We start from the raw sequence: 133,292 nt of genomic DNA on the forward strand, positions 1-133,292 counted from the left end.
CACCCTAACAAAATTAATCACCTGGCTTAAGAAGGGGGAGCCCCTCTAGCATCATTGTCCAATAGGGAGGTATGCTTCTTTGAGCTTGCGTGTTTCTTCTCCAGAAGGACACTCCCTCCTCATCTCAAATCAAAGTCTTTGGAACGCGAAGCTCAAGTCTGTCCAGCTATCTTTGTGGCTTCTGGTTTAAATATGTTTTTGTTTTTGTTTCTGGTTTTTTTTTTTTTTTTTTTAGTATTAGTTCCTTGTCACTGAGGCCTGCTTTTCTATAAAAAGTCTTGTTCTAAACCTGTGTCAAAAAGTCCTTGTAATTTACTATATGATTTCCCTCATACTCTCAGCCAGCCTCTAGTTAGAGGCTCCTTTTCCAGGAGAAAATTGAAAATGAGGCCATAGTTGAACCTTGTGGGAGTAGGAAGGACCCTGGCGTTGGAGATGAGAGCTTCAAGCTGGAGCTCTGCCATTCTGGAGCCATGTGAGACCGCAGAATTGCTTCACAACCTGGGAGCCCATTTCACCTGCAAAGTAGGAGAATTGAAATATATTCGATCCACTGTGGTAAGCTTTTTATCATGGTCCTACTGTGTCCCAGTCACTGTTCCAGGTGACAGGAATCCAAAGACAAAGATGAAAGAGTTTCTGCCCAGGAGGCGCTTATAATCTCTTGGAATCATTTACATGGTCTTTAACATCCCTCTCAGCTTTAGATCCTGTGCTTCTGCGACTGTGATGTGAAGGGGATGAAGCAACCCTCCAGCCAACTAGATGTGCCACGGGACACGAGCCCATGTTGGGTGCCATCTAAGGGGGGCAGCCTCTCCATGAGGAGGCCCCTTGCCGAGAGGGCATAGAGCTCCTGTCTTGTGAACAGAGAGAGGCAAAAAGAGAGGCTGAGCTGCTCAGTCAGCCTGCTTTTGTAGACCTCAGACATGTTCAATTGCTCCAACATGAGATTGCTCTCCTAACCCTCAGCGAGTCATCTGGGAGGTAGCACCAGTCACTGCACACTAACCAGGAACTCTGTGTTCTCCCTGCTCTGGGTCCCAGTGGGCATCCGCACACATACTGCTAAGCACTGTATTAACTGGGGATGTGATTAAAAAAAACAGTCTTAACTCTCAATTAAGAGTATAAAGGGCTTACTGTCTAATGGGGCAAAGATTTTATATGCATATATATATATTATATATATATATATATATATACAAGTTCATATATAAGTATATAAATATATAAAGGTTTATACATAAATATATGTAAATATATAAATAAGTATGTGTAAAATATATGTCTATATGGAGAAAGATTATATATTTATTATATATATATTTAATTTGTAGACTTTATAAATATTATATGTGTATATATACATGTTTGTATAACACACACACATATATTTAACTGCAAGGAAAATAGAAAGGCCATGAAGTCCTAAGGGTTCAGCAGCCTCAGGGAAGATGGCCAGGCTCAGAGGTCCTTCAGCTATTCCAGAAGGTCAAACAGTGGCCATGGGTCTGAAGAGCATGGCAGCAGGGCAGATGGTAAGACCTGGTGATCCATCTTCTTGATGTCTTTGTAGTGGATGACCCCAGGTCCTCCCCGTAGGATGAACAATACTGTTGTTGTTCCCACACAGTACCCCCGTTGAGTCTCTGTGGCCCTGGAGTTGTTGGAGAAAGGGAGAAGAAAAAGCAAGGGGAATGTTTCTCATCCCATAGGCTCATTAATATGATCAAGAAAGTCATCCAATTGATTAGGGGATCCCCCGATCAGTCTCTTTACAGTGGGGATGTGGGGATGTGGCAAGAGGCCAGGTCAGATGTTGACCTTTGCTAACTAGCTACCCCCATCACCTTGTCTGTCCTCCTGGCCATTATAATTGAATTTCAGTGATACCTTTGGAATGGAATGGCAGTCCCTGATTTTAATCCGTCTATAATTTAGTGTACATGCATATACGTAAGTATATGTGTGTGTGCATGTCTTGTCTGTTTGTGTATCTTAGACCTCCTTGGTAGTTTGGTGAAGCCTACAGAAGCCTCTCAAAAATATTTTAAAATCCATCAGATTAAATACATATGATTGCAAAAGAAACCAATTATTCTGAAATATAGGTAACTATGTACACAGATGTGTGTATATATTCATATGTATGTATACATGTATACACACACAAATTCACAAACCCCAGATGAAGAACTCTTGTCTAAGAAAGTTGCCTGATGCTCAGAATGATTCCATGACCGTATGTCATGCAGTTATATATGGCAGTCAGAGGTAAGATTGGAGCCCAGGTCATCCTGATTCCCAGTCCGTTGCTCCAGCCATTACATCACCCCCTCTCTTGCCAGTGGGAAATCGTTCATGCCCTATTCTGCCATATACTCAGTCCCTCAATCTGCAGCATGTGGGAGTGGGGAAAGTGCTTGACTCAGAATCAGAAAAAGGCTGATTTGCAGCCTGCCTCCACCTCTGGATCTGTGACTTTGGGCAAGTCAGGTCTCTCTGAGCTCCAACTGAATGATTTCTCAACTATGAATATTACCTAAAATAGCTGCCTAATAATGCCTAGAGAGTTAGCTTCACAGAGTTATTGCGAGGCCCAGTTGAGATACTGTATGCATAGTACTTTATAAATCTCTGGGGCTGTTACACTTCAGATATGGTTAAGTAGCTCCCAAGTTCTAGGCCCTGAAGATACACAAATTTTTAAAAAGGAAACAGTCCCTGCCCTCACAGAGCTTACATCCTACCTCTTGGGCATTGGTGACAGGTAAGACATTGACACAGATAAATATAAAGTTAAGAGGTGAGGGAGGCAAAGGAAATTCAGAGGGCCCAGTAGAAATATTTGCACACAGTAAGACGAATGTACGTTGAATAAACAGGAAATGACTCCAAGCAAAGGGGATAGGATGTGGCCACACCAGCCAGCAGACTCCATCATCTCAACTCCTGGTCTGTTTCCATAATTCAGGGGCCGTCAGTGGAAGCAGGGATTTACAGTGAGTACACAAATCCCTTCTCTGGAGCCTTACTCATTATGTACTGCCTAGCTCTTGTTTGCCCCAGGCTAACTGCGAATGATTCAATTGATGTTACAGTTTGTCCATTGTTCTAGAGATACAGTTTGGAAACTGAGCCCACAATGGTCATTTAGAAGCTTTATTCCACCTTGAACGGGGAACATTTTCTCAGCCTGCTTTAAAAAACAGAATCAGGTCTCAGTTTTGGATGATTTTTGTGAAGTCAAAATGTGAAAGCATTAAGAATCATTCCATCCCACTTTCTTGGATTATTAATGAGGTGGGTAATCTTCTCTATCACACAGGGTGGCATGACAGCTGATTAATACACGCATGTCAAGTGTTTGGAGATTACAAGTGTCAACCGTTATTGTCACTATTATTAGCGGATCCTAAAATCCAGAATTAGAATCAGTGCCAGGTTCCAACTGACTTTTGTCTTCAGTACATCCTCTCTGGTCACTGGAGGAATTAAATTCAAGCCAGCATAATTAATTAATGTTTATGAAGCATGTCGTGAGTCTCAGATGCTCTGAGTGCCAAATGCAATTATAAAAACAAATACCATGCCTCTCCATCCTGCATCCTGCAGTAACAGTTAAAGAGTCTCTGATTAGCTTCATTTGTATCCTAAACTCAATGGTAAATGATGGCTTTGTCTCTTAAGATACAGTGCGGGAGAGTGGAGAGAATGCTAGGCCAACAGTCAGGAAGCTTTATGTTTGAATCCTGCCTTGGAGACATGCAATAGCTTTGTGATCACAGATAACTCATGCAACCTCCCTGAGATTCAGTTTTCTCCTCTAAGGAATGGGAATGATGATGTCTGCAGTATTTATTTCTTGAGGTTATTATGAGAAAAAACATTTTAAAAATTAATATCATTTCAATTGTCAAGCGTGTATTGTTTTCTCTCCCACCTCCCACTCCTCTCCAATGGGAGAAAAAGCTCCACAAAAACCTTGTAACAAATAAATATGGTTAAACAAAGCAAATTTCCACATTTGGCCACATCCAAAAACATATCTCATCTTACATAGTTGATCTGTCACCTCTTTGTCAGAAGGTGAGCAACAGACTTAATCACTGGTCCTCTGGAATCATGGTTGATCACTATATTGATCAGAGCTCTTAAATCATTCAGAATTACTCATTTGTTTTGTTTTAAAATTTTTATTTATTTTATTTTTAGTTTATGGAATAAAACAAGTAATTCCATAACATAGTATGATAAAATCATTCATTTTTACAGTATGAATGTTAAAGTATAAATTGTTGTCCTGGTTCTTCTCTCTTAACTCTGCATTTTTCAGGGCAGCTGGTGGCGCAGTGGATAGAACACTGGCCCTGAAGTCAGGAAGACCTGTGTTCAAATCTGGCCTCAAACCAAAACACTTGACACTTACTAGCTGTGTGACCTTGGGCAAGTCATTTAACCTCAATTGCCTAAAATTTTAAAAAAAATTGTATTTTTCTAATCAAAAGTGACTTAGAGAACTTCTTCAAATGCCTACAGACAGCTTCGATTTCTTCATCTGAAAACTGCCTGTTCATATCCTTTGAACATTTATCAATTGGGGAATAGCTTGTATTCTTATAAATTTGATTCAGTTCTCTATATATTTGAGAAATGAGGCCTTTATTAGGGGCACTTGCTGTAAAGATTGTTTTCCAGCTCTCTGCTTTCCTTCTCAATCTTGGTTGCATTGGTTTTGTTTGTGCAAAAGCTTTTAAATTTAATAAAATCAAAATTATCTACTTTACATTTGATATTTCTATCTCTTGTTGAGTCATAAACCTGTAACTCACTTAATTTTTTTAATAATTTGGATGCTATACCAGTTGGTGCATATATGTTTAGTATTCATATTACTTCATTGTCCATGAGATCTTTTAGAAATACATCATTTCCTTCCTTATTTCTTTTAATTAGGTCTATTTTGCTTTGGCTTTGTCTGAGATCAGGATTGCTACCCCTACTTTTTTTTAACTTCAACTGAAGCAGAGTAGATTCTGCTCCAGCACCTTAGCTTTACTCTGTGTGTGTGTGTCACTGCTTCAAGTGTGTTTCTTTTTTTTTATGGTAATTTTTATTTATTTTTTTGTTTTCAACATTTACTTCCACATGATTTTGAGTTCCAAATTTTCACACCATCTCGCCCCTCCCCCCACCCCAAGATGGCATGCATTCTTAATACCCCTTCCCCGAGTCTGCCTTCTCTTCTATCTCTCCCCCCCTTCTCTTAACCCCTTCCCCTTCAATTTTCCTGTAGGGCAGGATGGATTTCTGTACCCCATTTCCTGGATTTCTTATTTCCCAGTTGCATGTGAAAACATTTTTTTTAAAACATGTGTTTTTAAAACTTTGGGTTCCAAATTTTCTCCCTTCCTCCCTCCACACCCACCCTCACTGATAAGGCAAGCAACTAAATATAGGTTATATATGTGCAGTTATGCAAAACACTTCCATAGTAGACATGCTGTGAAAAACTAACTCTATTTCCCTTAATCCTATGCCACCCACCCATTTATTTTATTCTTTCTTTTGACCCTGTCCTTCCTCAGAAGTATTTGCTTCTGATTACTCCCTTTCCCAATCTGCCCTCCTCTCTATCATTCCCCTACTCTCTTGTCCCCTTCCCCCCCCCATTTTCCTGTAGGGTAAGACAGATTTCCATGCCCAAGTGAGTGTGTACGTTATTCCCTCCTTAAGTCAAATCCTATGAGAATAAGATTCACTCATTCCCTCTCACCTTCCCCCATGTCTCCTCCACTGTAAGATCCTTTTCTTTTCTGTTTTTTTTTTGTGAGATAATTTACCCTGTTCTACCTCTCCCTTTCTCCTTCTCCTAGTATATTCCTCTCTCACCCCTTAATTTTATTCTCCAGATATGACCCCTTCATTTTCAACTCACCCTGTGCCCTCTATCTATCTATATCTATATATACATACATACAATTTTTTCCCCTCCAACTACCCTAATACTGACAAAGGTCTCATGAGTTACAAATATCATCTTTCCATGCAGGAATACAAACAGTTCAACCTTAATAAGTCTCTTATGATTTTCTCTTTCCTGTTTACCTCTTCATGTTACACTTGAATCTTGCATTTGAAAATCAAATTTTCTATTCAACTCTGGTCTTTTCCTCAGGAATGCTTGGAAGTCCTCTATTTCACTGAATGACCATTTTTTCCCCTGAAGGATTATACTCAGTTTTGCTGGGTAGGTGATTCTTGGTTGTAATCCTATCTCTTTTGCTCTCCAGAATATTATATTCCATGCCCTGCGGTCCCTTCATGTAGAAGCAGCTAAATCTTGTGTTATCCTGATTGTGTTTCCACAATACTTGAATTGTTTCTTTCTGGCTGCTTGTAATATTTTCTCCTTGACCTGGGAACTCTGGAATTCGGCTACAGTATTCCTAGGAGTTTTCCTTTGGGGATCTCTTTCAGGAGGAGATTGGTGGATTCTTTCAATTTCTATTTTGTCCTCTGGTTCTAAAATATCAGGACAGTTTTCCTTGATAATTTCTTGAAAGATGATGTCTAGGCTTTTTTTTTTTATCATGGCTTTCAGATAGTCCAATAATTTTTAAATTCTGTCTCCTGGATCTATTTTCCAGGTCAGTTGTTTTTCCAATGAGATATTTCACATTATTTTCTAATTTTTCACTCTTTTGGATTTGTTTTAGAGTGTCTTGATTTCTCGTGAAGTCATTAGCTTCCAATTGCTCTATTCTAATTTTTAAGGAAGTATTTTCTTCAGTAAGCTTTTGGACTTCCCTTTCCATTTGGCCAATTTTGTGTTTTAGGGCATTCTTCTCCTCATTGGCTTTTTGGACCTCTTTTGCCATTTGGGTTAGGCTATTTTTTAAGGTGTTATTTTCTTCAGTATTTTTTTGGGTCTCCTTTAGCAAGCTGTTGACTTGCTTTTCGTGATTTTCTTGCATCACTCTCAGTTTTTCCTCTACTTCTCTTACTTGCTTCTCAAAATCTCTTCTGAGCTCTTCCAAGGCCTGGGACTGATTCATATTTTTCTTTGGATGTAGGAGCTTTGGCTTTGTCATCTTCTTCTGGTTGTATGTTTTGATCTTCTTTGTCACCAAAGATAATATAGTCTGACTCTTTTTGCGCTGCTTGCTCATGATACCGGCCAATTACTTGAGTTTTAAACTCTTTGTTAAGGTAAAAGTCTGTTTCCAATGTGGAGAATGTACTGTCCCAAGCTTTGGGGGTTTGTACAGCTGTTTTCAGAGATACTTCGAGGGACCTGGAAAGTGTCAGTTCTTCCAAGGTGCTATGAAAAGGGGTGAGGTGTTTCCTCTCCACAGCCACGACAAGCTCCACCACGCCAGCACTCCTCCTCGCCCCAGGACCACCCCTCAGAACTGTGATCCAGATCCAAGCACTGGTAAAGTAAGAGATTCCTACCTCAGCACTGGCAAAGAAATCCCTGCAGTCTCCCTCTGATCAGCCACTCGATTCCCTCTCAGTCTGTGGGTCGGAAGCTCAGGAAAAAGCCATGGCCCCGGGCCGCACTCCAGACTTGTGACTGAGACCTAGCTCCTCTCTCACCGCAGTCACAGACTTTTCCCACTGACCTTCTAAGTTGTCCTTGGCGTTCAGGGGTTGAGAAGTCTGGAAACTGCCACGGCTGCCCATGATTCAGTCCTCTGAGGCCTGCTCCAGGGTTGCTGCGGCCTGTGCGCCCACGCCGCACTGTGCTCCTCTCCCCACCTAGAGCGATATACCTTTACGATCAACCATCCTGGTTGTCTTTGGCTGGGAATTTGTTTCACTCTGTCTTTTTGTGGGTTCTGCTGCTTTAGAATTTGTTTAGAGCCACTTTTTTAGGTATTTGGAGGGCTTTGGGAGAAAGCTCAAGACAGTCACTGCTTTCCCTCCCTCCCTCTGCCATCTTGGCTCCACCCCCCATTTTTTTTTCCAAGTGTGTTTCTTGTAAACAAGATATTGTAGGATTCTGGTTTTTGATCCACTCTGCTATCCACTTCTGTTTTTATGGAAGTGTTCATCCCATTCACATTCACAGTTACAATTACTAACTGTGTATTTCCCTCCCTCCTATTATTCCTCTCATTTGTCCTCTCACCCTTTCCCTCCTCAACAATGTTTTGTTTCTGTCTACCACCTCCCATAGTCTGCCCTCTATTCCAATCAATCTTCAAAGTTTCTTGGACTAAAAGATTGTTTCACCGCATCTTTATGCTGGTTCTGCTGTTCCAGGATTTGTTTGGGGGCAGCATTTTATGGTTGTTCAGAGATGAATATGTGAGAGTCATGGCAATTTACTGCTTACTCCACCATCTTGGTTCCTGGATCCTTGGCTCCTTAGTCATTTCTTATAGTACCATAGTATGTCATTACATTCGTATACCATAATTTGCTCAACCACTTCTCAATAGCCACCCCCACCTAAGTTTCCACTTCTTTGAGACTACAAAAGGAGCCATTATAAATATTTATGTACATATAAGATTCTTCTTTCTTTGTTCTCATTAGGGCAGAGGTCTAGTAGTTGTATCACTGGGTCAAAAGTTTAGAGTTCAGTAACTTTTGCAGCATCATTCCAAATTACTTTGCAGAATGACTGGACCAGTTTATAGTTCCATCTACAATGTGAATGTTTTTCCAAGTCCATCCAACATTTGTCATTTCTCTTTTTTGTCAGTTTTTCCAATATGATAGGTATGAGGTGGAACCTAAGAGTTGCTTTAATTTGAATTTGTTGAATCATTACTGACAAATACTTTTTCCTTTTTTGTCTCTAAATAGCTTTGATTTATTCTCTTGAAAACTGCCTCTTCATATTCATTGACTATTTACTAATTTTTGGTGAATGACTCATTTCTTATAAATTTCAAGAATTTCCTTACGTACCTTAAAATTGAAACCATTATCAGAGAAATTTGTAAAGATTCTGCACCCCTCCCAACATGAACTTGTTTCCCTTAGCTTCATTGGATTTATTTGTGCAAAAACTCCTTAATTTCTGTCATCAAAACTATTTTGTCTTCTCTGATCATCTCTATCCTTTGTTTGGTCATGAACATTTTTACCTATAGATCTGAAGGAATTTTTTTTTCCATATTTCTCCAATTTGTTTTTGACATGAACTTTTATATGTAGGTATATGGTGCAAGATGGTGATCTAAACTCAATTTCTACCAGATTGCTGTCTAGTTTGTGAGAATCAAATTATTCAAAGTGCTTCAAACATTTTAGAATGCTATAAATGTCAGTTAGCTGTGGTAATTCCAAATTTTTCCTGATTGTCCAATAAAAACAAACACCCTGATGCCCTCTTTTTCTGTTCTCTAGATTTGCCTTAACGTTTCAATGTGTATTTCAAGGATCCATTATTTCATCTGTTGTATTCCCTCTCCTAATAGAGATTAAAACCTTCCCAAATCTCAGTAGATAATTTAATGAGCTGTAATAGTCTAAAATAGATTCTTTACCTGGTGATCAACACTGTTGTTGCTGAGCCTCTGAACATAGCCGTAGTGATTTTTAAACTCTCCAGTTGTTCCCAGTTTGGTAGAACTTCACAGAAACAAAGTATCTCAGAATTGGAAGAAAACTCAGAGACCTTCTAGTTCAATATCTACCTGAGGAAAAATAATTTCTTTTCAAAATCCCCAATGAGTGCAAAATTCAGTCTTTGTCTTATAACCTTTATTTAGAGAAAACCCACAATCTTCTAAGGTCTCCCTTTCTATTTTTGAACATATATATGTGTATATATATATATATATATATATTATATAATTCCAACAGTTTTTCTTATGCTAAGCCTAAATTTGCCATCTTTTGCTCCTACTTCTGTCCTTTGGCTCTAACCAAAATATTTCTCTTCCACCTGACAGCCTTTAAAATACTTAAAGATAAATAATATGCCTCTCCCCATCAAATCTTCTTTTCTCCAGACTAAATAGCCCCTGTTTTTTTATCTGATCCTTGCATGATATGATCTTAAGGCCCTTCACCATACTGGATGCTGTTCTCTGAATATTCCACAAGTTATCAACATCATTCTTAAATTGTACCAGAAACAATTTTGATACTATAGAATTAGTTGAACCAGGAAAGAGTTTAATGGTACCACCAACCCTTTATCTTGATGAATATGCTACTTTGATTGTTTATCACATTACACTGCTAACATGTGTTAAACCTGAACCAGCTTCCTGCCACCACTTCCACCCTGAGAATCCAGGTATTTTTAAAATGAACTTCTTTCTAGTTTTACTTTCACCTATTTCTACTTGCAAAGTTGACTTTTTGAATCCACAAATAGGAGTTCTGTTTTGAAGATGGTGAGTTTGAGAGGCCTACTAGATACCTCATTTGAGATGTTCTCAGGTCTTTGGTGGTGCAGGGCTGGAGCTTAGGGGTGAGATGACAGCTGGCTACAGGAATCATCTTCATAGAGAAAATTATTGAATCTTAGGAGTTGATGGGATCACCAAGCAAAACAATATACAGAGAGAAGAGTAGAGGGTCCAGGGCAAGCCCTTGGGGGATATCCATGGTTAGTGGCTATGACATGGATAAAGAACCAACAAAAAAGACAGATGGAATAGTCAGGCTCCCACATTCAATAATAAGATGAAGAAAATTTATACAATCACTTTTATTAAGTTTGTTGAGAAGCTTCCTGTTATTAATGGATAGAGTGCTGGTCTTGGAGTCAGGAGGATCTAGGTTTATAGTTATTATCTGGGGGACCCTGGACAAAAGGATTTAACCTGCATGTGCCTCTAGTATCTCCCTTGAGGAAGGCAGTGTGGTACAGTGGAAAAACCCTTGGTTTCAGAAAACTGGAGTCTGAACCTTGATTTTCTTCAGACTTTGAACCAAGGACTAGAGCTATACCTTGTAGTGTAAAAAGAAAAAAAAATCAATAAAACTTTTTTTTTCCAATTCAACAAACATTTTTAAGTACCTACCATGTACAGGATATTGGATAAAGGGGAAAGACTATATCATATAAACATTTTTGAAAAAAAAAACAGCATTGCAGATTCTCAGGGGAAAAATCCCCCCTCAAAAAAGTCCACTATCATAACTATTATCCTTAAAACTGAGATTAAAATAGCTTGAGTCCCTGCTGTGAACAATTATAGGAGGGTTAATTTTTATGCTGTTCTTGTGCATCTGGGAAGTTCTATTACCATCTCAACAGAGAAATAATTCATAAAGGTATTGAGAGCTGCCGTTTTTTGTTTTTATTTGCCATTTTATTTTTTATTAATAGACTTTTAGGGATATCTTTTGTTTTCTATCACTTATTTTCTTTAGTATCTCTCCTCATACCCCTTCCCAGTGAGTCATTATACCTTATAACAAAGGTTTTTGAAAGAGAAAGAGGAAAAAATATGAGTGAAACAACAATACATGGGAAAAGTCTAATATTCTATGCAACATTCCAAGTCTATGACCCTCTATCCCCTATCTCTGAAGAGGAAGGGGAGAGATATCTTCTCAAATCTCTTCTTTGGGGTAACAATTGAGCTTTATAATTTCAAAACAATAATTTTCAATTAGTTTGTAGTAAATTAAATTTTGTGGGGCTTTCCCCCCAGTTAACAAGGATATATTTTCTCTTTCCATTTGTATGGTTGTATTCATTGTGTGCATTTTTTCTTGTTTTTATTTATCTCAGGAGTTTTATTATTCATTTATATTTATTATACATATAATTATTATCTTTATGAGTTCACATACATCTTCCCACGTTTCTCCGTCCTCATCATTTCTTACAGCACAGTAGTGTACCATTACATTCACATACCACATTTGTTTAGCTAGTTCCCATTTTGGGGCATCTACTTTGTTTCCATTTTTTTTTTGTTACCTTGAAAATTGCTGCTATAAATATCAATAAGACTTTTCTAATTTTTTTAAATGGATCACATAGGTGATAATTACAGTATCAATTGGAGGGGAAGATCTCTTCAGGTTTGGAAAGGCTTCTCTTTTTGTAAAAATCCATATGATCATCCTAGAAATTACCATCTGGGCTCTTCATAACTGGGAACAAGCTTCTATAAAGCTTCCTCAGGCATGAACTGATTTTCAGATCCATTGGACAAGAGTATTTAGAACTGAGGTTGCCTTATGCTTTTAGCATATCAGCAACTACACTGAGGTGGGGGGGGGGGGCTTGAAGGTCTAGCTTAGAATTTGGGCACTAAGGTTTGATGGGTTCTTACACCTCAAATGAACTTCTTCCAAAATAAAAACCAATAGCACTTTTCTTTCCACATCTAAAATAAATACTCCAACAAGATTTCCTTTTTCTGAGTTTCTATGTTGTTTAAAGGGATATAGAAATTTGCTGCATTTTTTGTTTGGACCTAGGGAATTTAGCCCATTTTTCTTGTTTAAAATCTCAGACTTAGAACTAGGTCACCAAAGAAAGAAAAACATTCTAGGTGGTGCCTTAGATCTGGAGTCAGGAAAGCCTGAGTTCAAATCTTGACTCTCATACATCATAGCTGTATGACCCTGGATAAATTATTTAACCTATGTTTGCCTCAGTTTCCTCAACTCTTAAATGAGGATAATAATAGCACCTATCTCATAGGGTTGCTGTGAGGTTCAAATGAGATATTTGTAAAATGCTTAACACAGTGAATGGCACATAGTAGGTGCTATATACATGTTAAGTATTATTAATTATTATTATTATTATTATTATCATTATCCAAGTCACACTGGTTATATGTAACCTCAGGATGAGACGTCTGTGATACTATTGATGGACATTCACTAAAAATGTATCATCACAGAATTGTGGAAGCTTAGAGCTAAAAGGTTCCTCCATGCCACCTCCTAGTGGTCTCCTTAGCATGACTTTATCTTCTAATCATCTCCAACCTGCCTGGCACTCCAGCTCCACTCCTGGGTCTCCTGGCTTTGATAGCTAAGTTTTTTTTTTCTTCATGATCTTGCCTTGGCCTGCTCTCCATGACACTTCCCAGCTATCTTCACTATGCCCCTGCATGGATACAATTCCCTTTTCCACCTTGCGCCATCTTTGCATCATTCCTTTATGCGATATCATCTGCCATTAGAATGTAAGCGTCTCGAGGTAAAGGTGTGTTGTGCTTGTGTCTGTTTGTTTCCCCCAATGCTTGATATAGTGCCTGGAACATAGTAGCACTTGATAAATTATCTCTGTGTCTGTCAGTCAATTTTTCCTTTCTCCCACTCTCTTTTTCTCTCTGTCTCTCTTCAGCCCTCCCTCTGTCTCTGTCTCTCTGTCTTCCTCTTCTCTTTGTCTCTGTCTCTCTGTCTCTCTGTCTCTGTCTTTGTCTCTCTCTCCCCCTCTCTCTCTCTCTCTCTCTCTCTCTCTCTCTCACACACACACAACCCCCCTAAACAAGACCCCCTATCTACACAATACCGAACAAGACTGACTGTGCCTTTGCTCGAAGTCTCCAGTGATGCCAGAACCAGAGCTCCCCAAGGCAGTCACTTCCACTTGAAACAACTCTCATTGTTTGTAAGTTTTTCCTTCTATTGAGCCAAGAACCTCCTCAGTTCAATGTCCACTTGTTTTTCTGAACAATCAGTTGGAATAAAATCTCTCTTCTCTACAAAACATTTCCTTGTAGTACCTCAAGACACCTACCATGTCATTTCTTGGAATTCCATTCTTCATATTCAATTGACTCTTTTCACTCTCCTGATTGCTTTTTCTCTGGACAGTTATCTATGTCCATCCTGAAATGTATTATTGCCCAAGACAGACTGTATCCTTCCAGATTTGATGGACCAAGGTGAAGTATAAGAAAATTATCACTTGCCTCTTCTGGAACACTGTAAATCTCTTAATACCTAAGATTACATTAACAGCCACATGAAACAATTGACTCATACTGAACTTGCAGCCTACTAAGACCCCCACTGCCTTTTCAGACAAACTGAAATCTAGCCACTTCCCCCTCCCCCCACTGGACATGATCCCAACTTGTGAAGTTGATTATTTTGAATAAAAGACTTAAATTCTCCCCACTGCCTTCTTTTTTAGATGAAACAATCTTGACTGTTGAGATCTTTTTTTGACCTTGACTATCATTCAGTGCGGTAGTTATTCTATTTGTTTTGTCATTTGCAAAATTGAAAAACATAGTATGTATGACTTTATCAAAGTAATTAATAAAAATGTTGAATATCAAATGGTCAAACATAGACCCCTATAGAACTGCACTAGATATCTCCTTCCAAGTTAATATTTAACCAGTAGAATCTATTGTTTGGTATTGAAGCAGTGGTTTAAATCATGTGAATTAAAATGAACAAGACAATAAAAGGTCCCTGTTTGTTTATTTCCTCTTTTGAACTTCTTTTGGTTTGCTTCTGGGTATTGATACTTTGATGCTTTTTTTTCTTTTTTTCTACTACTGTATCACTCGCTCTTCAGGAACTCATCCCCTTAAATCAGAAGTATCCCCTCATAACAAATAAGTATAGTCAAGTGAGACAAGTGGATGAATTGCCTATGTTTGAAAATGTGTATCTCATTCTGTATTTCTAGTCTTCAACCTTCCTGTCAAGATGTGGGAAGTATCCTGAATCATTGATAACTGGGCTGATCAAAGTTTTGAAGACTTTCTGAGTTGTTTTCTCTTACATTATCTTGGTCACCGTGTAATTTTCTCCCATGTTCTGTTCATTTCATTATGCATAATTTCACAGAGGCCTTATCAAGTTTCTCTGAATTCTTAATATTCTTCATTTCTTGCAGCACAGTAATATTCCATCCCACTTCTCAGTTATCTCTGACCTTTTGGAGGTAGCAGTGATCTTAGTAATGATCAATGGATCAATGGGCCCATACACTTCAGAGACTTTATGGATATAGTCTCAAGTTATTTTCCAGAATGGTTAGACTAATTCACAGCTCTACCAAGAATGCATTAGTGTGTGTGCCTGTTTTCCAATATCTCTTCCAACAATCGCCATTTTCATTTTATGTTAACTTTACCAACATGGTAGTTGTGAAATTGACTGTTTTTCTTTGTTAGATAAGAGGGCTTATTAGGTAAGGGTGAGATAAAATATGACTGTGATATACAAACAAAAATAAATTACTTTTTTTGAGTTACAGGGGGAAAATGAAATCTGCACTGAAGTTCTCTCTTTTAAGATCTAGGGTACCTGGCAGTCTATGCCAGGCTTTCCTCGCCATCTCTATTACAGATTCCAGGATGGAATGGCCTCTTTCTTAAGGCTGTCATCATTTCTACTTTAGTTTCCAGTAGTTTCTTCCTGGTGAAAATCAGACATAGCCTACCATTTCCCCTCATTTTTTTCCTTCGCTTTGGAGCAACAAAATGATCACTAAGGCAAATGAGCAAATTATTAATTATCGTTTTTTGGTCAGAGAGAGCTACATGAAATGTCTATGATAGTCATGTGATCTACTCCTTTTTTTGTGTGTGTGAGGCAATTGGGGTTAAGTGACTTACCCAGGATCACAGACCTAGTAAGTATCAAGTGTCTGGTCTGAGACTGAATTTGAACTCAGGTCCTCCTGACTCCAGGGATAGTGCTCTATCCACTGTGCTACCCAGCTGTACCCATGTGATCTACTTCTTGAGTTTATTCATTTCTTGCTCCATTCAAGAGGTATGTAATACATACTCTAAGGAAACTATATCTTACTTTTCATCCTTTTTTTATTTTGATTTTCTCCTACCTTTACTATAATTCTCCCCTCAGGCACCTATGTTGCCTCATATGAGTATAACTTATCAATATTAAAATAACACTCCACTGTCCTTTTGATTAGTTCTATTCCACTAGAATAAGGGATACCCTTTCAGAGCCATATTCCACTCTTATATTCCATCCCATCAAGTTTCAGTGGTGCCCATGAGGTCAAGAGTTCCTCCTCTAATAAAGATCTCGATTTCACTTTGTTTGTTACCCATAATTTGTGCATCTCTTAGACACCCAAAGTCTTAAGTTTTATTGCTGACTCCTTTCCTGGAATTTATCTCCTCTGAATTCCTGGGCTTCTCTCTTGCTATTTTCTTCCTGTGTTAGATAGCTTGGTAGATATGCACAGGCAATTTCCTCCCTCCTTTCTTTTGCAGCTTAAAGTCATTTTTATTAGATTTGTAAGACTCCAGGAAAATGCATTCTTATTTGATCTTGTTAGTTGCACTCCATCACTGTCCAGGGGCCTATCATTCCTATTAAAATATAGGTTCAAAAAGCCAAATCCTATTCTTAGCCATTCTTTCCCCAAACTTGCCTTTCTTTCTCAAAGTCCTAGCCTTCAGTCAGGAGCAATGATAAAACTGTAACTTCTATCCCTAATGTCTTCAATGTCTTGCCTAAAATTTCATAAGTATTAGGAGTGGTTCTGTCAATATCATTTCTCCTCTCCTCCTCACAAGTGGGTGATGGATGGAATGTTTTAGGAGGTTCTTGGTCACATTCTAAAATACATGTCCTACACCAGGACCATCAGGGAACACCAAGATGGACCAGGTGACCCTCAGCCCAGGAAGAAAACATTAAGAGTCATGAATATGGTGGAGCAGTGAGAGGTAATGGGACTTGGTCACTGCAACTGTTTTCCCAGGTTTCTGTGTGCCGCATTGGATGGTGGGAGTAGGATTTTAAGAGTCCATAGCCCTAAGGGGACCAGGAAATCCCAGTGGAATCATCCTTCTTCCCTCCAATCCCCCAATCATGGAGCTTTGTAGGACTTTGAGGGCCATGCTAATTCCTGGAAGTCTATAGGAAGTGTGAGTGACTTGGATCAGCACCCTCTCCCTGCTGTCTCCCATCAGTCTTAAAAATCTCATAGTGAAGGGATGACATCCAGAATCCACAATCACACCATGTTCACAGTTTTGGAAGCTTACTCCAATTGTCTTTCCCCTTTATTGAGTTATGTAGAGGCAGGGCTGGAATTTTTCCTTCTTCTCAGAGGACTGGGGATCTCAGAAGCCTAGATGTCAGGAGATGTCAGAGGATTGGGGATCTCAGGAGCCTAGCTTTTCTGGGGCCCTTTACAATCATGTGATGACTTGGGAACACAAGTGCTGTGACCATATTCTGTGCACCGGTTGTCCAGATTGAACGTTCACCTTTTCCAATACGGGTTTGCACTAAGTGCTCCTCAGCCTAACCTTTACCAGACTACTGTTTTCATCACTAACATGGTTGCCATCCTGCCTGGCTAGAACTGTCTTATCCCACTGATAGCTAAGTGACTGACGACTTAGGTATATTAACTCAGCAACTTTTTCTGGAAAAGTAATGTCTTGAGTCCAGCCAAGCAGTACTATTAAGAAAAGGGGGTGTGAGAGACAGCTCTCCCTTGAAAAGAAATGCAACCCGAGTTGTAAGATAAGAAGGCTTCAAAAGCATTTCATGATAACATTTTAAAAATTCCTATTCTAATTATAAATTTAATTTCTCTATTACCTGCATTTGAATATAGCTGGTGATTAACTCTCATACATGCAGCAGTTAGATTTGGAGGCCCAGTTCTGCTACTGCTTAGTGGCCACGTGCCATTGGCCAAGTCACTTATTCACCTTGAGTTAAGTGAATTAGGTGATCCATAAGGTCTTTTCTGAGTCTAGAATTCCATGATTCTTTTATTCACACACACACACACACACACACACACACACACACACACACACACATACACACACCCCTACTCCCACCACCCAAAACGGCTCAAGGTAAATTAGGAACACAATTGCAGTAACCAAGTTCCATTTATACATATGTGTGTGTGTACATATATATGTGATGTATGTATATATATATATGCATGTACATATACACACATACATGCAACATATGTAATATATATTTCTATACATACACACATTTATATATATATATATGTGTGTGTGATCTACTTCCTGAACTTATTCATTTCTTGCTCCATGTCCTGCATATATGTATACATATGTATACACACACACACATATATATATATTCCCCACCTATTTCTTTAATGACTAACCCAAAGAACCTTTTCACTAATGTTTTCTATAGTTCTCTTAAAATCACATTTTTAATTTTTTCAAAGGAGACAGGTGGACCACATGCACAATGCTGTGATGCCAATCATCAGAAAATTGTATTTTAGTGATTTTTGATTATTTTGCATTCATGAACACCTTTTTACAATGCCAATAGATGTATTTTCAGCTCAGTTTTCTACTCAGACATGGTCTAATCACTGCTATTTATCACCAGGAAGATAAATTTTAGTTGCAGCTACCTCTGTGTACATGAAACTGTAAACACCAAGATCACTTTTCGATAAACAATGTCCATCAACCTAAAAAAAAAAAGTGTGTGTGTGGGTGTGTGTGTCCTAAGAAGAGGGTAGTTTTCTCCACTATTAATATCGTGCATCAGGCAACCCTCTGCAGAGTGTCCCCAACCATTGCAGCTCAATGCTTTTTCCTGTGATATAGACTAGATGACGCTTCTTCAGATGTCACAAGGGGATCCAAAACCCTGGTCCTTGGAGAGCAAGTAGTGGCTTCTTTCCCAGAAGCTACAGCTACCTTTGCTGCCTCAAGAGGTCTCAGTGGTTAATGGTCCTTCTTCCTTTCATCTCTCTCCAACATCTTTGCTCAGGTCAGCATTGCCCTGTGGCCCTTCAGGTACTTTTTTCATCTTGGTTTTTCTCTCGACGCCCTGCCACTTTTTAGAAGGAACACTCCATTGGTTCTAAAATATTGGAGAGCAGAGAGGTGTTTTTCAAATTTCTTTCCTTTCTCTTGTAGGAGGGACACCAGCTTAAATCTCTTGACTGTGTCAGAAAGAAAAACATAACACACTTGCTACAGCTCCCTTTGCATTTCCTTTTGTTCTTCATTCTTGTTGAAAACAAGACCTACAATCAACTAATTAGCACACATTTATTAAGCACCCATTGTATGCCATGCACTATATACTGGGGACACAAAAACAAACATGCCACACTCTCTGCTTTCTAAGGAGATATGTATTCTATTGAGAGAGACAACATGTACATGTATAAATATATGCAGAATAAATAAATAAAGGATAGCTAGGTGGTGCAGTGGGTGGTGGTGCAGTGGGTAGAGTGTCTGGCCTGGAATCAGGAAGACTCATCTTCCTGAGTTTAAATCCGCCCTCAGACACTTCCTAGCTGTGTGACCTGGGTAAGCCACTTAACCTCACTTTGCCTCAGTTTCCTCAACTGAAAAAAGAGCTGAAGAGGGAAATGGCAAACTGCTTCAATATCTTTGCCAAGAAAACTCTAAATGGGGTAACGAAGAGTCAGACATGACTGAACAACAACAACAAAAAGCCCTCCGGTTTTCAATTGCTTTGATGAAAATGGAAAATATGAGGAGGTTCATTTGTGGCTACTTTGTGCTCTATTTTTTTTGTGTCAACTTTTAGAAGAGCATTGAATTTCTAATTTATATTGATTTTGCTGTCTTATTATGCACTGAAGTTTTTTTTTTCTGCCGCATTTGTGCATTACAGGGAGTCCTTGTTAATTTTTGTGTTTGTGAACTTTGCGATCCATAATTCGTCCCTATTAAACATCATCCTGTTTATTGCTTTTCACTTCCTCCAAGACAAGAAATGCTGAGCTTTTCCTGTTATCTTTCTTATTTTCAGGCTTGCAATGTGCTTTCCTTATAACAACCTTGTGAGGAAGATAGAGCAAAGATCAATCATAGCACTGATTTGGGGCTTAACAGATCAGGTTTCAGTGATCATAGCTCTTTAACTCATGTACACCCCTGTCCAGAATGCCCTCTGGGAAATCTCAGCTCAGATAAAGCTCATTTCTAGGGCTCCACAGATAGGGCTAAAAGGGTCCACAACCCCCACACAAGCATTCAGGGTAACAACACATAGGTTAGGTATTGGACAATTTATATTTCATCCTACAGAAAACATATAGAGGACTTAAAGTAGCTCATTTTAAAACTCTATGCAATTCTCTTCCCTTTATGGTAGGCCCCATATCCCTCTCAGTGCTTTATATAGTTCCCTAATTCATAATGTCACCCTGTGGTTTGGAATCCCCTTTGAAGGAAAAAACAAACAAACAAACTTGGATTTGCTAGAGAGACAACCCCCTTCCCATGAGACCTGCACTGTCTGATTACCTCCAGATAATACTGAAGGCAAAAGTCAAGTCTTTTGTTCTCTTACATTATGTCTTAATTGTTTACTATTTTCCCACCCATGTGTGGATTCCCTTCTTTCTTTTTTTATTTTTTAAAATTTTTCCTCTTCTTTCTAAGAGGTGAGTACTGACTAGTAAATTTACTTTATTTTGCTAGAAGACAGCTCCTTGAACTATCCCAGGAACCCAACATTTTCCACTTTCCTTTATTCAGGCAGCTGGAGTTCAGAACCTCTTCCTGTTCACCACTGGCCCCAGCTTCTGCTACATCTGGGCCTGAGGGGAGGTGGGTGTTAAGTCAGTCCCTGAAGTAGACTGGGCCAACACATACCTGTCACTCCTACGGGGACTGAAGTTGGTTCTCTCTTCTCAGATCTCTGAAGGAAAGAGTAGGTGGTAAAAAGAGGGCAAAATGAGAGGAAATAAAGGCTTCTTTTTAGAGACCCAACACAAAGTCATGGACCCAACCGACAGTGGCTCAAGCCAAACAAATCATTCCCAATTATTATGGATTAAGGAGGTGCCCTTCTCCTCCTCATTGAAGAGTTATTTTGCACCTCTTGAGTAGATGACCCCATCTGTCTTCTCAAAGAAACTGTTATGGAATATGCCCTTTGCACTTCATAAAAGATGCACTTAAAGTCTCAGACAAATATGTATTACCCAAGATGCTATTAAAATTGATCAAGGAATTCTTTAATCAACTTCTAACTCAAGTATTATAATCCTATTTTAGGAAATCAAAGAGAAAATCAAGGTTCCAAAGTTGAAGTGTCTTGCCAATGATCACACAACCAATAAGTTTTGGAGATAGGACACCAACTTAGGGGTCTTTATTTAAAGTCATGAATGAGTGCCATTATGCCCCATCAGCTGGATGCTTTAGAGCTGCAAAGAATCTTATTGGTAACCCAGGAATTGAGGAGAACAGAGGGAAATGACTTGTCCATGAAAATGGACTGGTGGGAATTTGACTCCATGTACTCTAAGTACAAATCCATTGCTCTTCTCACTGTTGATGATAATAATAAGGGTGATGGCTATTGTGAGAAAGAAGGGAGAAAGAGGAAAGGAGGGGAGGAGGGAGAGAGAGACAGACAGAGACAGAGGCAGAGAGACAGAGACACACACACAGAGAAAGAGAGATGGAGATGGAGACAGAGACAGAGTGAGACATAGAGACAGAGAAGGACAGTGAGAGAGAGAGAAAGGAGGGAAAGAGGGAGGGTGGGAGAGAAAATGGCACGGGGACTCTAAGAAGGGGAGCAGTGTGGTACAATGGAAAGAACACTGACTCTGCAGACCTAGGACATGGATTCAAATCCCATTTTTTGCACTCACTCTGTTTGTCCTTGGACAAATTACTTAACTTCCTAGGCTTTAGTTCCTGCATCCATAAAGAGTGCATTAGAATAGCCCTGAGGACTTTTCTAATTCTATGAGCACATAAAACTCGGCCAGAATGGCCATAGAATCACAAAGACTGGGCTGACTTGTGCAGAGCAGAGAGGATGACAGAAAAATAGGAAGAAATGACAGCTGAGCCCAGATTCACATCAAATGAGCATCATGTGAGCACGGTCCATGCACGGAAACAGTCACAATTCTACAACTGCCACCAATTTAGCTCCCAGAGTGCACACCTCAGCAAAAATCAGAGTTAAAAGGGAAGATCTACAGCAACTTTAGTGTGAGGTGAAATGGTCAGGGGAAAGAAGTTTTCCAAGGCTTATTAATGGTCATCAAATAAAGGGAGCTGGCGATGGCATCTGTGAGCCGATGGTACTGCACAGCGATAATTCACATTAAGTTTATGTTAAGCTTAGGATTCATTAGAATAATTTTAGAAATTCAGCTGACCTTGCCAGACAGTCCTCTTTCTCCACCACTGTAATGCATCATCTCCCACTCTAAGCTACTCTGGAAGTCACAACACAGCCCAAGGACAAGCAGCACTTTATTTTTATACATTTTCATTTTATCTTCTTGGGAAAAGGTCATTGACAATGAGACAAACAAGACAAATCGGAAGATCTCAAAGTCAGCACTCTCTTTTGGAGGCTTCTTTTCATGCTCTAAAGTTAGTTGATTTTCTTTCTCCTCTTTCTCCCTCTCTCCCCCTCCCCCTTCTCCCTCCAATTTTCTCTCTTCCTCTCTCCGTTCTTTTATCCCTCCAGCTGTCTCTGAATGTCCCTCTTCCTCTCTCTGTCCCTCTCTTTCTCTGTCTCTATCTCTCTCTCCTCCTCCCCCTCCTTCCCTTTTTCTTTCTCTCTTCCCCCCATGCTGAAAAGATCAGAACTCTAGAAAATGGGATGTGTTTTCAAAGCCAAATGATTGTGGAAGTGTCAAATTCTTGTTTATTGCCTAGCCAATGAACATCACATAGACAGGCAGCCCAGTTCAGTAGAAACAACAATAGTATCAGCAATAACTCACATTTTTATAGCAAGTTAAGGTTTGCCAAGCACTTTCCTCATGGCAACCTGGTGAGGTAGGTAGTACAAGTATTATTCCCATTGTAAAGAAAAGGCATCTCAGGCTCTAGGCAACTTACCAAGGATCACCGTGCTAAAATGCTATCCTAACCAGAAACATTCATTCATTCTATATGAATTTTTAAAATGAAATTCTAGTGATATCTTTTCTTTCCATCAGCTACACTTCTCATAATATCTCTTCCTTGACCCTCCCCCTCCCCACACACCCTGAGAGCAATCCCTTATAATAAAGTATAAAAGGGGGAGGGGCAGAGTTCAGCAAAATCAACAACAATAATATATCAAAAAGTCTGATATTATATATTCATATTAGATATGAATTTGGTCATTCAAATTTCACAGCATTCAGTTTCAATTGTTTTGTTGTTCTTTAAATTTGAAATATTGTTGTCATTATGTGTATTGTTTTCCTAGTTCTATTTATTTCCTCAGAATTAGTGTCTGTCTTTCCAACTTTCTCTATTTTCATCACAATTGGTGCTTCTTACAGAAAGTAATACGTTGTGGCATCCATAAGCCATAATTGGTTTAGCCATTCCCCAGCCCATGGGCATCTCCTTTGCACCCACTTCTTTGCCACTATTCACAAAGGATATTTTATATAACTACTATGTGTCAGATACCGGGCTATGAGCTTGGATACAAAATGAAATCATCTCTGCCTTCAAGGGGCTTACATTGATCGATCTATACACAAAACTAAAGACAAAATATATACAAAGTAGATGAAAGATAATAGAATGCAGAGAATATTAGGGTCTGAGAAGGTCACGTGAAGCTTCCTGTCAGAGGTGCCAACTGAGCCGAGCTTTGAAAAAAGCCAGAGATTCTATATGATGGAGATGGTGATGAACTAGGCCAGCCCATATGACCCTGCAGATGGCTAGCGTGAACTCCAAAGTCTATCATCCCAACACCCAAGGCAATACCCTAAGTGCCTCAAGGCTAAAAGGTCTTATATGCTTTAGATCCTGGTCCATTGGTCAGTCCATGAGACATTTTGGGTCAGTTATTTGTGAGGGCCTCCAAGAACTTCAGAAAGCTACACATGCTTCCTATAGGTTTGGAAAAGGATTTCTGGCCTCACATCTGGAGTGGGCTGCTTGCTTTTATATTGATGTGTGGATCAGTCCTCCTGACTTGTCTCTCTGGTGAACTCTAGTCTGCTCACTTGACCCACCTGCATATATATATATATATATAGGATAAAAGGACAAAAATGTCCCTACCCAAAAGAGGATTACATTTTTGCAGGGGGGGAAATTTATCCAGAAAAGTAAATACAAAGTAAACATAAGGTAATTTTGTAGGACAGTTAACTAGCAGTCAAGGGGGGGGAGGATAGGAGGAGGAAATGTGACAATGGGTCTGAGCTTGGAAGGAAGGGAAAGATTCAAAGCCCTCTGCAAAGGCAGAGACTAAAAATGGAATGTTGTGCATGAGAAAGAACAAGTTCTAGTTTGGGTAGTATTTAGATTATATGAGGAGTTAGGGTAGGGTGGTAATATATAATAAGACTGGGAAAGTAGGTTATTAGGTATGCATGTATTCTGTTCTTAGAAGGAAAGCTTTTTAAATTGCAGAAGGCCACTGACTGTAATACAATAATAGAAGGAAAATTTAATATTTTTCAATGAGAGAAGAATAAAACCAAAATGAAAACAAAATCATATAGTTAATAGGTTGTTTGAAAAAAATTATATTTGATTGACCCAGGAAGATTTCTGAATGGGAATATCAAAGAATATACTTATTATTCAACATTCAATAGAAAAACTTCAGAGAAGTTGATCGTGTACTAGTTAATTTAGGAATAAAAAGCAAATATAAAAAAAAGAAATGCTATATACATCCTCATAGATCATGATGCAATAAAATAATAATAAATAAAGGAAATATGAATACAAAACATAGCCATAAATGTAGACTAAATAACAATACCCTGAATAAGGAATGAGTAAATGAACAAATCACAGAAAGGTAAATAATTATGATAAAGATAATAACAAAGAAACAATACCTCAAAGCCTATGAAATGTAACTAAAGTAGTATTTTAATAAAAATATGTAACTCTGAGACAGAAAAAGAGGACCAATAAGCAAGCATGAAATTGAAAATATAAAAAAATGAACAAGTGTTCAGTTATTTTTCAGTTATGTCTGGCTCTTTGTGATCCATTTAAGTTGTATGAATGTGTGTTGCAAAGATACTGGAATGGTTTGCCATTTCTTTCTCTAGTTCATTTTCTAGATGAGGAAATTGAGGTAAACAAGGTTAAGTGATTTGCCTAGGGTCACACAACTAGTCAGTGTCTGAGGCCAGATTTAAACTCAGGAAGATGAGTCTTCCTGACTGCAGGCCCAGCACTCCATCCACTGCACCACCTAGCTGCCCTAACGAATAATTCGCAGCACAGTTAAGTCTATATTAGTGTAAATAATTAATCACCTGGAGTAATCACATGTGTTCAAATTCTGGCAATAAGAATTGTGAAATTGAATAAGAAAATCACTTAAAGCCATTGTTTGTACTAATTGGGACCTAGTTGTGTCTGTACTAACAAAATGAGAAAGAAAGAACCTAAAATAGACAATCTCTTGAAAAAAACTCAAGAAAGCAGTAGTCAAACTGCTGAAGGAAAATACCCCTCATCTAGAGGAACACACAAGGTAATTATATCAGATATTTAAAGAGCAATTAATACCTATGGTAAAAAAAAATTATTCTCAAGAATAGAGACAGAAGGCAGTTTATACAATCCCTTGTTCATCTCTAGACTGCATTCTGGATTTTCTCTACCAAGCCCCAACTCTTCATCCTGAAGCCTCATTCCATCTCTGAAGTTCATGCATTGGAGGTATTCTCTGCTCCTTCAGGCTCTCCTTCTGATTGGATGCCTCCTCCCAGTACCTCCATTTAAGGAGGATTCCTGGGCCAACCCCACATCATTCCTCTCCAGAATGTACTCGGGACTTCCTTTACCAGTCCCTGTGCCAGAGTTCTTTTACGTGTCACCTTCCCCCATAAGAATGTAAATTCCCTCAGGAGAAGGACTGTCTTTCTGCTAGTATTTGTATTCTCAGTGCTTACTGCAGTGTTTGGCACATAGTAAGCATTTAATTGATGTTTATTGATTGACTGAAATAAAAATAGTTCAATTGTTGTCAGCTGCTTCATTTTCAAAGAGGATCAATGACATCAGGGTGATGTCTTGACTTGTGCATGAATTGGATTGGACTGAAGTGAGGAAGAGTCTTATAGTCATTAGTCTCACTCTCTGTTCCAGAGTCATTGAAGTCCAGTGGAAAGAAAGATAAAAGTCAAGATGACTGGTGATGACCCGGGTTGCTGTGGATGACTTTGGTTTCTTCCACATCTGACCAAGCTCCAAGCACTCCACAGTGCCTGCTTTAGATGCCTCCATGGCTGTTGTATCACACTGCTCTCATCTGTCCATTCTATAAGAGGAAGTCTTCACATGCTTGGGGTAGACATTCCCCTAACTTACTAATGGGTTTGAGGCCAATCAGTTATCCTCAACTTGGTTTGGCCCATCTTCTGTGATGATTTTACTGGGGTATGGCCACTGTGCATGCTACAGCTTCTTGGAGCTGCAGGTGAGAGTTGGGTGAAAAGTGGATACCAAAGATGGATGAACAGCCCTGAAAAGGGCTTAGCAAGGCCTCATACCAGAGGTACTGAACATCTCATACACTCCAATACCCAAACCAGGAAGAGACAAAGCACAGAAAGAAAAGCATCAACTAGTTTCCCCAATGATTGTTGAAATAAACATTTTAAATTAAAATCCTTGAGAGGAAACTGGAGCAAAATATTTAGAAAATAATTCACTGTGGTGCAATTAGATCATTCCATGGGTGAAAGGAAGTTGCAGCATAAGGAAAACAATATAACCTTAAAAACAAACAAACAAAAGAAGTCCCACATGATTATGTCAAGATAAAGAAAAAAAAAACTTTGTCAAAATACTTTCCTAGACTTCATCATCTCCAGAAACTTGTCATTCTTCAAGATGAAATCAACTCAGAAACTCCCATCTCCTCAGATCTTTTTTTATCCTGGCTGCATGACTTTATCACGCCCCTGAACTGGGGACCTCTCTCATTGCTTTTCTCTTTCTATGTGTTGTTTTTCTCATCCCATCAGATGGCAAGCTCCTGGAGGGCAGGGACTGCCATGACTTTCTTTGTATCCTCACGCTTAGCACAGTGCCTGGCACTTAATAAATGTTTTTTTTTAATCCTGATTTTCTGGGGAAAATACTGTATTCACTTCTGTTTTTAAAAAACCCAGTAAAAACATAGACATGAAAGATTTCTTTTTTAGCATAATCTACAACATTTATCCAAGTCTAAGAGCTAGCATTATTTACAGTGGAGAAATACTTGAATCTTTGCCAGGACAAGCAAGGGTAAAAACAAGGATGCTCACTATCTCTGCAGTTATTTGGCATATTTCTAGAAATATTAAGTGTAGCAATAACACAAGTGAACCAAACGAAATTTATAAATCTGTGTTTGGAGTTGAATTGCTTCTGTTTCTTGGTTTCCTAGTCAGTTGCTCTGATTTCTTTTCTTTCTTTCTTTTTTTTAAACAAGCATCAAATCATTTTTATTTTTGTTGAATTATGACCACTGTTGTAGCAAATGATCTGAGGTCTGGCAATACTCACAGCCCCTTCTTTCAAATACCTAACACTCAAATGAATCTGCGATTTCATCCATCAGGAGTTCCCGATAACAATCATTTATGACTACACATTTTGAGGGATGGCTGAAAAAAAATTGTGTAGACATAAATGATACATGTGAGGAATTCAGAAAAATATGGGAACGTTGTATAAACCAAGGCAGAGTAACATAAGCCAGAGTAAGAGAACAATGTAAATGATGACTACAACATTGTAAATGAAAAAAAAAATCACTAAAATAAAACTAACCTCTGAGTAATTAAAAAAAATGTTCCCAGGTAACACATAGAATCACCTCCCTTTCTCCTCATAACAAAGACTGCTAGGGAATAATGTTACATATGTTGTCAGATTTGTTCATTGTATTGAATATTTTAAATTTATCTTTTTTTTTGTTACATAAGTGGATTCAACTGGAATGGGGACAGCTAGATCGCTCAGCAGAAAGAGTACTGGAGCAGGAGTAAAGAAGAATTGAGTCCAAACCTAGCCTCATAAACATATTAGCTGTGTGACCCTGGGCAAAAAACTTAACCTTGGTCTGCCTCAGGTTCCTCTTCTGTAAAATGGGGATAATAATAGCATCTCTTTCCCAGGGTTATTATTATGAAGATCAAATGAGGTAATACCTGTAAAGTATTTTGGAAACTTTAAAGAGCTATAAATGCCAGCCATTAAATTGTCAGACATAGTCACTATACTAGTGGGTTTTGCTTACGTGTTTTTCTTTGTTACAAGGGAAATGATCCTTCTAGAATGGGGAATGCGAGTGTTTTTTTGAGATGACCACTATTTTTACAGGCATCAATTAAATTTATTTTAAAATTTAAAAAAAATAAGCTGAAACACCCTTTTCTATAGGTTAACAGGTTTGAGGATTGGAGGTAGATAATGGAGGGACTTTCTCCCTGTAAGTCTTTTCTTCATGTCATTTACAAAAAATCCCAGTAAATTCTCTGACCTTTTATATATTAGCTATGCTGGTTCATTCTAGAATGTTCACTTTCCTCATCACTTGTTCTGAAGTCAAAGGAACTAGGTTCAAATCCTGCCACTTGCTGCCCATATGAGTTTGGGGAAGTCAACCTCCCTATCCTCAGTTTTCTCATCTATAAATGAGAAGACAGGACTAGATGATGTCTAAGGTTTCTTTAACCTACAAGTCCATGGTTTTGTTCCATAGTGGCAACAGTGCTTTGTCTGGTATTTGGAAGACCTGGGTTCAAATCCTTTCTCTGATACTTCCTAACTTTATGACCATGGGCAATCCACCTAACCTCTCTGAGACTCAGTTTCATTATCTGTGAAATGAATGCATGTAAAACATACCTTACAGGTCTGATATGAAACTCATGTGAAATAATGTATGGAATACATAGTGTAGATTTTAAGGTATTATTTAAATGTTTGTTCATTTTAATCTTTACTTCTTAACTCTCTGTTTGGCTGGGAGGAAGGCACTTTGTATTCCTAAAATGCTATAGAAAAGTAAGATATTTTAAAATCTGAATGCACTGATACTTAAAAAAGAAACAGAAAGCATACTGTAAACACAGAAAAGACTGAGTTGGTGAAAAAGGGATAAAACTTTCATCAAAAGAGCAAGACTTCTGCTTTAGCTTGTAAAGTCTCCAGAACCAGCAGTTGGAGCTATTCTAGAGAGCTGACACCTTTGAAAGAAAGAGTGTCTTTGAAATAAATGAGAAGCAAAAAACAAAGAAGAGAGAAAGGAAGGAAACAGAGGGAGGTACCAATGGCGAAGGAAGTACAATATGGATAGAGCAGGCACGTGGGTGAAGAAGGAAAAAAAAAAGCAAAGTCAAATCACTGCCAAGGAGAGAAATCAAAGAGGATGGAGGCAGGGAGAAGGGGGGAGAGACCACAAATGTGTCCCTGACTCTCAGGTCTGGAAGGAATCTCAATGGTCTTCTAGCTCAAACGTCACTTCTCTACCACATATCTAACCACTGGGCATCGAACCTTTCCTTGAACACCTTTAGTGAGAGGAAACTCACTACCTGCTTCCCAGTCTGGGACAGCTCTGGTTGTTAGAAAGTCTAAATATGTCTCTATAGCTTCCATCTTGCTGCCAGTTCTGCCTTCTGGGGCCAAGGAGACAAAGTCAAGGCATGATTAAGAACCTGAGACTCTGAAGAGCTTAAAGTAAGTGATGGGGCCAGAACAGGGCTTGCAAGTTCATCAGTCTTTCCACAACACAATCCTATCACCCAGGCCCACTTTTCTTGGTGATCGCTTCCCCATCTGGGGTCTCACTTTCTGACTAGGGTGCCCCATTTTGGCAGGTCAGCACAGGAAGTTCTTTATCTTCACAGAATTCCTATAACCATCATCTCTCCCCTGGGTTGTTGCAGTGGCCTTCTGACTGGTCTTCCTGTATCCAGTCTATCTACTCTCCAATTCATTCTCCGTAGAGACACAGGTGATTTTCCTGCAGTGTGGTCGGATCATGTCATTCCACTGCTCAGTAAACTCCCGTGGCTCTTTGCTGCCTCTAGGATAGGATGCACCTTCTCTGACTTACTAAAGTTCTTCACAATTTGACCCATCTTTCCAGCTCCATTATGCATGATTCCCCTTTCCACGCTCTATCGTCTACTTGCCTCCTGTCTGTTCCCCACAAGGGGCACTCTATCTCCAAACTCCGGGCCTTTGAAATGGCTGGCCCCTGTGCCTGGAGCATGCTACCCCTTCATCTCAACTCATAAAAACCCTCTCTTCCTTCAAGATTCAGCTCAAGGTGGTTATAGGAAGCCCTTCCTGATTTCCACAGCTGTTAATATCTTCTGTACCTAAACTACCTCAAATTATATATTTGCTTATATATTTACATAGTAATTGTATATAGTTATATACAGAATGTAACCATGTTTTAAAATATATTATATAATTAATATAGTTTCTATGTAATATTATATATTAAAACATTCTCTATACTTTGTTATATATCGTTATAGATTTTATTATAGATTTATTAGATAATTAATAATAATTAATAGTTGGTTATTATATATGCTTGCAGTATATATGAAATTCTTTGGTATTATGTATATGTGTATATATACTTACAATATATTTAAAGGCACATGTTAAATTGTGTACATATACATGCATATGCATATGCATATACATATATTTACAACATCTCAGTCCTAGGGAGAGTGGGTTGTCACTCAATTACAACAAAGCATGTATATATATATATAAATATATATGTATATATATATATACACACACACATACACATATATACATACATACATGCATACATATATATGTAGAGAAATATATATTTACATACACATACACATATACTGTATATAATATACCCTAGCATATGGACTGAGGGGTCAATCCATAGCTAGGTGACTGTGGTTGTTCCTTGCTGCCAACTGTTAGACTGAGCTCAGCTAGCCACAAAAGTACCATGGTCTCCACATCCCAAACCTCTGTGGACCTCTGGTAGCAATTCTGATGTTTATTCTTAAAGACTAGGTCTCGCTATCTTGCTGAGAGTACGTGTTAATCCCCCACTCTTAGAGGATCTCTGTAGTGATGCTAGATTTAGTGGGGACAATCAATTGGTTTAGCCCATTCCAGCTAAGAACCACCAAGTGTAAGAGATTTGCTAGCCTCACCTTCCCCAGTTTCTGGGATTACGTGCATGTGCCCCCATCCCTGTCTCTCTCTCTCTCTCTCTCTCTCTTTTTTTTTTTTGGCTAAGCAATGGGGTTAAGTGGCTTGCCCAGGGTCACACAGCTAGTAAGTGTTACGCGTCTGAGGCTGGATTTGAACTCAGGTCCTCCTGAATCCAGGGCCAGTGCTCTATCCACTGCACCACCTAGCTGCCCCACATCCCCGGCTCTCTTAACCTTGCAAAGCTCACAAGCTCATGAGACCTATTCCATTCCATTTCCAATTCTGCTACTCCTAAGGCTGGAAGACAGAAACAACTGGGACAGAAACAAAAGCCAATCTGTGCTCTCACGACTTCATGTTGGTCCAGGTGGAGAGCAGGGTTACTGCTACTGCCTCTCTCCCTACCCAGAGGCTTGTAGCATATTGCCCCTCAATCAGGACCAGGAAAGGAAGGGTCAACATGCACCCTGGCAGCCTTGATTGCATATTCACTTATAGACTCAGCAGCCAATCAGAGAGGCGATTTCTTTACTATGCAGTTAACAGAGAACACAGTTATAGAATACCTTCTCATACTCCAAAGTCCACATGGGAGTTGCATCAGATTAAGCACACTGCACATGTTTATGAAGACTGGGCTCTCTGACCAGTCCTCTGTTAGGCTGATGCATGTACGTCTCTCATAGGACATAAACTTCTTAAGCACAGGTATTATTTAATTTTTTAGTTTTTGCATCTCCAATGCCTCACCAAGTGCCTGGCACATAGTAGGTCCTTAATAAATGTTGAGTATTTGATTGACCTCAGAGGCTAACTCAATATACCAAAAAATAGTCACCCAGTGTCCACTTGAAGATGTCTTGTCTGACAGTTCCCTGAAAATATGCAGAAGAAGTCAACCTAGAAGGATAATTTCTTCCCTTTTTTTTGTTTCCTGCATGCCTTTGACACTAGCAACCCTTTCTCAGAGCACTGTTTTTAAATAAAGAAAATAAAATACATAGAATTATGCATTTAAGGAAACTAATTATATTGAAATAGTTATTATTTTTTTAAATCAAGATCATTGATCTCATGTTAAGAACTTCTGTCCTAGAAGGACATAAGATTAGAGAGGGACTGACATTAATATATTAAGACAAAATGGAGGAAAAAGAGCCAAGGGATGAAAATAATATGTGCCCACAAAGGGGACATGATAAAAAAGATGGAGCCAGTCCTATAAATATAGAGTTGAATAAGAAAAGAGGATTTTTTAAAAGGCAAAGAAAAGTGAACAGAAAGATGTCAGATACTATAGCATTGAGAACAGTAAAAACAAAATGGCTAGGCACAAGGTATTTCAGGAGGAATTCCTGTGATTTTGAAAAATAATCAAAATCTCACAAAGTTTAAATCTTAAAGAGAAACAAGACTACGGTGGATCATTCCCATAGCTCATAACTGCGGCAAAGACCCGTTGCTGATAATTGACTGGGCAGATAAATTATGATTTGGGCATCTCCAGATCTAGAAAATGCAGCAGAAACAAAAAGGAGGCCCAGCAAACAGTGAAATTCCTTTGGCTTCATCTGCGAGTTCATGGGGAGTCCATCTCATTGATGAACGTCCTTATCAGCTAGCAAATATAAATGACTTATGGGAATAATATTTCAAGGCATAATGACATGGCTCTATCTAGTATTCTTCTAAGATCTGGGTTATTAAATATTAAATATCAAAGCTGTAAATTATAGTAGCAGCTTTATATAACTAAATTAAATTCAAACAAAACCTAATTTCCTTAATCATTGGCGGTAATCCTCAAGGAACATATGCTATTAACTCAACTACAAATGGCACAGAGATTGTACGACTTTGGTTCAGTTATTTGATATCAAATTCTAATCCAGGGCAGGCTCCTCTCGAAATCTCCTACAGGGATTTTAATACTTCAGCAATCACACTGGCGCTTTACTGAGTAACTAATCTCTTTATGGTCTATTTTCTCACTGCTGTATCAATTTCTTTGCTTCTGTCCCTGCCTCTGTCCCTATCTCTCTGTCTCCCTCTATCTCTCCATTTGTCTCTCTCTGTCTCTGTCATTTCTGTCTCTGTCTTTATCTCTTTCTCTCTCCTCCACATGCATTTATAATCATAGGATTTAGAGCTGAAAGGAGCCTCAAAGACCACTTAATCCAATACCTTCATTTTATAGATAAGAAAAGTGAATCCAAGAGAAGAGAGATAACTTGTCCCAGGTTATCCAGGTAGGAAGAAGCAGAGCCTGGATCCAGACCCTCTTCCTCTGTCTCCCTCCTCATCTCTGCCTCTTGACTTCCCTGGCTTCTTTCAAGTCCTACCCAAAATCCTACTTTCTTTAAGAAGTCTTTGCTTGTCCCCCTCAATGCTAGTGTCTTTCCTTGGGGGATTATCTCTAATTTGTCACAAACAACACACACACATACACACAGACATACAAAAGTAGATATAGATATATAAATGCACATGCACACAATTCCATTCCCTTTCTTCCCAGTGTGGAAACTCCATCCACTAGCGCAGCTGAGCACCTCGACTTGCACTTCACCTTGCCTGGGGCATTGAAATGTTAAAAGACTTGCCCAGTAGGCAAAACTTGATTCTAGTTCTTCCTGAATACTCTCCCTCTATTTCCTATGCTGCACTGCTCATTAAAAGTATGGGTAGAGGCATAGACAGAGAGAAATCATCATAAGTGTGGGTGTAGATGCTGGATGCAATGGGACATGTATTTACATCACAATGCCCTCTACAAAGATACAGCTGTAGATATTTGACTATTGCATTTTAATTTAGCAAACATTAAGCACTCACTATGTAAGCAGCACTCAACTAAGCGCTGGAGGTACAAAGATGTTTTAAATCAGATTTCCAGGGGAGCTGTGAGGGAAATTCGGAATTTGTCCCTCCATCCCCCAATTTCCTGGGCCTCCAACGGTTTGCCAATTTCATTGATTCAAATCCAAGCATTTCCCTGAGCCAAGCTTAACACACAGGCAAACATGCATCAGCACAAAGTCCCCAGCAGCCAAGCCCAGCCCAATGCGGACAATAGAGCCCATTGTCCTAAAGCCCAGCTACTCACAATGGGTGAAATGTCAGTGATTTATGTTACAATTATACTGTAGATATTAAAATAAAATGAGCCCAAATGCATTTACTTTTGAGCTCTCATGGGGGAAAACTGACCCTTTTTAACCTGTGAGTGACAGGCGATTTTCAACATGGCAGTGTCTGTTGAACAAGCGAGACTGTATCTCCTAGCAGAAACCCCAGAGGGCTTGTCCTGGCAACCTGCCACTTTATTAACCATTTGTATTGCCCGTGGGACAACATGGCCATTGCTAGCAGGAGGAATAATAAAGAAAACAAATGATAGCTCACAGACTGGATAAACTAATCCCAAGTAACTAATACTTAGCCACCACTTCATAAATATTACTGCGATTCCGTGAACTTAGGTCGACATTCTTCCTTACTTAACCCAAGTTAAAGGTCGATTCAATTCAATAAGCTTTTATTAAGCCCTACTATGTGTCAGGGATTATACTAGGTCCTGGAGATGGAAAGACAAAAAGGAATCATTTTCTCAGGGAGATTCCAGTCTACTGGGGGGAGGGAAGAGGAAAGCAGTATGTGTACAGAAAAGCAAATGCAAAATGTGTCATCAAGATGGATTTGGTTGGAAAGAATCTTAGAGGTCACATGGGCCAATCCCTTCACTTTACAGATGAAGACTTAGGTCCAAAGAATGATGATTTGTCCAAGGTCATACAGGTAGTAGGTGACAGAAGTAAAATTCTAAACAAGATCACTGACTCCTTCCACTGCACTATATAATTTTTGGATGTAGGGAGGCACTAATATCTGGGGAGATGAGGAAGGGCTTTGGGGGCAAGTAGGATTTGAGCTGAACCTGGGAAAGAGTAATGGGTTCCAAGATGAAGAGTAATTACCTTTCAGACATAGACATAGGTATTTCAGATGCTTCAGCCCAGTTTGTGCAGAAGCGTGCAGACAAGAATGGAACAGCACATACAGAGAACAGTAAATGGGCCAGTTAGGCTGGAACAAATAAATTATTTATCAGTGATGTAAATGCCCAGTATGTGCCAGGCACTGCGCTTACTGCTGGGGATACAAACATAAGTAAGATGATTCCTGTTCTCAAGGAGCTTAGAATCTAATGAGAGAAGGCAACACATAAAAGGGACCTGAGAGGATGGAAGTACTTGCAGAGCCTATAAGGAAGATTAATGGGAAATTATGCTGGAAAGGTAGGATTGAACTAAATTGCAACCAAAGAGATGCAGTTGTATTTTATCAGAGACCATAGGTAGTCACTGAATCTTCTTGAGCGGGGGAGTGAAATAATCAGACTTATGCTTCAGGAATATAAATCTGACAGCTGCATGGATTATGAGTTGAAGAGGAGAGAGACTGGAGTCAGAGAAATGCATGAGGAGGTTCACATAGGCGTGAGGTGATGAGAGCTTCAACTTAGGGTGGTGGCCGTGTGAGTGGAATTAATGTAAGAGATGTCACGGAGGCAGAATCTACCAGAATGGACAAGTCTTGGATCCAGAAGTTAAGAAAGAGGGAAACAGCTAGAATGAGCCTACTCTCATGAACCCAGTTTATTTGAAAGAAGATGAAGTCATGGGCAGAAGTAGGGATGCTGGGATGAGGATGAGTAAGTTTCCTCATCGCTAACATAGAGATATTATTCATAATACTTATCTGATACTTAAAACTCTATATAGGTGAATAATTCATTGATTCCATGACATTGTAACTCAACCACTGGTCAATGGCATAGGAGGATTTTCTATATTTCTTCATAGAATCATAGATTTAGAGCTGAAAGGGACTTTAGAAACCACTTAGTCCAATCTGCTCATCTTACAGATGAGGAAACTGAGGCCCAGAGACATTTATGTAATGAATTACTTGATCAAAGCCAGTCACACAGATAGCAAATGACAGTTGGGATAGGAATCAAGGTCCTCTTCAAACCAACTCAATAGGCATTTATGGTGTCTACTATGTCTGTGGTGCTGGGGAATGAAAAAACTTAATGAAATTGGTTTACTTTTAGGCTGCAAGAATCTTCTGTTCTCATCTGATCTCTCTTCCTTTAAGATCTAGCTCCCCCTTCCACACCTGGCCATTCCTGATCCTCTCAGTTCTTTGTGCCCTTCCTTGAAAACTACTTTTTAACATTCTTGTACTTATTCCCTTTTTATTTATTTTGCACATGCATTTTTATGTCCTTGCTTCCCCATTAGGATGTAACTCATTTCAAGTAGGGGTTGTGTTTATATTCTCAGCACCTAGAAGAGTGCCAAGCACAGTGACTCTCTCTGTAAAGTGAGTATTAAGGACTAAATTATTTCAAAGGACTTCCTTTCCTAGTTCTAATGCTCTGATTCCCAGTGAGTACAATAATGCCCAACTTCAATCCCATCTCTCCCACTAGATATTTCGCTTGGATTTCTACCCATTCACCTCAGATCTGCTCCCAATAAGTCACAAAGCCCAGATCTGACCATCCAGGCCTTTCAGTCCCTGAAAGTCATTTCTGTCTACAAGAACCATTACAGCACCAGGAAGAACCTCTTGCTGGGAAGCTATCACTGACTCAGGAACCTAAGAGCTGTAGAACTCATGAGGTAGTGACCAAGTCTAGAAACACCCATCCCAGGGGCAGAGCCAAGATGGCAGAGGGAAAGCAGTGACTGTCTTGAGCTCTCTCCCAAAGCCCTCCAAATACCTAAAAAAATGGCTCTAAACAAATTCTAAAGCAGCAGAATCCACAAAAAGACAGAGCGAAACAAATTTCCAGCCAAAGACAGCCTGGATGGTTGATTGGAAAGGTATATCGCCCCGGGTGGGGAGAGGAGTGCAGTTTGGTGTGGGTGCGCAGGCCACTGCAACCCTGGAGCAGGCCTCAGAGGACTGAATTGTGGGCAGCTGGGGTGGTTTCCAGACTTCCCAATCCCTGAATGCCAAAGACAACTTAGAAAGTCAATGGGAAAAGTCTGTGACTGCAGTGAGAGAAGAGTTAAGTCTCAGCCGCAAGTCTCAAGCACGGCCCAGGCCCGCAGCATTTTCCTGAGCTTCTAGCCCACAGACTGAGGGGGAATAGAGTGGCTGATCAGAGGGGGATTGCAGGGATCTCTTTGCCAGTGCTGAGGCAGGAATCTCTTGCTTTAGCAGTGCTTGGATCTGAGTCACAGTTCTGAGGGGTGGTCCTGGGGTGAGGAGGAGTGCCGGCATGGTGGAGCTTATTGTGGTGGTGGAGAGAAAATACCCCACCTCTTATCATACCACCTTGGAAGAACTGAAAATTTTCAGGTCCCTAGAAGTGCCTCTGAAAACAGCTGTACAAACCACCGAAGCTTGGGACAGTACACTCTTCACATTGGAAGCAGACTTTTACCTTAACAAAGAGTTTAAAACTCAAGTAATTGGCTGGGATCATGAGTAAACAGCACAAAAAGAGTCATTCTATATTATCTTACTTTGGTGACAAAGAAGATCAAAACATACAACCAGAAGAAGAAAACAAAGCCAAAGCTCCTACATCCAAAGCTTCCAAGAAAAATATGAATCAGTCCCAGGCCTTGAAAGAGCTCAAAAGGGATTTAGAGAAGCAAGTAAGAGAAGTAGAGGAAAAACTGAGAGTGATGCAAAAAAATTATGACAAACGAGTCAACTGTTTGCTAAAGGAGACCCAAAAAAATACTGAAGAAAATAATACCTTAAAAAATAGCCTAACCCAAATGGCAAAAGAGGTCCAAAAAGCCAATGAGGAGAAGAATGCCCTAAAAAGCAAAATTGGCCAAATGGAAAAGGAAGTCCAAAAGATTACTGAAGAAAACACTTCCTTAAAAATTAGAATAGAGCAATTGGAAGCTAGTGACTTTATAAGAAATCAAGACACTGTAAAACAAAACCAAAAGAATGGAAAAATAGAAAACAATATAAAATATCTCATTGGAAAAACAACTGACCTGGAAAACAGATCCAGGAGACAGAATTTAAAAATTATTGGACTAGCTGAAAGCCATGATCAAAAAATAGCCTAGACATCATCTTTCAAGAAATTATCAAGGAAAACTGTCCTGATATTTTAGAACCAGAAGGCAAAATAGAAATTGAAAGAATCCACCGATCTCCTCCTGAAAGAGATCCCCAAAGGAAAACTCCTAGGAATACTGTAGTCAAATTCCAGAGTTCCTAGGTCAAGGAGAAAATATTACAAGCAGCCAGAAAGAAACAATTCAAGTATTGTGGATACTCAATCAGAATAACACAAGATTTAGCTGCTTCTACATTAAGGGACCGCAGGGTTTGGAATATAATTTTCTGGAGGGCAAAGGAGATAGGATTGCAACCAAGAATCACCTACCCAGCAAAACTGAGTATAATCCTACAGGGGAAAAAATGGTCATTCAGTGAAATAGAGGACTTCCAAGCATTCTTGATGAAAAGACCAGAGTTGAATAGAAAATTTGATTTTCAAATACAAGACTCGAGTGGAACATGAAGAGGTAAACAGGAAAGAGAAAATCATAAGAGACTTATTAAGGTTGAACTGTTTACATTCCTGCATGGAAAGATGATATTTGTAACTCATGAGACCTTTGTCAGTATTAGGGTGGTTGGAGGGGAAAAATTTTATGTGCGTATATATAGATATAGATAGGTAGAGGGCACAGGGTGAGTTGAAAATGAAGGGGTCATATCTGGAGAATAAAATTAAGGGGTGAAAGAGGAATATACTAGGAGAAGGAGAAAGGGAGAGGTATAACAGGATAAATTATCCCACAAAAAAAACAGAAAAGAAAAGACTCTTACAGTGGAGGGGAAACGGGGGAAGGTGAAAGGGAATGAGTGAATCTTATTCTCATAGGATTTGACTTAAGGAGGGAATAACATACACACTCAATTGGGTATGGAAATCTGTTTTACCCTACAGGAAAATAGGGGGGGAAGGGGACAAGAGAGTAGGGGAATGATAGAGAGGAGGGCAGATTGGGAAAGGGAGTAATCAGAAGCAAATACTTCTGAGGAGGGACAGGGTCAAAAGAAAGAATAGAATAAATGGGTGGGTGGCATAGGATTAAGGGAAATAGAGTAAGTTTTTCACAGCATGTCTACTATGGCAGTGTTTTACATAACTGCACATATATAACGTATATTTAGTTGCTTGCCTTATCAATCAATGAGGGTGGGTGGAGAGGGAGGAAGGGAGAAAATTTGGAATCCAAACTTTTAAAAACACATGTTTTAAAAAAAAATGTTTTCACATGCAACTGGGAAATAAGAAATCCAGGAAATGGGGTACAAAAAACCATCCTGCCCTACAGGAAAATTGAAGGGGAAGGGGATAAGAGATGGGGGGGGAGAGATAGAAGGGAAGGCAGACTAGGGTAAGGGATATTTAGAATGTATGCCATCTTGGGGTGGGGGAGGGGCAAGATGGGGTGAAAATTTGGAACTCAAAATCTTGTGGAAGTAAATGTTGAAAACAAAAAAATTAAAAAAATAAAGAAACATCCATCCCTTTGGATTGATAGTCACTTCCCATCAGGGATGGAACAGAAGAGATGAGGGATATGAGTGTACTGTGCCTGGCTCATCTAGGTGAAGACATGTGGATTGTCATTCCACATATCCAAGCTGCAGGTCACTCTGACTTCTGGAGGAGGGTAGGAGTGAGAAATTCCTTTCCTCTTTTTTTCCCATCCCTGAAAGTCCAAGAGAGAAAGTACAGGCTCTTTCCTTAATGAGAAGTGTCCCAGAGAGAACAGTATAAGTTTTTAGTCATTCTTCCTATAGCCTACTCATGGAGGCATTATAGTGATCTGAGGGTACTAAATTTGGAATCAGAGAACCTCTGTTCAGATTCTAATTCTGCTATTTACTACCTGTGTCACCTTCAACAAATTGCTCAACCTCTCTGGACATAAATGCCATCTCTACAAAATGAGTGAATTAAGTCAGTTGACATCTAAGGTGTAATAGGTACTTAATAAGTGTTTGTTGACTGACTTATTTATTAATTGATAGCAGAATCTTTGAATTAGAAGATACCTCAGAGACTACCTAGTCTGACATACCTGCAACAAATCCAACAACTGGTCCCTCAGCCTCTGTTTGGGAGCCCACTTCCTTCCCATAAGTCCATTCTATTTTTGTATGGTCTTAATCATTAGGAAGTTTGTTTTCTGTTTGTTTGTTTGTTTCCTGATATAGAGCCTAAATTGTAGTATGGATTGTTTTATGAGCTGCCATTGTCCCCCAAATTCATCCTCCAGATGCCAACTTTCTGGTGGTCAACCTCTCACAATGTACTAGGCTGGGCCTCTTTCAGAACATCCCTGGCTCCATATTTGAGGCTTTTTCATCCCCAAAGGACCTGCCAGAGGCTTCTTTCCACTGAGCTAGCCTTTGAGCATCCAGCATCATCTCCACACCTTGATGAAGTTTCCCCTTAGTGGAGGTTGACTCTCTCAACACCAAAAGATCCTTAGTTTAATTTGCTTCATCTGAAGTATGTTCTGTCAGCTGTCATCCCTCAGGAGAGACTGTGGTCAGGTCCAAGTTTATCAAGGCTGCTCTAGTAAAGGACTATCCATAGCTCAAACATTCTGCTTGAGTAATGCCAAGGTTCTTATTAGTCATTGCATGTTTAACATAAGGGAACATGTTTAACGTAAGGGAACCAGCATGGCTAACTTATCATAAATGTTAAAGTGCCTTCTTCATATACCCAGGATACCTGTGATTTATTTGTTTCCATGGAGATAGATGCAAACCATCGTAACCAACAACTTACAGCAGAAAATCTCAAGGCAAGGCAATAAAACAACCAGGAGCTCTATGTAGATATAGGTATTTTAAGGTGGATTTTAATAGATGTGTCTGTCTTCATTTATTTTCTCTTGTCAGTTGCATAGATGTGGAGCACAGTAGTCGCCAAAGAATTTAAGGGCAAAGGAGAGATATGGACTATAATCCCAAACTGATGAGGAACTACAAGAACACAGAAAATGTGCCTTCAGGGAACAGCATGATAGGAAGAGAAGGATAGGCTATGTGGTGACAATGAGGGACGACAGGTGAGTAGCCAGAGTACTCCAGCAGTTTGCTTGCAATGTCAGGACAAAGGGAGGAAGGCCTTCAGTACATTGGGTGAAATTCCTGTGGCAAACCTATAGGAGGACTTGAATGAGGATCACACAAGCTGGGCCATCATGGATGGCTTGTGATATGTGTCATTGGCCAGAACTCTCGAATTAATGAGATCATAGATGGGTTTGAGTATGGATTCCTTGTACAAAGTGGTATGATGGAGAGAAGATAATCCTAAGGGTATGAAGCCAGTACCCTAAGAAATTAGGGTAATGTAGTGAGTTGAATCAAACCTCAAGGGTTTGAAGTCAGTAGGGCATAGATTGAGAACTAGAAGGAATCCCAGATGTAATCTAGTAAACCCACTCATTTTACATATAAGGAACACTAAGAGAATTAAAATGACTCACCCAAAAGATATATGGGGAGGAAGGGGTAGAGCCAGAATTTAAACCTAAAGTCTATGAGTCCAGACCCAATATTTTTTACCATCACAACATGGTTCCTCTAACATGGAGCCATGCTTTTTTTTTGCCACTTACTTTCTGGGTGAACTTGGCAAGATACTTCCTCTCTCTGAGTCTCAGTTTCCTCATCTGAAAATAAGAGGTTTGGACTAGATAACCTCAGAGGACCTTTCCAGCTTTCAAGCTATGAACTTATGATCAAATTAAGGAAAGGTTCCATGACCCATGGAGCTCAAAAGCCCAATTGACCCATGTCCTCCTTCTCCTAGGGGCTTCTTAGAATTATAATTGTTTCTCTTCTTTTCCATGTTTGGAGAGTCTGAAAAGATGAAGCTTTGAGAATGGAAGCCAATTTCATGCCCAGTACAAAACATGACCAGTTTGGAAGAAAGACATAAATGAACAAAAATGGCCACCCTGGGGATTTCAGAGAGTTTCTGTGAAAAAAAAAAAACAGAGTGAATTCTAAAGGAATCAGGGTTACCTCTGCAAAAAGGGACTTTAGAAGAGTCAAAATGGCTTGTGCTTTCACTCTGTTTCCAAAATATTATGTGAGAAAGACTCTTGCTAAGATTGATTTTGCTCCAATAAAGTGAAGAAGGCTTTCTAGTCATGTCCTGGCTACCCTGTTCTCTACATTATGAGTTTCTGAGTCATAAGGAAAAACAAATAAACAAACAAGCAAACAACATGATCAAAACAATTTTAACTTCCCTTGGGAAAGTCTGTGCCAATCTATTAAATAAGTGCATGTTGTACTCATAGGAATGAAAGCATAGCCTGACTCACAAGAAAAGCAATCACAAACAAAATGAGCCTTTATTTATGGAGTCATCGGCCAGGTTTTAAAAATGGTGACTACTGGATGGCAGGAAAGAGAAACATGTGGGTGCTAATGTAAAGTCTCTGTATGGGGACTACCTTAGGAGAACAAGACAGAATCTTCCGAGAACTCATGTCCATTTGGTCAAACGGTAGTTGGGTTGCAGGGACAGATAACATTCCTTTGAAAGTCAATCATTTTCCCAAGGGTTACAGGGCTTAGAAGTTGGTTCATCTCGTGGTACATTCCAATTAATTCAAGACAAATTCAATAAGCATTTATGAAATACCTATTCTGTACTAAGTATTGAGAATACAAAAACAAAAGGAACCCATCTCTCTGACCCTGCAGCCTGTTGGTGGTTGTGCAATTGAAGAGGATGAAAATGATATCACAATGTTGGGGGTCAAGGTACAGTGAGTCCAGCTGTGGCTGATCAGACCAATCCAAGCTTGGGAAGCTCCCCCATAGGTTGGGTACAAAAAGTCCTAAAAGTGCTTGTACAAAGGAACTGAGACTGGAGGTGGAATGTGCTGAAGACAGAACATCAAGTAAGCCAGAATGATTGCATTGAGACTTCTCTTCCACTCATGCTGTTTCTATTTTGTATGTACAAGATATGTTGCTTACATGTTGTCTCCTCCGTTAGAATATTAGCTTTTGGGGACAGGGGATACAATTTTATTTTACGTTTTTATATCCCTAGTGCTTAGCATGGTGCCTGACACATAGTAAGTACATAATAGAAGCTTTTTCATCCATCCATCCATCCATCCATCCATCCATCCATTCATCCATCCATTCATTCATTTTTCCCCAAAGGAAATTATGTTCCTGGGTGAGGGAGTAGATACACATGAATTTGTAAGTGAATACAAAATAAACGTGAAGTGAGTGGGTGGGGAGGACACTAATTGCTGAGGAGATCAATAAAGACCTCTTATAGGAGGCAGCATAGGGGTGGGATATTCCAAGAGGTGAGGAAGAAGAGTCATTCTGGGCATGAGATGCACCCTGAGCAAAGGAACGGAGGCTAGAGATGGAATGTTCTATAGAAGGAGCATCAGGTCAGGCAGTTTGGCTCTGCTGCTTTGGAATCAGAGGACTGGAACTTTAATACTGATCCTTCTGTTTACTGTCTATGTGGAGTTGGGCAAATGATTCCACCTCTCTGGTCCTCCTTTTCATTATTGATAAAATTAAGTTGACTAATTGACTTCTAAGTTTTCTTCAAGCTCCAAAACCATGCTAAGTATTCTGCTTTTCTTAATAAATGCTGTTGATTTGTTGACTAACACTATGTAGCAACAGAGAAGTCACTTAGTCTCTCTGGGACTTAATTTCCCCATCTGTAAAATAGGCACCTATAATACCTACCTCACAGGATTTTGTAAGTTCATGTGTCAGAGTGGGGTCAGGTGGTGGGGAGTCATTCTCTATTTCCTCTATCTTTTTGTTTCAACACTTTTGTAGTGGCTGTTTTCAGTACCTGGAATGAATTCCCACCTCACTTCCTCCTTTTAGGATCCCTGACTTTTTCCAAGACTCAGTTCATTCTCATTGTTGCTTCATAAGACCTTAGCATTAGAGAGGGACTCAGAAATCATTTAGCTCTGGACCTTTTCCTCAGTCACAAATCTATATTTTAAGGACATAAGGCACCATGTGGCTTCCTAGGTTCTCCTTCTGGTTGCTCCATTGATGACTTCACCTCTCTGTATCTCAGTTTCCTCCTCTATAAAATGAAGCATTTTATCCCAATGGCCATTCTAGCTCTCTACCCTTGAAGAACTTTATTCTCTTGTTTCTGCAGCTGTGCAGCGAACCCTTGCATGAGACAGAGATTGTTGGAGTCATTCCTGAACAAATACAAGGACTGAAGATGCCCCCAAGCCCTCTGTAATTCCTCCTCCTCTAGGACCAATTCATGAATTGGACACCTACCTGCTCATCAGCAGTTGCTCCATAGCTCCAAGTCCAGAGGGATTCTGCCAAGTGTTGTTTATTTTTTAAATTAAAATAGGGAATTTTGAAGAAAAGGTCAAAGCTACAACATTGCAGAAACTCAGAGGTGGATGAGGCTACAGAAGCCAACTTCTCCCTGATTGGGAATCCCTTCTCTGTTATCCCTAAAAGTGGTTGTTCAGTTTCTTCTTGATGACCTCCGGAGGAGAAATGGAGAAACTAGCTCCCAATGAAGTCCATTCCAGTTTGAGATGACTAATTGTTAGAAAAGTTTTGTTCACATCCAACCTGAATTTGCTTCTTTGCATAGCAAAAGCTACACACACACACACACACACACACACACACACACACACACACACTCAAACACACACACACACCTTATTAGATGTTAAGGATCCTCATCCCAGTTCCCACAGTCACTGGCAATTTGGGTCCTTAAGCAATCCTACATCAACGTTCTAAGCATACCTCTGAGGAATTAGGGGTGTCTTTTCTCTAAACAACTGCTACTCTCATGGTAGGCAAGTCATAGCCAAAGCAGCAAGGTGCCCTGAGGAGGAGATGGGGGGCGGCATGAGCCAAGCAAGTCAAATCACCACCCCTTGATTCCTGATGAAAGACAGCCACAGACACCAAACCTAAGAGCCTTGGGAAGAGCAGTATACTCCAGGCCCCAGGATTTTTTTTAGCTCAGCCCCCACAGCCGTTACTGAGTAGAGAAATTGTGGAGAAGGGGATTGACAACCTTACTCATTACCACCAGCAATGACTGCTGTCCAACTGCTACCAGCTCCCATGCAGGCAAGCATGGGAGAACAGGGAGTGATAAGATCTTTCTACACCACCAGTCCAGCCCTTATAGTCATCATTTAGGGAGGTCAGTCAACCAGTTTCTAAAGGACATGGCTGATAGAAGAGATTGCCTTAATCCTTGGGGTACATGCTCCCAAATCTTGGGCAGGACCTCACCCAACTAAGAGAAAACAGAATCTAGTCTAGATAAATTCTTGCCCTGAAAGAATAAGCCCATTTCCTTGCACCATTCCATTGGAGTTTAGGGTGACCCAGCTCATGAAGGAAAAAACCAACTAGAGTGGTCTGGGTGGATATGGATTCCCCCGTCCAGATTGCTGGAGGTGGCTGAGTCTCAGGGCCAAAATATCCTCAGGAGGAGGAGCTGAGGACTTCTAGCCCACCTCCTAATTTAAATATATGCCACTCAGGGTTGATTTCTTCTGTTAAGAGCATTGCCTTTCAAAAAAATATTTAAGGCATTCAGTATCTCAACTAGGTGTCTTTGGTTACTGAGAGAAACCATTGACCACCAATTTATTGATTGTTAGCTTAATTAACAAATAGGTTATTAATTACCCAGAAACTCTGTCTCTTGGGTTTTTCATTTATCTCACCTCAGACCCTTAATGGAGACAGCCCAGGACTCTGAGCCCAAGAGCCCTGAGAAAGCAACACTTCTCCCTGTGCCCTCAGTCATCCTTCTGGATAGCAGCCCCTCTGGAAATTCAGCCTAGCCACTGCTCCTGCAGGTGCTATAGTCACAGATAATGAAGACCCAGGAAAAGAAGTTCTTGACATCATCAACTGGTCTAACACCAGAAACGGATATGATTTTATCAATCAAAATGATGTTATAGAAGAGGCAGCACCAACCTCTTTGCCTTTGCAACTGTCTTACAAAGGAAACCTTCCAAATGTCTCCTACATTAGAAAATGAGCTCCAGAGCAGAGACTGTCTTCCTTCCCCATTTTTATCCTTAGTGCTTTGCACATAGTAAATACTTAGTAAATGCTTTATCATTCATTTGTTAATTATTGTTAATGGCTTAATCCCCTATTCTGGTGTGTTCTCCTCAATATCAATTACCACTGATTAGTGCCCCAGTATCATTTAACAAAAGAATACCAATTAGTTTTTAGAGAAGGAATATTTGCTGTGAATATATAGCAAGAACAGAGGCGCAAACACATTCCTCTGAGCCAGTACGTATACTCTTTTCTATACCATCTTAGTCCCTGGGGACAGTGGGCTCAAACTTGAAGAAATTTTAATAAAGCATTTACCCCCACCAAGTTCACTTCCAAATGTGGAAGAGTGGGTGGATGAGTTGGCATTATTCCCTTTTGGCTACTTTTCTTCTACTGCCATTTTGGGTGAAGGAGATCACTTGATTCAGTTGTACAAAAAAATCTCCTACATATTCCAGCTCTGGGACCTCTGCTGGCTCTCAACATCATAGTTTTGCCAAATACTCCTCCCCTGATGAGCAAGAGAGAACAAACGCAAAGAGACAGAAAAAGCCAAGCCATAGACCATAGTTGTGGTGGGGAGAAAAAAGTCCAAGGTCCTTCTCCCTACTCAGAGGCTTACAGTGGTACTCCCTTAAATGCAGCCAGGAAACAGATGAAATCAGCTGGTTAGTTCCTTTTGTAAGCCTTTTCAGTTCAACAAGCATTTGCCATGCATCTTTTATATATCAGGCTTGGTTCTTGGCAATTAGGCTACAAAATATCAAAATGAGACAATCTCCTCCCTCAAGGGGCTTACATTCTACCCATTGTTCTTAATGGCTGTGCTCAACTAGATTCATCTATGTAGGACCTAGAGGAGTAGGTATTGAAGGTAGAAGTTTTCACATGTTTTATACAATAGATACATGCCAAAATAGGCAGACTTGGAATGAGGAGTCCTGTATTTGGAGCCAGAAGCTGTGAATTTTTGCTACATATTACCTGTGTGATGTTGACTGAGTCACTTTCTGGGCCTCAGTTTCCTTCTCTGTAAAATGAGAATGTTGGGGACAGCTAGGTGGCAAAGTGGATAGAGCACGGGCCCTGAAGTCAGGAGGACCTGAGCTCAAATCCAGACCAAACACTTGACACTTACTAGCTGTGTGACTCTGGTCAAGTCACTTAACCCTAATTGCCTAAAAAAAAAAAAGAATGTTGAACTAGATGACTTCAAAGATCATTTCCTTCTCTAAATCTAGGCTTGCCATGTTGGGGGGTGGGGTGGGTGTAGCCCATACCTTGAAATCTGTAACTGTTAATTATTGGATTAAAACACCTTCTGATTTTTATGATTGCTATAATCAATATCATTAAACTTTAACACACATGACCTATTTGAATTTAAATCAGACGAAAGCTGTATGAAAATAATTTTAGAATTCTTTTTGAGACACCACTTTCTTCTGGTTTTCCTCCTACCCATCTGACTACTACTCCACTATTGCTTTTTGCTGGATCCTCATCCAGATCAAATTATTTTATTTGGTGATCACATTGGCATGGAGTTAATTGCAGTCTCTATGCTGCTGATTCTCAGGTCTGCCATTCCTGGCCCAATCATTCTGCTGACCTCTAATCTTGTATCTCCAACTGCCCTTCAGACACCTCAAAATGGATGGCTGGTAGACATCTTAAACTCAATATGTTCAGAATAGAACTCATTGCCTTTCCCCCTAGACCTTTTCCACTCCTACCTTCCCTATTGCTATAGAGGGCAACACCATCCTCCCAGGCCTACTTGGCTCACAACTCAGGAGTCATCATGGACTCCTCACTATTTCTCATCCCCCCATATCCAAGCTGTTGTCACAGCCTGTCCATTTCACCTTTGCAGCGTCTCTCCAATGCGTCCCTTTCTCTCCTCTGACACTGTTACATCTCTAGTGTAGACCGTTATTACCACACACCTTGATTACTTAAATGGCCTGCTGGTGGGTCTACACACCTCAAGCATCCACTCCAATCCATTCTGCTACTAAAGTGATTTTCCTAAAGTGCAGGTCCAATCATGTAATTCCACTACTCAACACACTCCAGCGACAGCCTATTTATTGCCTCCTGGAGCAAATACAAATTGCTCTATTTGGCATTCAAAGTCCTTCATGATCCAGCCTCCTCCTGCCTTTCCAATTTTCTTACACCTTACTTCCCGCCATATACTCTTCGATCCAGTGACACTGGCCTATTTGCTGTTCTATGAACAAAACGTTCCATCTTTTGGTTCCAGGTATTTTTTTCTGGCTGTATCTCCTGGAGTATTCTCCCTTCCCCACTCCAATGTCTGACCTTCCTGGCTACCTTTAAGTCCCAACTAAAATCCCATCTTCTACAGGAAGCCTTTCCCAATCCTTCTTAACTCCAGTGCCTTCCTTCTGTTAATTATTTCCTATTTATCTTGTATATAGTTTGTTTTGCACATATTTGTTTTCATAACGTCGCCCTCATTAGATTGTGAGCTCCTTGAGAACAGTGACTGTCTTTTGCCTTTTTTTGTATCCCTAGCACTTAGCACAGTGCCTAGCATATAGCAGGTGCTTAAAAAATGTTTGATTTGTTAATTGACAGTGAAGGGGAGTAGGGGCCATTGAAAAAAGCAGTGAATTCACAGCAACATCAGGGAGTTTTCTAATCTGAATGCTCTTCCACTGAGCAATGGGAAAATACTGATTCTTTATCACTTATAAAAGAGATTCCGGGGTCCTTTTGAACAGTGTATCCAAAAATGTTTCCAGAGACTGCATAGAATGAGCTATTATTGTCAGTCAGACATTTATCCTTCTTGTACTTCCTTTGTAGTTAACAGTCAGTGTATACACAAAAAGTAAATGTGCTATAGTTGATAAGATGAACTTTGGGACAGGGAAAGCTGGCTTCAAACCCTAGCTCTGTTCTGGCAAGTCATCAAATGTCTCTGAGTCTCAATTTCCTCATCTGTAAAGTGGGAATAGCAATACATGCAGATTTCTTTTGAGGCTCAAATGAGAAAATGAGGCCCCACATTTTGTTCAAATGAATGAATTTATGCCTATGAAGTGCTTTGCAAACCTTGAAGCACTATATAAAAGCCAGTTACAATATTGTTCAGAAGACTTCTATATGGAGGGGAAGATGAATGAAACAGATTGTGTCTCAAGAAAAGAAATGTCATGGAAAAATGTTTTGCTCACACTCTTTAGTATGAGCTCACCTAACTCTGGGAAAATACAATCTTCCTCTCAAAGTTCTCTTTTCAATAGGACAATGGAGAAGAAAACAGAATTATCTGACTGACAGAACCACAGGGTTATGCATTATGAGTCATGTGAAAAAAAAAACCCAACCCCAAACCCCAGATCCTAGCATTCAGTTAAATAGGAATCCAACCAATCCAGAGTTTTATTAAACACAACATTGACACCAGGAGAAAGTGCAAACCTTGCCCAGGAAGGAAAGCTGCCAGGAACACAGTAATTCTCTGGCTTTTTCTCTGGTATTCATAAATTTTATTCTCTACAAATGTCAGCAAGTCTCTGAATGGTTGTTGAAATTCAGAATTGGAAATATTCACAGCTGGATGGTGAAATAAACTAGGAGTTACCAGATGTTGGCTAGGCACATTCCATTATGACCCCATTCACATCTGTCTTGACCTTTTTGGAGGCAGAATGATGCATTGCCCTTTTTTCTCCTTCATTTTGTTCAGTCCGCACTGAATCCAGTTCAACATACATGAAGAGCAGCTTTGTGGAAGGCTCAGATACAAAGACAATGTGAAATAGTTACTGCCCTCAAAGTACTTACATTCTTCTAATGTGGAAAAAGAGGGAGCCAAGTAAAATGGGGAGACTAGTTATGTGACAAGGGGAGGAGTCAAAGCCAGTGTCTCTACCTCTAAATCCCAGGCTCTTTCTATTATTCCTTTCTTGAAGGGGTTCAGATTTGCAGAGGTTAGCTGTCTCTGAGGAGTGAGTATGCCCTTGTACATCTCTCCTCTACTCAGAGAAAGCCACAACACACCCAAGTTTAGAAAGAAGAAAGAGAACCCAATATCTGAATCTGAAAATTTTATTTAAAATGTTTTTTCATTTTATATCACTTCCATTACCAGATAGGTCCCTCCCTCCCCTATTTAGAGAACCACTCCTTATAACCAAGAAAAAAAGCAGAAAAAAAAATCAGCCAAATTCACTGGTACATTTTTTCATATGATAGGATATGCAGTCTTCCACACTTATGTACCACACCTCTACAAAGAATTACATTTTCATATTTATTCTCTGGAAACAACTTTAGTCATTGTAATTAAAGTTGTTAAGGGTTTTAATTGTTGCCATCATTGTTGTTTCCAATTACATGGATATAATTATAAATATAATTTTCCTGATTTTGCTTATTTCCCTCTGTATCTGTTGATATAAATCTTCCTGTGGTTCTCTGAATTTTTCACATTTATTGCTTCTTATAGTAAGGAAATATGCCATTACATTTATATACCCCAATTAGTTTTGTCATTTTCCGTTGAATGGGAATCTACTTGGTTTCCAGATGAATTTCATTTCATTAATAATCTTAGAACGTCCATTAGGCCCAGTCTCAGAACCAGAATCTCTACCTCTCAAATGCATCATATGACCATAAAATCCCAGCACCTTCCACAGAATGGACTCAAGGATGAAATGGTGAGGCAAGAAGTTTGGTACCATGGAGAAACCTCTTATTCAGTCTTTTTCCTTCCTTTTGTTAAATATTCTTTTCCCCCACTCTGCACTCTCCCCATTTTCCTCTTAATCCCATCAAACCAAGTCCAGCCTTCTCCTCTAGCATCTAATCTAAGGAAGAAATAAGTGCTAGAACTAGATTTTTATAATTGCAGAGTAAAGGTGAAAGGATTCTTCTTTGCAGAGGTGGGGGACAATGGGTATGGAACATTGCATAAACTGTCAGACATGGCTGATATGCTGGTCAGTTTTACTGAAGTGGCTCTCTCTCTCTCTCTCTCTCTCTCTCTCTCTCTCTCTCTCTCTCTCTGTGGTACAAAGAATGACTTGTTGGATAGGGATAGGGGAGGGATGCATTTAGAAATGAAGGGGATGAAAATTAAAAAATATAAAAAAAGCATTAAATGAACAATAAAAAAGAAAGTGGAAAGCCCCAACAAGCCCTTTTGCAAATGATCTCACCAAGACTAGACACTTGAGTGTCTTGTGCAACTGAGGCAGCTGCACTTGTCTGGATTAGAAGAGGCTTCCAAGGATTTGAGCACAATCCTTTCTCCTTCTTGCACAGCCAGGGCAGGATTCACATGAAAGGAAGCCATCTCTGCAAGAACAAGTGTCATTAATGCTGAGAAGATCATTTTATCTCATCGTCTCATCTCATGTCATCTCATTATCTCATCTCATGTCATCTCATTTTGTATTATTATATTACATTATATAGCATCAAGTCATACTGTAGTATATCATACCATGTTATATTATTTTATATTGTTATGTTATAGTATAATATATTGTATTAAATTATTTGCATTGTTTTACTATAATTTTTGTTATTTTATCAATACATTTTGCTTTTATATCACTTTTATTTTTAAAAAATCCACACCTTTTTCCTTATCTAAACAGCCATTCCATATAATACACTTTTAAAAAGGGGAAAAAAAAGTTCAGCAAAACCAGCCACCCATTAATTAAGCCTAATATTATGTGTATTATTCCAAATCCATGGTTCCCCGTCCTTGTAAAAAAAAAAAGAGTGAAGGAATAAATTTTCTTACCTTTTCTTAGGGACAGACCAACATTATGATCACACAACATTCAGCTGGTTGTTGTTTTAGTTGTTTCTATTTACATTATTGTAGTCATTATATACATTGCTTTCCTGCCTCTGCTTACAGTTATTCTGTATCAGCTTATGTATCTTTCCCTTTTCCTCTATATTCTTCCCATTCATCATTTTTTAAAATCACAACAATATTTCATCACATTCAGCTAGATGGCATTGCAATGGATGAAATGTTAGTCTGGAGTCAGGAAGACCTGAGTTCATATTCGATCTCAAACACTTTCTAGCTGGGTGACCCTGGGCAAATCATTTAACTTCTGTCTGTCTTAGTTTTCTCAACTGTAAAATAGGGATAATAGTAGCACCTACCTTGGAAGGTTGTTGTTAGGATCAAATGAAGTAATATTTGTAAAGTGCTTAGCACATTATCTGGCACATAGTAAGCACTTAATAAATGCTTATTTAATCTATTCCATCCATTTATATGCCACAGTTTATTTGGCTATTCCTTAATTAATAGATATCTATTTTTTTCCACTTATTTCCAACTACAGGAAGTGCTACTGTGATTATTTTGGCATATATTGAACCTTTTTTTTTTCTACACTTAACCTCCTTGCAGCATATCTGTCTGTGGGGGTCTCTGAATAAGATTTTATGAATACTGTGTTCATTCTCTTCTCAAAATTCTAAATTGTTTTCCAGAATGGTTGAACCAACTTATAGTTCCACCAAGAGTGCATTCGGGAGCCTGTCTTTCCACAGTCCCTCCAGCATTGACTCTTTCTATCTTTACTAATTTGCGAGGTTTCCCAATAAACATTTATTTGCATTTCACTTACCTACGTTGATTTGGGAACATCTGATTGTTGGTAGATTACAACTCTTCCTTTGAGAACTGTTTGTTTGTCCATATACTTTGATCACTTCTCTACTGGAAAAGGCAACACTGAGATGTTCCTCTTTCTGCATGTATCCTTAGTCAGTTAACAATCACTGATTGAGCAATATGTACATGGACTCTGCTAAGTGCTGGGAATACAAAGAAAGGGGGTGGAAATGATCCCTGAATTGAAGGAGCTCAAATTCTCACGGGGGAAATAACCTCAAACACTATGTACATAAAGATGCAGGCAGCTAGGTGGCATTGCAGAGTATACAGTGCTGGGCCTGAAGTCAGGAAGACTCATATCCCTGAGTTCAAATCCTGCCTCAGACCTAGTAAGTGTGTGACCCTGAGTAAGTCACTTCACCCTGTTTACCTCAGTTTCCTCATGTGTAAAATGAGCTGGAGAAGGCAATGACAAGCCTCTCCAGTATTTCTGCCGAGAACACCCCAAATGGGGTGATGAAGAGTCAAATTAAACTGCAACACATACATAAAGATATATACAGTATAAGTGTAAATTAATCTCAGAGGGAAGGCATTAGCAGTGGGTGAGATGGGGACAGACCTCCTGTAGAAGAGAAGATTTGTGCTGTCTTGAAGGAAGCCAGGAAAGTCGGAAGGAGGAAATGAGAAGGAAGATAATTCCAGGCATGAGTAACAGCCTGTGAAATTGCACAGAATTGGCAAATGAGTTGTCTTATGCAAGGAACATTGGAGGCCATTGTCATTAGATCTTAGAGTTAAGTACATAGAGGGTATTATGGTGTAAGAAGACTAAAAAGGTAGGAAGGGGTCAACTTTTGAAGAGCTTTAAATGCCCAACAAAGGAATTGATCTTGGAGGTAATAGGGAATCTAAGGCTTTTATTAAGTAGGGGAGTGACACAGTCAGACTTGTGCTTTAGGAAATGGACTGGTGCTACGGGAAGGCTGGATTCCAGAGGGGAGAGACTTAAGATAGGGAACTCAATCAGCAGGCTAGTATGACAGGCATAAAGTGATGAGGGCCTGGTGGCTGTGTTAGGTCAGAGGAAGGGACTTCGAAAAGAGATGTTGTGGTGGTAGAACAGACAAGATTTGCCATCAGACTGGGTGTGTGGGGTGAGTAAAAATGAGCAGCCACAAATGATAGGGGAGTTCTAAGCCTGAGTGACTGGGAGAGTGGAGGTATCCTGGGCAGTAAGAGGCAAGTTGGGATGAGGGATGATTTTGGGAGGGAAACAAATGAATTGTGTTTTATATATGTTGAGTTTGAGTGCCTCCACGACATTCAAATTCAGATGTCCAAAAGACAAATGGTGTTACAAGCCTGGAGCTCAAGCAAAAAGAATAGGGCTGGTGTATAGATCTGGGTCCTTCTGCACGGAAATGAGAATTTAACTCATGAGAGTTGAGGCAATTATTGAGAGAGATAGGTAGACTGCAGAAGGGATTCCTAACCTTGGGCAATCTGGTGAAGTCTATGGATGCCTTCTCAGAGTCAGGTTTTTAAATGCATAAAATAAAACTCATAGAGTTACAAAGAAAAGAAATTACATCAAAATAGGGTTATCAAAATACATTTTAAAAATGTGTTTTCAGACCCTAGGTTAAGATCTGCTGGTATGGAAGGAAAAGAGAAGTCAAGAATCACAGGACAGATTTTTGGAGAACACCTTAGTGGGCCTCCTTGAATGAAGGTATAGAAAATAAGACAGAGAAAGAATGATTAGACAAGTAGGAAGAGAAACAGGAGAGAACATTGTCACAAAAACCTGGAGAAGATAGAGTATTCTGGAGGAGGGTGATTGATAATGCTGAAGGTGGCAGAGAGATCAAGACACATGAAGATCAAGAAAAGGTCATTGGATTTGGCAATTAAGAGATCTTTGGTAACTTAGAGAATGATTTCAATTGAATGATGAAGGTGGTAGCCAGATAGCAGAGGGTTTAGAAGAGAGGGAAAGGAGAGGAAGTGAAGGCACCAACTATAGATTTTCTCAAGGAGTCCAGCCACAAGGGAGAGGAGAGATATAGGACACTAGCTGGCAGGGATGGTTGCCATATCTGAATTATGTAAAGGGAACATTTATAAAATTAGCATTAGGAGGCTTTCCTATAGGCACAGTCTTATTTCTAGGGCTTTCATTATCAAATATTATTCACATTATTAGATTTTTATCATCACTATTGGAGGCAGAAAAGGTGCTGAACTTCAGAAGACCTGGGTTCAGATTCTATCCACTTCAGGTACCTTAAAGGATCACAAAACTAACCCTGCTAGGTCATCCAAAGGTCATCCAGTCCAATCCCATCATGTTATAGATGAGGAAACCGAGTCTCTGAAAGAGGAAGCAACTTGTCTAGGGCAGAGCCAAGAGTTGACCCTGCAGCCTCTGGCTCTAAATCTAATTAATGTTCTTTTCACTGCCCCATACTACCAAGCATGGTTGAGTCACTTTAACCTCAATTTCTTCATCTACAGAATGGGCAGAACAATATGTTTATCATTCACCTCACAAGATGGTTGTGAGACAAATCTTCCACAAATCTTGAAGGGTTATGAAGTTGGGAGTTACAATTAAATGGTAAATGGCTTCTAGAAGCTATGAGAGGGTACAGTGGATAGAGTGCTGGACCTGTAGTCAGGAAGATTTGAATTCAACTCTGGCCTTAGACACTTACTAGCTTTGTGACCCTGATCAAGTCACTTAACCTCTGTCAGTCTTGGTTTACTTAACTGTAAAATGAAGAACATCATAATAGCCCCTAACTCCTAGAGTTGTCATCAAATGAAGTAATATTTGTAAAGTCCTTGGTACAGTGCCTGGCACATAGTAGGTGCTAAGTAAAGGCTTCTTTCCTTCCTTCTTTATTTTCCCAATGTGGGGTCAATAACATCAATCAATCAACAATCATTTATTAAGTGCTTATATTACACAAGACTCTATTCCAGATGTTGGGAATTCCAAGGAAAAAATCAAACCACCTCTGCCCTCAAGGTACTTACATTTGATCAGAGGAGACCAAATATGCATATGTTGCAATATTAAAATCAATACAAAATAGATACATAGTGATGGGGCAGAGGCATGAGCAGCTTGAATAATCAAAAAAATCAAGTAGACTGAGCTTCTTCAACTGATTCTTGAGGGAACTTAGGGGGACTAAGAGTATGGATAGATGCAAGCTGTCAGTTGGGTTTGATGAAATTCAGTTTGATTTTCGGTGGTTGGGTTGAATGAGTGAGTCTTTTTGGGGGGGGGCAGGGGGAGGGGTGGATGGGTCTGGTAATTAGAAGACCTAGACAGCTGAATTGAATCAGTCAATCAAGAATATAAACAAAGTGGAAGCATGTCTTAAATCAAATGGAAAGGAATAAATGTTTTGATCACTAAATAAAGACAGATGATGGTGCATAAGAAATATTATGATTGGTTGAAGGAATCAGACACACCTCTGTGTCTATTTATGCATGGCAAGCTGGTCTACTGTTGGAGGAGATCCAGCCAAGCCCTGAGAGAGGATTCCTTGGAAGGAGGAGAGACTATGTGATTTTGGAACCTTCAGCAAAGTCATCAGAGGTCCCACCAGAGACTAGAAAGAATAACAGTGGTGACCAGAGGGACAGAGGCTGAAAACAGAAGTGTCTGTCGATAGATAATGGCACTTCATAGAGTGAGACCTTTCATGGCAGGTATGGGCCCTAGAAAGGCAAGCAGAGAGCTATACTTTAGAAGAATTTCACGAGGCCTCTATGAAGGAATACAAAAGGGCTCCCAGTAACCAGGAGCTGTGGATTACCTGCTCTTCTGCCACAATGGCTCCCTTCATGTGTGTTTCAATGTAACTGTACAAGAAATTTAAGGCCAAACTCCCCATGGTCCTTGTGTATGCAAGAGGAGGGTATGTCCCTGATTTGGGGGTTGGAATGGGGGGAGGGAGTTGTTTCTGTAGCAAGTAAATATCTTTCCTAAAAGCCATTAAAGTCTGGTTTATAATCACTGAGAAGCACACTGGTGGGGGCTTGTGAACAACAGGTAGGAGAAGTCCCATCAATCCTTGGGATCGCTCCAGAACTATTAAGGAGTAGTAGTTATTCACCAGCCAGGAACCTGATGTACTAATTGGAATGGGAGTTGGAAAAAGAGCCCTGAGGGATAGGGTCTGTCAAAACCTGTTTATAATTTTTGGACCTCATTTGGAGTTTTCTTGGCAGAGATACTAGAATATTCCTTCTCCAACTCATTTTACAGATGAGGAAACTGAGGTAAATAGGGTAAAGTGACTTGCTTATGTGAACAAGTCAGGGGTCACACAGCTGAGTGTGAGTAGCTGAGGCCAGATTTGGACTCAGGTCTTCCTGACTATAGGCCCAGTGATCTATCCACTGAATCACCTAGTAGCCCATGCTAAAACTGCATGATACCAGTACAAATCAAAACAACTCTGAGGTACTACATCACACCTGTCAGATTGGCTAACGTGACAAAACAGGAAAGTGATAAATGTTGGAGAAGATGTTGGAAAATTGGAATGCTAATGTATCGTTGGTGGAGTTGTGAACTGATCCAACCATCTTGGAGAGCAACTTGGAACTATGCGCAAAGGACTATAAAAATGTGCATACCCTTGTCTCAGCAATGCCACTCCCTGGGCTATATCCCAAAGAGATCATAAAAATGGGAAAAGGACTCACGTGTACAAAAATATTGATAGCAGCTCTTTCTGTGGTGGCAAAGAATTGGAAATTGAGAGGATGCTTATCAATTGGGGAATGGTTGAACAAGTTGTGGTATATGAATGCAATGGAATACTATTGTGCTAGAAGAAATGGTGAGCAGGCCGACTTCAGAAAAAACCTGGAAAGACTTGTATGGACTGATGATGAGTGAAGTGAGCAGAACCAGGAGAACATCGTTCATAGTAACAGCCACATTGTGTGATGACTTATGTTTATAGACTTAGCTCTTCTCAGTAATGCAAGGATCTCAGACATCTCCAAAAGACTCATGATGCAAATGCTATCCACATCCAGAGAAAAAACTATGGATATCCAAATGCAGATCAAAGCATACTGTTTGCTCTTTTTATTTTTTTAAATCCTGTTTTGTTTTGTTTCTTCTTTCTTGTGGTTCCTCCTATTGGTTCTAATTCTTTCTTACAACATGACTAATGTGAAACTATGTTTAATAGGAATGTATATGTAGAGCCTCTATCTGATTGTACACCATCTTGGAGAGGGAGGAAGGGAGATGGAAAGAGAAAATTTAAAACTCAAAAGCTTATGGAAGCGAATGTTGAAAACTAAAAATAAATAAATTAATAAAAAAAATGCATGATACCAAATAACAAGTATAACTTTGTCTTTTGCTTTTCAAACTAGAAGGTTGGCTTTGGGGTCTTAGGGACCTGGGTTCAAGTCACACCTCTAATCCATCCATGCTGTGGGACCATGTGCAAGTCACCATACCTCTCAATGACCTAGGCAACTCTAACTCTAAGAGTAGATGTTGATCTGCATTGGTGATGGAAGTTTACATACCAGGAGTTCCCTGCACTGATGCATTCACAGTCTCAGATTAAAAAAAATTTTTTTTCTCTATCTCTGTCCCCACTTTGATTCTCAGCCAGCCCTTTCCAAAGCTCACTCAAAGGGCAAAGCTTACCCTGTCAAAAATATAACTGTAGTAGATAAAATGATTTTTCCCCTTTTCCAAACTGAATGTAGCTTCTTTTTTTCAGTGATGCTTCACTTTTCTTTTTTAATTAATTTATTTAGTTTTGGTTTTGAACATTCAATTCCATAAGCTTTTGAGTTTTAAATTTTCTCCCCCTCTCTCTCCTCCTCCCTCCCCAAGATGGTATACAATCAGATATAGGCTCTACATATACATTCCTATTAAATAGTTTCACATTAGTAATGTTGTAAAGAATTAGAACCAATTGGAGGAACCACAAGAAAGAAGAAACAAAACAAAAGAGGATTTTTAAAAAAAGAGCAAATAGTATGCTTTGATCTGCATTCAGACTCCATAGTTCTTTCTCTGGATGTGGATAGCATTTTCCATCATGCGTCTTTTGGAATTATCTTAGATCCTTGCACTGCTGAGAAGAGCTAAGTCTATCAATATAGTCATTGCACAACATGGCTGTTACTGTGTACTATCTTCTCCTGGTTCTGCTCACTTCACTCACCAACACTTCACTCACTTTTCAACCACACATTAGGAAAGACCTGGTTACTGCTCCTCTGGAAAGAGACTCAGTTGAAGGCCGTTAGAAGTCCTTAACAGCAGAGCTGGGCACTGCCCCTCTGAGGCTTCTTGAGAAGCTGAGCAAAAAAAAAAAATGAGTTACCAGTTAGAGACTTAAAGTTTCTGCAGTATTACTGGAGGCTTTAGGACAGGATTGGAAAAAAACAAACAAACAAACAGACAAACCTGAAAGTGAACTTCTTTGTCATGATTTGTTTCCCTGGACTGCAGAGTGAAATTCTTTGGCAGAAGGAACTCTCGGGTTTTTGGGGAAAGATCCCAAACCACTCTTTTCGTTTTGTCTCTTACCATCTGAAGAGATCTTGGAAGGTTGTAGGCTTAAGCATCTGTTATCTTTGCGTTGTTTTCTTCATTCTCATCACGCCACTTTGTTTCAAAGATATACAAAGATACTGCTGCAATGGAGTGAAGGTCTTTGAAAGCTTTCATAGCACCTTGGAGAACATCTAACCCAACTCAGGTGTTTTATAGGTGAGCAAAGTGATGGACACAGAAGATCCTAAATCATGGATAAAGAGTTGGAAGGCACCTTGCATGCCAGCTAGTCTGATTCTCTCATTTTACAGAAGAGGAAGCTGAGGCCAGACAGGTTAACTGAATCTGAACACGATCATGCATTTGTCATTCATTTGCGAAGCACCTATTGTGTGACAGACACTGTGTACTAGGCACATGGGATATAAGGGAAGCCCTCACCCTCAAGGTGCTGATATTGCTACACAGTTTTGAGCAGCATTTCTTGCCCTAACCTCATCCCCCAGTTGTTGCAGCTGTTTCACTTTTATCTTTCTATGACCAGCCCCTTGCACAGAGCCTGGAACAGATGTGAAAGTCCTTAATCAATGATTGGTGATTGATTGGATGTAGCGGTAGTTTTGAAGTTCCACTTCCGGTGTCACTTTCCCTATACCCCATGTAATTGAGAAATTATGCGGAAAATAGCTCCCCATGAGATCTCAGAGCTGTAACTTGGGGGGCAGTGAAACTCCTCTCCGGACAACTTGTCACGCCCCAAGGGAAGTTTTGTGTTTTTGGAGTCTGAGCTAGGGCAGAAGAACTTGAAGCAAACCAGAGCCCAGGGGACTGAAAGACCTCCTCTCTCTCTGCCTGGCCCTCCATTCCCTGTCCCAGATGGTGCAGGATGTCCCCGGATGTATGCCCGTGAGTGTTGGAGGTGTGAGCGCCAGTGTGAATTAGAGGGGAAGCGTCAGCAGTGTTAGAGGTCCCCGCTGCGCTCCGCTCGTCAGGCTGGCTCCCCGGAGGAGGTGAGGGAGCCGCCAGCAGCTGCAGCAGCAGCAGCAGCAGCATTTGGCGCCCTGCTCCGGCCTCCCCCGGGCTCCCCCGGGCTCCCGGGCCGGGTACAGGAGCTGGGCGAGCCAACACTCCTCCCGCGCGCTCTGGAAAGGCTCCATCCGGATTGTCCCGTTTGTGCATATGTGTGCGTGCGTATCTCTGAGTGTGCATGTGTCTGAGTGTGTGCGCGCCCGCAAGTGTTTCGCTGGCTCCCAAAGAGTTGTCAGGAAGTTTGGGGGGAGGGGCGAGCCTGGCGCCCCGGCCTTATAACGGGCCGTCGGGGGTGGCGGAGGCGGCTGCGGCGTGGAAGGGGGCCGCTCCGTCTCCAGCTCCCGGACTGCCCCCGAGGAAGCCCTCGGCGGCTGCGCCATCGGGCTGCCCAGCCCTGTGTCCCTGGGCGCAGAGCGCGTCCGTCGGCGGCCGGCTGGCCGGCTGCGGGGCCATGGAGCCGCTGGTGCTGCTCGGTGCTTTGGCCACGCGGCTGCTCTTGGCGCTTCACTCGCTGGTGGGCGTCTGGCGGGTGACCGAGGTGAAGACCGAGCCCCGTTTCTGGCTCTTGGCATTGCTGCATCTCCCGCTCGTCCTGGAGACGGCGCTCACGCTGAAGAGGCGCCGAGGCCGAGGCTACCCCGGGTGAGTCCCCGCCGCGCCGCTGCGCCCCTCGATGTCCTCCGCAGCTCCCACTGCCCCCGCAACGGCCGTCCCCCCGGGGCCTCCCGGACCAGCCCGCCCCCCTGGGATGGGAGCCTCCGCGGCCAGCCTGAGAAGGCAAAGGGGCGCAGAGACGCGGCTGAGCCATTGCCCGTGCCGCGCATCCCTGGCTCCCCCACGTCACTCCCGCATCGCCGCTGGGGACTCAGGGGCGCAGGACGGAGCTCCCGGACTCAGGCTTGCGAATGCTCCCAGGAGGCCAGAGGGGAGCAGTGACCCTGCTGCGGGGAAAGGGTCTTGTTCTGTCCCCGCTGCAAGAAGAGGAGGGGTTGTGTGTTCTTGTTTTCTAAGTTTAGGGCTCTCTCTCTCTGTCTCTCTGTCTCTCTGTCTCTCTGTCTCTCTCTCTGTCTCTCTCTGTCTCTCTCTCTCTCTCTCTCTCTCTCTCTCCCTCCTTCTCCCTCTCTTGCCTCTCCCCATTTTTTTCTTCCCTCTTTTCTCTCTCCTTTCTGTCATTCATTTCTTTCCTTTCTTCCTTTCTCCCTCCGCCACTCTCCTCCCCTTTCCTTTCCTTCTTTTTCTTTCTCCTTTTTCCTCTCTACTCTCTTCTTCCTTTCTCTCTCCTTTCTTCCCTCTTTTCTCTTTCCCCTCTCCTCTCTTTTTTCTTTTCCTCCTACCCTTCTTTCTGCTTCTCACTTTCTCAGTCTTTTTTTGTCTTTTTCACAAGCTATCTCTTTTTTTCTTTTTCTTTTTCCACCAGCTCTCTCTTGAATCCCTTCTTCCTTCTCCCTTGAATTCTTGCATACCAGCCTAGTTTCAGGAAACCGCAAAAGGAAAGCATGTGCTTTGAGGAAGTAGCAAGGGTTAGAAAGTCGAGTCAGGGCAGAAGCAGATTCCTCTGCTGGGCACTGGCCATCCCTGGCTTCCCTGTGACGCTCTCTGGGGACTAGGCATCCGGTCCCTTTGGAGATTGCTCGGGAATTTTACTTGGCTTCTCCCCAGTTAGTCATAGCAGAGTATCTTAGGTTCTCTATGCTTTACTATCCTCCCTGGTAAGCTGGGGTCTCCTTTCCTACCATTAAGGCTCCATCCTGCCATATATTCTGCTCCTTCCAACTTGACCAAAATGCTTGAATGGGAGTGAATGAGCTAAGAGCGAGTTCTTCAGCTGTTTACATGCCCCCTACCCCTCATCTATTTTAATCCCAAACTTTTTCAGGGTCTTAAATTGCCTACCATTTCCGATGATTTTTATTTATATTTTTAAACTAGAAAAATCATATAGTCATAGCCCTGTTTCTGTCATGTGGATTGGCTTTTAAATATTTACTTTTTTAAAAATTTCAAAATGCAGAAGCCATGGATGGACTCTCAGGGAATTCCCAGAGTTCTGGCTTTTACATTTTGAAATAAAAAAAGTAAACATTTAAAAGCCAATGCACATGACAGAAAGAGATTAGAAGAGAATGATTGGTGAATGTATTTATTTGGTTCATTGGGATGGCAGGTGTGGCATAGTGGAAAGTGGGTAGTGGCCTGGATTTGGAATTACAGGACCTGGGTTTGAATTCTATTTCTGCCCCGTGCTAGCTGTGCCTCTTTGAATAGGTCACTGGGCTTGTCTGAGCCTCTTTTTCCCTCATGGGTAAATAAGGGTGCTGGACTTGATAATCTCCAAGTCCCTGCCAACTTGGAGTCTATCATTTCTTTCTGTGGTCTTATTTTTGACAACAAGGTGCCATCCCAGGCCATTTTCAAGATTTAAACTTGACTTAATACTGTGGTGATCAGAACTTCCTTTCTAATGCCAGTATGGTGTTACATTTTGGTCTGCCCTAGCTGAAATGTCATAGGCATAGACCTCAGGGGGGTCAGAGAGTTCATTTAGTTGAGCCTTCTCATTTTATCAGTGAGGAAACTGGGACCTCCAACAGTGAAGGGCCTTATGAGAATCCTCTCATATCAGAGATTTAGGACTGAATCTGCCAGTTCTTAGAGCCATCTAATCCACCTGCCTCATTTTATAGATGAGAGGTTAAGTGATTTTCCCCAAGTCACACAGGTACTAAGCTGCAGAGCTGACAGTTGAATGCAGATCTTCTGATTCCAAACCCAAGCTTCCCACTACAACACAAAGCCTATTAGAACTCGTGTTCGGAATCCTCAAAGAGAAAAGTAATTAGCTGCATAAACGAGTTTTAGGGTTAAAGAAACAAATGAAAAGGAATGGGCTAGTGTGTGTGCGTGCGTGTGTGTGTGTGTGTGTGTGTGTGTGTGTGTGTGTTTTCTCTTCTTGCCTAGGTCATATAACATTGATTTTGTTTTTACAAAGTCCTTGATTAAAAGCAGAGAAGTATTTCCAGCAGTAAGAGAATTAAATCTTTAGCAGAAGCATGTACAGAGTAGAGCTGACCTACTGACAATAACCAGTTGATTTTGGTAGAGGTGAAAAGCACCTTCTAAACAACTTGCTGGTTGTTTCAGAGAGAACTTGAATGTTAATTGATACTACTTACTACTAAGGTGACCACGGGCAAGTTGCTATAACTTTCTGGGCCTCAGTTTCCCCTTCTGTAAAAATTTTGGTTTTGGACTAGTTGATGTCTGAGGTCCCTTCTAAATCTCTGATCTAGGTTGCTGGGTTCTTATCTCATTTATATCCAAAAGCTGTGGTTCAGTAGAACTTCTTCCATCTAACTTGTCAACATTAATAGCTGGTTCTGGCTGACGTCCCCATTCATAGTCAACTGAGAAGCCAATTGTGGGAGGTAAAAGTGGTGACCAAGTTGTTGGCTAGAGTCCAGGGTGCTCTTGGGGGAAGCTTGCATTTGTCTCCATCCGTCACGTATCAATGTGAGTGAGCCCTCTTTACTTTCAGTTTTAACATCTACTCATTTTTTTTTCTTTTTACATCAGTTGAATACACTGTCCTTTGAAGCAAGCAGAGAAACCTCCTGGAGACACCAACAATCATAAACTGGAATAAAGTCAGAAAATGAAACTAGTCACTTTTACTTGAGTGGAAAGGTTTATATAGTAGGGTTTTATATTGCAGAAATAAAGAATATAATTTTCTTGTCCTGGAGAGTGTCCAGTCTAATCATTCAGAGTGACCAAGCAAAACAGATTGATTGAGCTAGCATAGATATGCAGGCATTAAGATTCTTTTAAAGTCTTTCTTAAAAGTTGATGGTTTTATTGATATATTTTCTTTTTTAATCCTTGGTTATTTCTTTTCTAATCCTTGGTTATTTCTAACTAATACAACACTAACCTCCCCCAGCCTGCACAGAAACACATAGAACTCCTTCCCTTTTAAAAACAAACAAACAAACAAAAAAGTGAATGTCAGTGGGACAAGGATGGCATTTAGAGTCAAAGGACTTAGCTGTAGATCCCAGCTCTATCACTTCCCATCTTGCTACGTGACATTGGTCAAGACACAACTTCCCTACCCTCAGTTGCTTATCTGTAAGATGACAGAATGGAATGCCCAATATTTTGCTTCCATTCCCTTCCCCCAAGAAGAATGGGTTTCACTATCTTTTCTCTGGGATCAAGATTGGTCATTTCAATTCATCTGAGTTCAGCCACCTTTCAAGATATTTTTTTGTTTACATTACATTGTTCTGGTGCCATATACTATGGCCTTCAGACTTACGAAGGACATTTTACAAATATTTTTAAAACGGCCTTTTTAGTGTTTCCTAGTTCTACTCATTTTGCTAAGTACAACTGAGTCTGCAAAATCAGTCCTTTGTAAACTGAAATTTTGTCTCACACTCTGCTAAGTGCTTACTAAAAATCATGGGGGGGGAGGGAGAGGGAAGCACGTATGAGGACATGCTGCATGCAGAAATATGGAAAAGCATTAGACAAAAGCCATATCTGAGGTTATTTTAATTAGTTTGTTGCATTTATTTTGCTTCTTTTATATTACATAAGCCCATTCATGTCCTACTTCAGTGCTTTCTAATGGTTTGGAAGCAATTCTGGGTTTTTGGAAGACTGTGCCAGCAGAGTACTTGTTCCTAGTAAACTGGACAGGCTTCAGTTATGTGTCCTATGATGGACTGTTTGTCTGCTGTCTAGGGACCCACCTCACTCATTTTCTATAGGCTTCTGAGTGGAAGGACAGCCAGCAAGCAGGTGGTGAAATTTGGTGGCACAGCAGTCCATGGAGATTATGTGCTAAAGTCTAGAACATGGGGTTTCTTTTTTTGTTTGTTTTGTTTTGTTTTTTTGTTTTTTAGGCAATTGGAGTTAAGCGATTTGCCCAGGGTCACACAACTAGAAATGTCAAGTGTTTGGTTTGAGGCCGAATTTGAACTCAGGTCCTCCTGACTTCAAGGATGGTGCTCTAACCACTGTGCCACCTCGCTGCCCCTAGAACATGGGTTCTGAACCTGGATTTCAGAGAACTCCAAGGGATCCATGGATGTATTTCAGGAAGACCGTGAATTATCATGGGAAAAAATTACATCTTTGTTTTCCCTAACTCCTAACTGAAATTTAGCATTTGCCCCCATTATAAGCAGTACCTGGGACTTTTTTTTTTTTACCAATAGAAATCACAGATATTTTCACATTATATTACATTTGTTGCAGCTTTCTCAAAATATCATTTCTGCTCATTTACTACTTTGAAATTACTGTAGTTATTTGACCTGCCATTAGATATATTATTATATAATATTTTGATAACTAAAATATTTTCATAGTTATTTCAATATAATTGGTTTCTTTTGTAGCCTTCTGTATTTTTTTTTGTGTATTTAAAAACATTATCCTTAGAAGAGGTCCATAGACTTCACTAGACAGCCAAAGGAGACATAACACAAAATGGATGAGGCCCTGGTCTAGAGGCAATGCTTTGGCCTTTCTTTGTATCCCTAGGGCTTAGTGTAAATGCTCCTTGACTCTCTAGAAGGGTTGAGATTTGGGCCATTGAAGGAATTGTCCACATTTGTGAAATCCCAGATTCTAGAAGGACAAATGTACCAATTTTCAAAGAAAAAGAAAAGAAGAGGATAGAAAAAAGTCTGCAAACCAGTGACTTTGGTTTTGATCACTGAGAAAATTCTAGAATGAATCATTAAAGAGTTGATGTCTTATAAGGGTAGAGGACAGTGAGAATATCACCTCCCTCTTTATTAAGAACAGGCCATTCCAGACTAAACTCATTTCCGTTTTTTGTCAGGATTACTAATGTACCAAGTGATGGGACTCCTGTGGATAAAGTTTATCTAGATTTCAGCAAAACTCTTCATAAAATATCTCATATGGTTTGTATGATGAAGATGGTGAAAGATTGATGAGATGAGGGTCCAATCTGATGTATTCCAGAAATGCTAGTTGTTAATGATTCCATGTCAACATGCCCAGAGGTCTGAATTTCTCCAAGGATCTGTTATTATATAGTCTCATGCTTTTTTTAACATTATTTTTTTTTGATCAGTGACTTGGATAAAGGTATAGATAGGGTGCTTATCAAATCTAGAGATGACACAAAGTTCGGAAGGTTAGCTAACATGGGACATGACAGTGTCATCATCTAAAACAGTCTTGACAGGTTCAAGTAATGAGCTGAATCTATTAAGATGAAATTCACTAGAGATAAATATGAAGTCTTGCACTTGGCTACAAAAAACCCCTACTTGACAAGTATAATATGGAGGAGGCATGGAGATAGCAGTTGTAGGAAAAACAAAAGGATCTGGGGGTTTTAGTGGGCTGCAAGGTCAATGTGAGTCAGTGGTGTAATACAGTGGACAGCATAATTCATGAGATCTTGGACTACATTAGGAGGGCCTGAAATAGGGAGGTGAAAACCCCATCATACTCTGCCCTCATGAGACCTTATCTAGAGTCTTGGGTTCTGTTCTGGGTTCCACAGTTTGGGAAGGCCATTGATAAATTGGAGAGTGGCCCAAAGTAGCCAGGATGGAGAAGGGACTTGAGTCCATGCATGTGAGCATTGGTTGAAGGGAGTGCTATATTTAATCTAGAGAAAAGATGATTCAGGAGGGTCATGATGGCTTTCTTCAAGTATTTGAAGGGCTGTCTTGTGGAAGATTGATTTATTGTTGTTGTTATTCAGTTGCTTTCAGTTGTCTCCGACTCTTTGTGACTCTATGGGGTTTTCTTGGCAAAGATACTGAGGTGGTTTGCCATTTTCTTTTCCAGCTCATTTTACAGATGGGGAAACTGAGGCAAACAGGGTGAAGTGACTTGCCCAGGATCACACAGCTAGGTAGTGTCTGAGGTCAGATTTGAACTCAGGTCTTCCTGAGTCCAGGTCCACTGCTCTATCCACCAATCCACTTAGTTACCCCTGAGTTCAAATAGAATAAGCATTGGGCTTGGAGTCAAGAAAACCTGAGTTCAAATCCAGCCTCAGACACTTCCTAGCTATGTGACCCTGAGCAAGTCACTTCACTTTGTTTGCTTCAGTTTCCCCATCTGTAAAATGAGCTGGAAAAGGAAATGCAAACCACCTCAGTATCTTTGCCAAGAAAACCCCATAGGGTCCCAAAGAGTTGGAGACGATTGAAAGGAAACAATAGAAATTTGAACCCAGAGGGTAGAACCAGGAATAGCAGACAGAAGCTGCCAAAAAGTAGGTTTGATGTCAGGAAAACGTTCTAATGATTTAAGTTGTACCACAGTGGAATGAACTGCCTCAAGACTGCCTCATGACATCTTTAATTAGATGCCAGAGGACCACCTGTTGCACTGATTATGGGGAGATACCTTTGTTGTATCAGTTGGACTAGTTGACCACCAATATCCATTCCAACTCTTATATTTGAAGAGTCAGCGATTCTAAGTATTGATCTACAAGTAAGGAATTTGTCCCAGTAAAATAAATGTGGCCCTTCTACTTGTGGCTTATAAAAAGATGTTTTGCTACTGTTCTTTAAAAAATCTAAATTAATGAAAGCCACATATAAACCGAAGAGAATAAATATCATAGTTGTCTCAGAGTGAGGCAATATGATACACTGGCAAGACTAGAATTTGAATTCAGGGGACCTGGGTTTGAATCTGCCTCTGACATTTGCTACCTTAGTGATGTTAGGAAAGTCACTTGACCTCCTTCACTTTCAGTATTCTCATCTCTAAAATGAAAAGTTTCAATGAGGTGATCTCTGAGGTTTCTACATTGCTACAACTATGATCCTGTGAAATATGATGCCAAAATAAGGAGGGAGATAACAAGAATTACTAATTCCTATGACCAGATATAAAAATGTGACTTAATTTTTCAAGGTTAAAAATTTGTTGATCAACCTTCAAAGAAAAGAATTTTGATGAACTACAAAATTAAAATGATTTAACATCTTTATACTCTTAACAATAATATTTATCACTTTCCATATTCTATCTTCATTTGCCAACTTTTACAAGATAGATCTAAATTGTACTAAATCTGTGTAAAAAATAGCCTTTTTCAGTTACATATGCTTGAAGGAAAATTAAAAAAAAATCCTCTTCCCTTGACCTAAGAGTCCATTGGCTTTCTCCACATAGTAAGCATTAAATAAGTGCTTCTTAGCTTGATTTGACTCCTCTGGAATGCTCAGTTTTTGATGAAGACAAAAGGAATTCTGTTGTGTTACTGCTAACCCCTGCTCCTAGACCAAGCAAATATATGAGGAGAGGAAAGTGTTACTGAAATCCCTTGAAACTCACCAAATATATTCTAGTCATCCAAGAAAAGTTCCTCCCACTTTTCTTTGGAAAGAAAAGATGGAACTAAAGATGCTGAGCTCAGCTGGCCAGAGACAGGCCGTATTACATCAACCCCACTTACTTGCCAGATGGTGGAGATTTAACACACTGGGATCCTATAAGATAGATAGATTATGAGTTGATGCCTTACCTGGCTAAGCTCATTTATTCAAGGGAATGTTACTTTTGCTCCTGCAGTTTTGTTCATGGGCCCTCATATTTATGAGCTGGAAGTTTGTATCTCCCTACCATATTTTTCTTGTTTTTCCTTTCTCTTCTCTGGGCAAAAATCCAATGGATCTGTGACATACCATTTGAGTAAAGTCAAATAGAAGACAATATTTCAGTTGTTTCACAGCCAACAGTGGTAAAATATTCCTCGGGGGATAGAAAAATTACCAAGATTTTGACAAGTCTGAAGCATGTTCTCTTGAAAGTATGTGGGAATGAAGGAGATGCAATAATCTAACCTGACTTTACTGGCAAGAGGACAGAACTGGAGGCCCTGGAGCCTTCTTCACACCCCAGAACTTTCAGAACCTTAAAACCATGGAAAGCGTGAAATTACAGCCAGACCCACCCTGTTCTCACACCTCACCTCATCTCATATTTCTCTCTCCCTCTCTCTCTCTCTCTCTCTCTCTCTCTCTCTCTCCCTTCCTCCCACCTACTCCCTCCTCTCTTCTGTCTCTATTTCTCTCCTCTCTTGTTTGTCTGCTGAACAAAACAACCCTCTGGGTAGGCATCATGAATTTTTTTGAGGAAAAGTGCAACACGTTGGACATAGCCTGAATTTTTCATTTAATTTTTGCTCTCCTGACCTGCTCTCCTCCAGCCTACCAAGCTGACTCATATTCAGTGAAGGAGGGGTGTCAGTGTTCTTTCCACAAGTGACCTAGTATCAGGGGCTAGCCTAGATTCTAGGGACATAGGAAAGAAATGAAAACAGTTCACACAATTCAATTCAATTCAATGAAGATCTTTAAAGCACCTACTTTAGGTAGGAAAAACATGATGCTAGGTGCTCAAGATTGAAATATATGTGTGTGTATACATACACATATGTATATCTACCTACCTACCTACCCACCTACTATCTATATCTATCTATGTATGTTATTATTCAGTCATGCCAATCAAGTCCGACTCTTCATGACCCCATTTGGGGTTTTCTTAGCAAAGATACTGGAGTGGTTTGCTGTTTGCCTCTCCAACTCATTTTGCAGATGAGGATATACATATATATGATATATACATGTATGAGTGTATACATGTATACATATTCCTCATCTGTAATACAAATACATGTGTGTGTGTGTGTGTGTGTATCAGCCAGGTGGTGCAGTGGATAGGGCACTGGGCTTGGAAGATTCGTCTTTAAATCTAGCCTCAGACACTTACTAGCTGTGTGACCCAGAGCAAATCACTTCACCCTGTTTGCCTCAGTTTCCTCATCTATAAAATGAGCTGCAGAAGCAATTGGCAAACCAGTTGTCCCAGTATCGTTGCCAAGAAAACCTCAGAGAGGGTCACAAAGAGTCAGACATGACTGGAAAGACTGAACAACAGGTACACATGTATGTATACATGCATGCATGTATACATGTATATGTATCTACACATATACACCCATACATGCACCCGTATATTTCTGGACCTCAAGGAATTTGCATTTTATGGAGAGGATACAGCATGTAAATAGGTAACAAGTAAAGCTAGGTAATTATGAAATGAGAGAGCAGTGGCGACAAAGAAGGCTTCCTGGAGGAGGGGGGATGGCATCTGAGCTAAGCCTTGAAGAAAGATAAGGATTCTGAGAGTTGGAGTTGAAGAGGGAGGGGTGTACACGAGACTTGGAGAGAGGGCGGGTAGCTATGAGCGATTGCAGAAGTTCACGGATCTGGCACACTAACATGCTGCATGATGGGGAAAAAGGCTTGACCTCATTATAGGAAAACAGGATGTGAAGGAAGAAAGTGAAAAAGAGAGGGAACTTTAGTTCATGATATTTATTTTCAGTTACAGAATGCAAAATACAGTTTCCTCTGCTAAAAGTCAAGGAATATGGAACCTCTCGGCATCTCTGGCTTCCTTCAAGTCTCAGCTAAAATCCCCATCCCTCTTAATCCTAATGTCTTTCCTCTGTTATTTCCTGTTTACTGTGCACAAAGCTATTTGCATTTTGTCTCTGCCACTAGATTATTAGCTTCTTGAGACTAGAGACTGTCTTTAACCTTTCTTTGTATCCACGGCACATAGCACAGTGTCTGAGGGTACATAGTAGACCCTTAGTAAATGTTTATTGAATGACTGATTAGTGACTTTTATGGAGGGGCCTGATGGCCGCTTCAAAATTTGAAGGATTGTTGCAAGGAAGAGGGAGTGGATTAGTGCTTCTTTAACCCAGAGGGCAGAATCAAGAGGTAGATATCAGGAACAAATTCCTAAAAATTAGAGCTGTTCAAAAGTGGAATGGGCTGCACTTAGCACAGTGCTTGCATACAGTAAGCACTTAATAAATGCTTATTGACTGATTGCCTTAGGAGGCTGAGGGGATTTCCCTTTAATGGAAGCTCATTATTAACTCTTGTCTTCCCCATAGTCATTTCCCTCCATTTTCCTTGAAACCTCTTCCATAGGCCCATGCCTTCCCACTCTTTTCAGTCTCATTTTCCCCAGGAGCTCTGATTCATCTTCTGAGGCAAGACAAGTGTTTTTTTTAAAGCCCTGAATAGCTGCAGATTATACCTATTGCAAGTCTTCAAACCCCTTTATAGAATACCTTTCTTCTCCCATGGGAGCATACATCTGTGGTACCGCCAACACCATTTAAAGAAGATTTCCCCATTTCTTTATCCCTGTTTCAGTTTCTACATTTGTCTTCTTGTCTATACTCCTTTAGGCTCTCTTCTTCCTGAGAGACTACAAGAATTATTTTCCCTTCATTATGAGCCTTTGACTTGATTAGGATACATTGCTTATTCCTCTCCATCATTTTCCTCCTCTCTCCCATTTTGTATTTCCTCTCATTCTGTAATTTAGTCCCACAAAATGCATTGATTCATCTGTCTCAGGTGTTGTGAAGTTTAGTCCATGATATTTCAGGACTGTTACTCTACCATCACTTCTATTTGACTTCTGCTTTCACTCTTTTCTTCTTGTGTGCATTTAGAAAGAAATCTATTAACAATCACTCTGTTATTTTGTTGCTGTTGTCCTTATTACAGTATTTGTTTACTTTTCGTGTGCATCAGTTGATTGAGGTATTTTTAAAGCAAAAAAATAATTCATCAGGTCCAGTTCATTCTTTGGAAATTCTTTTTTCTTGAATATCCATCATTTTTCATTAATGGTTAGACATAGATTTACACCTTATCTCACCTTGGGTTGCATCTTGAGCCCCTTAGCTCTTTGGAACACATTATCCCCTTTCCTTCTGTGGTTTCTAGTGAATGCAGAATAGTCTTATCCCCCCTCCCCCATTTTCTTTTCCTTTACATTCAAAAATCTTTCCTTTGGTTCCTTGCAGAATATGTAGCTTGTCACTGGAATTGTTAAATGTAACTACTATACTACGTTACGAAGCAGTAATTATCAGAAGTTTGGTACCAGTTGAGAATTAGAGAAGTCAATCAGTAGAATAAAACCCAACATACAAAAGTAAATGAAACTGGTAGCTTAGTCTTCAATAAACCCAAAGACCTTGGATTGCTTGGGGTAAGACCTCACTCCTGGACAAACATTGGTAGGATGATTGGAAAGCAATCTGTCAGAAACTAGGTATTATCAACATTTCACTCTATTTACCAAGATAAGTTCCAAATGAGTAAAGGGTGATATAAAAAAAAATTAGAGCAATGAAGAAGAAACTAATTTTTAGAACTATGGATAGAGGAATACTTGATGATCAAACAGGAAATAGAGATGATCATGGAAGACTGATAAAAAAACATGCCTCTTCCCTTTTAATGGAGAGGTGGTGCACTACGGGTGCAGAATGAGGCATACATTTTTAGACAAGTCCAATACAACACAAATTTGGTTTGCTTGATTATGTATATTTTTTAAAGGAAGAGTTCTTATTTATTTGGGGCAATAGTTCTGGGGAAAGAGTGAAGGAGATAATAATAATAATAATAATAATAAAGAAAAAATAAAGAAAAGCATTAATTAAGTATCAAAATATATAGAGGGGAACAGAAGGAATTGCAAAAAGACACATACAGTCAGGACACCGTTGACATTCTCAAGTAAAATGTAGTGTCTGTTAAGATTATCTATGTAATAGAGTCACTATTTCATATACAAATTCTCTTTTCCTGGCTTTGTATATAGAGATGTTTATGTCTGTTGATGATTTTGTAGTTCATATTTTTTTTAAAGTAATGTTAGGGGCAGCTAGGTGGGGCGGTGTATAGAGCACCGACCCTGGACAAATATTGGAAGACACTTGATACTTACTGGCTATGTGACCTTGGGCAAGTCACTTAATCCTGATTGTCTCATCAAAAAAAGAAAAAAAAAGAAAAGGGGATGTCAGGAAGAGCTAAGGTGTAGCAGAGAAGTGACGGGTTGGGTTTCTGACATGCTACATTTGAAGCGCCAGGAGAAGATCCATGTGATGGATGTGATAGATTTCTAACAGGTAGTTGGAAATGCCGATCTGGATTCCAGGAGAAAGACTGAGGCTAGGAATATGAATTGGACAGTTTTCCGCATGACCCGAATATCTAGCAGAACTCACAAGTAAAAGCCTTGGGGTTCATATGCTGCCTTTGTTAATGCTTAGTCTATGTACATGGTATTTTCTATAACCTTTGGAAGAAAAATTAATTGCAAGAACTGCTCATCCAGATGGCTATTGCACACTTATTAGTGTACATAGACTCTCTAATCAAATATACCTTGCAGTTGAATATTTATGTCCCCAAATTCTTGAGAAATCATGGTAAAATGCAGGAATTGTATAGGCATTTTACTTAGCATTTCTCCATGTCATAATCGATTGGCCCCCATTAGCTCATGCCTAGTCTATTGTCATAGCATTACAAATGGTCCTTCTTCTTCTAGTCACTCTACTATGGTATACTCAGCTCGTCACAAAACCTATATACCAGCTTCCTCATTAGTAAAATGATGTGGTTTTACTAGACCTCTAAGATTTCTGCCCATAATTAGCATGTTGGTCTTCATGCCAACATACAGAGACAAAGAGCCCAGCTATTGTACAAATCATCAGAAACAAAAGAGGGGCAGAGAAAGTATTAGAAACTTCACTTAGGCTAAAGAAAGATTCATTTCCTAGCTTCTTTTCTTGGTGACCAATAAAAATGGGGAGAACTGTCACTAATTTCCAGGTCGTGGTGAAGAAAACTCAATAATTACGAAGTATGGCAGAAATACGGTTGAAATTAAAAGTCCATTGTTGTTTTGTGGTGCCAGTCCTAGATGTGTGGCACAAGGTCCCTGGGACGTGAAAGACAATATTGTCAGAAATGACAAATACAAAGAAACATGGGAAGACTCATCTGAAGCGATGCAGTGACAAGAGCAAAATCAAAACAATAGACACATTGATTACAATCATCATTACACAAAGATCTGTTATTTTCATAGTGTGATGAACTCCATCCACCAATGCGGATTGCAGCTGGTCTATGATAGCTAGTAGAACAATCCCTGAGTGGGAGTTCCTAACCTGGGACCCAGGAACTTACACATACATGTATGTGTATACACATATGTCGTATGTATACATATGCACCCATATATGTACATATACTTGTGTGTGCAGATAGATAAATAACTCTCAATTGGTTTCCTTTGTATTCCTGTGTATTTTATTTTGTGTTTTATAACATTTCAGAAGTGCTTTGTAAAGCTGTCAAAGAGTCCCAAGACCCCCCAAAAGGCTAATGGCTTCTGATCTAGAGGATTATTTGGGAGCATGTTATATTATGGTTAAATGCCTTTCTTGAAGGCATTTAGTGGCAGAGGCACCATGTGAAGCTACATCTTCCTGTCTTCAACAACATCAACAACGGTAGTAAAAACACTGGAATGACTTACCTTGCCCAGATCCATACGTTTCAGTGGCATAGGAAACTCCCTCCCCCGGTGCAGATCTGCCCCTTTCCTACAACTTAGAGGCTTAAGAGAATTGCCTGGGGAGACTGAGAGCTTTGTCTGGCCCAGCCACATTCAGCCACCATCCAGCTGCCATGCCTCAGAGGTGAGGCTTGAATTTGGGTCTTCGTGATTTGCAAGGCGCTTCTTCTAACCATGACGTCAAGGTACTTCTGAGGGGAAAAATATACACTCATAGACATACACATATACACAGAGAGAAGAAAAAAAAGCCAGAGATGACAGGGAAAGAAATAGTCAATTTTAAAAATCATTTTAATAATCACTTTAAAAATCACTTTTTTAAAAAAGCAAGTAAAAATTTAAAAAAATAAAGCAAATGTAAATCATTTGGAGTTTCACATTTTATGTATGATCCTTTGTAGTTTATGTGAATGTTTTGTTGATGGTTTCTAAGCTTAGAATAGAAAAATTTTTAATGAAAAAAAAAGAAATAATGTGTCTATAGGAGCTAAAAATTCCTAAACACATTCTACAAATACTTACCTTGTGGCGAGAAGCGTTAAGGTAACATATGCCTCAGAAACAGTTTACTAAGTGTCATGGGATTCATGTTGGCTAGATTGCAACTTACTGAAATGTTGTTTCATGTTATAAATACATTTTTTTGCATTTGGGCATAGCCATAATCTAAATTGACAAATTCCCAAATGTTCCCTTCACCTCAGTTTATAACCAACAGGGGGCACTGTGGAGAGAAAGTGTAGATTGGCAGCCCCTTGTGCCAAAGTCCAGTTGGTATAAGGAAGAGAATGTCTTTGAACAAGAGAGACAGATTTCAGTTTATAAAGGAAGCATTGCTAAATTATTGAATATAAATTGAGAAATAGTTTGCTGTTAGGTCATATAGCTACTATGACAGGATACCTTATTACACGAATATTAGGCAGCTTTCCCATTTTAATCGGATGGTTAGAATTGGGATTAAAATACCAGTGATGGTCACTTATTCTAAAGGATAATATTTCCTACAATCATAGGACCTAGGGCTGGAAGGCTCCTTGCAGAACATGGAGGCCATCCCTACCTACACCTTGTTTTGTAGAGAGGAAGCATGAGGCTCTGTAGTTCTCATTTTCTTCTTGGACTCCGTGGTCTCTGAGCTCCCAGTCAGGTCTAGATCCATGGTCCAATGACTTGTCCAAGGTCACACAGTTAGGAAGAGACAGAGCCTGGCTACAAATCCTGTCCATCTGTCTCTATATCCAACATTCTTTCTACTACATAATGTATGTATTAAGAGTGATCTCCTGGTAAACACACACAAACACACACATACACACACACAAACACACACATACACACACACACACACACACACACACACCCCAAACCTTTACTTAACTGGCCATTATACACCTGACTATGTGATTGTTCTTTCATTTTCATGGACCGTAATTGAAAGACGTGTCAACAGGACCCCTGGCTTATAGTGTTTAAAAAAAGTCACATGTAAATGATGGGGAAACACATGGCTAGGCAGCTGTTCATCTGAATTTTTAAAAGATCAGTGAGTTCGATTTGATTTCAGAAAATGTAAGTCAGAAATATAGGGCAGGAGTAAAAGGGAAGACGGGGAGCCGGGGGGCGCCATAGTGCATACTGTGGGCCTTGGAGTCAGGAAGACCTAGCGTCTTGAGTTCAAATTTGACCTCAGACACTTACTAGTTATGTGTCCCTGGACAAGTCATTTAACCCTGTTTGCCTCCATTTCCTCATCTGTAAAATGAGCTGGAGAAGGAAATGGCAAACCACTCCAGTGTTTTTGCAAGAAAACCCCAAATGGGGTCACGAGGATTTAGACACATCTGAAATGACTGAACAACGGTAACAAAAAGGGAAATCAAAGGAAGGAAACAAGCATTTGCACTGTACTAGGCATTTTTTAAAAATAAATATCTCATCTGATCCTCGCACCAACCCTGAGATGTAGGTGTTATTATTCCCATTTCACAGATGAGAAAACTGAAGCAGACAGAGGTTAAGTGACTAGCTCAGTGTCACACAGCTAGGAAGTGTCTGAGGTAGTATTTGAATGCAGGTCATCTGACTGTCAGCCCAGCACTTCATCCACTGTGGTACCACCTAGCTACCTGGTGTGATATTAGGCTGCAGTAAGTGAGGTGTGGTCCTCAGGACTTCTCAGGTGGCAGTCTCATTCTGCCGTGCCCTCCTCAGAACCGATTGGAGGACTGTGCACTCTACTGGGTACCATGCTTTAGGTAGGGCATTGAAAAGCTTGAGGGGGTCTAGAGGAGGGCAGAAAGAATGGTGAAGAGCCTGGAGATCACACTACACAAAAAACACTTCAAAGAACTGTGGATATTTCACCTAGAAAGGAAAAATACTGTGCAAGGACAACATAGCTATCTTCACATTTTTGAATTCAAATTTGGTCTCAGACACTTACTAGCTATATGAGCCTGGGCAAGTGTCTTAACCTTATTTGACTCAGTTTCCTCATCTGTCAAAAGAGAAGGAAATGGTAAACCACTCCAAAATCTTTGCCAAGAAACCCCCAAATGGAGTCACAAAGAGTTCAACACAACTGAAATGACTGAACAACAACCACAACAAAAAGAGAAATCCAAAGGAAGGAAGCATTTATTGTGTGCCCACTATGATCCCACTTGGAAGTGGGATCACCTTTTTTTTCTCCTGCTTGGCCCTAGAGGGAAGAAGTAGAAGCTATGGGTAGAAGGTACATAAAGGCTTACACACCATTGGAGCTGCCTCAAATCAAAAGCAGCTAGGTGGCGCAGTGGATAGAGCACTGGCCCTGGAGTCAGGAGGACCTGAGTTCAAATCCAGCCTCAGATACATAACACTCACTAGCTGTGTGACTCTAGGCAAGTCACTTAACCCCAGTTGCCCCCACCAAAAAACAAACAAACAAACAAACAAAAAAACAGATTGTCATGAGAACCTCTCCACCCCAACCCCTGCACACATACATAGTTGTGCTATTCAAGCCAGAAATGGATGCCCCCTACTGGGAAAGTTTCTAGAGTGCATTCTTGCTCAGGGACTGGCTATGCTGGATGAAGTTCGAGGTTCCTTCTAGCTCTGAGATTTGGTGACATAATTTTGCTGTCTGTCCCAAAGAGAGGCTGTAGAATTGTAGGTCAGCCATCAGCTGGAATCTTCAAACAAAGACTCTCATATCCCAACTGTCCCTTGCACTTAAAATTCACTTCCTTTCCCATTAGCACAAGGCAAACAGTTTCTCCTTATGTTTCCCCTGATACCCTAGGTCAAAGAACTCATAATACTAGCTCCTTTTCTTCTTGACATGTTATATGAAGCCTATGAAGCAGGGGGCTTTGATGTCCCCCCCCGAAGGTCAGCCTGTCCCATGGAGGCTTTCAGCAGTCATTACAAATCGTAACCTCATACTTTATTTCAAGTTAGTGATTCCAAGAGATTAAATGCTGGAGTTGTTACTGTATGATGTTTATTTGTCCAAGGCAAGATAGAGGGAATACAGCCCTTGAACACTGGAAGAAGATGTCGGTAGGGGGAGTTCTGGAATCCTACATTTTAAAAACACACACAAATTTAACTAAAGCTCCCAGAAGCCAGCAAGAGGATTTGGAAGGATTCAGCCCATGTTCAATTTTTGTTTTTTTAAACTATATTGACACTTTTTGTTTTTGCGTTGCAGTTATTTCTAAGTATGCCTTCTCCACACCCACTGCTGTAACACCAACAATTAAGTAGAAAAAAAAAAACTTATCTAATCACCAAATCTGATGGTGCACACACTATTGTGCTACCATAGCTCCCCAGCCCCCACCCTGACCTCTCCAATGAAAAGAGAATGGTCTGAGATAATAACCTTTTTCCTTTCCAAACCAACACAGAGGATATTTCTGTGGAGTTGTATCTATTTTTTTTTAATTTTGTGAATAATTTTTTAATTTAAAATTTATTACAAAATATCTTAATTCACTAAATACATGAAAAGCAGTTTGGTTTAGTGGTTAGAAGAACAGCCTTGGAGTTAGAAAAAGTTGAGTTCAATTCTGTCCTTGATGCTGATCAGGGCTGTGTGCTCCTGAATTTCTCAGTGCAACTCTCTTAAGATCCCAAATTACAGCTGAGTTGCTAACTTATATTAATGGAAGAAGTTTGAATCTGGGACAGCCCTTACAGAGCACGGTCACAAGCATGTATCTGTGTGTGTGTGTGGATATCTTCTCTTAGAGTATATGTGTGTATATACACACACACACACATATATATATGTATGTATATATATAATATATATATAGAGAGAGAGAATATATATAATATACACTCTATACTCTCTCTCTATATATATACTCTCTCTATATATAGAGTATATATATACTCTAAGAGAAGAGATCCACACACACACATATGTGTGTGTGTATGTGTGTGTATGTGTATAAGTGTGTAGGTATATGTATGTGTATATGTGTGTGTATATGCATATATATAGATGTTTATAGATATGTATATAGATATATGCAGAATATACATGTATGCATTTTCTGTAGAAGATTGTGTATATATGCAGATTTGTGTATATAGTATTTATACATGTGCACATATGTATATATTTTGTTGTTTAGCTATTTTCAGTCATGTCCAACTCTTCATGACCCCATTTGGGGTTTTCTTGGCAAAGATACTGGAGTGATTTACCATTTCCTTCTCTAGCTCATTTTACAGATAAAGAAACTGAGGCAAACAGGGTTAAGTGACTTGCCCAGGGCCACACAGCTAGTAAGTAACTGAGGCCAAATTTGTACTCAAGAGGATGAGTCTTCCTGATTCCACGCCCAGTACTCTATCCATTGTGCCACCTAGCTGCCCCCTATGTATATATAGGCATATGTTTATATGTCTGTATAGACCTGTATACAATTATCTATTTTGTTTTCATTTTTCAAACCTGTATAAATAAAAATATAAATAACTTGCAGCTGTTGAAAGATTTGGCTTACCCCCCTTTTTCCTATATTATCATTTATGATGCTAAATTTAACCATCACATGATTTATAGATTTTTTTAGAATCTGGAAATAAAAATATCCCTTAAATATTTAAGCAAAAGTTCAAAACAGTGAAACTTCCCAATATACTCTTTTGTCACTTCATCTTCTTTGGTTTTAACTCATGCTTTTTGGGATTGTTCAAGCTCAAACCTATGAATGGAAATAGTTTTAAACAAATATTGAGTCTAGTATATAAATACACACACATCCCCACAGGCATCTAGTCAGTATTTAATACATATTTCACGTGGTACCCATTGTACTCACACAGCTTAGCTGATTCGGGGCCAGCCTACAAGTCATGAAGACCTGGGGTCAATTTCTTTTCCTGACACTTTCTGACTTTGACCTTTTGCAAGCCATCTTAGGCAACTAAGAACCTCTCTACACCAACACCAACACAGGTGTGAGGAGTGTGTGTGTGTGTGTGTGTGTGTGTGTGCATGTGTATTATTGCATGTGTATTATTAGTGACAAATGCAAATACATGTACACAATGATATTCTTTTCCTCTCTTTCTGTGTGTATATATATATATATACACACATGCATTTATAGATATATAAAATATATAAGCATATATACACATATATACACATATATACATATATAATGTATGCAGAAATACACAAATGATACATAAACATGCAAAGTGTATGTATATATATATATCTGTTTATAGGTGTATGTATACTCATACATACATGTGTGTGTGTGCATGTGTATTATTGCATGTGTATTATTAGTGACAAATGCAAATACATGTAGACAATGATATTCTTTTCCTCTCTTTCTGTGTGTATATATATATACACACATGCATTTATAGATATATAAAATATATAAGCATATATACACATATATACATATATAATGTATGCAGAAATACACAAATGATACATAAACATGCAAAGTATATATATACATATCTGTTTATAGGTGTATGTATACTCATATATACGTGTGTGTGTGTGTGTGTGTGTGTATTGGAATAGTCCTATAGGCATGGCACTATTTAGGCTTGTAGCTTTACAGAATAGATAAGGGAACTGACATCAATTACTAAGCTTTGTGTTGCATGATGTTTTTTTTTTTTTTTTAAATCAAGGACAGAGGGCCGTCATTTGGCTTAGGTGGCATAACACACTTCCGAATCAAAGCCTAAGTCTTGTTCCTCTCGCTCGTTGGCGGTGTCCCATGACACCATATCAAAGTGAACATTTCTTAGCTTGATTAGAAATTCAGCGAGAATGGCAGCTGCGAGTGTCTTGCATTGTTTCTCTGGAATCCATATGGCAGAAATCACATAGCACAATTTCCCCTAAAAGGACAATTCCTATAAGCAGGTTCTGCTCCAAATGACTCTGCTTTTCTTTGCCTCCACAGATTTTCGCCCGCCATATTTTTCTATCTGATTAGCATTGTGCCATCCTTATGGCTCCTGGAACTGCATCATGAGACCCAGGTAATTTCTTTAGGTAATTAAGATAGTAAATAGAAATGCAGCCTTTGCTAGTCAAGCCTTTCAGGCACAACCTAATCAGATTGCCTGGAGAAATAGACTTGTCTTGGACACTCTGGTCGTAATGATTGGTAATAACTCAACGGTAGTCATTTGATAACTCAATGACAGTCAATGAAAGCAAGTCATTCCATTCAAAATCTCAGCCCAGGAGAATATCACATTCCTTTTCTGAGAACATATTTATAATCCCTCCAATTCTCTGTATCTTTTAGTGGAAAGAATACTGACTCTGGAGTCAGAGAAGCTGGGTTCAAATCTCACCTCTGAAGCTTAGTACCTGTGTGACCTTGGGCAGATTTCTTAACATCCTTACGCCCCAGTTCTCTCATGTATAAAATAAGGAGATTGGGTTAGAAAAGGATGCCAAGGTCCCTTTCAGCTCTCCACCAAAGAGCATATATCTTCTGGATATCGTGGAATTAGCAACATTCTTCCTAAAATGCTGTTTCCCAAACTGCATATGATATTCCAAATATGACTGAATGAAGGCAGAACAAAACAGAAGAGCAAGCAGCCTTATTCTGGATGCCAGACTCAAGGAAGTAAACACACACACATACATACATATACACACATTTGTCAAATAATAATTTGATTAACAGAAATAATTCTAATTTTCTATCACTAAGTCTTGTGCCAAAAGTAGGAAAGTGAGGAAAAATAATAATAACTAGCATTTACATAACGCTTTTAAGTTTGCAAAATATGTTCCGTGTATTATTTCATTTTCTTCTACTATTAATGGAAGTGCTATTATAAGTACTAGTGCTATTAGAATTATCTCATTTTTACAAATGAGTCTGTAACTGAGTCTGAGAGAGGTTAAAAGTCTTGCCTAGAGACACATAGCTAGTGAGTATTTAAGACAGAATTTGAACTCAGGTCTTAGTGATAAGGACCTAGCCCCATACTATCCTGGCAGAATGAGGTTGCATTGTAAGATGCAGTCACTCTCAGGTATTTTTGCTTAATTGTGGCTTTTGTACTAAAGGGGGGGGGGCCCAATTGGGAGAAGAAAGTTGTTTTTCTCCCAGAAATGATGAGGAATCAATGAAACATACTATATAATATAAGAAAGGTAAAATCTTAGGATGGTGATGAATAAATCTATTTTAGAGGTCAAAATATTGTGCATTGAAATCCTGATTTATCATCAGTTTGAAACTGAATTCTATGAATTTTGTTAAAAATGGAGAGGGAAGATAGATTGGGTAACATGCTAATGCCCCACATCTGGCTATCGAAGTCTATCAATACAAAACTATGTATTTGGGATAGAATAAAAGGGGAGAAATGAAATGATTAGGCCTTGTCGTTGATACAGATTTAAAAATCTTACCAAGTTTTCCATTTCTAAATTAGCCCATTCCAGGACCCAGGAATCAAGCAATTGAAGTGAGTGAAGGACTTTGGCGGGGGTTCGCCAACCCCCCGGCAGGGAGACTGCTTGGTCGGGTCCGAGGGTCAGTGTTTCTGGACATGATTCCCTAGTCTACGACTAGCGTCCAGAATTGGTTGCAACAGCTGCACTATCCTTCAGAGGGATGGGGGTTCTCATGCATAATTCTTAATTATTCCTGACATGTCACCTATTAAAACCCGAGGTTCTGTGGAGGAAAGAAATAACTAGGGTCTTTACTGCCTTTCTTTGTCGGTCCTCAGAAGGAACTCAGTAGGGAAAAGGAATAAAAAACAGCCAAATAACTAAGGAGTCTGTACTTTGAGCAACTTTGGGATGAGGGTTGTTTTCAATTTAATTCTGCCTGAAATTCCAAGATCTCTAAACGTGTGAATGCATGCATGGATGTGTATATGTCACATATAGGTTAGCTTTGCAAAGGAATTTTGAAATTCCTCAAACTCACAAAAGCTGTTGTTTCTTCTTCTTTCTTTCTTTCTTTTTTTTCACCAGCTTGTAAAATTTGCATTGGCTGCAACACTGCTCTTGGGCGGCCCCCTGCTCTTAATCTCCAGCCCACTCCTCTCTCTTCTTTCTGCTCCCTCCATCCTGAGCATCTGCCTAGATGAAACACACACACACACACACACACACACACACACACACGAACAAGTTCTCTCACAAATACAAATTCCTGTGAAAATGGAAACCCAAATATGATTTCACTGCACTTCTGGTAGAGTAAATTTTGGCCTCCAACCAAATGACGGATGGGCTGCAAGTTTTTCAGGCAGGAGAAAAATGAACAACACATTGGATTGAGTATTTAAATGAAAAAAAACCCTTCCCCTTTTTATTTTTTAAGAAAAAGAATTTTCTTAATAAGAAATGTCATTGGACATGAGACCATCACATTTAACCTGTCCGGTTTGCCATAAGGCTGCCTTAACCTGACGAACATTCTAATGGGCATTTCAAGTGAGATCAGACACAATAATTGGCTGGAATTTAGTTCAATTGGATTGGAATTTAATTTCATTCAATTCAATTCAACAAGCATTATGAAGCACTCAAGATATTCTAGACACTATACTGGGCTCTAGAGATAGTAAGAAAATAGAAAAACTATTTCTCCCTTCAAGGAGTTTACTTTCTAATAGTGGTTTCAGGGGTGGTGGGAAGTGTAATTGCGTATATAGCCAGAGAAATATAAAATGCCATCTGGACTTGTGTTTTCATTGGCATAACCGTAGGTAACTCCCAGTGGTGCTGATAACTGTTTTACAATCAGCTTTCTGGGGAGAAAAAAAAAATCTGCAGAACACACTTTTACGTCTAATCTGCTTCATTAACATCCTCTCCGTGACTTTCTCAAGTCTAGAAAATCAACAAAACAATAACTCAAGCTCTGATTTATTAGCACTTGTTAATTTCTGAAAAATAAATGCTCATAATGAAAATTTAACAATGGACTTTGTGGGCTGGTATGAACTGGCTCCGGATATGCCTGGCACTCTGCCTTAAGGAAACTCCAACTATTGATCTTAGTCAGCATTTTCTCAGCTACTTCTGTTCTCAGAGATCTGCCTAGAGAACTGAGAGGTTAGTTGAGTTGTCCGGGGCACGTAGCCAGGGCTCGTCGGATCTCTCCCCATTACACCATCAGCTGCTTCTCAAGGTAGATATAAGGAGAATACAAATACATTATTAATGGAAGATTGAAGGGTAGGGAATGGAAGGAGGTAAGGAGCGCTGGAGCAATTAGGAAAGGCCTGAAAAGGGAGCTCTTGAGCTAAGCCTTGAAGGGAGCAGGGCAATGTTTGATTTACATTTTGTGGAGCTGTTCTCATGCAGGGAAATGGATCGATTCTTCCACACTGCCATGCATCTGTGATCTCATTAGGGTAGATACTCCCTCCAGTGGTTCAAATTGAAAGCCATCCAGATATTCTCATCTCCAATTCCTCTTGTCCATAATCTTCCATATACTGGCCACAGACAATCCATACAACACGGAGACCTCCTGCTTCTCAGGATTGAAAATCACAGTCTCAAAAATCACAGTCTCTTTGATCTAAAGCTAACTTAAAAAAAGGACTGTACGAAAAATGAAGCTCAGAAGTCACACATAAGGATTGGGGTACAGGGGTGGGGAACCTGTGACCTTGAGATCACATGTGGCCCTCTAGGTCCTCAAGTTTGGCCCTTTGACTGAATCCAAACTTTATAGAACAAATTCTTTTCATAAAAGGGTTTGTTCTGTAAAACTTGGACTCAGTCAAAAGGCCACACCTCGGGGGCAGCTAAGTGGCACAGTGGATAGAGAACCGGCCCTGGATTCAGGAGGACTTGAGTTCAAATCCGGCCTCAGACATATAACACTTACTAGCTGTGTGACCCTGGACAAGTCACTTACCCCCATTGTCTAGTCAAAAAAAAAAAAAGCAGCACCTGGGACCTAGAAGGTCGCATATAGCCTCGAGGCTGCAGGTTCCCCACCCCTGGTAGGATTACTAACCCTAATATAATCAAATGCCCCTAAGTCTCACCCTGACCAGTTTCCATTTTTAGCAGAGTCATGCTCTATCTGGACTCAGGTATACTGATTCCAAATCTGCTACTCTTTCCAATGAACAATGGAAAACAGGATTCCATGGGTGAGGACCCAGGCTGTTTGCTATTCCTGATTTTGCTACACTCTCACTACTTCCCCTAGACTTTTCTGTTTATTCATTTATGTTTTCTGGTTTTACTTATGGAGAGAAGATCAGTATTGCTATGGGTCATTCCCTTCAATAACATAACAGCTCATTAGTTGTTGAATACAGAGCACACATTTAGAGTACCTGTGCTTAAATTAATATTGATAGATGACTTACTTACCACTTGGAAGGGCTGCACGTGTTACTCTCTATTCATGGTTTGAAGGCCATTCGTGTTGTGTGTTGCTGTGACCCAAGCATGGTACAGAAGGAAGGTTCCTGAATTTGGTGTGAGAGGACCCAGGTTCTAATACTGGCTCTGCTATTTGCTTCTTGTGTGACCTCGGGTGATCAAGTTAATTTTTGCAGGCCTCATACTGCAAAATGAGACAGTTGGAATAGATGACTTCTGAAGTCCCATCCATACCTAATTCTATAACTTTAGGACCCTGAGGCCCACTAGTGGTGAGTCGTTCCCTGCTTAGCTCAGCTGGTCCTTGGAGAGTGGCCAGTCTCTCACCAGGGACTTCATGTGTGTCTATAGTTTTTCTAGGCCTGTGATTTTATTAGTTTGGAAAATTCTCTAATGAGAAAACTTCCTCAAACAGTGCAGACCAACACTCTCCCTGCTGTTCTTGGAGAGTTTGGGACTTGCCCAAAATCACAAAGCTTCCATGGAGTTATTTTATGCAAAATGTTCTTGTCTTTCTAATGTTTTTCCTGCCCCTCTTCAGTGACCATGAAAGGTTTTTTCTCATCTAAAACTTGTAATCTGTCTTTCTCTAATGTACTTATGTCTACAAACAATATCTTATACTGGTTTTTGGATTCAGTGGCCTGAGGTGGGATACTGACGAAAACATGGTGGTCAACAGGAAAGTAGCCTTACAATCCAGGAACTTTGTGGAGAAACTCAGGATTTCATAGAACCATCAGATTCAAACTTCTAGTGCAAAACCTGACTTAGGCAAATGAATTAGGAGGTTATTGCAATAATCTAGGGGAGGGGTGTCAAGGGCCTGAACTATGTTGAGGAGTTACATGAGAGATGTTGGGGTGATGTTTGCTTAATATTTGAGTTTATATATGTACATGTTTTATTATATCATATATGTATATACACATATAAGTATACATACACACACACATATATATTTTAGCATTGCAGTAACCAGGCTGAAGGAATGTCTCCAAATATTGGTAGCAAAGGGGATTTCAATCAAACTCGGCTGATGAAAAGCGCAAACACCGGCACTGAGACTCTCCTTGAGACGGTAAGGGATTTTTCTCTTTCTTCTATTAAAAGATCTAGTGTGAAGTGGTAGGTTATCTTTATATGCCAATACTCAAATGGATTTCTTATTGAATTAAATAATCAAAAACTATTTGTTAAGCATCAGTTTTGTGCTAGGTACTGTAACGGCTGATGGAGATACAAGTATAAAGGATGAAGTAATTCCTGCTCTCAGTGAGCTTATACTCTATTGAGGGAGCCAACAAGGACATGGAGAAACATATACAATATAAATATAAAGTTAATATACAAAGCAGTTTAATACGAGGGAGTCAGAGGGTGAGCACTAGCCATTTAATAAATGAGAAAAGGCTTCATGTAGAAGATGGAGCCCATCCTGCTTCTTAAAAGAAGAGAACATTTCTCCAAGGCAGAGGTAAGGAAGGAGTGCATTCCAGGCATGTGGGTGCTGATGAGAAGATGGGAGATGAAGGTCATGTACAAGGAACATAGAAAAAAACAAAAAAAAAAAAGAAAAAAAGAAAGAACATAGAGAAGGACAATTTGCAGATCACAGAGAGCAGGAGGAAAAGGTGGTATAGGGCATTAAAAGCTGAACAGTTGATTCTAGAGGCAAGAAGTTGGGGGAGTTGGGGAGCATGGGACTCACCTGGTCAGAGTTGCATGTAAAGAATATTACCTGGTAGCAATGCATAAGATGGACTGGAGTGGGAAAAGATTTGAGGCAAGAAGACCAATTATGGGGGTTGTTAGAGTCATCTAAGTGAGAGACGATGAGGGTATATGAGTAGAGACAAAGGGTCATGCGTGAGAGATGATGTGAAATTAGAAATGGGAAGATTTTGCAACTGATTAGTTAGATAGGTGCATGCTTGCTCCAGTGATGTAGATCACGACCCATCCATGCCTGCCCATTGTAGGTGACCCTTGCCCATGTCCTTCCGTAATGTCAGTGCTGTAGTTCACCCGCTGTGCTGAACAGGGAGAATCTGCTCTATTGGGAAAATGAGTTCTATGATGGCAGAACATATAAAGTAGAAATTTACCAACGAGTTAACTAATAGTTTTATTCTCATGCTTTCATGTGACTAGTCAACAAAAATTTTCATCCATTCCTCTCGTTCTGAATCTCACCATGTCAATATATATGGAGCACCTACTGTATGCAGGTCACGTTGCTAGGTATTTGGGAAGATAGAAAGTTTAGGTGAGACACAGCTCTTGTCCTTACAGCGACCAGGGGACCACAAGTATTTCACTCCACTCGCACACTCATTAATTCTGAAATTCCTTCATCTGGTCATAATCTTATTATCCCATCTTTCTTCAGGTCTTACAACCCCTACCACTCTTCTTCACCCTCACCATGACCTCCAAACACCCCACCCTTCACTTCCTTCTCAGGCCATCACCAGTACACTGGCTAGATCTTGAACCTGGAGGTCCTCTAGGTATCTTAAACTCAATTTGTCCAAAGCAGAACAAATGATCTTTCTTCTCAAGCAACTCCCACCAACTTTCCTGTTCCTGCCAAGGGCACCCAGGCTCTCAACCTCAGGCTCGTCCTTTCTTGGACTCACTCCATATATAGAATCTGTCATTGTCTTGTTTCTACCTTACACATTTTTCATATACATCCCATCCTCTGAGCTCACGCAGACACCACCCTAAGACTGGCCCCTCACTACACACCTGGATTATTACAGTAGCCTTCTGGTTGGTTTCACTGGTTCAGGTCTCTCCCCACTCCCATCCATCCTTCACTTAGCTGCTAAAGTGATTTTTCTAAAGCACAGGTCTGACTGTGTTGCTCCCTACTCAATAAACCCCTTTGGGGCAGGTAATGCAGTGAGCTGATAGAGTGGATAGAATGCTGAGCCTGGAGTCACAAAGACTCAGCTTTCAGAGTTCAAATCTGGCCTCAGATACTTACTAGTTGTGTGACTATAGAGAAGTCATTTGCCTCAGTTTTGTCATCTATAAAATGAGCAGAGAAGGAAATGGCAAGCCACCTCAGCATCTCTGCCAAGAAGACCCCAAATGGGGTCACGAAGAGCTGAGCATGACTGAAAATGACCAAACCACAAATGCAAGTGTTACAACTGTACAAATGAGGAAACCAAGGCTCAGAAAAGTGAAGGAACATGCTGATGAACTCCATCTAGTAACTGGAGGGACTGAGTCACTAATATAAGTGGATACAGCACAAGTTACAGGGTTCTAGTACCTAGGATCAAAGCTTGACCCTGCTCATGACCACCACCACAACTATTTAAATAGCTTTTACGATGTGCTAAGCACTTTACAATTATTATCTTACTTGATAGTCACAACAATCCTGGGAAGTAAGTGCTAATATTGTCCCCATTTTACAGATGGGCAAACTCAGGCAATTAGAGGTTAAATGATTTGTCCAAGGTCACACAGCTAGTAAGTATCTTAGAACAGATTTGAATGCAGGTCTTCCTGACTTCAGACCTAGTGCTATCCACTGCCCCACCTAGCTTCCCCTTGCCATCTGTGTGACCTAGGGTAAGTTATTTCACTCTCCTGAGCCTCACCTTCAAAATGCAGGCATTGGACTAGATCAGGGCAGCTTAAGCCTGGGTCCTGGGAACTTTTTTTAGATACATATTTTAATAAGTATATTTCAATGTAATTGGCTTTTATAATCTTATGTGTTTTATTTTTCTGCGTTAAAATCATTACTGTGAGGACTCTATAGGTTTGTCTAGGACACAGAAAGATGAAGAATCCCTGGACTAGAGGATCTCAAAGGTCCCCTTTGGCTGTGGGCTTTACTGTACAACCCACAGCCTCTCACTGGGTGCTCGCTTGTCCTCTGCCACCAGAGAAACAGGAAAAGAGAGAGACCAGATCTTCGGGAATTGTGCACTGCAGAAAATGTTCCCCGGTTTTTAAAGTTCAGATTTGGTACCTATTAAACAACAAAAAAAAAATAACAATTCAATTTTCCACAGCAAATCTCACTTGGAATTTGGGCTTTTGGAGGATTTTGTTTGTATATTTATTTTGTCTGAACACCCTGTCCTGGGGGACAATGGGAAATGTGGAATGAGCTTTAAGCAGAGATTTGAATGTATGATTATGCAATTGGCTTCACAAGCACCATGATGTACCAAGCCAACTAGCAAATGAGAGATTTCAGTGACTTGTAGCTGTAATTTAGAAAAGGGGCTTTTTGTTCTTAACTGGTTTTGTTTATTTATTTTTTACTTCTGGTATCCATTAGTATCTTCTAAAATGAGAAATAGAATGACCTTATACTCTTAAATGATCACTTTTCACTGAGTGGATTGGAGTTAAAGACCACACCCCAGAGAAGAGAAATTTTTAATTCAGTTTTAGAGTGAAACAGAGGCACTTTGGGTGGATGGCATCTGTCTCCTGGGAGCTGTTTGTGACCCTCCTGTGTATGTGGTGTTTCTATTGAATAGGCCAAAGATTTTGTCAATAATTTATCGACTGTGTGTGAGAAAGTTTGGACTCTGGGACTCCACCAGACCTTCTTGTTAATGCTGATAATTGGAAGATGGCTTCTACCCATTGGTGGTGGAATCACACGGGACCAGCTCTCTCAACTTCTTCTCATGTTTGTGGGGACTGCGGCTGACATACTGGAGTTTACTAGTGAGACCCTGGAAGAACGTGATGTGAGGTAAGGAGCAGGCATTCTTCTGAAGACTTGGTGTATTCTTTGGAAGGCAGATCTTGTTTTATATCAGCCATAGGTGTAGTACTCACCAAGATTACCTGGCATTTATTTTTATATATTTAAATAACTCATGTATTTTATACATTTATGTTTATTATACATTTAAATATGTTTATTAAATATTTATATTATAATTATAATAAATTATATTTATAATGATACATCGTATACAATATATTATTATATACAATTATATTGTATATAATGCAATATATTATAATTATATTATATTATACTTATGTATATATGCATATTGTCTCCTCTTATAGACTATAAGCTTATAGAGAGCAGGAGTTATTTATGTTTCTGTCTTTATATCCTCCCCACCAAGAATACTGCCAAGCACATGATAGACACTTAATACATTCTGATTGATTGATTGATTGAAAATAGTCACAATTGAAAAAAATAGAATAAAAATTATATAGTCACAACAACTAGCATTTGTATATACATATATGTATTATTTAATAATATACAGCATTCCCACATACTTTTGATTAGAGGAAGCCCAATTTAATGAATAGAGAGCCAGCCTTAAAGCCAAGAATACCCAGGTTCAAATCCCTCTTTCCACCCATTCTGGCTGTGTGACTTTGAGGAACTCATTAAGACTCATAGTATTCTAGGCAACTCATTAAGATTGTAAGTAGCAGAGAATGTGCTGACCTGAATTGGTGGAGAGACATTCCTTACCTGAGAATTCCTTGTACTAAGGAAATTATAGGCATAGTCTCTACATAATTTTACATAATATATAAAATGTACATATGTGCAAATTTTTTATATGTTCGTGCCTTGCTATCTATATAGAGGTAGATATTTGCATATACATGTTTTATATATTGTATAAATAATTATGTAATTATACAAGCATATTTATGGAGAGAAAGAATAAGGGAAAGAGAGAGACAGAGACAGAGAGAAAGAGAGAGCGTGAGACACAGAGAGAGAGAGAGAGAGAGAGAGAGAAATTAAATCAAGCCGCCATGATGTAAATGATAACTCTAGCTCAAAGCTGGGTATCTTTCTCATTTTAGGTCAGAGTCCTGAGGTTCCACGGAGGAAGGAAGCATTTCTCTATAGTCAATCACTAAATATTCCCCAGTGTGCAGGGAGAATGGGGCAGATAAACTTTAGTTTTAATCATTTGTTTAGTAGTTTAGTAATAACATTTAGTAATAGTAAATTTTGTTTTGAGTCATTTTTGTTCAAGGTGCCCAAAGGCTTTTCGGTATAGATGCTTATAAATTAAAATGTATTGAGTTGGCAAGTGGTAGGTTTCTTTCTTTTTGTCACTAGCAAATAAACTTAGAACCCATGATCACATCTGTTTATGGAACCACTTTCTTACCATTGGGATTTAAGTCTCAGTCCTTGACTTTCCATACTTTGAGCTTGGGTTATTTTCCACAATGCTATAAAAATAAATTGGAATGAGGCTGGTTTCTAAATGCCTGCTTATTATATACTCTGCTTTTTGAAAAAAAAAATACAAACATAAAATGACCTTTATACTTTAATTTACTGTATAAACAATATCATCCCAATTATAATAAAAAGTCACTTTGGCTCACCTGCATGGGAAACATTTTTTTTTATTTATATGAATTTGTCTACAGCTCATTAAATTGATTTTTTAAAAAAGAAAGAAAAATCCTGAATCCCGGGTGATATTTTGGCCTTCATGTGTTAACTTTAGTTTTGTTGCTGTAGGCACAACCACTTCCCCCACCCCAGCTCTCATGGGGTGCCCAGTAGATCAGAGTTGGAGAAAGTTGTAAGTTGAATGGACCTGAACCATGTTCCAGTGGGACGGAGGAAAGAGCATTGGATTAAAGTTAGACAACCTGAGTTCAAATCCCAGTTCTGTTGCTTACTAGCCTTGCTCACCTTAAGAAAGTCATTTTATCTATCTAGGCCTCACTTTCCACATCTACAAAGTGGGAAGATTAGCCTAGATCTGGGATTTATCACCTGAAATCCATGAACTTTATTTTTAAAAATATTTTGATAGCTGTATTTCATATTTGTATTTGTACAACACCGAATTTTTTTAATGCTCTGTATTTCATTTTATGCATTTAAACATAGTTGGCAGGAGTCCAAAAACTATACTGGGTAGCTCAAGGGGTCAATGACACAAAACAAATGAGAACTCCAGACCTAGAATAATGTCCCTTCTGGCTCTATATCCCATGAGTCAATCTAACTCATTTAGGCCAAGAGAGCAACTTGCTTGAGGTCACATAGATCATCAGTGGCAGAAGAACCTAGATCTTCTCATTCCAAGTTCAGTATACTTTCCCCTAAACCACGAAAATGGTGTTATTCAATCATTTACTAAACATTAAAATCATCAGTTTTGCGAATAAAAAGACCACTGGAATGGTGGCCATGAGTCCTGATTTTCAGTCCTAACTCTGACGTTAACTAGCTGTGAGACCATGGATAGGTGATTTACTCTCTCTGGGCCTCAGTTTCCTCATGTATAAAATAAAGAAGTTAGGCTAGATATTACAGTTCTGCAATCAGTCAATCAGGGAACTAGCTTTAAAAACAAAACAAAACTTATTCTGTGCCAGACACTGTGATTAGTATTGGAAATACAAAAAAAAAAAATTTAAAAAGGCAAAAAACATGGTCGCTTCCCTCAAGAAACCAACATTCTAACAGGATTGCAGTGAAAGTAGACATGGCAAAACAAAGATGGCAAAGACAGAAATAAGCCAGATGAAATTTGCACACATAAGATCCATGCGGGGGGATGGCACAAGCCTGAGGAAACGGAGAGATCTCTTCTCAAGGTGGGGGAGAGAGAGAGAGAGAGAGAGAGAGAGAGAGAGAGAGAGAGAGAAGAGAGAGACAGAGAGAGAAAGGAAGAGAGAGGGAGAGAATACAGGGGGAGCTCTCAGACCTTATTATTATCAAAAATTAAAATAGAGGCTACCAAGAGAACATTGGTAATTACTGACTTGTATGCGTAATCTGCCATTTGGATGAAATTTTTTATGAGAATAATCCCAACACAGACCAAGAACAGCCTGCATGGATGTATTAAAAGTGAACAAACAGGTTTTCACAATTGAGAGTTCATCTTTATCATCACACAATTGACTAGAAGATTCTCCTGTGTTTATTTTTGGTGGACATTTTAATCTACAGAGCAAACTCTATCTTAAAGTTTTTCTTCAGCAAAGCTTCCCCTCCCCTCCAAACCTCACTCATATATTAAAGCAATGCAACATGTCTAGAAAGCTATCACAACAGATATGACTTGTTTTGACAGCCCTCTAGTTATTAGTGTCCAGCAAGGCCTCAAACAGGGAGACATTTATTTGGCGAGGGGGGTTCCCACTATCATGGAGGAATTCCACTCAATGGTCCTAGCTAAAGAGGTGTTTTTATTGATCAGAGGCTCTTCAGCTGCAATCTGTGTATTTTATTTAATATTTTGATAACTATGCTGCAATATAATTGGCTTTCCTTGTGGTCTTATGTATTTTATTTTATGCATTAAAAAATCATTCTGACAAGGCTTTAGCAGACTGCCTCATGGGTCTGTGACAAAAACAAAAACAAAAATTCAAGAACCCCTGCTATAGTTGGTGAAGTGATGTAGATGCTGTAGTTTGCAAGTGATAATTGTGCTGATTCTGTCAAACCCTGGAATACTACCAAATGAGAGCTATAATGACTCAAAAGTCAATGTTGTACCATCCACACAGGAAAAACTGAGTGGATGAAGGATGCATATTGTCCAAATAATGCTGTATAGTTAAATGGACAATCCATATAGGTCATCAATCAGAATTTTTATCTTCAATAGACTCTGTGAATAGACAGTGTGTTGAATTCAGAATTGTTCAAGAGGAGGAGAGTAGACTACATTGCATTTGGTAAAGGTCAGACTTCCATTAATGATCCCAAGCATCAACTTGAGACGAAGGCCCATTTGTTAAATAACTGTGTTTAATTGTGAAGTCTTGGAACATGTCAGTCGCTAAAGGAATGAAATCAATGATCACTCAAAGGGTAATGGACAAGTAGGCATGAGTAGGCTATAGCAGGCATTACAAACAAGGAATTATGTAGTATAGCCGGGTAATAGAAAAATCAAAGAATTGTAGTTAAAAATAAAGGAAAATGGGTTGTTCCTATGGCAAGACAGAGGGATAGCTAATGGATAGACCATGTGATGATAACAATAACAACAAGAATAGCTAATATAGGTATATATATATATATATATGTATATGTATACAAACATATCTATATCTGTATCTGTATATACTTTGTGAACCACTTTACCAATAATATCTCATTTGATCCATTGTTATCATTAAATATCAGGAGAAAAAAAGAAAAGTCTCTGACTTGTTGGCTAGACCTCCTATAGCTGATGGGATGGCAGCATGGACAAGTGTCACACAGGTTGGGTAGGAATGGATGGGTTGTGATCTCTATCATTGGAGGGAATGCCCATATCAGTGAAATAACAAATTTAATGGTGTGTTGACATATACCAAGTGATCTTTATATTTCTATAATAGATAAGTATAATAGAAAGTTATTGAATTGAATTGAAAGGGAATTGAAAGACATAGGCTGTGATATAAAATGGAGGTAACATGACAAACAAACAGATAAATGAGACAGGATCAAACCTCATAGGAACATGGACTTAGGGCTGAAATGGACCTTGGACATCATCAAACATAACCCCTTCTTTTTAAAGTTGAGAGGCAGCATGATGGATGGGGAACTAGACTTATAAATCAGGAAGACTTCTGCCCTAGATACTTACTAGCTAGATGACCTTGGACAAGTCATTTAATTTCCCTGTACCTCATATTCCCAGTCTGTAAAAAGAGAGGGTTGGCTCTAAAGCTTCTTCCAGTTCTAAATCTATGCTACTATGAAACTGAGACCCAGGAAGATGAAAGGACTTAAACCAAAGTCACTCAGGTAATATGGGGAAGAGCCAGAATATGAAGCTGAGTTTTCTAACTCCAAATTTAGTGTTCATTCCACCGTAGCTCACGTGTCCCCTGAATGAAGCACATGAAGGGATGTAAATGCCAATGACAAAATCTGGCCATGAAAACACAACTAACCTCAGCTAGGGCAGAAATATGCATATGGTGGAGATGGGGTGGATGCATGTGGGACAAGAAGGGAATTAATCATGACATTGACCAAAGTAGTGGAAGGGACATCTCAAGGGACTAATCTGAAAGGCTTCATAACATAAGAATAAAAGTCATTCTCAACTGGATTCTGTGTGGTAAAGTAAGAAGAGGATGGTACTTTGTATTATAGGATATGGGTTCAAATACTGGTTCTTGTCTTTGGGATTTGGAGCAATTCATTTCACTTTTCTGAAACTCAGTTTTCTAATAAATAAAGTGGATCTATTGATTGTATGATTTCTGAGGTCCTTTCTGGCTCTATAGGCATTAGTGTCTTTGGATCCTTAGAGAATATTCAGTCCAAACCTCTCTGCCTCAGTGATCACTGTATGGAACATCCTGTGTGCTGTCTAAAGGCTAGAGCTTAACATAATAAAGAGGTCTCCCTAACGCCCTTTACCATCTATGCATTTATATAATCACCTCATTTATCTATTATTTTCATCCTGATTTATAGCTCTTGGTATTTGCTGTGTCCATTGTGCCTTCCTTCTAGTTGTCTTAAAACTTTATCTTTCAAGGTTGAAGAAATCCCCCTCTGCTCATTTTTGCTTTTCTGAGATTTGTGAAACTACTTCATCCTTTACCCTATTTCTTTGCTTCCTGCAGCCTTCAGAGGTCTCTTCTGGGAGACTTGGTGGGGTCTAGTAGCACACATAGACATCTGATTCACTGGATTCTCACATAAGTAATTAGTCATTTCCTCTCAGGCAAGATGTAGCCCACTTCCCTACTCAATATGTTCTTTGGACGTGACACTGAATGTCTCCATGCCCCAGACAACTCTCTAAAAGTAGAAGTTACCAGGGATTTCCTAATCTGCACCAGTAGAGGGAATTTCCACACAAGGACTTTCCCATACCTATGAAAGCACAGGCCTGAGTAGGACAAAACATCATCATGTTTAGTGACTTTTAACTGAAATCTAGTAAATGTGGCTGTAGTTTAGTCATTAAGTTGTGTCTGACTCTTTGTGACCCCATGGACCATAGTACACCAGGTCCTTCTATGGTCCACTCTCTCTCAAAGTCTGTGCAAATTTATGTTCGTTGTTTCCATGATACTACCTATCTACCTCATTCTCTGCCATCCCCTACTCCCTTTGCCTTCAATCTTTCCCAGCATCAGAGTCTTTTCTAATGATTCCCATCTTCTCATTATGTGACCAAAGTATTTAAGACTCAGCTTCAGCATTTGACCTTCCAGTGAATAGCCTGAATTAATTTCTTTAGGTATTGACTGATATGAACTCCTTGATATCCAAGGGCCTCTCAAAAGTCTTCCCCAGCACCACAATTGGAAATCATCAATTCTGTACCTCTCAGCTTGCCTTATTATAATCTAACTCTCAGTCAATCAGAAAGTAGTCAAGGTAAATAGGTAGGAGGCTTCAACATATATAATACTTTTGGTATCTTAATCCTAAACCCCATTTTCCATTTTCCCCACCTTCTCTTATACCTTCACTTGCCTTTATCTCCCTCCTGACCCTGTCCTTAATTTTCTTTGGACTTTAAAACTGTACCTTCTCTGTGGCTGGCTAATCCTAGATCTTCCCTCTGTATCGGAGGCTTCCTAACCTTGGAACAACCTCTCACTTCTATTGCTGCTTACTCTGGTATATCCCTCCACAAGGCCATCCCTCCTTCTCTTATTGGTGAATTCCTTCTGGAGCCACTATGTTATGGGGGGGCCCTAGACTGACCTGCCTTCATTCCCCTCCTGGTCCTATTCCTGATTTTTTTCTGGACTTTCTGCACAAAACTATGTCCCAGAATCAGGTACCTTCACTCTTCCCACCCTTTCCTGTGGTGTGTTCTCTTACTAGAATGTAAGCTCCTCGAGGGCAGAAACCGTTGTTCTTTATGCTTGGCATCCCCAATACCTAGCATAGTGTCTGGCACAGAGGAAGTGGTCAATTCATTCATTCATTCATTCATTCATTCATTCATTCATTCCTTCTTTCCTGTGCCCAACCTCACATTGAAATAAATAATATTAATGTATAATGTTCATTTGGATGATCTTGCAGGGTTCCTCAGTGGATTTCCCTGCTTCTCCTACTCCTGCAACAGTTGCTGGCACATAGGCAGGATGATCTTCACGGTGTCCTGTTTTCTTGAGGTCCTTGGGAGAACTGCAAGGCAGATGATGAAATGTACCATGAAATGATGGAGGTTGTTGTTGCCCTTGGAAACAGAAAATCCAACTCCATCTCCCTTCTTCCCATAGAGGAGAACTAGGAGAGATGGAGGTAGATGGCATAAAGGCTGATTTGGGCTTGCTCGCAGGAAAATTCTCTTAGGGAGTATTGGAGCTCCTCCAAAGTAGGAAAAGACTGCCCTGGGAGGTGGTGAGATCTCTCTCACTAGATGTCTCCCAGTGAAGCCTGGATGACACTTGTAGGGAGGAGTATTATTCAGTACGTATTGGACTAGAGACTTCCATGTTATTAGCCTACATTTACACAGTGCTTTACATATATTATTTCATTTGATCCTCACAGGGTCCCTGTGAAGTAATTTAAAAAGCTCATGCAAAGTGGGGCTAGCCATATTAAGACAGACAATTTTGTGGTTCAGTTGTATCCAACTCTGTGACCCCATTTGGGGTTTTCTTGGCAAAGATACTGGAGTGATTTGCCATGTCCTTCTCCAGCTCATTTTACAGATGAGGAAACTGAGGCAATCAGAGTTAAGTGACTTGCCCAAGGTCACACAGCTAGTAAATATAGTAAGATAGTAAGTAAGGACAGATTTGAACTCAGGAAGATGAGTCTTCCTGACTCTAGGCCTGGCACTGTGCGCACAATGGTGCCATTTAGTTCTTCAAGAGAGACAATAGATTCCAACGATAGGGAGCTAGGAACCCCACTCTGGCCAGAAGTCATCTGAAGATTTGTGTTCAGTTGTGGGCGCTGCTGTTTAAGAAGGACATTGTTGAGTATCCAGAGGAAGGTAGCCAGAATGGTGAAGGACCATGGATCCATGTCATAGGAGGGTCAGTTGAAGGAAGTGGGCAAGTTTAGCCTGGAGAAAGGAAGGCTGGGATGAGGGTGGTGGTGGTGCAGGGCATGATGTCTGACTTTGAGTATCCAAAGGGCTATCATATGCAAAACAGATTAGACATGCTGTGTTTGGTCTCAGAGGCCAAAACTAGGAACAAGGGACCGATGTTGGAGATATACAAATTCTGACCATGAGAGCTGGTCAAAAGTGGAATGGGGCTGCCTGAGATATGAATGGTTCCCTTTCATTGGAGGTCTTCAAGCAAAGCCTTGATGTGTTCTTGTCAGGTGTGCCATGGAAGGGAGCTTCGTCCAGTTATGAAATGGGAGCTGGGAAGGAGGGAGGTGATCTGAATGGGGGAGAACTAGAAATAATGCCTAGAATTTCAGCCTACAAGGAACCATTCCAGACCTAGGGTGCAGAGTGAGTGGGGAGGCAGAGGCAAAAATGTTGGTTCTTTTTTAAAAAGTGCCAAATAAGGTCTACCCCAGTGTCAGTGGCCAAAATAACTTACTGTTAACAAGTCTCCAATCAGAGAAGTGACTATTTCTCAGTTAGTGTTCCTGATGTAGAACTTATTAGAATGTTTGTTCACTTTGGGGAAATAGCAAATGTATGGATTTTAAAATGTTTTACTTATTTATTACAAGGATTGTGCTTTTCTTTCTTTTTTAATAGGGGGAGGGGGAGAAAGGAGCTGAGTTACTAATGTAAAAAGAAAAACAGAAACAAAAGAAGGTCATTTAAGCATTTTTTTAATACTCAGAAGAGAACAAAAGATTTTCAGAGGGAAAAACAGCAAGACAGTTTTGAAAGTTGCATATTTAATTTATTATATAAATAATAAAAATATTTGAAAATACTATAATAAAATAAGTAATAGAAATAGAATTACAACATAAATACAATATAACTATAATATGATACAATGCTGGTTAAGAAGTTGAGAGTCATAATGTCCCCAAGCCTCAGTTTCCTCATTTGTGAAGTGGGGGAAAGGATAAAATCAAATTTGTCAAGCTGTTTGTGAGACTCCAATGAGATAAAGATCTGTAAAAGGAATTTTAAAGTGCTACAGACAAGTGGGCTGTTTTTATTTACACACTCATATAAAGTGAGCCCATTCAATAGGCACACTTTTCTTTTGCAAAAGCAATGATGCTATTTCCCCAATGGATGAAAATGGCGGCGGGGGGGAGAGAAGAGATTCCCATATTGGACATTTGTACCTGTGATCAGTCATTTCGATCAATAACTCTTCCGTCTTGTCCAATATGGAGGCAATAGTACACATTTAATGGAGTCAGTAATCTACCTGGATTGAGCAATTTCCATCTGAAGTTCCCTCAGAACTTTTGAGTAGATGCCATCTGGTCTTGGTGACTCATCTCCATTGATTTAGACCTGTCTTGTGTACTGGCCCTTCCTTGACCTAATACCCCAGATCTACCCACCTCAAACATCCTGGGACCTCAAATATCTTTTCCAAAACTGTTTCTGAATGCTTTGGTGACCTTTCCCAACCCCCTGTCTTGCCAAACTGACCCACATTTTGTATGGATTCACATGTCATTGGCACAGGCAAAGGGATGCAGCTATCATCGCAGAGGCAAATAGAATGAGCACTTTAAAAACTGTCCCAACCTGTTAATGAAGAATTTTTATGCCAAGAAATATGGTTGCACCCATTGACCGTGATGCAGTGACAAGAAGAGTAGTTTTCATTTTGCCCTTGACTGGAAATGCTTGTTTAGTTGAAGAGCCTGAAGATTTGAGAGTGAGGGGAAAAGAAGAAGAAGAGGATTCCCAAATCTAGAAAAATCCCAGAGCTTTAGTTTTCTCACCTGTGATTAAAATTGATGCAATGATCATTGGGGCAGCTAGGTGGTGCAGGGGTTTGAGGGCAGGCGTGGAGTCAGGGCAATCTGAGTTAAAATCTAGCCTCAGATACTTACTAGTTGTATGACCCTGGGCAAGTCACTTAACCTCTGTTTGCCTCAGTATAGCACCTACCTCCCAGGGTTGTTGTGAAGATCGAAGGAGATAATAATTGTAAAATGCTTAGCCCAGCTCCTGGCACATAGTAGGTCTATATAAATGTTAACTATTGCTGCTGTTAGTGATTTGAAGTATTCTTTTATATGGTTGTTATTAATTGGCAATTCTTCTTTTGAGAACTATTTGTTCATCTTTTGGCCACTGAATTTGGCTCACTGGGAAATCAGTCTAACTAACTGAGAGGGGCAACTAGGTGGCGCGGTGGGTAGAGTACCGAGCCTAGAGTCAGGAGGACCTGAGTTCAAATCTGGCTTCATACTTGCTAGCTGTGTGACTCCGAGCAAGTCAGTTAACCCTGTTTGCCTCAGTTTCCTCATCTGTAAAATGAAGTGGAAAAGGAAATGGCAAACAATTCCAGTATCTTTGCCAAGAAAATCCCAAATGTGGTCATGAAGAGTCGGATACAAATGAAAGGATTGAACAACCACAAACTTCAGAGAATGCTTATCCCTTGACTGACTGCAGGGGAATGAACTTTTCAGCCACACTAACCCTCAAAGACCATCTGCGGGATCATAGAGAGCTTGTGACCTGTGCTGGTAGAAGGAGCCACTCTAATGAAATTCAACTTGTCATCTCTCTTGGGAGGATTTTCCTAAGCCCCTCCCACACCAGTTGTTACTGCTCTCCACTTCACAATTCTATTGTATGTACATTATTTATTTTTTTCTGTATAAACATTGTAGAATGTAAGCTCCTTGAGGGCAAGGACTGCTTCCTTTTTTGTCTTTTTTAACCCCAGTGCCTCCCACGTTTATTTGTTTTTAACTAGAACTTTGATATCATTGGTATAGGGAATTCCTGGTGAAGATCTCTCTATCAATGCAGGCTTGCACCTTTTCTGCAAATTCTCATCTTAAGAGACTTTCCTGGGGGTTCTTAGAGATGAGGTGACTTATCCAGGGTCACACAGCCAGTATGTGGTGAAGGCATGGTTTAAACTTGAATCTTTTTGATCTTGAAGCCAACTCTCTAATCCACTATACTTAGTAGATACTTTATTATGTACATCAAGAGATTTAGAGCTATAAGAGGCACCCACTCTCATCCAGTCTTGCTCCCTCATTTTATAGGGGAGGAAACAGAAGCCAAGAGTGAGGAAATCCCTTGGTAAAACTTGATTAATTGCAATGAATTGAATGCTTGAAGCAATGAGGTGGAAGTTCAGCATTTCATCTTGCTTATGCATATCTGCAGTGTACTGTACATGTGTCTTGTAGCTCCAACTATGTAGATGTCCAAACCCCCCCCCCCCCAAGAAAACCCGTGAAGCCGGAGCTGGGTGGGGAAGATTGTATGTTTCTGCAGGTTTTCTGCAATGTGTTTATGAACATTATTGAACATTGTGTTTCTCCCAGAAATAATCCTGCCCTTGTTTATGCAATTCTTACCATTTGGACCTGGAGCATGCTACAGTTTCCACTTGACCTTGCAGGTTAGTGCTTGTTTTGCCCTGTAAATGACATTCTGTCTCTTGCCTCCATGCCTTTGCCTGGATGTACTGCATGTCTGGCATGCCATTCCTTACTCCTGCCTCATAGATAACTGAGCTTTGTTCAAAGCCAAACTCAGTTACCATTTCCTTCTCAAGGCCTTTCCTGAAACCCCATCGTGAATGCTCCCACTCTTTGAAATTGTTGTCTCTACTCTGTATACAGTTTGCATTTATGTAATTGGATACATGTTCTCCCTCTCCCTCTCTCCCCCTTCCTCTCTCTCTCTCTCTCTCTTTCTCTCTCTCTCTCTCTCTCTCTCTCCCTCTCTCTCTCCCTTCTCTCTGTCCCTCCGTCTCTGTCCCTCCCTCCCTCCTTCCCTCTCTCTCTCATTCTCTCTCTTTCTCATTCTCTCTCTCTCTTTCTCTCTCTCTCATTCTCTCTCTTTCTCATTCTCTCCCTCTCTCTTTATCATTCTCTCTCTCTCTCATTCTGTCTCTCTCTCTCTCTCTCTCTCTCTCTCTCTCTCTCTCTCTCATTCTCTCTCTCTCGTCCCAGGGCAGGGGTTATTTTTTGCCTTTGTATCTCCAGTTACTAGCATAATATCTTACACATAGTAGGCACTTCATATTTCTTTAATTGAATTGCCCAGGAGCCCAAAGAAATAAAAGTTTCCAACAACCTCGAGTGCAGCAAGGCATCCCTTATTTACTCATTACTGTTACTGAGATCCTGTGTAGCTTTACCAGAGCTGGCAAGCCAGCCATTATCAGGGCCCAAGCAGTGAACCTTTGGAAAATGTCAGTAACTAATTTTCAAGTCTAAGTGTGGATTTTGATGATTTCAAGAGGGAAAGTGGGTCAGGATTTAGTGTGGCCAGGGAGGCGCCTGGATATGTCCACAGTCTAGGAATACTTGGAAAGTTAAGGCCATTTTTGAGCTGCAGAGAGATGAAGATAATCCCAGATCCTTACTAAGAATTTTAGTGTTTCTTTTGTGATGAAACTCAGAACCCAATTGGATCTGTTCTAGAATGGATCCAGACTGCTAACCCTGAGCCTAAGATGATCTAAGCTTTCCCATAGATAATGAGTTGTGAAAAACCTGATCGATTCTCTAGTTCTACCACCATGTTTTGCAAATGAGGATACTGAAAGGGAATGCTGCAGAGGGCATAGAATCAGGATTTGAACCTAGTTCCTCTGAGCCTAAAGCCATTCCTACTCTTTCATGCTGATGACCCAGGGCTGGCCCAAAACGTTCCAGGCCCCTCCATCCCACAGTGGCCATCTCCCAGAACCTGCCTGAGTCTTCATTTCATTGATGTCTGCCCCAGCCTCTGTTTGGCTTATTCCTTTTTCCTCATTCACTCCATTTTCTTCATCACTAAAATTTCCCTTTCAATCAGGAGGCAACAGATCTTATGTCTTTAAGACAAACTACTTATACACACACGTATTTGTCATTCATTGAAGGTTTTCGGAGTATAGATGCCAATCTGTTGTCAGATATGTTGTAGTAGGGATTCCTTCCACATAGAGATTAGACTGGCTGTCCTCTGAGGTCCCTTCCGCCTCTTCAAAAAATTTTGTGATTCCATCTTGAACAAAAAGCTCAAAGTAATTCCCAAAATTCCCATGGACTACATCTCATACCAACTGCCATTTGCTAAAAATCAGTCAATTAAGAAACATTTATTAAGTGCCTACTCTGTTCCAGAAACTGTCTGAGTTTCCAGAGACACAAAGGAAAAAAAAAAATCCTTGCCCTCAAAGAGTGTCCAGAGACAACATAAAAAATCAGAACATACAAGTTATATACTGAGTAGATGGAAGCTAGCTTTAGAAGAGATGGCACTAGCAACTTGGGGTTCTGAGAAAGGTCTCTTGGAAAAGAAAAAAAGTACTTAGAGGTAATTATACACATGCACACACTTGCCAGAATGAATGAAAAGATGGCACTACTTTTGTTGAAACATCAGTGAAGGATACTTTGATACTTGGATGAATTTGTCATCTCATCAGTGAGGCTTCTCCTCCTAACGATGCAGTTCACAGTATATCTTAGGACTTTGTTTCAAGTCTTGCCTCTGATTCCTTACTCCCTATGGGACTCTGGGCACGTTAACCTCCCTGGACATAGGACCTTCGATTTAAAACTGGAAGAGACCTTAGAGATCATTTCCAACTCCAATATTTGAGGACCCTGAGGCACAAAGAGTGAAGGAGATTTGCCCAAAGACCCGTGAATATTCAGAGTCAGATCCGAGATTCGAACTTGGATCTTACCATTCTCAATCTATAAACTTTCTACCATCCTAAGGGGTAGGCGCCACCCCGCCCAGCTTCTTCATCTCTGAAATGAGGGATCTGCACCAGATGACCTTTGAGGTCACCTCCATTGTTTCTTCAGTGCTTCATATCCTGTGTCACTCTTGTCAGCCTCCTCCAACCACACGAGGGCCTTTCTCAAGTTCTCTTGGCGTTATCAAGTGTCGCCATTTCTGCCTTCACCCTCTCGTGTACATCTTCTTCTCTCCGGTCTCACAGTTCCCACCACGGAGCAGGCTTCCGTTACTCTGTGCCTAGAGTACTGCAGTAGCCTGCCGGTTGGTTTTCCTGACTCAAGACTCTTTCCACTGTTATCCATCCTCCATTCAGCTGCCAAAGTGATCTTCCTAAAGCTCAGGCCTCACCATTGCCTCCCCTTTCCCTCCAGGATCAAATATAGAATTCTTTGTTCAGCTTTGAAATCCCTTCACAACCTGGGCACTTCCTACCTTTTGAATCTTTTTCTACGTTACTCCCCTTCTGCCTACTTGGGTCTTTGCACACAACTCTGTATCTCCCTAATCCTTGTCTTCTTCAAAAAACAAAGGACCAACAACAATGGCATTTTCATTGGCTGTCATCTAGGCTGTACTCCTCTTCCTCACCTCTGCTTCCTGGCTTCCCTGACTTCTCTCAAGCTTGAGTTCAAATCTAACCTTCTGCAGGAAACCTTCTGTGCCCCTCTCAATTGACATCTTGTGCTTATATAGCTGTTTGCATGTTGCCTCCTCCCATGAGAATGTGAGCTCCTCCAGGAGCTTTCTTTGCATCACTACCATTTAATGCAATACTTGGCACATAGTAGGTGCTTAATGACTGCTTGTGGATTGTGATGAAGATTGCATGGACACCAGTGAATTTCGTGCGGTGCTTGTTATTTTGACAGACTCATCATTTCTTTAAAGGTCGTCATTCCTTTTGATGACACCCTTCATGCCTTAAGTTAATAACAAGTTCATGCCATGAACAAGAAAAATAAAGCAATAAGCTCACATCCCAAACATGTATACTGCTAGAGAACCAAGGCATGGGCTATTGGACATTTGCCCACCCGACCAAAGGCTCTCCTACTTTAGAAGTCAGGCCCCCTCATCCCCAGTGTTTCTCAAATGACCATTGCCCAACTAGTTCCTAGGAAGGGACAATGCCAGGCCCAAGCTGGGCTGCCCACAGGCATGTCCCTGCTGTTTGCCACGTCTTGTGGTTTGAAGGCTCACTGAGAAAAAACTTTTATTTTAGAAGGATATTCTATAAACTATCAGGGACCATAATGTCGTACAGTTGTGGGAAGCAAGGAGAGCAATGGGGTTTTTATTTTTTTTTTGTTATTAAAAATATGAACCTTTAATTCTAGGGGAAGCCTGAGGTCATTAAAAGTGCTTTACAATTTCCTTAAGGCATTTGAACATACTTTAACAATATCAATAATTGTTACATTTCTTTTTCTAAAGTTTTAAAATATTTTTATTTAAAGTTTTGAGTTCCAAATTCTATCCATCTCCCCTCCATGAGATGGTAAGCAATCAAATATAGGTTATACACGCTCAATTATGTAAAACATTCCCATATTAGTCATTTGGTACAAGAAGACTTGAATAAGAGAAAAAAATGAAAGAAAGAAAGTGGAAAATAGCATGCTTCAGTCTGTATTCAATCATTCTGGAGGCAGATAGTATGCTTCATCATTATTCCTTTGGGATTGTCTTGGATAATTGTATTCCTGAGAATAGTGAAGTCATTCACAGTTGTTCATCAAGTAATATTGCTGTTACTGTGTACAACGTTCTTCAGATTTATTCACTTCACTTTGCATTGGTTCATGTAAGTCTTTCCAGGTTTTTCTGAAATCATCCTGCTTGTCAATTCTTACAGCACAATAATATTCCACTACAATCATATACCACAACATGTTTAGACATTCTCCAATTGATGGGCATTCCTTTGATTTTCAATTCTTAGCCACCATAAAAAGAGCTGCTATAAATATTTTTGTATAAATATGTCCTTTTTGATTATTTTGGAAGACTTTGGGATATAGACCTAGCTGTGGTGTTGCTGGATCAAAGGGTATGCACAGTTTTATAGCCCTTTGGTAATAGGTATTGCTCTCTAGAATGGTTGGATCAGGGAGCCAAGATGTCAGAGGGAAAGCAGTGACTGTCTTGAGCTCTCTCCCAAAGCCCTCCAAATACCTAAAAAAATGGCTCTAAACAAATTCTAAAGCAGCAGAATCCACAAAAAGACAGAGTGAAACAAATTTCCAGCCAAAGACAGCCTGGATGGTTGATCAGAAAGGTATATCGCACTGGGCGGGGAGAGGAGCGCAGTTTGGTGTGGGCGCGCAGGCCACTGCGACCCTGGAGCAGGCCTCAGAGGACTGAATTGTGGGCAGCTGGGGTGGTTTCCAGAATTCTCAACCCATGAATGCCAAAGACAACTTAGAAGGTCAGTGGGAAAAGTCCGTGACTGTGGTGAGAGAGGAGCTAGGTCTCAGACACAAGTCCCGAGCGCGGCCGGGCTGAGGCTTTTTCCTGAGCTTCCGACCCACAGACTGAGGGGGTATCAAGTGGCTGATCAGAGAAGGATTACACGGATCTCTTTGCCAGTGCTGAGGCAGGAATCTCTTGCTTTGCCAGTGCTTGGATCTGGGTCACAGTTCTGAGGGACAGTCCTGGGACGAGGAGGAGTTCTGGCATGGTGGAGCTTGTAGTGGCTGTGGAGAAGAAACACCTCGCCCTTATCATACAACCTTGTAAGAGCTGAAAATTTACAGGTCCCTAGAAGTGCCTCTGAAAACAGCTGTACAAACCCCCGAAGCTTGGAACAGTACATTCTCCACATTGGAAGCAGACTTTTACCTTCACAAAGAGTTTAAAACTCAAGTAATTGGCCAGGATCATGAGTAAGCAGCACAAAAAGAGTCAGACTATATTATCTTACTTTGGTGACAAAGAAGATCAAAACATACAACCAGAAGAAGAAAACAAATCCAAAGCTCCTACATCCAAAGCCTCCAAGAAAAATATGAATCAGTCCCAGGCCTTGAAAGAGCTCAAAGGGGATTTTGAGAAGCAAGTAAGAGAAGTAGAGGAAAAACTGAGAGTGATGCAAGAAAATCATGAAAAACAAGTCAACAGCTTACTAAAGGAGAAATTTGTTTCACTCTGTCTCCAAAAAATACTGAAGAAAATAATACCTTAAAAAGTAGCCTAACCCAAATGGCAAAAGAGGTCCAAAAAACCAATGAGGAGAAGAATGCCCTAAAAAGCAAAATTGGCCAAATGGAAAAGGAAGTCCAAAAGATTACTGAAGAAAATACTTCCTTAGAAATTAGAATAGAGCAATTGGAAGCTAGTGACTTTATGACAAATCAAGACACTGTAAAACAAATCCAAAAGAATGAAAAATTAGAAAACAATGTGAAATATCTCATTGGAAAAACAACTGACCTAGAAAATAGATCCAGGAGAAAGAATTTAAAAATTATTGGACTATCTGAAAGCCATGATCAAAAAAAGAGCTTAGACATCACCTTTTAAGAAATTATCAAGGAAAACTGTCCTTATATTTTAGAACCAGAGGGCAAAATAGAAATTGAAAGAATACACCAATCTCCTCCTGAAAGAGATCCCCAAAGGAAAACTCCTAGGAATACTGTAGCCAAATTCCAGAGTTCCCAGGTCAAGGAGAAAATATTACAAGCAGCCAGAAAGAAACAATTCAAATATTGTGGAAACACAATCAGGATAACACAAGATTTAGCTGCTTCTACATTAAGGGACCTCAGGGCATGGAATGTAATATTCTGGAGAGCAAAGGAGATAGGATGACAACCAAGAATCACCTACCCAGCAAAACTGAGTATAATCCTTCAGGGGAAAAAATGGTTGTTCAGTGAAATAGAGGACTTTCAAGCATTCTTGATGAAAAGACCAGAGTTGAATAGAAAATTTTATTTTCGAATACAAGATTTGAGTGGAACATGAAGAGGTAAACAGTAAAGAGAAAATCATAAGAGACTTATTAAGGTTGAACTGTTTACATTCCTGCATGGAAAGATGATATTTGTAACTCATGAGACCTTTGTCAGTATTAGGGTAGTTGAAGGGGAAAAAAATTATATGTACATATATATGGATATAGATATAGATATAGATAGATAGATAGAGGGCACAGAGTGAGTTGAAAATGAAGGAGTCATATCTGGAGAATAAAATTAAGGCGTGAGAGAGGAATATACCAGGAGAAGGAGAAAGGGAGAGGTAGAACAGGGTAAATTATCCCACAAAAAAAAAAAAAAACAGAAAAGAAAAGGCTCTTACAGTGGAGGGGAAATGGGGAAGGTGAGAGGGAATGAGTGAATCTTATTCTCATAGGATTTGACTTAAGGAGGGAATAACATACACATTCAATGGGGTATGGAAATATGTCCTACCCTTCAGGAAAATGGGGGGGGGAGAAGGGGACAAGAGAGTAGGGGGATGATAGAGAGGAGGGCAGATTGGGAAAGGGGGTAATCAGAAGCAAATACTTCTGAGGAGTGACAGGGTCAGAAAGAGTAGAATAAATGGGTGGGCAGGATAGGATTAAGGGAAATAGAGTTAGTTTTTCACAGCATGTCTACTATGGCAGTGTTTTGCATAACTACACATATATAACCCATATTTAGTTGCTTGCCTTATCAATGAGGGTGGATGGGGAGGGAAGAAGGAAGAAAATTTGGAGCCCAAAATTTTAAAAATACATGTTTAAAAAAAATATTTTCACATGCAACTGGGAAATAAGAAATCCAGGAATCCATCCTGCCCTACAGGATAATTGAAGGAGAAGTGGATAAGAGAAGGGGGGGAGGGATAGAAGGGAAGGCAGACTAAGGGAAGGGGTATTTAGAATGCATGCCATCTTGGGGTGGGGTGAGGGTGAGATGGGGTGAAAATTCGGATCTCAAAATCTTGTGGAAGTAAATGGTGGAAACAAAAAAATAAATAAAAATTACCATAAAAAATTACTCAGTGCCCCCTTGGAAATTGACTTTCTGTAACCTTTTAATGTTTTTTTGTTTAATTTCGAAAAGGAAAAAATTTCCAAAAAATATATATTTTTTTAAAAAGACATGTCTTAAATTCAATAATTTATTGTAAATTTGTGGGGTTTTTCTTGCATTGAAATTTTTATGATGCAATATTGCAATATGTAACCATATAGTACCATATTGTAAATAAAATACACATATATTCCTGCCAAATGCATGTTGGACTTCCCAATAATGTGCTACATGCTTGCCTGCCAACACTTGCTTGTTAAGACCTATCCTCAGACTTCACCACTGTTTGGTTATAACTTTTATTTTATGTGTTTATTTGGAAAATAATGTAATCACTATGACTTTTACTCTGTTATACAATAGATGAAACACAAATGGTTTTTCAGAAAAAAATAGAATGGTTGGATCAGTTCACAAATCCACCAACAATACATTAGTGTTCCAGTTTTCCCATATCCCCTCCAATATCAACATTTTCCTTTTTTATCATATTAGCCACTCTGATAGGTATGAGTTGATACCTCAGAGTTGTTTTAATTTGTATTTCTCTAATCAATAGTGATCTAGAGCATTTTTTTTTCATATGACTATAGATAGCTTTGATTTCTTTGTCTAAAAACTGCCTGTTCATATCCTTTGACCATTTATCAATTGGGGAATGGCTTGTATTTTTATAAATTTAACTTGGTTCTCTATATATTTGAAAAACAAGGTTTTTATCAGAGATACTTACTGCAAAATTCCCCCCCCCCAGTTTTCTGCTTTCCTTATAACTTTGGTTGCATTGGTTTTGTTTGTGCAAAAACTTTTTTACATCATCAAATTTACATATAGTCAAAATGATTTTATATAACCAAAATTATCTATTTTACATTTTGTAATGCTATCTATATCTTCTTTGGTCCTAAATTCTTCCTTTATCCATAAATCTTACAGACAAACTATCTTACGCTTTCTTAATTTGCTTATGGTATCACCTGTTATGTGTACTCATTTTGACCTCATCTAGGTATATGGTGTGAGATGTTGGTCTATACCTAGCTCCTGCCATCCTATTTTCCAGTTTCCCTAGCAGTTTTGATCAAAAAATGAGTTTTTGTTCCAAAAGCTTGGATCTTTGGGTTTATCATATACCAGATTAGTACGATCATTTACTACAATGTAATTTGTACTTAATCTATTCCACCTATCCACCACTCTATTTCCTAGCCACTACCAGATTGCTTTGATAATTACCACTTTATTTTGAGATCTGGTACGGCTAGACCACTTTCTTTCACATTTTTTTTCATTGATTCCCTTGATATCCTTGCACTTTTGTTCTTCCAGATGAATCTTGTTATTTTTTTTCTAGCGCAATAAAATAATTTTTGGTAGTTTGATTGATATGCACTGAATAAATGGATTAATTTAGGTAGAACTGTCACTTTTATTTTATTGACTCAGCCTACTCATGAGCAATTAATATTTTTTCCAATTGTTTAGATCTGACTTTATTTGCGTGAGAAGTATTTTATAGTTGTGTTCATATAGTCCCTGTGTTTGTCTTGGCAGATCCCAAGCATTTTCTATTGTATACAATTATTTTAAAAGGAATTTCTCTTCCTATCTCTTGTTGCTAAAATTTGATGGTAATATATAGAAATGCTGATGATTCACTCCTGATTGTATTGAGAAGGCTTCTAGCTTATCCTCATTACAGATAATGCTTGCTGAGTGTTTTAGATAAATATTACTTGTCATTTTAAGGTAAGCTCTATTTATTCATATGCTCTCTAGTATTTTTAATAAAAGTGGATGCTGTAGTTTATCAAAGACTTTTTCTGCATACATTGAGATAATAATATGATTTCTGTTGGTTTTGTAATTGATGTGGTCAATTATGCTAATAGTTTTTGTAATATTGAACGAGCCCTACCTTCCTGGTACAAATCCCTCCTGGTCATAGTGTATGATCCTTGTGATATATTGCTGTCATTTCTTTGCTAGTATTTTATTTAAATTTTTGCATCAATATTCATTAGGGAAATTGGTCTATAGTTTTCTTTCTCTGTTTTGACTCTTCCTGGTTTGGGTATCAGAACCATATTTGTGTCATAAAAGGAATTTGGTAGGACTCCTCTTATTTTTCCAAATAGTTTATGTAGTATTAGAATTCATTGTGCTTTAAATGTTTCATAGAATTCATTTGTGAATCCATCTGGTCCTGGGGATTTTTTCTTAGGCAGTCCATTGATGGCTTGTTCAATTTCTTTTTCTAAAATGGGGTTATTTAAGTATTTTACTTCTGTTAATCTGGGCAACTTATACTTTTGCAGATATTCACCCATTTCATTTATTGTCAAACTTATTGGCATATAATTGAGCAAAATAATTCCCAATAATTGTCTTAATTTCTTCTTCATTGGTGGAGAGTTCACTTCTTTCATTTTTGATACTAATAATTTCATTTTCTTCTTTCCTTTTTTAAATCAAATTAACCAATGGTTTATTTATTTTATTGTTTTTTCATAAATTAGCTTCTAGTTTTATTTATTAGTTCAATGTTTTTCCTACTTTCAGTTTTATTAATATCTTCTTTGATTTTCAGGATTTCCAATTTGTTGTCTAATTAGGGATTTTTAATTTGTTCTTTTTCTAGTTTATTTTAGTTGCACAAGCAATTCATTGATCTGCTTGTTCTCTCTTCAATTGTAAGAGAGAAAATTTCCCCCAAGGACCACTTTGGCTGCATCTCATAAATTTTGGTATGTTGTCTCATTGTTGTCATTTTCTTTAATGAAATTATCAATTTTTACATGATTTATTCTTTGACCCACTTGGGTTTTTTTAGGATTAGATTACTTAATTTCCATTTAGTTTTTAATCTTTCTTTTCCATTGTCAGTTATTGAATGTAATTTTATTGCATTATGATTTGAAAAAGGTACATTTATTATTTCTGCTTTTCTGCATTTGGTTGTGAGGTTTTTATGTCCTAATACAAGCTCGATTTTTGTGAAGTTGCCATGTACTGCTGAGAAAAAGGTATAATCCTTTCTATTCCCATTCATTTTTCTCCAGAGATCTATGATATCTCATTTTTCCAAAATTTTATTCACCTTCTTAATTTCTTTCTTGTTTATTTTGTGGTTAGGTTTATCTAGTTTTGAGAGGGGAAAGTTGAAGTCCCTCACTAATATAGTTCTATTATTTATTTCCTCCTATAACTCATTCAACTTCTTCAAAAATTTAGATGCTATACCATTTGGTAAGTGTTTGTTTAGTATTGATATGATTTCATTATCTATAGTGCCTTTCAGCAAGATATAGTTTCCTTCTTTATATCTTTTAATTAGATCTATTTTTGCTTTTGCTTTGTCTGAGATCATGATTGCTACCCTTGCTTTCTTTGCTTTGGCGGAAGCATAATAGATTCTGCTCCAGTTCCTCACCCTGTGTGTATCTCTCTGCTTCAAATGTGTTTCTTGGAAACAACATATTGCAGGATTCTGTTTTTTAATCCATTCTGTTATCTGCTTCCATTTTATGGGTGAATTCATCCCATTCACATTTATAGTTATGATACCTGTGTATTTCCCTCAATGCTATTTTTCACTTGTTTATCCCCTTTCTCTTATACCAGAACTTTTCCCTCCTCACAAGTGTTTTACTTCTGATCACCACCTTTCCCAATGTACTCTCCCTTTTCTCAGTTCTCCCTTTCCTTTTCTGTTATCCCTCTCCCTTTTTACTTCCTTATCAAACTGAGTGTGTATATTATTCTTTTTTGAGCTAATTTTGATGAGAGTAAGGTATAAACTTTGCCCACCCTCCCCAACACACACTCTTTCTCTTCTATTATAGTAGCTTTTTGTGCCTCTTTCATGTGGGATGATTTACCCCATTCAATCCCCTCCTTTTTCTTCCAGTGCAATTTCCTTTCTCACCCCTTTATTTTGTTTTTTTGGGGTATCATCCCATCAAAGTCACCTTATATTCACACCCTCTGTCTGGAAATACTCCTTATAACTACTGTTATGGTAATGAAGTTGTCGAGTTACAAATATTATCTTGCCAAATAGAAATATAAACAGTTTAAGCTTATCGAATTTCTTATGTTTTCTCTTTCATGTTTCTCTTTTACCCTTTTATGTTTCCTTTGAGTCTTGTATTTGGAGGTGATTTATTTTATTCAGCTCTAGTCTTTTAATTAGAAATGCTTGAAATTCCTCTAGTTCCTTAAAGGTCCATCCCACCCTCCCCCCAAAAGACTATATTCAATTTTGCTGGGTAGGTGATTCTTAGTTGTAATCCTAACTCCTTTGCCTTCCAGTATATCATATTCCAAGATCTCTGGTTCTTGAATGTGGAAGGTGCCAAAACCTGTGTAGTCTTGACTGTAGCTCCACAATATTTTCTTTTTGGCTTCTTGCAATACTTTCTCTTTGATCTGTGAGCTCTGAAATTTGGTTATGATGTTCCTGGGAGTTTTCATTTGGGGATCTCTTTCAGGCTTGCTATGTGGATTTCTTCAATTTCTATTTTTTCCTCTGGTTTTAATATATCAGGGCAGTTTTCTTTGATAATTTCTTGAAAGACGTCCAGTATTTTTTTTTTTTTTTGGTGATCATGGCTTTCAGGCCATCCAATAATTGTTATATTATCTCTCCTGGATCTATTTTCTGGGTCAGTTGTTTTTTTCCAATGAGAAATTTCATATTTTTTTCTTTTTTTAAAACTTTTTAAAAACTTTATTTTATCATATCTTGATGTCTCATAGAATCATTAGTTTCCACTTGTTCAATTCTAATTTTTAAGGAATTATTTTCTTCAATGAGCTTTTGTACTTCCTTTTCCATTTGGCCAATTCTATTTTTAGGAAGTTATTTTCCTCAGTAAATTTGTGTATATCTTTCTCCATGCTATTGACTCTTTTTTTTTCATGATTCTCTTGCATTACTCTCAGTTCTTTTCCCAATTTTTCTTCTACTTCTCTAATTTGCTTTTTAAAATCCTTTTTAAATTCTTCCTGGAGTATTTTTTGAGCCTGAGACCATATTGCATTTTTCTTTGAAGTTTCACATGTAGTCATTTTGACACAATTGTCCTCTGCTAAGTTTATGCCTTGATACTCCTAATCATCATAATAACTTTCTATAGTCAAGCTCTTTTTTTTTTTTTTGTGACTTAGTGTTTTTATGTGAGAGTTGGGCTCTGGTCCTGCACTGTCCCAAGCTTTTTGTGCTGGGGCTCTGGGTCTTACTGTTGGTTTTCACTGGGCTTCAGGGCTTAGTTGCTTGCTTTCTCTGGAGGGTAGGCTACCCTTCTGGCTTGCACTGGGGGGAGAGGCTCCTGTTGTTCTCCCCTGGGTGTGGGATTTAGGGGCTGGTCTGCTCTAGAGGTGGTGCCCTGCTACTGGATTGCTACGGTAACAGAGTCTGACTGGTGGCCAGCCCTGGAGGAGAGCTCTTGTGGGTAGTCTACCCAAGGGGTGGGGCCCTGCTGCTGAGTTGCTATGGAAACAGGGTCTCTCTGCTGGTAGGCGCCAGGGGCAGGGTCTCACTGTTGGCCAGTCCTGGGGAGGGGCTTCACTAATGGTCAGCAATGGGCTCAAGGCCTTGCTAGTGGCTTGTGCTGAGGGTGGGTGGGACCTTGCTGAGCTGTACAGACTGCTCATTTGCCTAGGGGGCTGCTGGTTTGCAGGTGGGCGGGGCATCACTAGTGGAATGGCCCAGGCTTGGAGCCTTGCTGCAGGCCCCTAGAGGTGAGGCTTGCTACTGCTGCTGCCACTACTGTGGCTGCTGCCGCTACCACCACCACAGCTGCTGCTCAAGGACCTTCCTCCCTTCCTACTCCAGTGAGACAGACCTTTCCTGCTGGGCTGGTAAGCTGCATCCCTGCTTCTAGATCAATCCTGAGGCAGCTTTCTGGTTGTTTGTAGGGGAATTGGGGAGGGCTTCAGAGTTCCTTCCTCACTCCCCATCTTGGCACCAGAAGGAGCAATGGGGCTTCTGGGTCAGCCGCTATTGTCCTCCCAGCAAAGGGCCCATTCTTTAGTTGCTACTTGAAGCCACTGGAGAAGCTTTGCAGACTTCATTAGGAGTTACTCACTTTGTTCAGATGCCCAAATGGGGGCCACAAGTCTTAGGAAAGGAATTATTTTCTACCCTTGACCCTGAATTCAATTTAAATTAGAGAAATTAAAACAAAAAGTTTCAGCTGTTGATTAAATTTCCTTTTGTATGGTAATTATGTCCAGCCTTTCCTTTAAACTGTGAAATACAAAAAAATGAAGACAAGACAGTGAAACAACCATTGTGCTCATCATGAAAAAGTTTGATTGGTTTTTTTTTTTTTTGGTTTACATTAGAAAAACATGTTTACTGCCAGCAGTTGGTTTTTAAGACTATCTCATCTTTTAGGCCATTGTTGGAGTGTAGACCTTTTTAGAAAATGCAGAACTTTGAAAAACTAACATATCAATAGTTTTATCTCACATCCCTTTTGTAGTTACCTCCCCTCCCCCAGAAGATAGGTGTGTAGGCATTACCTACGCCCATTTTACAAGGCAAAACTGAGTCCCAAGAAGATGAAGGAACTAGATTCTGGTCAAATGCCTAGTATGAGTCAGAGGCAGAATTCAAACTAAGTCTCCCCAGAATCCAGGGTCACTCTTCTTTCCTCTCTACCATAGCCCCTCTCTATTGAAGCCTGAAGAGGTAGCTCTTTTTTCTAGTCCTTCTGCATTTTAACTGAATGATGCTGAGTATCCTCCATGCCTTGGGTAGAGTATAATGAAAATAGGGTCCTGGACTTGGTCAAGGGTTTGAACCTAATTTCTTCCCTTTACAAACTGTTTAACCATAAAACCATCTCAGAATCTCTTGACTTAACATTCTGTAGTTAGTTACGGGCTCTGAGTCCTTCTCTCTCTTCTTGTGCCCTTTATACTTATATTAGGTCACCGGCATCATGTTAATTAGCATTTACTGATTTCTTTCTTTCCAAGCACTTTTGGGGATAATAATAACAATGAGTGATCCATTGAATTGGTACAAAGTTATTACGTATCACCATACTCCTCTGGCTGGATTTCTTGAATGAACACAAAGTTGCAGCCTCGAAAAAACCTAGAGTCTCAGAGTTGGAATGGACATGCTCCAGTGGAAAGAGGGACAAGTTCAAATCCAAGTTTTGTCACGTGCTGCCTAGGTGATCGTGGATAAGTCCTGTAACCTCTCTGGGCCTTAATTCTGATATCTGTAAAACGAGGGGGTTTGAATAGATGGCCGCAAAGGTCCTTTTCCATTCTATATCAATGGTCCTATGAGATGAGAAGATCGCAAAAGCCATTTAGACCCAATCTGGAAAATGTTCCCTTCTAGAGTGTGTGCCAGGAACTGTCACTCAATTTCTGCTTAGAAGTCTCCAATGAGAAGCCTGGGATTCCCACCCATAGTGTCTATTTCTTTTCTATTTATTCTGTGACTCTTTGAAATACAACTTTTATCTTCACCACTACACTAAAACTGTTCCCTAAATAAATACAAGTAGATAAAGCTTTGGGGGAGGTGAGGTGTCTATTAAGCATTCTGCTCCAAACACTTTTTACCTCCTCTATGGTGACACGCTGTCTCCAGCCTCCTTTACACTGATCACTTGGTCTTCCTTTTTTGTCTCCAATCACCCATTTTATCATTGACTCACTTCTCGTTTCTAGTATTGATGAACTATGAATTATCCCTAAGTCTTCATCAGAGGTTCCCTATACATGCACCCTAAGCTCATTTCCTGTAGATTACAGGCTTCTTGGGCTGGGGATGTTTCATTTTTTCTTTGTATCTTTGTATTTGTATATTTGTCCTGGGCAGAGTTATACTGAAAAATCCTTGGGAGAAGGGTCAGAATGATGTCTTCTGGTTTTTTTGCACCTTTTAAGGTGTTCTACATAAAATAAGCACTCAGGTATTAATACCTGACTTACTCTAGTAATGCTGTGAAGTAGACGTACACTAGAAAAATGCTTTCTAAGTACTTTAGTAGTTTGGAATTTGAATTAAAGGTTAAGATGAGTATTGTTTTTAGTGTGAATTATCTAGTTGTGTGGAACTATTGGTCCATAGTAATCTCCTCTTATATGCTAGGTCAGGAGTTAGATCGCAGGCATCCCAACTGCCAAAAATGCAAAGGACCCATTGGTAACATGATTTCCCAGAGCTAGGCTCACACGTGTGGAATACGCACAAGGTGTAGAACACCTTAGCAGATACCAATCCATTCAACACCTTTCTACCTTTTCCACAAACTCCTCATAGTCTCAAACATCATAATTGTACCTGCCTCCATAGACAAAAACACCTCATAGTAAGCCAGTTGTTACCTCAAACCACCAGCCTGAAACGCCCTTTTCACAAAATTCAGTTTGTCTTTAAAGATACAGTAACAGCATCAGGAGCCTCTGCAGGAGAGGATAATGAAACACATCTGACTGAGGGTTTGTCTTCAAAGATAGAAAGGCAAATCTGAAATAAGTCTTTGTCCAGCAGTGGCTTATGTTCTGCCATTGTCTGTGCCCTTAGAAGGTATGCTAACGGACCTGTCTTGTGTTTACAGTCCAGCATTTCGTCTGCCCCTCATCCATGGCAGCTGAAGGATTCGCCAGTTGGTTCCTCTGCCAGTATAGTGCTGATCTGTGGAACATTGGAATCAGCCTCTTCATTCAGGATGGGCCTTTCCTCATTGTCCGCCTCGTCCTAATGACCTATTTTGGAGTGATCAACCAGATGCTGGTGTTCTTTGCTGCCAAGAACTTCCTCGTTGTGGTGCTGCAGCTCTACCGCTTAATTGTGCTGGTGCTACATGTGCAGGCTTCCCTGAGGAAGCAGCCTCGTAGTCTGAAAGGAGAGGAGAGATTTCCAAATCAGCCTCGGGAAAGTAGGCTTTCACCCACTACCAGAGACAGTAAGACCACAGAAGCAGCACCTATTCCTTTAGAAGACTTCCCAGGGACGGCTGAGTGTTGCTGAGTTCAAAGATGAAGTTTTCCCAACAGGAAGTTATTTCAGCAATCCACCGAGCATTTATTAAGTGCTTAATGTGTGCCAGGCGCTGGGGAAATAGACTGAAACAACAGAATCCCTGACCACAAGGAGTTTATAGTCTACTGGAAAGTAAACTTCTGTAAAGTTACGTCTTTTAATTTCTGAGTCTTTTTATAGCATCTGAATATGTCATTTTGACTTGATCTGTTTTTTCCCATCTTAGCACAGAACTTTGTTTAAAGATTAAAAGAAAAAGAAGAGATTTTGAAGAAACACCAAGAGATTTTTTTAAATGACTACTAAATGAAGGCTCTTTGGCTGATTGCTGTCATTCTAACTTTCATCTGATGGAATCAGGAAGCACCAGTTCAGAGATTCAAGAGCTCTGGATACACGTGAACAATATGTAGAGATGTTGTCAGGGGTTTTGGTTACGTGTCCTTGGAAAATAGTGCATAGAAAGATGAAATATCAAAAAGGTCGCCTGAAAATACTGAGCCTTGGACTTTGTTTCTATCAATAGACTAAGTCTCCTTTTCCATGTCTACCTATATCTTTGTGACATAAAAGGTTACATTCAGTGAATGCAAAACAAATGAAAGAAGGAAAAAAATGTCATAAAAATTACCTCATTGTGGGCAGGATGCTAGGAAAAATCCCTGCCCATTCATAGCTGCACAGATCACCCCAGAAAAGAAAACTCTTGCTTCTAGGCCTAGAGATTCATTCACAATGGTTTATTGACTCTCCAGAAATATTATGATACTTGGATTTAGTTCAGTGGGAGCACTTTCTTTTATAAGCATGGGCCCATCCTGCCCAATGACATTTCTTGGCTCTACAAAAATGCCATGTTAGGTGAAACAATATCACAGGGGCCAACATCCCGCAGCAACAATATCAGGAATGGATGTTTGGCTAGAGAGTGCTACAGTGAATTTTCACTGTTTCATGGCATAGTTTGGTTATGAAGTACCAATGATATGGTTGTAAAACAACCTTAGTCAGGTCACCTTACATAGACTAGGTAGTTAGACCAGTTTCAGCATCAGAAGTACTGGTTTCTACCAGGCAAAGTGGTTGTTTCTGTTTTCTATACTCTTGGAAGTACACAGCCGCTAAGTTTCCTAATTTTAGATTATGGTTGGCTTATAAGGGTTCATTGAGTCCAGTCTTATAACTTTACAGATTAGGAAAATGAAGCCCTGAGAGATGACAAGATCATACATGGAGAGTTCCATGGGGCCTTGAGGTCAACAAGCATAGGCCCCACATTTTAGAAATGAGGAAATGGAGGCCAAGAGAAATTAACTGCCCAAGGTCACAAATTATAAACATCAGAGCCTAGATTCAACCCAAAGTCTTCAGATTCACTATCAAGTACTATAGACCTTTTGGCCTCTAGAGCCTTGCTGAGCCATTAGACAAGTCAGCATAAGAAGTGCTGATACAAAGAATGTTGAATTTAATAACTAGCTTTTACCTATATTTTTTACATGTTGTCTTATTTGATCCTCACAATGACCTGTGAGGTAGGTGCCATTAAGACTCCTTTGATAGTTGAAGAAACTGAGGCAAAGGTTTGCCTAACTTGCCCAGGGTCACCCAGCTTCTAAGGTGTCTGAGGCAGAATTTGAACTCAGGTCTTCCTGACTTCAAATGCACTGCTCCACCTAGCTGACTAGGGTTTCACATTCTTTTTGAACCCCTATAGTCTCTCATGCTACTACCACCAGAAGAGAATAACATCGAGGTTCCTTCTGAACCACTATTTACAAGTGCCTTTTCCCCTGGGCTGATGGTAATGGTAGGTAGGGGCAACCCTAACTCCAGCCAGAAATTTAGGAAAAGTCAGTCAGAACCATATGGAAAGAAGGCCTCATATTCATTTCATTTCTTCCCCCCCACAGAAATAAGCCTTCATTTCTCTGACATAGAAACATCTGCTTGCTTTATTTCATAAACTTGCATGCCTTTCAGCATGGCTGATTTTGGAGTCTTTTCCAATAATTAATGTATATTTTAACATGTTGCATTCTACCAATGGCAGGAAATCACAAAGAATGCAGATGTTAGTTCAATTTGAGCATTAATTTCCTAACAGTTACAGGTGCCCCAAACCAGCATTGCTTTATGGGGGTAGTGAATAATTTGCTCCTGGGAGTATTCAAGTAAAGGCTTTTGTAGATAGTGAGGGTTCATGCTTTAGGTTGTGTTTGGTTCTGCTATTGGAGGACATAGCACCCGAATTCACAGAATCCAAGATGGACAGCTGGACTGGAGGCCAGAGGTCATCTTCATTTGACAGAAACAGAAACTGAAGCCAAGAGAGGTGAAGGGATTGCCCTAAATTTTAATATTAAAGAGAAGAGCTGGGATTCAAACTCAGGTCATCCGATTCCAAATATAGCCTGCCCCCCCCCCCCTTCCTGACTCTGCCAATTACTCCCTAAGTGACCTTCATCAAGTGGTTTCACCTCCATGGGCCTCAGTTTTCTCTTTTGTAAAATGAGAAGTTTGGACAAGATGAATCTTAAGGCCCCTTCCAGATTTAAATCTCTGTTTCTATGAATGTGGTAATAACATTTTCAAACCATGTTGTGCTTTTGAAAAACTTTTGCTAAAAATCTGGGGTAATGTACTTTTTTTTCCTGCCTATATTGTCATAGCATTGAGGTGGTTCTTAGAGATAAGCCATGGGGTGGCCTTCAATTGGTGTGACCCAGGAACAACTGGGCCAGAGGGCTTTATCTTGAAATTTCCCCACAACATGACATCATGTGGACATGTTAGAGGAACAGTTTTACAGACATATTATGCTCTCAAGAGAAGAAATCTGTATCTAATTCACTTAATTCCATCCCCAGGCTTTGTTTGCTCTCAGTCATATGTTTCTCTCTCTGTCTCTCTCTGTCTCTCTGTCTCTTTCTCTCTCTCTCCCCTCCCCCCTCTCTCCTTTCCCCCTTCCTCCTCCTCCTCCTCCTTCTTCTCTCTCTCTCTCCCCCCCACTCTCCCTCTCTGTATTTTCTTATTTAAACATGAGGATGTAATTACACATGAAACTAATGGATGCATTTATAATCTTCCATAATAATTTTAAGAGTGGGAATATAATATTTATGTGAATGTAAGGAACCTGTCAACTTCAAAAAGCAAGGCATTTACAATGACTAGCTAATCACCGCAAGGCCAAATAGTAGCTTTTTTTCTAAAAATGCCTGTGTGCAGTTGGGTTCCACATTGCATATTTTCCTCCATCTCTTGTAAGCTGGGTGTTATTGTGGATTTGCTCCTGGCATTATTTTCACATTTAAATATTTTCTTCCAGGGAAACAAGCATCGAGTCTCCAAAAATAGATTCCGTATGAAAAAGGGTATGACTGGAGTAAGCATATTTTCAGATGGATCCCAATTGGAGACCTGGCAGGGCTTTCTGAATGGGTTTTTAGAGCTTAAGCAAGGCATTTATCATCTGCCCTCTTCGGGAGGGTTTGTAAGGCCTGGGGGAGGGGGTGTTGCCAGCTTGTCTGAACTGCTGGAGGACTTACAAGGAGAGTGAATGAGATCAAGTGGATCAAGCATTTTGTAAATTCTAAAACGACTTTGTCAAACTGATTCCTGTCTTTGCCAATTACTCTTATTGATTTCGTTATTGTTGTTGTTGGTTATTATGATGGTGCCCAGCATCAATCAGGGAATGCGCAGTGGTGCAAACCAGGGACCCAGCAAGGAGGCTGGGAGGTAGAGTCTGTATACTGGACTTGGAAGCAGAAAGACCTGGTCTCCAACACTGCCTTATTAGCTCTGTGACCCTCGGTGAGTTATTTAGCCTCTCAACCTTGGCTTTTTTTCTGCGGAACAAGATCTTGTGAGATACGTGCAAAACCTTTTGTAAAATCTTGAAAGACTATATAAACTCTAACTATTAATGTTACCAACTTCCCTGAGCCTTGGTTTCATCATCCATTAAAAAAAGAGGGGGAATGAACAATAGCATTCACATCACAGGTTGTTGTGAGGCTCAAATAAGGTAATTGATGTGAAGTGCTTTGTGATCAGTTAAACAAAAAGCGTTTATTAAGCCCTTAGTACGTGCTGTGTTATAGGCTGCCGATACAAGGAAGAAACTCAAGCAATCCCTACCCTCAAGGGTCTTAGAATTTACTGAAGTAAATAAATTAATCAACCAACAACATTTATTGTCTTTGATGTTTGCAGAGAAAAAAAGGGAAAAAAAGCAAAAACAAAAAAAAAAACCAGCAACAGTTGCTTAAAGGATTACATAAATATCTGCTATGATTATTGTCCTGTGGGAAAATCTAAACATCTTATACCACTTTTGGATGAGTAGGCTTATACCTGCATTGGTTATGTTTTTCTCTGGAAATGGAAGTAGGAATAATGGGAAAGGAACAAACAGCTTCCATTGGCCACAAATACTCCTGGAAGGGCTGGGTGGCTCAGTGGAGAGTTCTTAGGATTTGGAATTAGGAAGGCCTGAGTTCACATCCTGCCTTGGATGCTCACCAGCTGTGTGCCAATGAATAAGACCCCTCTGTTCCTTAAGCTTCAGTTTCCTCACCTGTCAAATGGGGATGCCAGTAGTTCTTAGCTTACATGGTAGTGGGTGCAAGATGAAGGGTGAGAATATTGGTAAGGCATTTTTTTTCAAATTTTAAATGTATACATTTTAAATAAAAGCGTTTTTACTTTGCCAAATTTGAAGTATAATAAAATGCCAGTTATTATTTTGCCCCAAAAGACAACATGAAACTGGTAACATTGCTTTATTCTCCCTTCTCATAAATGTATTTCCGTATCAGCAGACAATGGAGATGATCACAGGAGGCAGTGGGGGAGGGTCCAGGTTAAAGTTTTGTCTCTGAGCTGTGGGCTCATAAGTCCATAGATGGAGACTTGGAAGGACCTTAGAAGTCATCTAGCCCAAGCCCTTCATTTTACAGATGAGGCAACTAAGGTCCACAGGAGTCAAGTGACTTGTCCAAGGTCACACAGGTAATAAATAGCAGAGCTGGGATTCCAACTCAGGTCCTGGTATACCAAGCCTGGTGACCTTTCTACTACACTGCACTATAATTTAACTTCTCAGTGCCCCAAGCAGCTTTCTAGGACCAGAAGTGCCATGCCAGTTGCTGGAGAGACAGACCAGCTGGAGGAAATCCCAAATTGGGACCAAAAAGCAGACAGGCAATTTCTCATCAATTGGAATTTTCAGTTTTGTTTTTTATTTCAGCTGTGTTGGGTGCAGAATCAACACAGTAGTGATTTTTATTGGCCTATAACTTTAGGATCATCCTACATAATGGAGTTTTATGCATCAACTCTTCTCTGTACTTGGGGTTTACCCATCAGCTCAGTGTTGTGATTAACTACTGGCTGGTGGCACCTCTGTAAAAATTAATAGTTGACATTTATAGAGAGTTTTACAATTGTAAAGCACTTTACATTTGCTCATTTGATCCTCTCTCTGCCCTTCCAAGGTAGGCCATGCATATGTTATTATTCTTATTTTACATAGAAGGAAACTGAGGCTCAGAGAGGGAAAGCAACTTGTGTGGGGTTACAGTTGTGAATTATTGGAACCATAACTTGAACCCAAGTTCTCAGACTCCTAGAGCTCTTTCCACTACTCTGGGCTGTGAGGACCCCGCAATATGGTTAATATAAGGTAGAATTCAGGATTTAAATATTTTTTATGTTACTATTCTTTCCTAACCACTGAGAAGACCCTTGTGGGCAAGTGTACTCAGGGAATTCCCATGTCACTTTTGCAGTTGGCTCATAATACTAGTCCATATTTGAGGCTAACTCTGGAAAAGTTTATTTTTTTAACTCCATTTTTCCCCTCTTCTACTCCATTTCTAGGTGACTTATCGGTTTCCAGATGGGAGTATTAACAAAGAGATCATTGGATTATTGGGTCATAGGATCATAGACTTAGAGAAAGACAGGACCCTAGAAGTTATCAGTCCAATCCTCTAATTTTGTATATAGGAAAACTGAGGCACAGAGAGGGATCACACAGCTAGTAAGTGTTTGAGGTACAATATGAAGGCAGAACAGCTAGCCTACCCCACCTCTCCCTCCCTTCCATCTGTCTCCCTCCTCTCTCTCTCTTTCCCCTACCTAAAGCCAAGAAAACAAGATGTTTCTTCTTTTCATGGATACAACATCCAGCCCATGGAATACAAACAATTGAAAATTTGAACTCAAGGCTTTGAGTCATCAGGAAATGAAGGGTCTGGAATTAGCACCACAGGTACTGGCCAGGCACACAGCAAGGACTTAATAAATGTATGTTGATTGGTTGTTTGGAAGGGAAATAGTTCAACCCCATTCTTTTTACAGATGAGTAAACTGAGGGCCCAGAGGTGCCGTGTGTCACCTAAGGTTACACAGGTTGAAGGTGGCAGAGACAGGATTTGAAGCCAGATTCTCTGACTGCAAATGTAGTCCAATGGTTAGAGCAGTATCTGGCACTAGCTGCTTAAAAAAATGCTTGTTGACTGACTGACAGTCCTCATTTTGCCGCTTTGTACCGCCTCCCTCTTTTACTTCTGGCTGCTCTATTTCACATTCAGAACATTCCAAGCCATGTTATGTGAGTCATCCAACCCAAGGTTAAAATTGGGCTGCTGAGGAGGTCTATAATTTTTGGTCTTCGACAGATTTCTTCTGCACAATAAAGGCCCTAAGAAAATGCCGCATGAATATTTGAATAGTGAACTGATAAAGGCTGGAATTTCATGGATCTCTGTCATGCCAGGATATATTTTCTTTCTGGAATGTTTTCAGAGAAGACAAGGCCAACCAATCCAGTCTCAAGTTAGATTCACATAAACTTAGTTTTTTTTTTTTTTCTCTTCAAATTATTGTCTACCTATTTGGAATTATTTATATAACTTTCTCCAGTTGACCTTTGTAGTTTACTCCATGCATTAAATATTTGATATAAAATATTTATCTTAGCGTCTTTTCCTGTTTCTCTTCCTTCCTCAAATCTACGTGATAATTCAGCTTCTCGGGTGGGGTGGGTGGAGTGGAGCTCTGGTTAGCCATAACAGAATCACCTGATTAATGAATGGATTTGTTTCTGCTGTGGCCTGGACCCTGTTAATATCGATGACCTGTTTTCAACAGAAGTTTTGACTATTTGAAAGAAAAACAAAAGTGTACTTGTCCATTGTCTTTTTCCAGAGGGAAAATGATAGTGGTAATGTCCTCCAGCCCTTTAAACTACCTTTAGTTCCTAAGATGAATCCTAACTGAAAAATGGCCAGGTTCCATTTCTACTTGGAAGGAAGTGCACAGTGGAGTACATGGGGAACTATGTTTGACCCTAGGTTAACATTGTTATCAGTGACTTGGATAACAGTCATGCCTATTGAATTTGCCAATGAAACAAAGCTGGGGGAGAGAGAGAAAGAGAATGAGAGAGAGAGAGAGAGAGAGCGAGAGAGAGAGAGAGAGAGAGAGAGAGAGAGAGAGAGAGAGCACACTGCAGAGTTGGGATCTGAAAATATCTTGACAGGCTTGAACATTAAGATGAATAAGGTAAGATGAAATTTGCTAGGGACAAATGTCATCTTAGTCTTGTGTTCAAAAAACCAACATCACAAGGACAAGATAGGTGAAGCATAGGTGGTCAGCAGTTACAAAATAAAGATGTGGGGGTGATCACGGATCGGAAGTTCACTGGGAGTCAGCAGTGTGGTATGGGAGCCAAGACAGCTAATGGACTGATTCTGGATCAAGGTGAGGCATTGGCTCTGCTGTACGCTGGCTAAATCAGACTGCTCATGGAGGGCTGTCTTGTGGTCATTATGGGCATCATGATTTAGGAAGACTTTTGCTAAGCTAGAGAGTGTCCAGAAGAGACCCACAAAATGGTGAAGGTCCTCAAAGTCATATCAAATCAGAATCAGTTGAATGAACTTGAGATAGTTAGCTTGGTGATGAGAATACTTAGCAGGGACTTGTTAGCCATGACATTCTGCTTTCTCTATCCTACTTCTAACAAAGCCAAGCCAAACTCCTCATCTTTTCCCTCTAAACCTTCCCCATTCCTCCCTTCCCTATTACTTTAGAGGGCAACACCATCTTCCCAGGTCCTCAGACTCTCAGCCTAGGTGTGGTCCTTGACTCCTCATTATCTCTCACTCCCTATATCCAATCTATTGCCAAGGCCTGTCCATTTTACTTTTGTAGCATCTCTCAAATATGCCCCTTTCTTTCCTCTGACATGGCCACCACTCAGATGCCGGACCTCATCACCTCATGCCTGGACTCCTGTGATAGCTGCTGCTGGGTCTCCCTGCCTCAAGTTTCTCCCTGCTCCAATCCATCCTTCATTCAGCCACCAAAGTGATCTTCTGACCATCTCATTCCCCTATTCAGGTAAACTCCAGAGGCTCCCTGTGATCTCCAGGCTCAAATAGAAAACACTCCGCTTGGTGTTCAAAGCTGTTTATGACCTAGCCCCCTCATACCTTCCTACTCTGCTTATAGCTTTCTTCCATCCAGTGACGTTGGTCTCCTGGCTGTCCCATGAACAAGATACTGGGGCTGTCCCTCATTGCTGGAATGCTCTTCATCTCAGTCTGTCTCTTTCTTCTGCATGCATAGATGTATGTGTATTTATATAAACATATAAATATATTTGGTATTCATTGGTATGTACATGCATATGTATATTATATGCATATAGATACATATATTTGTGTACTTTATATATATACACACATATATACATATATACGAATAAATAAACATGTGTATGCAAATAAAACAAAAGGCACTTGGGGACTAGCTGTAATACAGGGCATCAAGAAATGCTTCATGTAGCAGGTGATGTTTGTCCACGCTCACCCAGGTAACAAGCCAGGATTTGAACCAGGGGTCCTCCAATTGCAAGTCCATTGTTCTTTTCACCTCACCATGACTTGCTCAGGGTCCCACAGGTAGACAAGAGTAGGATCAGGATTTGAACAAGGGTCCTTTTTCCTCTGGGCTGTCCTGCTTCTGGCCAGTGCTCCCTTTTTATTTCAAGGAAAACTCATTATCTGCCTAGGGCTAGATGGGTGCATTCCAGTGAAAAAGTTGAAAAATGAGATTGTGGATAAAAAAATAGAAATACATATTCATATCCCTGGTCTATTTTACTCATTCAGTTTCTAGGCAGTACTTTTTTTCTCCTACACTATATTTAACTTGCCTTAGTAACAACATTTATCCATGCCAGAAGGTCACATGCCCAGGATCCAGCTTTCCATGTGTTACAGTCTTTATGTTCACAAACCAGCAGGCTCAGACTGCACACTCACCACTTTCCTTTGCTATTCCTATATTTGCTCATTAATATGTGCAAAGGAAGTAAATTGTTCATTTATAAGTAGATATTAAGATAATTGATCCCTGTTTTCCTATATAACATTTTAGAAAGGAGAACTGAGGATTAAACACTCTAGGTGCCCACTTTCATATTGCATAGCTATTTTGTGATGTTTGGAGGAATGCCAACTATTCTTATGATTTCTCTGGTTGACCAAAATAAGGAAATAAAGGTCTCTCCTGATGTCAGCCCACTACCACCACCACCACCACCACCACCACCACCACCACCACCAAGTTATAGTGCCCCAAAGCCCACAATTAGCCTAGGCATTTGTTTGCTTTATGTAACACCCCTCAGTCAGAAGCTGCCCATTAGCACACCTGTAACTAGGAGAGGGTGACTGGGACTTTATCCAGGGCATTGAGATTTAAAGATGCTGACAACACTTGCACTTTTTCAGCAGGTAGAAACATCTGAGCTTAGTACCTAGTTAGCAAGATTAATTAGTTAAAATGGGAAACTGCCAAATGGCATACTTCCTCTCCACAGTAGCTGTACCCTGAAGTAAGTTGTTCTTCCACCCTGACATACACTGCTTTCTGTCCCAGTGGTGGCTCTTGCAGCCCTGCCATTGAGTGGAACCGAGGGTCTCTGCCTCTCCCTACAGGACGGTTTCCCATCATGCCTTATCCTATGGTCTTTTTTGTACCAAGCCATCTCACATCAGCAACTGAATTTGTTGTACAGTGTGCCCCAGGGGGACCATGTTTCTTTAATTGCTTGCCCCATATCCTGGAACTATTTACGGCTCTGCTATCTACACTAAAACTCAGGCAGTGGAGGGGCAATTTCTGGCAGTGTTTATGCATCAACATTCCAATTGGAACCTAGTGCCCAATCTACCATTTGATACTAAAATCCTGCTTACTCAGCACTCCCTGGCCCTCTCATGATGTGAGATTCTAGCCTACCTCCCAACCTCCCATTTCTTTCATCTGTATTCATACCATTTGTTTTTGGTATAAATCCCTTCCTTCTACTCCTGGGCTGTCATTCCTAGATGGTTTAGCCCTTCTCCACCTGCTATATCCATTTCCCACCTGCCCACTGCACTGTTAGCGCCCCCCGATGAAGCTGTTCCAATATACACAATCTCCCCTTAGCCATAGCCCCGTCTTGTGCACTCCTTCTTATCTGAACCTTGGCTTTCCAAGGATGTGTCCACTTCCCCTGTGGGTGTAGCCAGTGCTTCTGCCCCTCCACCCTGCATACTCAGAGAGGAGATGAGGTCAGGGCAACTTTTAGCCCATTGTTCTGCAGTCATCCATTAATATCTTCTCTGAAGTCCCCACATCTGCTTATTTCCCCTTCTCTGCATCCTATTCACCAGTGCCTAATACCTTCCCAAAATGGGGCTAATCTTTTCAAACAAAAGTCAGTAATGCATATAGATCATCTTGTAGGAATAACCTCTCTTCCCTTGATCAAGTAAAGAATACCCAGACTGACCAGGGAGGGGAGAACTTCTTGAGATGTGTAGAGAAGATGCAAAAATGAGGCCTAATCTGCCATCTTGCAGGGGATAATCTTAAAAGGTATCTATGTCATAACCTAGCTATACCTCCTCCACACATTGCAATAGCTCTCCTTTGTTAACATTATTAGAGTGGTTATTTGGTATTTTTACATGATGAGTTAATGGAGGCTTCACACTATACACTGATATGGCCTATATATAATGGTCACTGGCTAGGTGAACAGATCATGAGATACCACAGAATTGAGCAGGGAACCATTTCACCAAGCTATGTGGATTGGGAAAGATGGCCAGGGTAAATTACTTTCTACTTGGTGAGGATCAGATGTCTATAGGAGGTATTAAGAGAATCAGCTCAGTCATGCAGACAGACAGTCAGGCAATCAGCAAACCCTTATTAAGCATTGACTATGTGCCAGGCACTAGAGAGACAAAAAAAGATGGACAAAAAGTCTTAGATCTCAAGGAGCTCATATTCAAATGGAGAAGACAATATGCAAACAACTGTGTCCACACAAAATAGATACAGCTCCTGATAAGGAAGCTAAGAGGGTTCTTACAGAGTGGACCAAATGGTCTCTCGTCTATCACTCTGCCCAAAATTGTATGACTGTCATTGCTGCAAAGCACTTGGATAAGCTAAAACATCCTATAGAAATGTCAGGTACTATAGCTACTATTTGAAAATGGTCTTGCCATCAAAAATGATACATCTTTATTTTGTTTTGTTTTCTCTTTCTTGTGGTCCCTCCTATTGGTTCTAATTCTTCCTTACAACATCACTAATGTGAAGATATGTTTAATAGGAATGTATATGTAGAGCCTATAGCAGATTGTGCGCTGTCTTGGGGAGGGAGGTAGGGAGGGAAGGGGAGAAAAATTTAAAACTCAAAAGCTTATAGAAATAAATTAATAAAAAATAAAATGATACATCCTTCTGGTCAAAACTCAGGAAGAAAACATATGTTGATGATTGGGAAGACAGAGATGTACCCAGTTCACAGAATCATTGGGATGGAAGAAGTTGGTTTCATTCATTCATTCCCTCAACAAGTATTAAACATCTACTGTGTACAACACAACATGAGTGTCTAGGCAAAAGACAATCCATTTACAATATGTGGAATCTGGATTCCATATATGGACCATACTCTAGAAGCCCCATTCTCTCCAAAGAGAGAAGCTTCTAGGGCTGTTGGCCAGATCTCCATACTTGGTCTTCGTACAGGTATCTATTCCTGGCATCTTTAATCTACCTGCAATTCTTGCAGAAATGGAGGGTTGACAAAAGTTTGGCTGTACTTTTTCCCCTCTCTTTAGAGCTGTGGTAGATGAAAACAGCACATGGAGAACTGTTGACCAAAATGATGCCAAATGTTTAAATTTAAAATGGTGCCTTGTGGCCCATTTTCTGTTTGTTTTTGGTATGAGAAAGCTTCTGTGAAATATCCTTCCAATACTGAAGCTCTTGTTTTAGTCATCACAATTTGGATTTGCTTGAAGTTCAGAAATAAGGCGCTTTAAGCATAATATTACTTCATATCCAGTTTAAGAGGAACACAGGATGATATATTTAAAATAGGGATCTCTGACGCCGCCTAGTCCAAAACTCTCATTTTTCAATTGAGAGAACTTAAGACCTAATCCCTAACAGTGTCTCTCTATACTCCCTCCACCCATCAGCCCCTGACTCTCTAATAGAGCATCACTATCGAGCATAGAATCAATTCAGTAATCCCTTTGGTGCCATCGAAGTCTCTGTTATACCCTTCCTTTGGTCTTTCCTTACCATTCTGTGACAACAAGCAGCAGACCTTCACCCTGCCAGTCCTCCCCTCTAAAAGGAGGATGGTTATGGTAAGGAGCCATGCTCTGCTTGATTCAGGAACATGTGGCAGCAGGGCTCGGTTAGAGAAAGAAATAAGAGTTAGATCTAGAGAAGGGCTCCATTATGTATATGGGGGCTGGATCAGGCTTGAAGTAAAGGGGACTGGCATCCAGCTAGGGCCAGTTCTTTCCTCCAGAAGGCACTCGGTACAGGGACTGAGAGGCCAGTGAAAAGTAAATTCCTTCACATGGGAGGAAGTCAAGGCAACTTTGAAGTTTAGTTCTTAGGGAATCTCCCATCAAAGGGCAAGGAGTCAGAAAATGAGTAATAGGGGAATAAAAAGGAAAAAACTGAAATTACCAATGATGTCAGGAGAAAGAAAACATTAAAAACCTTGAGCATGAGCCACTAAAACAAAAAAAAAAAGAAGGAACATAAAAGAAGATAGCTAAACAAATCAAAACATGTCTAAATAATATTGAAAGACAAAGAAAATTAACACTTGGTGAGGCAAAGAACCCCAAGACAGAATAAAAAATAAGACAGCAGGATGTCCCTGGATGGTTCTAAAGAAATGTAAGAATTATGAAAGAAGAATCTGTGGCCTGCATAGCAGGGAGAGGGAGGGAGAGAGAGAGAGAATTGATTTCAAGAACATATATAGAGATGTGAAGGACAATTGAAACAAAGGGCAATAATATTACAATAAAACTAGATCTCTATAAAAGAAAAATATATTGATCTTGAAGCCAAGGATGAATAGAGATAAATTCAGGAACATAGGTTTCCAAAATGAACACAAGTTTAAAAAAAAATTGGACATCATAATGCAAGAAATAACACCAGAAAACTGCCTACAATTTCTGAGTACATTAAACAAAGTACTAATTTTAAAATCTTCAGATCACCTCCAAAACAAACAAAACTAAAAACTGTTTTCCAAACTCTGAGACACAGAGAAGCTGAATTTTACAATTCCAATGGCAAACAACAAATTCTGAAAGCCACTAGAAGAAAGATTTTTCAAATAAAACAAAGAAAGGTGATTCTAATATCACAAGACTACTCTGTACCCACATAAGAAACTCCATAATGGAATGGAATACTATATTCTGAAAAGCAAGAAGAATTCAAGGTGTCATACCCTACAAACTTGAGCCTAATTGTCAATGAAAAAAGACAGAGAGTCAATAAAAGAGGCATTTGAAGGATTTTCACAAAAAAAGTAAAGGGATGTGGGCATATTGTCTGATTTGTAAACATGCCAGACAACAGAAACAGAAGAAAAGGAAATAAATACAGCTACCAAGAAAAGCATAAGTAACAAAATTAATTACACCATCTCTAGACAATATAAAAATCATTTTTTCCCATTAACCTCTGTTTTAGTCTAGAACAACTGGTAATAAGAAAGACAGAGTCAGAATTTCTTCACAAAAAAAAGCAGGTTATGTCAAACTAATCTTATTTCCTTGATTGACATGATTACTAAACCAATAGATAAGGTGTTACTAGATTTTATCAATCCATAAGTTACTAAACCAGTAGCTAAGGGGATGCTAGATTTTATCAATCCATTGGATGCATTCCCTCAAAGGAATACATCTAATGGATAAAGTGATGTGCCTTAGATGACATTTGGAACTTGCTGGAGGATTAGGCACAAAAGGGGTTCATCTGAAGAGAGGTCTTTGGTGGAGTGCCATGGGAATTTGTCTTTGGCCCAGTTCTATTCAACAGTTTCGTCAATGATTTGGATCAAGGCATAAGTGGCATTATTATAAAGTTTACAGAT

General features: G+C 39.8%; 1 protein-coding gene across 1 annotated transcript; it reads left to right on the plus strand.

The window, feature by feature from the left end:
• The first annotated feature begins 60,962 nt into the window (after positions 1–60,962).
• Positions 60,963–120,334, plus strand: TMEM26 (transmembrane protein 26). Its single transcript, XM_027840663.1, has 6 exons — positions 60,963–61,153; positions 81,460–81,538; positions 86,860–86,973; positions 90,413–90,633; positions 102,307–102,383; positions 118,350–120,334. The coding sequence occupies exons 1-6, from the start codon at positions 60,963–60,965 to the stop codon at positions 118,760–118,762; spliced, it is 1,095 nt and encodes a 364-aa protein (XP_027696464.1). The 3' UTR covers positions 118,763–120,334.
• The last annotated feature ends 12,958 nt before the right edge of the window (positions 120,335–133,292 follow it).

Source organism: Vombatus ursinus, unplaced genomic scaffold, assembly GCF_900497805.2.
Source record: "Vombatus ursinus unplaced genomic scaffold, bare-nosed wombat genome assembly UNPS02014847.1, whole genome shotgun sequence".
Classification (NCBI taxonomy): Eukaryota; Metazoa; Chordata; class Mammalia; order Diprotodontia; family Vombatidae; genus Vombatus; species Vombatus ursinus.

Bases quoted from the DNA above. Each gene is read 5' to 3' on its own strand.
- TMEM26 (XM_027840663.1), top strand. From the start codon at position 60,963: ATGGAGCCGCTGGTGCTGCTCGGTGCTTTGGCCACGCGGCTGCTCTTG. The intron at 61,154-81,459 runs GTGAGTCCCCGC...TTGCCTCCACAG, and splicing joins CGAGGCCGAGGCTACCCCGG to ATTTTCGCCCGCCATATTTT. The intron at 102,384-118,349 runs GTTAGTGCTTGT...TTGTGTTTACAG, and splicing joins GTTTCCACTTGACCTTGCAG to TCCAGCATTTCGTCTGCCCC.